We start from the raw sequence: 141,510 nt of genomic DNA, 5'->3' as shown, positions 1-141,510 counted from the left end.
CTTCTATGGGGGCAGCGTGTCCGAGGTGTACAAACTGACCCGAGCCTGCTCTGCAGGGCTGCTGCAGGACAGAGAAAATGGCATTGAGACCCCCTGGCACCACGAGAGCCACCTCAACAGGTACCTCCTGCAGCACAAGCCCACTCGCCTGCTGTCCCCAGAGTACTACTGGGACACAGAGCTGAGCCCCAGCAGCATCCAGGTGAAGAGGATGTGCCCTGTGCACCAGCACAGCCAGGGGCAAGCTCCTCAAACAAAGAATGTGAGGCCTTTCCTCTTCACAGCCCCACTAAACTGAGGCTCAGGGGCAAAGGAAGTTTCCCTCTGATGTAGGACTGCACACATTTTCTCACATAAAGTGGGTCTCCTTAGCTAAAGACCACTAAACCTGTTGCTGTTATATTTTTGGGAATTTTTTTTTTTGCTAGGATACTAAAGAAAAACTTGTGACTCTCTCCTCCAGAGTCTGACACAGCTTGGACCCCGATTGGCCAATAAGTAAAAAGAATTCACATGAAATAAGTGAAACAATCACGTACCACATTCCAAAGCAGCAAAATACAGGAGAAGCAAATCAGATAATTATTGTTTTCCTTTTTCTTTGAGGCTTCTCAGCTTCCCAGGAGAGAAATCCTGGGCACAGGATTTTTGCAGAAAATATGATGGTGGCAGGAGGACTGGCCGTGGGTGGGACAAGTGCCAAGCTGATAAGGTAGAGCAGGCCAGGAAGTCAGAGGTGAATCAGGATGGATCATTCTGGGATGACCTAACCTCTAGCATGGTCAATCACTGCCTCAGCATGGAAGTTATGGCCTCTAAATAGAGATTCATGCTGTGGGTCAGGTTTGACAGGACCAGGGCACAGCAAATCCAGGCTTCTAAAAAAATGGTTATGGACATGGCTGAATAATGAGTGGAAATGGATGTACCAGAATAGGGTAGCAGTCTTTAGATTGGGGTAGTGGGGAAAATATGAGGCCAGAGCAGGTTGCGATGCAGAAGTGAATATAACTAAGGAGACAGAGGTCAGCCTTACACACTATTCTCCACTGCCAGGGAATTTTGCAGCTGTACACAAAGCCATCTCCAGAAATGCCTCCAGCAGTGCTTGTGACACAGTTCTGCAGCTCTGCTGAGCCACCCCCACGCAGACTCCCCCAGCTCCTCCTTCACAGCAGCTGGCATTCCTGTCTCTCCAGGTGCTGCCTGCAGCACAAATCCAGCAAATCCGGTTTACTGTTGCTCCCATCTGCTGCCCGTGGTGTTCACTGCAATCCCCTCCCTGCCTGGGAGCCAGCAGCAACAGCAGCAGCTTGAAACGATCTTCAGGGGTGCTCTGCACTTAAACAGAAGTTACACTATGGATGTGATGCCTCAGGTTTTGGCTTTTGTATTTTTCAGGCTCTGAGCTGCTTTAGGGTGTGGGTCTGGGCTTCACATGAGGGGATGGTGAGCTCTCTGCACAGAGCAGAGAGACAAAACAATTCCTGCTCCAGCTGGGGACCAAGGACAAATGATCCAGATCTCAGGCCCAAGAGCACAAACAACGTGGGCTGAAGAGAGAAAAACAAGAAGGATGGGACTGCATGGGCTAAAGCTGTAATGGGACAATTAACTCCAATATGCAAATGGATCAGAACTTATAAAAGTGAGAGACCCTGTGACCAGTGGGGCATTTTGTGACCATTTTGGGTTGTGCAGCCCAAGGTGAATCTATTTGAGGCTTCCTAATAAATCCCTACTTTATTCTTTAGCTCTGTCTAGTCTCTGTTCTAGGTCAGCCTTCTCAAGGCATCAGATGTACCAGATCAAAGATGTTTCACTGCTGCCAGACATCAGGAAACTCTTGGTGACAGCATGTGACTGAATGAGCCTGAGGAGCAGGCTTGGCATGAAGCAATGTAGGAACACCTCCCTCGACCTGCTGGCTGTCAGATTAATCCCTTCTCTGACTCAGAGATGGGGTAATTGAGAGGTGTTTTAAAGACTTTTTATTGCATTTTCAGTCTCACATGAAGAGTGAGATAATACAGATGTTATAATTCACGCCATTACAATCAGAAGCCAATTATTTCTTAATTACAATACATTATAAGCCAAGTTTCTTGGCCTACCAGCTTTTGCCACACCATGCTGTAAATGCCTTAAAGCAAATCACATAAAATTACCCCTTGTGGGTCCTACTACAATGCATCTTTCACAGTTCTACTTCTCCAAAGTGTCTAGTGTTACTTGCAAGGCCACAGCTGGCCATGTTTTTATCCAGACCAGGATGAAACTGGCCTGATGGGCTGCAAGCATGCATTGCCAGGTCATGCTGAGCTTCCATCCCCTCCCCAAAGCCCCATGTCCTTCTCCTCAGGGTTAGTGTCAGTTCATTGTCACTCGGACTGTTCCTGAGCTGGGGATGTCCTGACCCACGTGTGGGACCTTGCACGTGGCCTTGCTGATCACGAGATGGCACGGGCACAGCTCTCGAGGCTTTCCAGGTTCCTCTGGTGCCTTGAGAAGGCTGACCCAGAACAGAGACTAGACAGAGCTGAAGAATACAGGTTTATTTATTAGGAGGCCCCAATGGATCCACCTTGGGCAGCACAAGAGCCCAGCCAGGGCTGCACCCCAGGTGAACCCAAAATGGTCACAAAATGTCCCACTGGTCACGGGGTCTCTCACTTTTATAAGTTCTGCTCCATTTGCATATTAGAGTTAATTGTCCAATTACAGCTCCAGCTCATGCAGTCCCATCCTTCTTTGTTTTTTTCTCTCTTCAGCCCATGTTGTTTGTGCTCTTGGGCCTGAGATTTAGATCATTTACATCAGACTTCTGCAAGCAAGAGATGTTTAAAATGTATAAGTTTGTTTATGTGATCTTTAACCCAATCACTGTAGTAAAACTTTACTAGCCTTTCTAAAATAGTATATAAGTGTTTGTATCCCACAATAAAATCAAATTCTTTGACCATGTCAAAATCTTCCCTGTCTGTCCTCATCCCTGACAGGTTTCTTTCCCCCTTCCTGGCCAGCAGGGCACTGTGAGGAGCAGGAAAGGCCTTGGCTCTGTGCAAGCACAGCTCAGCAATGAAAACCCCTAATGTTTACATGGGGATTCTGGGGGGAAAAAGGGAATCAGTACATTGACAGGAGAGGAAATATTTTCATCTACTTCTTTATGTGCTGGTGATGGTGAGAAAGAGGAGGTTTGGTCTGAGTGTTTCCAGGACACTCAGTGATGTTTTGCTATCACTGTGCTTGTCATCAAGGTGAGAAGATAAAGAGGCAATAAAACTACAAAGGCCAAAGGGTGCAAATGAGACATTCCAGAAAAACCCAGGAGTCTGAATTCATTCTATTTTACACTGTGAGACACAGGAGGACATCCTGCCCTGTTTGTTTTGTTACAGATATTTTTGTTTTCCACCAGAGCATGTGGTTTTGAACTTCTGAGCAGTAGCTTTGCTTAAAGGAACTTACACCAGCCAGGAGTGGTACCTATGATCTGTCTCTTGCTGGGAAGTGATTCTTGCTTCCCTTTGGTCCTTGCTCCTGGGATTTGTTCATCTCTGGGCAGAGGCAAACCAGGCCTCTTAGGAGGCAGGTGCCTCTTGGCCTCATGAGCACCAGGCAGTGTCCTGATAGCCCCTGGAGCTGTTCTGAAGTTTTTAAAAACTCCTAACTCTCTCCAGCTCTGATGTTACAAGAGTGTAGCACCAAAGCAGAGGAGTATTCCCAGTCTCATCTAGATTTGTGTTGACGTGATCCTGCCATTCCTTCAGAAAAGGAAACATTTGTGTTTGGTAAAAAGCTAAGAGCAATTAGCTGGAGCTAACAAGAACTTCTGCAATTAGACTGACTCCTGAGATTCAGAACTTTCCTAGCTGGTGATTTGCCCTCTCTCCAATTCTCTACAGCCCAGTATCTCCTCTGGGAGGTACCCAGCTAAACACAAAGGCCTAGTTAAAACTTGGTGAAACTCTAATGCCTTGGGACATCTGCACTCAGAGTCTTGGAAAGAAACTTCATGGAGAAGAGGGAATAGGCAGCCAGGGATGTGAGCAAGGGCACAGGGGAAGAGCTGGAGACACTGAAAGCCAGAGGGAAACTCAAGATACTTATAATATTAATGACTGCAGACATGCTGCAGTGAGTTCCTCATCTGTCCCAGTGTAAGGTCAAAATAATCTGCTCATTAACACAAGGGTAATAATTGCCTTGTTTCAGGGCAGGTTTGCTGTGAGAGCCGAGGCATCACAGCTGCTCTGTGCAGGGCTGACAACAGAGGTCAGCTCTGGGAGGACAGATGGGCTGTCAACAAGGCAGATCTGCAAGGACACAGAACCACAGAAGCTCAGAGCTGGACGGGACCTGCCAGGACCATCAGAGCTCCTGGGCCTGCACAGGACACCCCAAGAGTCACCACACCTGTGGGACAGCATTGTCCAGACACCCCAGGTGCTCAGAGGGACTTGGTGCTGAGCCCACTCCCCAGGAGAGGCTCTTCAGTGCCCAGCCACCCTCTGGGTGAAAAACATTTCCTTGATATCCAGCCTAAATCTCCCCTCAATCAGCTCCAGCCTTTTCCTCAAGTCCTGTCACTGTCATGAGGGTGAAGAGCTGGACACCTGCCCTCACTGCCCCTCAGGAGCATGGAGCAGAGCACCATGAGGCCTGGCCCCAGGGTCCTCTCCTCCAGGCCTACAGAGCTCTACAATTTCAAGAAACTTCTCCACACATGATCACAAACGATGTCGCTGTCGAGTGGAGGGCCTCAGAGATGAGAATCCCTCTTGTGAGGCCAAGAGCACCATGAGGCCTGGCCCCAGGGTCCTCTCCTCCAGGCCTACAGAGCTCTACAATTTCAAGAAACTTCTCCACACATGATCACAAACGATGTCGCTGTCGAGTGGAGGGCCTCAGAGAGGATGAGAATCCCTCTTGTGAGGCCCGGCTGAGGTAGCTGGGGCTGGTCAGCCTCCAGAAGACTGAGAGGGGACCCTGTCCCCATGTAAAAGTATCTGCAGGGAGGTTGTCAGTGATGAAGAGAGACAGGGAACATTGATTTGGTGATCAGAATCTGATTTTATTGTGGGATACAAACACTTCTATACTGTTTAGGGAGGCTAGTAAAGTTTTACTACAGTGATTGGGTTAATCATCACATAAACAAATATACATTTTAAATATCTCTTGCTTGCAGAAATCTGATGTCGTTTGCTTTTTCCTGTAAACCCATCTGATTTGATCTTCTTGCAATCTTGATTTAATCCTCAAAGTTCTGTTTGCTATTCCCATGTTATCCTATTACCAAATCTCTTGTGCTAAGCAGGCCCAAAGTTCATAATCTGTCTTGTGTCCCCCAACATCCCAACAGGAGGTTGTGTACAGGGCATTTCCCCCACAAGAGCTTATCTGTTTTTTGTCAGATAAATCAAACAAATTCTCCTGTAGAGAGATCCTTTGGGCCCTTGCTTATTGGTTATTTTGGGGTTAATACTGGTCAGGATCTCCCAGCTGCCCAAAACCACCTTGCTGTTGGAATTCATGTCCTTAACTTTCCAATGTAATTTCAGTTTTGAGTATTTAATATAAAGAATTTTATTAACAGTTGCAGAGCTTTACAGTGGTTAGGTTCTCCAAATGCCTAGACTTGGTCTAACATGTTTAAAACAATTTCTCTAAAATTCAAGAAATATCTTTGAGGAAATTGGGCAGGAATGCAATTTTGCACATCTTTTTTTTTTTTTTTTCTTTCCCAATAACAATCTCAGAATTATTAATCAGTACTCATTAATTCCCTGGGCTCCATATTATAGCTTGAATTATGTCCTCTCCCTTCCCCAAGCAAATTTACTAAACATTTTTGCGAAATAAATGCAAACAGATGAAAACTTATTCTTCTCATTTCTTTCAGCAAAACCAGGCTCCTGAATATTACTCTGCTTTTCCAAAAGTCAGAAGAATGTAAAACACAATTTTAAAGTTTCTGAAAAACAGCAAGGAAAGAAGAAAAAGAAAATGAAAAAGAAAAAGAAAAAGAAAAAGAAAAAGAAAAAGAAAAGAAAAAGAAAAAGAAAAAGAAAAAAGAAAAAGAAAAAGAAAAAAAGAAAAAAGAAAAAAGAAAAAAGAAAAGGTTTATTTAGTTAAGAATTTCTTAAGTATGTGGAAGAAGTTTCCTTCCAAAATGTTAACATAGCTTCTAACACTCCCTCTTACAGCTGAAAATCTCCACTCTTCTCCCTCTTTCCTCCCCAAAAGCTGAAGTGTATGTGGAAATTCATTTCACTGAACAAGAATTTAGAGTGAAAAATACCAGTACAAACACCTGAAACACCCCAAATCTTCCATTTCATTTCCACAGTAAATTAGTTTTTCTCCATTTTTTCTTCAGGGCTCCTTTCACCTCCTTATTCCTCAAGCTGTAAATGATGGGATTCAATAAAGGAGTCAGCACAGAATAAGAAAGTGAGAGGAATTTATCCACAGATGCACAGTAGGTGGATTTCGGCCTCAGATACACAGAGCCTGCAGTGCCATAAAACAGAGTCACAAGCAAGAGGTGTGAGGAGCAAGTGGAAAATGCTTTCTGCTGGCTCTCAGCTGATGCCATGTGAAGAATTGTGGAAATTATATGAATATAAGTATAAATTATCAGTAAGAAAGGGCTGAGAATAGCAAAGACAGCCACCACAATGACCTGGAGCTCTCTTGGGAAGGTGTTGCCACAGAGCAGGTCCAGCAGGGGCTGAATCTCACAGAAGAAGTGGTCGATGGCAGAGCCACACAAGGGTGAGCTGAAGGTTATGAGGGTGTGAATTAAGCCCACAGCAGCCCCACAAATGTAACTCCCAGCAACCAGGCTCCTGCAGACCCTGCTGCCCATGATAACTGTGTAATGCAAGGGGTGGCAAACTGCAAAATAACGGTCGAGGGACATGGCAGCCAAGAGAAAACATTCAGCAACCCCGAAGAAAAGGAAGGAAAACATTTGCATTGCACATCTTGTCCTGGAAATACTTACTGTTCCCACCATCAGGTTCTCCAGAATTGTTGGGATAATGACTGATAAATAGCAGATATCCAAACAGGACAGCTGAGTGAGGAAGAAATACATCGGGGTGTGAAGGGTGTTGTCAGTGTTTATTGTGAAAGCTATCACTGTGTTAGCCATCAAGGTGAGAATATAAAGAGACAATAAAACTACAAAGAGCAAAGGGTGCAAATGAGACATTCCAGAAAAACCCAGGAGTCTGAATTCAGTCAGTCCACTGAGGTTCCCAAGGATCATCCTTCTTTGGTGCCTTGTAGAACTCTGTTTTAGATGAAGCTGCAAACAGCCAGGCAAATCTGCAATCAAAAACAACTGCCTGCCTGAACAGACAAAAGGATGACTGGAATTTATGTGAAAAGATCTTCTGAACAGATTATAAAAATGTCTAAAGAAAATAAGGCAGCCTTATGCCTTTATTTTTGTCTCTATTTTTGACAGATTCTTCTTTCATGGCATTGCTTCAAAGCTTGCATATTCACTACTGTCTTCAAATGCTCAGCTAGCATTTTTACCCTGTAGAAAAAGAAAAAAAATTATGGCGGATATCTTTTTATGGACTAATCAGTTCAAGTGCCAAAATCATCAGTAGCAATATTTGAATAAAACAAAGGTAATTTCTCTTTTACCTGTTGTGCAGTGTGGTGGAAGACAAGGAAGGGAAAAAAACCCCTAAATTATGAGGTCTCCAGAAAAGCTTTAAACTCTGAGCACTCTGCAGTGAAGCAGAAGAGAGGCTTTTCCACAGCTCTTTATACTGTATTTATGTGTATTTATAAAGTCCACTGAGACTGGCTAGTGCTGATTGGAGCAATAAGGAATGGTTGTTAGAGGCTGGATAAACATGATGCATGTGTTTGAGTTGACTCACAGCCGCCTCTAGTTTTACATAGCTTGGAAAGCATTTCTATACACACCCAGATATCTACAGAAATATCAAGATCTGGTTTTACTTTGCAGTAATTACTATTACTTCATAATGCAGCCAAATTAATTACAGAGTTGCCACACAGGCTTATAATACTTCTGCTTTCTCAATAAAATTTGAAGGTGAAGCAAAGATGCAGTCCACATTCATCTGGGGATAAGGGACAAAATATTCACTCATTAAAAATCTTAATTTTTATTGTATTCTATTAAAATATCTTTTTTATTTAGCTGTTGTTTGGTTTATTGTGTGGCTTCTTATTCAGATCCATCAGCAACCCCACATTGTCTCTCTCACCACCATGCCCCTTTCAAGGCCAAACAGATTGATTAAAAGTTGAATTACTGGCTGATACTCACATTTCCAGTGTTGACATCTCATTCAGTCTGATCCTTTTTCCCCTGGCTGTAGGACTGTATTTGCCACTTTTATCCTTAGTAACTGACTCTGGAGTGGCCTCTGCATCACATCATATCCTGTGAACAGCAGAAAGTGATTTTATAGGGAAGAACCACCTAATGTGATGTGTCTTCTGTATGGTGACAGCTTGAAAGTGCAGTATCTTTGTTTAATTAAACAGAAATTATTATCCACAGAGGAAAATCTCTGAGAAATCTGAAGGACCTCTGTGATGGTATGATATGTTCTCCCATAGGAGGCCTTTCCTGCACCATTAATTAGGAAATAATAAAACGAGAGTTAGACATGAATTATGCACATGTTCTTTCTTCCTGCAAAACCTTTAAAGCCATTTTCCTGTTTCTCTTTGTAGATTGTCTCCACATCAAATTTTATCCCTTAATTCAGGCAAGATCAGACCCAAGACGATGAAAGGTCAAAACATAACAGATTAAAATAGATATGCAAGTGCTCTGTAGTTCTTTCTTACAGTTTGTTCTAACATGAGAACCAGAGAAAGAGTTGTGCTGTACCTAAACAATGAGAAGAAAATAACTGACTCCTCCAACTGCAGCAGCCAATACCCACCAGACTCTTTTCCTCTGGGAACACAGATAGAAATACTTCAGATTTGTGATGTGGCTTTTCCAAAAACATTAACCACAGATTTCTCCTACTGGCAGGTGAGCTACTTTATTTTATTTCATTCTTCTGTCTCTTTTTCCAGATGTTATTGTCCTCTGGCACTTACACAGGTAGGACTTTTCTTTCAGGGAGATTTACAGCCTAAAAAGTAAAGTAAAAATGAAAGTAAAAATGGATTATTGGAATAGAAGATCAATACCAAGATATTTTTGTATTCCTGAAAAAAAACTGCTACACCTGAAACATGCCTGGGACAAATGTTATTTTCTGGGGTGCAATCTACATTATTTAGTATTTTTTGCGTGGTACTGTGGAGAATATGTGGGATTATTTGTGTTCACTAGGTACTTCTTTCCTGGAATGGACCCCATCCAGAGAATGATTGTCTGAACTCAGATATTAAAGTGTGGTTTAGGGTTATTCACCAAATCTTTCTATTTCTATGTGTTGGGTGTGTAGACAACTTTGTCCCATGGGATTAAAGATGGCAAAGCAAATATATTTATATAATAAAATGAAGTATTTATTTAAATTTATTGCAATGATTAAGCAAAATAACTTGATCAGAATTATTTGCTACGTAGCATAGGTAGCATACTAGTAAAGTATACTGCACTATTTTTGAAGCAATAGAGAAGCAATTATATTAAATCTAGCAAAACAATTATTAAGTAGAGATTGATGTTACCCATGCAACAAGCATGAGCAAACCTATTTTGCTCAGCCATGAGAAGTGACCTCAAGGGGCTTCCCTGCTCAAGGGAGGGATCTTCACACACCTTAGGGAGGGATGCTAGAAGCTCTCACCATGCTAAAGTGGGACTACCCTTCTACAGCATGATTGCCTGCCACTCTGATACAATTCTAGATTTTGTGTTGCCAGGTTTATTCAGTAAAATATGCTTTGCTGCTGAAAAAGGTGTTGGAAGCTCTTTGGTTTCTTCCACGTGACACTTGTGACTCTCACTTCCATGTGAAGGCCTGGACATGCCTGCTGCTCCTGCCCTCAGATCAGGGAATGTCTGTTTGCATGGTATTAGAAATTATAGAACGTCACAAATATATTTTCTAATGAATAATTTTAATTAAATTTTCTAATTACTTGTTTTAATTAATCATAACCAGTGTAATTTTTCTCTCTGTCATATGCCACTGTAGCCAACATTCAGCAAGGTTTGTCATAAGCTGCTACAGTGGGAACACAGCTTGGCAAAATTCCTGAAGCTTTAAGTTTTGCTAAAACAACTGTAATCAACTTTGATATGCTTCAATGATCTCAGACCTGGAAGAGGGATCTATTGCTGAAGCTGGACACAAGGAATGCAGAATTTATGAGCCATTGTGCAGAACTCTGAGATAAAGAGGGAACTAACAAAGAAAATTCAGCAGTTGCACTGTAATCCCATTGTCCTGGTTTCAGCTAGGGTAGAGTTAATTTCTTCTTTAATTTCTTCTTTAGCTATGGTTTGGATTTGGAATGAGAATGGTGTTGATAATACACTGAAGTTTTAGGTTTTGCAAAGTCATATTTATCCTGAGTTGAGGACTTTTTGTTTCCCCATCTTCTGCTCTGCCAGTGAGGAGGTTCCCAAAAGAAACTGGGAGAGAACCCAGCTGGGACAGGTGACCTGCCCAAAGGGACACCCACACCCTCGAACATCATTCCTGGAATTTAAACTGGGAGGAGTTGCCCAGAAGGGCAGCTGATCTTGGTTTGGGAAGGGGGCTCTGGCATCAGGCAGCAGGTGGTGTGCAATTTCATTGTGCGTCACTTGTTTGGTCCCTTTTCATTATCATTATTAATTACTGCCATTGTTGTACTTGACTTTATTTTCAGATATTAAACTGTTCTTAATTTAACAGACAAGTTTTACTTCAAATCTCCTCCCCATTCCACCAGTGTGGGGAGGAAGAAGAGGTGGCTGAGCAAGCAGCTGCGTGGTGCTTAATTTCCATCTGGGTTTAAAACACGATACCTCTCTCTATCTAGGAAAAAGATAATAAAAAGACCGAAAATATTGACTAATTAGCATGACAAGCAAGAAGTCAATAACCAATAGAAGACAGAAAACTAATTAATGAAGAGCATTATGCAATTTATAGCCAATAAACATTAATTTCTTGATTTGCTAAAATGTATAAATAATGCAAAGTTTTGAAAGAGCATGTGCATGTTTAGAGGAACACTGTAATAATGTGTGCTTTCTGATACTAAAAGCAGCATTAGAAAGCTTAATTTACCCTGATGTTTTCTGTGACAGTGGTGGGTGTGACAGTTTGATCAAGCTGCTCTCAGCCTAAAAACAGGAGATGCTCCTTGCTGAATTCCTGGTAAGGTGTAAACAGCTGGAGCTGCTGTGTCCCTGCTCAGGCAGAGCGTCCTGCTCCAGCTGGCACTCCCTGACTGACAGCCCATCCCTCCAGACTGTAAAAACCCTGTCCCACTCTTTAGCAGGACACACTTTAACACACCCCTTCTCAGAGTGTGGAGATTCCTCCCTTGAGTGGGGACACCCAGCAGGGTTTCACTTTGAGACTGAGAAAAAGAGACTTGTTCAGGGCCATTGGCAAGGGTGAGTAATGTCAGTCTCTACTTAACATTTCTTTTTCTACCTTTAATATAATTGCTTCAATATTGCTTCCAAATACTGAGCTATATTAGTAGCAATAACTATTTACACTGTGGAATAAAGAATTCTAATTAAAACCTGTAAGTCTAGCCATTAGAATCATCATTATCCATTTAAGTAAATCGTTCCCTCATGTTTGAGAAGGCGTGTACAAAACAAGGACACCTTTGCTAAAAAACGCAGTGCTAATCTTCCATTCTGCTTCAGCCAGGGCCACAACCTGACTGCAGCACTCCCAGGGTGCTCCGAGTGCTTGTCTGACACGCATCTCTGGGGCGTGGAAACCCTCCTCTTCCTCGCTGAAGGCTGCTGGGCTGTGCACAGCACAAAGCGGCTGCGGAGATCGTAGCCCGGCTGTGGGAAGCTCCTCTGCTCTCTCAGCCTGGGAGCCCTGAGCACGTGAACCTGCTTCAAGCTGGTGTTGGAGGGTCCTGAGGCTGCATTATCCACTGGGGCTTTTTCACAGCGTGGAGGACTCGTTCTCCCCCTGTTCTTCTTGCCCAGAGAGGGGTGGAGGGTGCGCTGCACAGAGCGGCTGCGGCGGTCACAGCCCCACCGCGGGGATCTCCTCTGCTCCCTCCACCTTGCTGGGGCTTGCTCTTCATCAGCCTTGAGTATGGCAGCCTGCTTCAAGCTGGTTCTGGAGGGCTCTGGAGCTCCTCTGTGGACAGGGGTTTGGTCATGACATGGAGAATTTGTTGTCTGCCTCCTCCTCCTCGGTGAGGGCTTGTAGTCGGTGTGCTGCACAAAGCGGCTGCGGAGGTTGTAGCCGCCCCACATGGATCTGCTCATCTCTCTCTGCAGGGCTTGCTCCAGAGCAGCCCTGGGGGAACCAGCCTTCTGCAGGCTCCTCTTGGAAGGCCCTGAAGCTGCACCATCCCTGGGAGAATGGCCATAACTGGGAGGGCCTGTTCTCCTCCCTTTGGAGTGGTCACAGTCCGTGGTGTCCATGGTCAGCTGCGGCCATCCCGGCCCCACAGCGGGGATCTGCTCCAGGCCTGCTCCCTGCTCCCTGCCAGCATCTTCCACATCCACGTCCTGCAAAGAGAGATGTGGAGAGTTCCTGCCTTCCTCTCCTGAAAGGGCCAGAGTCAGTGGGGAACCCCCAGAATTTCTGGGAGGGGACATTTCAGAGCCTCCCAAAGGCTCTTCTGGAGGACTGCCAAGGCCAAAGGTGTACAAATGGGATGGATGCAGGTGGGATGTTTGAGAGGAAGAATGCTGCTGGGTGGGAGGGGAAAAAGAAGAAATGCTGAGATCTAGAGATAAATCCACTGCTCTTCTGGTGCCCTCACCCTCCTCTCCAGAGTTACCTTAATCCTGCCAGGCAAACCCTGAGGGCCAATAGAAGCCACCTTCTTGCTGCTGCCTGCCCACTGATTGAGGAAGGAAGGGACATATGGTGGTGTCAGTGAGGAAGAAGCCCTTTCTCCAATCTTCAGATCACAGCATCTGGAGTAAAAAAGAGTGATCTCGCTTTAGGGGTGTTGTTGCAGCTTCCTCTGGGGTTCAGTCATTTTCTTGGAGAGGTTTCTATGACAGAGAGAAGACTTAACCAAGGCCACTAATGGAAATTTCAGCTAGAATCTTCCCACCCAGTCTGCTCCTGTCCCAGCAAAACTTCATTTTTGTACCTTCTACGGCCTCCATTTAATAAATTCACAGACTTTTCTGGGTTGGAAAGGACCTTAAAGCTCATTTTGTTCCACACCCCTGTCATGGGCAGGAATACCTTACTATAGGCCAGGTTTATCCAAGCCCTGTCCAACCTGACCTTGAACACTTCCAGGGATGGGGCACCCACAGATACTTTGGGCAGCCTGTTCCATTGTCTCACCACCATTACACTGAAGCATTTCTTCCTAATATCTAATGTAAACCTGCCCTGGGTCAGCTGAAAACTGATAGCCTTCATCCTATCCAACCCTCCCTGATAAAAGAGTCCCTCCCCATCTTTCCTGGCAGGCCCCTTTAAGTTCTCTTGTTCTTCTTTACATAAGTCCAGCATCAGAGAACAAATAGCAGGTTACATCAGGGCAGCAGCCTGAAGGACAGACATGGGGTAGCACAGGTTTCACAGCACTGAATGATGCAGGTAGTAATTGCATTCAGTGAGAAAAAATATTCTGCAGTATGAGAAACAAAATAATAAACAGGGAAAATAAAACCTCTGCTGAACACATCTGAATCCTGGTTATTACCTGGCATAAAACAGCAAGTAGGCTTGCTGCCTGAGAGCTGTGTCAATGCAACGGAGCTCCACAGACTCATCATCCATCTGGTACCACAGCCCATTGCTGGCCTGTGAAAAAATGGAAAAAAAGGAAAGGACCTCTGCATGGTTTCTCTCCAAAAACACAGGCAGAAAACTACCAAACAAAGAGTATGCCAAAACAAATCCAGTCTGTGACATTCACATTTTATGGAAAAATTCCTTTGCCCAGGATTTTTCTCCTAGGAAGCTGAGAAGCCTCAGAGAAAAAGGAAAACAATAATGATCTGATTTGCTTCTCCTGCGTTTTGCTCCTGTGGAATATTTTAGGAGATTGTTTCATTGATTTCTGCTGTGAGTTGTTTTGACTCAATGGCTAATTGGGGCCAAGCTGTGTCAGGGCTCTGGAGAGAGTCACAAGTTTTCATTATTATCTTTTTAGCCTTCTGTAAGTATCCTTTCTGTATTCTTTAGTGTAGTATAGCATAGCATAGTATAGTATAGTACTTTTTAATATAATATCATATGATAAAATAATAAATTAGCCTTCTGAGAACATGGAGTCAGACTCATCATTCCTTCCTTCATCTGGGGGCAACGCAAATACAAATCCAGTCCAGTCCCTAAGGAGACCTTCTGCCCCAAAACCTTGGCTGTCAGTACCACTGATGGGAAAGTTTATCTCCCCCACTGGCAAGGAAGGAAGTTGCTGCTTACCTTTGTGTAGCAGAAATAGTGTCCTCCATGGCAGCTGACCCCACTGTGCACCAGGACAGCGTACAAGGAGTACTGGAGGGGTTCTCCATCTGCCTGGGACATGTACGGGCGAAGATCCAGGTACTCGGGGTACTCCACAACCTACAGAGACACCAGCAGGGCTCAGAAGTGACCCTGACCTGTGACACAGAATAGCCTGCCACATCCAGGGGCCAGAGGTGTGTAAATACATCTTTGGGGCTCATGAACAGCTGGTTTTCCATAAACAACGTGTAATGGTTTGGGTGGCAGGAAATTGCTCTTGGCCAAAGCAGCTCTTGGAGACGAGTACTTGTCTGTCTTCCCAAGGGAATTTTCCTCTCCTATGGAGGGGTTTGACAGCTGGCTTGCAAGCAAAGCTGAGTTAATTTAAAAAATAACAATTGATGATTTTTGAGTTTTAAAAAGTGTTTAAAAAAAGACTGGACATGGCACTTGGTGCTATAGTCTAGTTGAGGTGTTAGGGCATAGATTGGATCTTAGAGATCTCGTCTGACCTCATTATTCTGTGATTCTGTATTTATAGCAGGGAAGAAGACAAAGTTGTTAGCATGGAAACAGGTTAGAAAAGATATATGAAAATTTTTATAAGTTAGACTATGTGTATAAGTAGATGTGCATACGTGTTTTATTAAATTTCTGTAAATTTTTTGCCAATTATATTGATGCTAATTGCTTTGCACCAATGAATATAAGTTATTGTGATATAATTAATGACTTAAAATCACACTCTATTAAGAGTATATAAGCTGGAAAACACGCAAAATAAAAACTTTTTTCTTCTTAAACCCTGATCGTGCATGCGTATGTCACGTCCAACCTAACAGTAACACTCTCCCCAGAAGGGAACAGGAGTAACCCAACACGAGAGGCCTGTGCCAAGCTCTAGGAAATCTGCTCCAGGAAGAGGAAGCTGCACACCAGCTGTGTACACACCTTGCTGATCTTCCCACCGGTGAAACAGTCAAACCTTTTCAGGCACACCGTGAGAACCTTGGGTGCACGATGGACTGTGAACCTCTTGGAGGCAGCAACATTCTTCTTACACCTTGAAACCAAGCACAGAGGCCAGTGCTGAAATGCACCCAATCCTCCCCCGAGGTGGCCAGGCAACCTTCCTGTCTCACACAGCTTTTGCTATTCTAAGGCTATTCACTGCCATGTTTTAAAAAAGCTGCATCTCATTTGTGTGGAGTAAATCTCCACAAGATGACTTCTGCTCAGTGGCATGCAGCCTCCCCACACAGGATTTTGTGTTAATATAGTCTCAGTAATCATCTTACTTGTTACATTTAAAGCAGTTATCACCATCCAGGTTCTCAGGTGCCACAAAGTCCTCCAGAGCTGCAGTGAGGGATGAGGCTGCCTGGAGGAGTGAGAAATGAGCACTCTGAGCTGAGGAAATGCCCTCACCCCAAACATTTTCCAGGAGCTGACAAGCAAAACCCTGTAGCAGATGAGAAATGAGCATGCTGAGCTGCAGCAAAGGCCCTCACCCCAAACATTTCCCCTGTAGCTGATGCTGAAGAGACCTGGCATGATCCTGTGCAGAAGGAGGCACAAACAGGGTGTGATGCTGAACATTCCCTGTGTCCCAGCAGCTCCTGGAGCCATCAAGAGCTCCCTCCCTGTACCACTACTCACTCAAACTAATGTCACTGTGCAGGGGCACCAGTGGTGCAAACAATGCAACCCATCATCTTGGGAGTCAGACAGGTGTGGTGGGAGGGCAAAGGGAATGAGGATGAGGCTATATCAAGGGTGCAGAGAGGATAATGCTGCTTGTCCATTTTAAAAACAGCACCTACAGAGAGACCAGTGCCACGGCCTTTCCATTCCCCTTCCCACCCACCACCAAGATCTCCTGTGTACACAGTCTACATTTTTAAGACAAATGTGTTGACTCTGGAAAGCTGCAGGGGGCCTTGGGATGTGTTGAAGCACAGCTGCAAAGCCTCTTACTTTGATATCCAAAGGAACATCCAGGAAGGCCTCGTACGAGTCAGAAACGGCTTCACAGCTGAAGCAGGTGACTGGAAGGAGAAATCCAAATGTTGAGCAATGGGAAGCTGACTGACGCTGCCCATTTACACATTGCACCTGCCCCACCAGTCCCAGGACCAACTGTCAGGCACAGGCAGACAGAAGGGCACAGGCAATGCCAAAGAGAGTAAATGTCACTGTCATATTTTATGGGAAAATCCCTTTGCCCAGGATTCTTCTCCTGGGAAGCTGAGAAGCCTCAGAGAAAAGGAAAACAATTATCTGATTTACTTCTGCTGTGTTTTGCTCCTTTGGAATGTGTTTGGAGATTGTTTCATTGGTTTCAAGTGAATTGTTTTGACTTATTGGCTAATCAGGGTCAAGCTGTGTCGGACTGGAGAGAGTCATCAGTTTTCATTGTTATCTTTTTAACCTTTTGTAAGTATCCATTCTGTATTCTTTAGTATAGTATAGTTTAGTATTCTTTAATATAATATAGTATCATAAAATAATAAATTAGCCTTCTGAGAACATGGAGTCACATTCATCATTCCTTCCTTTGTCTGGAAACCCCGCAAATACAATAAGTAATAGTTGTGGAAACATACCTCTGGATCTCAGAAAGCCCCCAAATATTTGATAGACAATGGTAGTGGATTGAGAAGAGAGATCCAAGCTGGAAACAAGCGTTAAGACAGAGCATTATCTCCTCCATGAGTTTTGCTTGGCCTGAAAGCTCAGGGTTTAGGTTTTCCCTTGATGGGAGCACATCAAGCAGCCCAAAGGGCTCAGAATGCTGTGAGGGTAATTTGCTTGTGCTTACTCATTGCTTGCACTCAAACAAGCTCTCTGCATGGCATTGACAGTACAGCACAGAAAATCATGGGCATCTTCCTCCCTGCCAGGCTGAAAATGCTCTCCTATACCTAAGAAAGAAGAAGTTTGTAATTCTCTCATACAAGGAGGGAAGAAAACCTGTCAAAGCATCTGGCATGACTCACGTCTGAAAACCTTGAGGACAGGCAAAGGCAGGATGGCACTGACAGGGGAATGCAAAACCTTGTTCACGTGAGCTTCCATGATGCACATCATGCAGAAACCTTGCTGGTGACCTGAAGAAGGACACAGGGAAGGTCCTGAGGTTAGCACAATATCCACAGCAGTGGGGTACTCCCCCTCTTCCACTCCCACTCCAGTGCAATACTCCACCCTTCCCAATATCCCAGTGATCCTAGGGCATTTTAGAAAATGTTCTTAAGAGGAATGATAAACTGACAGTTTTCTGTGCAATAAGCCAAGAGGGTTTAACTTGCAGGAATAAAGACTTGGAGCTACAAAGAGGTATCTTCATGAAGGGTAAGAAAGCTGGGTAGGACAAGTGGCTTCTAGGCTTGAGTGCTCAAAGAACATAAACTCATGGGGCTGACAAAGGGCTGCTGTTCTCCCTACATTTAATTCCAGGTTCTGGGAATCTTTGGGATTGGATGAACAGATTTTTCAAGGAGATGTTGCTAAAAGCACTCACAGGCCTGGCTGTGCTCTCGGGACAGCAGGTAGTTGGCCAGCGGGGGGGTGTAGGTCAAGCACTGCAGCACAGAGTTGAGGAAGCACGTGTTGCCCACATTGAAGAGCCCAGCCCCAGCCCTCTGTCTCTGCTGCCAGACCATGCAGATCTTCTCCGGTGGAAAGAGGATCCTTTTTGGAGGAGCCATTCCCTCAGCAATGACTGCAGAGAAATTCCATTTGGAAAGAGATGAGTAAAAAACAAAAAAAACATATTTAAACTTTGAGTTCTCCACACAAGCGTCAGGACAACCAGCTCAAACCTTCAACTCCGTATCAGGGGAAGCCTAGCACTGCCTTTGAAATTTATTGGTTTGGAAAAATGCTCCCCTGCTTACTTTGCCAAGAGTCCAACAAACCCCAACTCTGATTTCTGGGCCCCAGGGTACCTTCCTTTCTCACCAGAGTTGTAAACTGCATTATCAGGTCAAGCTTTCCCTGATTGTAACGTATTGAAAACAAGCAAGTACTGAACACAAAAGGTAACTCAAGGATGTCAGCCCTCTCTATGAGCAATGATGTTCCAAAGTCTTGTACATAGTGACAAAGGAGAGACAAAAGGTACTCTCCTGAGACTAATCATAAACACCTGGTCAGTCTGGCTGCTCTCAGAAAACATCCCAGAGCTCACTCTGGGTTGTGAGCACACCATTCTGGGATCTGACCAGCAGTCATGTCAGTTGTCTGTGGGGATTCACAAAGTCCAAACCTGCCAGTGAAGCTGTTACTCACAGAAATCGTTCCCTGCTGTGGCCATTGCCTCTCTCAGGAACAGAGGGCAAAGCTCTGGATGACCAAGGACATCAGGACATGCTCCAGAAAGAGATCTGTGTCAATCCCATCACCTGATTATAAAGAAATTACTCTAGTTCACTAAATGTATAAAAACTCCAAATAAATACAACCAACAGAACAGCATTTGCCACCCAGAGTTTCAGTGGCGCTTGTGGTGCTTCAGAGCCAGCTGCTGAGCTGCAGGCTCACACCTTTGGGATCAGTGACAGAGCCCCCGCTCACAGGAGGTTCAGAGGTCCCTCTGAAGTGCTCCAGTGCATGTTCCCTGCTCTGAAGAGTCCCTGCTGCTGCTGCTGCCACAGCATCCACAGCAGAGCTCTCTGGCTTTGCCACCTCCTCTGCAGGAGTGGCCAGCTTTCAGCCACTAATTTAACTACTGCCTTTGCTGCTCTCCTTTTTCTGTCTCACTCCCTCCTGCAGCAGCCAAGGTGGGCTTTTTGCCACTCTGGGCTGAGCCCAGCGCCTCAGACTACAATCACCCCCTACTTACCTATCCCAGGCTATAGTAAAGAGAATCAGCAAATAAGAACTCTAGCCTGTATCTGGGCAGCCTAGAAGATATAAACCAGCCTAGACTTTTATCCCAGATCTTCTTCCTCTGTGATCTATCTCAAGAATCAAATCATAATCACCTTAGAGAGGATGACAGCTGAGGAGGACAGTAAACCATAAATTTGTTTAAAAGGCAGGCACATGAGTAGCAAAGAAAGAAGCTGAGTTATCCTGAAGCCCAGCACTTCCATTAGCCTGCCTTCAGGATACTCAGCACTGGGCAGGTGAGGTCACAATCACTGGAGAGGTGCCACATCTCTGCCCCTCTGTGACACAGGGCACACAGGGCCTGTCCCCTTGAGGCCACAGAGCCCCATGGCTCCTGGGCAGAGCAACCCACATGGCTGCTCTCACAGTGGAAATCACTGGGACCCCCCTGTGCTGCTGATGAAGAGGGGTCCACAGGCTGGCAGAGCTGCCACTCCTTCCCCAAACCACAGAGCTCAACGAGCACCGGCCTGCCCAGAGCTGGCAAAGCCTGGCCACAGCTCTGCCTGGCACACAGGCTGCTGTGGGACTCATGTGGCAAAGCACCCAAGACACCCACATGTCTTGAGACTCATGTGGCAAAGCACCCAAGCTCTCACGGGGTCATTTCCAGTGAATTTGGTCTGCCCTCAAGGCTGACCTGGGCCACCAAAGGGACCCTGCAGGGCCTGAGCTGAGTGAATTTGGCTGCTAGGCCCCCACCCAGCTGCTGCCTCTCCTGGGCAGCTTTTTAGCAGCCCCACATTGACCCCTTCCTCCAGGTTTGGTTAGGCTGGGTTTGATCAGGCACAGCTTTAGCCAGATTCCCACTCAGGACAGCTGGAGGTAGTTTTGTTCCTGCTGCACTTGATCCATGAGGCCTGGAGTTCTGAGCAGCAGGCAGCTGGTGTTCCTCGTGCTCCAAGGAGGCAGCTGGCTGCTATTCACCCCTGATGCCTTCAGATTTTAGCTTTTATATTTTTCATCTATTTGTAATCCTGCAGTTCTTTCCTGTATAACTCTAAATTGATAATAACTCTAAATGCTTTCCCATTCTGGGCAGACACAACAGCTCCTCTCCAGGCCTGGCAGTCAAGGACACCTCAGGCCCCAAGAGATGTAAACAAAAGTTTGAGTTGCAGGGAGCAAACTGGGGGTAAATTACTTCATTACCTGAAGGTGTAATTGGAAGATTAACCCCCAATATGCAAATGGACCAAACTTATAAAAATATAAAAATCCATGGGGTCTATTTTTGGGTGTAGCCCCTGGGGGAAATTCGTCTGTCCAAAATGTACCTGAAGGCCCTTCAATAAATAGAACCACTTTTTATTCCCTTAATTTTGTCTGGCCTCTGTGTTTAGGTAGTCCCAAAAGGCATCACCCCCACCTGAACTGGTTGCTTTGGTCCCTTCCCAGCCTGGGCCACCAAGTTTCACCAAGTTCTGTCACAAGGCCATGAAAGCAAGGATGGATTTTTGGAGATCAGGGCCCACCGAACACCCTCCTGCTGGAGAGAGTCTGAGGCACAGAACCACCCCAGCACTGCTGCAATTTACTCCCTTTACATTTGTGTTAATTTAGCAATTAGGTTTTCCTTCTCACTTCCACCTAGGCAATAATTGCCTTTTTTCCCTGCAAGCCTCACAGCAGCCTCAGATCAGGATCCAAGATCTGACCACAGGGAACAGTCTGAGATTTACACAACTCTGCTCAGGAGTGCTGTACAGCAGTCAGGGCTCTGTAAACAGAGAGGGGCACTGAGGAACTCCAATGGACACAATTGATGATGGCACTTCTGACCACTGCCTGTCCCCTGCTCATAGGGGGGCATGATAGCTTTTAATTTAAAAATTTAAAACTAATTTTAATTAATTTTAATTAACTTTTAAATAAATCTTTAATTAATATGAATTTTAAACAAATTCTTTTTAAATTATATAAATTTTAAAAATTAATATTATATTGTGATTAGTATGATTATATATTTGCTAATATATATATTAGTGAATATGATTAGTATATTAATCATAAACAGTGTGCTAGTTTTAAACCACTTTTAGCCAGCATTTAGCAAAGCTTGTCATAAGCTGCTATTTTGGGAATAAAATTTGGAAAAATTACTGGAAAAATTACTCCACTCTAAAGTTTTGCTGAACTAACCTTGACATGCCTCAATGAACAAAGTCTGGAGAGACAGAGATATATTGCTGAAATTGGACACAACGAATGCAGAATTTATAGGTCACAAGGACATTTTGCAGAAACCAGAAGATAAAGAAGAGACTAACAAAGACCATTCAGTACACAACAGAAAACTCTCTACTATGTTGTGATTGTTGTATCCAATGTTGTATTGGATTGTTGTATGGCCAGCCAAGGATGAGATTTTCCCCAGGCTGCAGAGGGTCCAGGTGATGGGGCACTGTAACAAAACTGCTCCCAGCAAATGTTTATTCTGGTCCCTCTGAGCTGGGGGGAAGCTGCAGCTTCAGGGGAGGGAGGTCTGCTTTCTGCACTTCATTTTGATGCCTCTGCATCAAAACCACTGCACATTTAGATAAAAATCAAAGGGTAAGTGCCCAGGAAGGTGTCCTGAGAACCTTAAACAAAACAGACTTTGGATCCTGATTGCTCCCTAAAGGAGGGAGAACCTGGGTGTCCCTCTGCTCCCTGGAGGAACCTGGGTGTCCTCTCTGCTCCCTTTGAGGAACCTGGGTGTCTCTCTGCTCCCTTTGGAGAACCTGGGTGTCCCTCTGCTCCATTGGGGGAGCCCAGGTGTCCCTCTGCTCCCTCAGGGCAGCCTGGGTGTCCCTCTGCTCCCTCAGGGGGTGCCTTTGGTCACTGACTTTCCCTTTGTGCCAGATTTGTCTGCCCATGGTGTCATTCTGCAGGCACGGGACCCCTTTTGCCTTGCATGACCTTCAAGGTCCCTTCCAGCCCAAACCATTCTGTGGTTCCCTGAGGCCATGGCCTTTCCCTGCCCTCTGAGGACACCATGCCCAGAACCTGGAACCACCCACTCTGTGACATCAGCCCCAGGGCTGCAGGTGCCATGGGCAATGCAGCTGCTGCAGGCACTTGGCTCAGAGGCTGCACTGCAAGAGACAAGCTTTTGTTTCCAGGCAGTGATGAACCTGCTGTACTTCCTCATCCTGCTGGCTGTGTACACACCTGCACATGGCACCTGGGACAACTGCAGGTATGGCCTCAGGCTCTGGGAGGGGGCTTGTCCCCCATTGTCACACCCCAAACCCCATGTGGGAGGGGGCAGAAGGAGCCAGCAGGAGCAGCAGCAGCTGCTGGGCAGGGCAGTAATCACAGAATTACAGAATCACCAGGTTGGAAGAGACCTTCAAGATCATCAAGTCCAGCCCGTTCCCTGACACCTCAACTAAACCCTGGCACCCAGTGCCACATCCAGGCTTGTTTTAAACACATCTGGGGATGGTGACTCCACCACCTCCCCGGGCAGCCATTCCAGAACTTTATCACTCTAATGACTTTGTGCTTCCAGAGGGACCTGTGGGCAGCGGCCCATGGCTTCTGACTACAACTCCATAGCTGCTGACTACAGAATCATGGCTGGTGCAGGTGCCCTGCCGGGAGCCTGGCCCTGGATTGTCAGCATCCAGGACCCCAGGAAAATAGGCACTGGCCATACGTGTGGAGGGTCCCTCATCAGCCCACAGTGGGTCCTCACAGCAGCCCACTGCTTCCACCAGGCCAGGTAAGGAGGAGCAAGGAATGAGGGTATCCTCACAGTTGCCCAGCCTGCAGCACCACATGCTGCTGCCCTCCTGGTTCCTTGCAGTGTGCCCAATGCCTTGGCACTGCAGAGCCCATCAGAAGGCTGGGCTCGTGCCACTGCTGCCCAGGAGCCTCCAGCATGCCAGGCTCGTGCCTTGCTGAAGCCTAAGGCATGCCAGGGCAGTCACACTCCTCATTGCTCTGCTTTCCTCTCTGCCTTGGGAAGCAGAAGGCAGGGAAGTGCTGAGCTGCCACAGTGATGCTTTTTGGGACTACCTAAAAACAGGCCAGACATACAACAGGCCAGATAAAAGTGGTTCTATTTATTGAAGGGCCTTCAGGTGCATTTTGGGCAGACAAAGCCCCCCCCCCTAGGTGCTACACCCAAAAATGGACCACAGGTCACAGGTTTTCACGCCTATAAGTTTGGTCACTTTGCATATTGGGGGTTAATCTTCCAACTACAGCTTCAGCTAATGAAGTAATTTACCCCCAGTTTGCTCCCCCCAACTCACTTTTGTCTCCATCTCTTGGGGCCTGAGGCAGTGAGGTGTCCTGGATTCCCAGGCCTGGAGAGGAACTGCTGATCAGAATGGGAAAACAGCTCACACTGTGTTGCCACATTTCTCTTCTCAGAGAAAAGCAAAACACAATTCTTTCCAAGAATATTTCTGAGTTTCACATTCTCTGAACCTCAGAGGAAGAAAAAACAATTCTTATCTCATTTACTGCTCCTGTGTTGTTCATAAGTGGAATGAATTGTGGAAGATTGTTTGCCTGAAGGGAACTGATAACTGGATTCTGGTGTTTTGATTCACTGACCATATGGATCCAGGTGTGTTTGTCTGTGTCAGGACTGTTGGCAGACAGTCATGAGATGCTGTGCCACTTGAGTGTTTGGCAGATTCATTTTAGATGTAATGTAATATAGATGTAATATAGTATAGAATAATGTAGTATGATAAAATAATTAATTAGCCTTCTGAAAAGATGCAGTTCTCCCGGACGTCAGGCAAAAATATCACCTATACCACTGTGTATGGAGTTTGAAATTATACATCAAAGAGCTGCAGGATTACAAAGAGATGAAAAATACAAATAAAGCATCAACAGCACACGGCTCTGCTCCCTCTCAGCCCTCTCTCTGCCTCGCAGGAACGTCACCATGTGGCGTGTGCTGATCGGGGCCACCCAGCTGACCCATCTGGGCCCCGAGGCCCAGGTGCGCCACGTCAAGCGGCTGCTGGCCCACCAGGAGTACACAGCTGACTCCCAGCAGAATGACATTGCCCTGCTGGAGCTGGACGAGCCCGTGGAGTGCAGTGACTACGTGCAGCTTGCCTGCGTGCCCAACGCCTCGCTCACGGTGTCAGAGCTGAAAACCTGCTACATTGCTGGCTGGGGTTCTGCCAGTGCAAAAGGTGAACTCCCAAAAATGGCCCTGAGGGTGAGCTGGGCACACTGGAGGAATGGGCTGAGCTTCCTGACAGCAGAGACCAAAGTCAGGATGTAGGATGTATGTGTCTGGAGAGATGAGCTTGCTCTGCTCTCCAAAGGCAGAAAGGACACAGCACTTCAACAGCTGCTCCAGAGGCTAAGCCAAGCCCTAGGGTGAAATATGGGTCTCCTCAAGTCAGGTGTCATAAGCTCTTGGAGATCTATTTCACACCTCATCTATAGCTCAGTACCTTAGAAGGCATAAAATCAGCAGGATGGCTTCTGTGGTAGTGTTAGAAGCAAAAAGGTTTTAATAAAAGGCAAAATAACAAAGTCTTTACAGAGAAAAACTGATCCAGGTTCAAGCGGCCCTCCTGCTCCTGGTAAAACACTTCACAAAAGTGATTAGTTTCTTTGTTCTCTTCTTTTTCTAGTAAATTGCTCAGGCTGGACTTTTTGGCTTCTGTCCAATTAGCTATCCTTAAGTTTGAGGTGAAGTCTCCCAGGTCCTATGAGATGCCTTTTTGCTTAACTGAGGAGAGAAACTTCTGGGCTTATTTCCATTTTAAGGGGACAAAGGATAGTTTTGTCACTCCATCAACAAGGGACACATTCCTCTACTAGGGAACAACTTCACCCCCAGACGGGGGAGTGGAAGTGGCAAGGAGCTGCTGGGTGCTCACTCCTTCCTGTGCTCCCAGCTCAGGGTCTGAGTGATGTCCTGCAGGAAGCCAAGGTCCGTCTCCTGGACATCCAGCTGGTGAACAACAGCCGCTGGTACGCTGGGGCCATCCACACCCACAACCTGTGTGCTGGCTACCCACGGGGTACCATGGACACCTGCCAGGTAGGAGTGCTGGGAGCCAGCCCCCAGCAGTAAAGGTGCCCTGTCACCATGGGCTTTGCCTGGCAAATCACTTTTCCTCCACTGCTGGAGTTCCCTTGCTAAGTGGCCATGTTCCCCAGGCCTGCCCCTCTGCCCAGAAAGCCCATCCAGTATTCCCAGCAGCCCAGAGGTCCAGATTCTGGATCATCCATGCTCTGCTCATCCAGGATCACTGTGCAGATACAAGAGGGGGCCTTCACAGACACCCACCCCAATCCCAGCTAAGGTTCTGGGGACCCCCAGAGCTCTGGAGACTCCCAGAGTTCTGGAGACTCCAGCACCTGAGCAGAGCCTTTTAGTGCCATGAACACAGCTGGGCAGGGGCTGCAAGAGAGAAGCAAGCCTCTAGTGCTGAGAGCAGCCACCCAACAGCACCCTAATCCTCCCTCCTCTGTTGCAGGGTGACAGTGGAGGGCCTCTGGTGTGCAAAGATAACCGTGCAGGCTACTTCTGGCTTGTTGGAGTGACCAGCTGGGGAAAAGGCTGTGCCAGAACAAAACGGCCAGGAGTCTACACCTCCACTCAGTACTTCTACAACTGGATCCTGATCCAGATGGGCATGTGCCCACAAGTAACAGACACTTCAGCACCAGAGTCAGCCTGCATCTCAACCCCTCTTGAGCTGCCAGAGCCAACACCAACAGAATCAGACTGCTCTACTCCCACTCCATATCCACAGCCAGTTGAAACAGAGACTCCAACACCAGAGCCAATCTTCAGCTCAATCCCCTTTGAGGAGCCGGAGCCGGAGCCAGAGCCAGAGCCAGAGCCAGAGCCAGAGCCAGAGCCAGAACCAGAGCCAGAGCCAACACCAACACCAACAGAGCCAAGCTGCTCTACACCCACTCCTCAATACCCAACTGCAGCAGCCACGCCACTGCCAGCCTGGACCTCAAACCCCTCTGAGGAGCCAATGCCAACACAACCTCTCTTTCCCACTCCACATCCGTACCAGATACTGGAGCAATTCTTAATTCAGGTGCACCAGATGCTGCAGAGCCTCATGGGAAAAAAGGCAGGAGGAGCAGGATGAACAGGATCCAGCGCAGGCTGCAGTGGACCATGACCACTTCGTACTGGGGCAGTGCCTGCTCATCCAAAGGCAGCCCCAGGGTCAAAGGTGTCCTCTGTCCTGCCCATCTTCCTCCTCTGCATGCGCACAAATGCTAAAATTGATTTAGTTGTGGAAATAAAGTTGCCTATTGCCACTGTTAGCACGTGTTTGCAGTCCAGGCCAGTCTCCTGTGCAAAGCAAGGAGTCCCAAGCCAGGCACCAGCAAAAGCAAGCTGTGATGGGAGAAGGGAACACAGGTCACAGGGAGCTACAGCTCTTGAGGACAGCAGTTGGGAATACTGGTTTCTGCTGCCCATCAAGGGGATCCCTGGGTGTGGGACTTGAAACTGGGCTCTCTCATGTCTCAGGAGATGTGGCATTCACATTCTCTGAAAAAATCCCTTCACCCAGGATTTTTCTCCTGTGAAGCTGAGAAGCCTCAGAGAAAAAGAAAAAAATTCTTACCTCATTTGCTTCTCTTATATTTTGCTCCTTTGGAATGTGTTTGGAGATTGTTTACCTACGGGTGGTTGTTTCATTGGATCCTGGTGTGAGTTGTTTTGACTCATTGGCCAATTGGGGCCAAGCTGTGTCAGGACTGGAGAGAGTCACAAGTTTTCATTATTATCTTTTTAGCATTCTGTAGGTATCCTTTCTGTATTCTTTACTATAGTATTCTTTAATATATGGTAGTATAATAAAGTAATAAATTAGCCTTCTGAGAACATGGAGTCAGATTCATCATTCCTGCCTTCATGAGGATATTCCCAGCAAATACAATAAGGAGACGCTGTTCTAGAAAGACTCAAGGCTGAAGATTGGCCAGACACAGGCTGAGGACGAGTTCCACAGCCAGGAGTGAGGATTTCTGAGCAGGGGCAGACACAAGAGCATTGTGCCACCCTCCATTGTGATACATGAACTGTGCACAGCTCCCCTGCAGACCATGCTGCACTCAGCCTGACTCCCCATCTGTCAAACACACAAGGAATATTCTGGCAAGGTCCTCATGTTCCCCTACACTGAGCATCTTTACCACTCTTTCTCTAACCTAACCCTAATCCTTTTATTTCTTAGTGCTGCTTTTTATCATCAGGTGTCAGCAGTGGCTGTGTAGTGTCAGTGTGCCCGTGTGGTTTTCTGTTTGGTTTGGGGTTTTGTGGGGGATTTTTATTGCTTTGGGGTTTTTTGTTGCAGTACTGCTTTTTGTCATTCAGTGGTAGTAGGGAGAGGGTTGTAATTAGCATTACACTGTAAAGAGCACCTGCCTAGAATGTGTTAATTCAACATTTTAGGTTATGTTTATTTATTCTGTATACATCTATACTCACCCATTCTCCTTTTGTGAAGCGTTCTGGGGTCAAATTTATTTTTTCTTTAAGTTAATATTATTTGTCAGTGTGTATAGAAATGAGGAGGTTTAATTTTTTAAGTGGCAGTGTAAAAAAAACCTGGCCTCTAAGTTGGATAACTCATTGATAATTTGCATTGTTGCTCATTAACAATTTAATACTATTACTCTGCCCCACAGCAGAGGGGGAGTGTGCCCAAGGATGGGGCCTCATCTCCTGGAGCTGCTCTGCTGCCAACACACACATGCACATTCAAGTAAAGAACACTTGAGACCTGAGGTGGATGTAATTTTATTTTACACTAATTTTGGCAGTTCTGGAGAGTACAGAGAGTCATCATCATTTAAGACTTCATGCTGTCATCTAAGTACTCCATACAAATACAGCTGATAAATGAAAATACAGATTTTAACACATATATATTGTTGAAATTCATGTTGAGACAAGCAGCACATCTTATCCCTGCATAAAATAGCATTTTCCTCTTTCCCACTGATCAAAAGCAAGAAATAGTGAGTTCTGCAAGCCAAGCTATTCCTAGCTTGCATACATCATTTTACCATCAAGGAACGCTTTGCCAAACAATATGGCCACTACCACCCCTTTCAAATTTGACTGAATTTTGTTCATGTAATAAGAGCAGAATTTGATCCTTCTACTGGAGAGTGCTCTGTACATACACCCTGTATGCTGAGCTACTGAACACTGTTCACAAAACAGCAGGGTGTGTTTATAATTATTACCAACCAGGAAAGAAAGATCCCCTCTCACAGACAGAGGTGGATTGAGCTGAATAGCAATAAATATCAAATCTACAAAATTACTGAGAATCATATACAAATGGAGAAGGCAAATGTAACAAAACGAAAATTAGCAACACCAAAGACTACCATTCATTAGTAAAATTCTGAGATGTGTAATGACAGAGCATTATTTAGCACTTAGCTTTTATTTACTTGTCACCAAACTGAAATGTTATTTAGTTGCAGTATAAAACATGCCAAGAAGCTGAGCTACTGATCTCAAGTTTGCTTCACAGTGAGTGGTGATATGGCCGTTAAAATTCAGCATGTGATCCACCAAATCAAATGCTGAGGTCTAATTTTGGACAGGATAAAGATCCTCATGTTTAGGAGAGCTCATGTGGGCCAAATGGCCCAAATGTTATTGCACACTGCTTCCTCTACCTGACTGACCATGGATGAGACACTGGGAGCACAGAGGGAGCGTGCCACAGTCACTGGGAGAGAAGGATGGACCAGGAAAGCCTCTTTCCAAAGAGACAACTGGACTAGGACTGACCAGTGTCATATATTCCTCTGGTGTTCTGCTGTTCTGCCCATCAGGAGCAGTCCAGGACCTGAATTGCACAAAACCAGGTTCCAGCTGCTGTTTCACCCTTCTTGCTTCCATCTCTGTGACTAAGGATGTGATCCTTGCTTTGTGAAAAAGCATCTGCATACAGAGAAGACTGGGTAGGTTTGCAATGAGCATGCTGATAAGCATCATCAGGGCAGGAATCTCTTTGGCATGACAGGGTAACCATACTGCCCCTCAAAGTCCTGTTATGGTACCTAGATTGGATCTGTACAGAACAATTATGCCAAAAGGATCATTTTTCCTGAAAGCAGCAAAGCCAAGTTGTGACTTTACTGTGAAACAACTCCTCCAGGGCAGCAGTCTCAAATGCAGTTTATCAGCAACAACTTCTGTTTCTCCAGCTCTTTGAAGAAGCGATCAGAGTTCGTTTTTTAAAGTTTGGCAGGAAAATTGTCTTCCAATTTCACCTCCAGAGCACCCACACCTGGAAAATCCTTCTGTAACTCGAGCTCACTGGTAGACTGAGTCAGAGCCTTGGCATTTATTTTTAAGGCTTTCAGCTGCATCCTGTTATCACTGTCTTCACCATCAGAGATGGGACTTATTTCTTGAATTTTCAAGAGATCTCCAGTACTGAAAGTCTTCTCTGTGTTACTGGAACTCATTCTCAGGGCTCTTGGAGGAAGGCCTTCCTTCCTCGAGCTGATCTTCTGAAGTTTAGCAGGGAGCTTGTTCTTCTCTCCTGGAACATCAGCACAGTCAAGAGGACAAACCTGTTCTCTTCTGCTTTTCTTATCCAAAGGACTGTTCAAGAGAGATGACTGGGACAGGTTTTCTTCTTGCTCTTTAACACTGTAAGGAGGAGTGGGGACTTCAAAGGTGGCGTGGAACTGAGAATAATCGACACGGAAAAAGCCATCTTCCAGAGACATGACTGGGAGGAACCTGTGACCCCACAGGACTTCATCTTCTGTGTATGAGGTCCTGGCTTGGCACGTCATTCCTGTGCAAAAGGACAAGAGCATTCCAATGTCAGCAAGCAGACTGGCACATGGAACCAGAAATACATGAGGCTGACAGAGAAAAATGAATTTCAGCCAGCAAACCAATGATTTCAGAGGTTATAAAATGGGGCAATTGTTCCTAGATAATCTTCTGATTGTCCAGTCAATGGAGTGCCTCTAATTAACTGACTAAATTTTCATGCAGATTTGCAACCAAGCATGGTAAAATGTAAAATTAAAACAGTATTAGCTTATGTGCTGGTTTCAGCTGGGACAGAATTCATTTTCTTCACCGTGTCTAGTATTAGAAGCAATTAGGTAATCCCAAAGTTTCCCTTTTCCAGGCTGAACAATCCCTATTCAGACTTGAGAGAATAAGTAACACCCTTTCTTGGAAGAAGGAACTATTGCTTGCCAGAGGCTTACAGTGTGGGAAATGAATTTATAGAAAATTCTCAAAACAAGTTTCAAAAAGTGGCCTTACAGAAAAGACTAGATACTTTACAGAAATAGAGCTATGAAAGATGCATTGTAGTAAGACCCACAAGGGGCAATTTTAGAAGATTGGGTTTAAGGCATTTACAGCGTGGTGTAGCTAAAGCTGATAGGCCAAGAAATGCTTATAATGTAATTAGGAAATAGTTGGCTCCTGATTGTGATGGTGTGAATTGTAACATCTGTATTGTCTCACCCTTCACGTGAGACTGAAAATATAATAAAAGTTGTTACAACACCTCTCAGTTGCCCATCTCTGAGTCAGAAAAGAGTATGATCCAAGAGAATAATAATCCATACATTAATAATGTATGGATTATTATTATTATAATAATCCAATATTATATAAGAGTATAATCCAACAGAATCCTTTGGCAAGGATCAGGTGTTGGAGGACACAATGCCAAATAAAAAACAATCTTGCTGTAGGCTGTGTTACTTTTTCTCCCAACAGTATGTCAAGACAAAAGCTGTGCAGAGACACTGAAGCTCTTCCATGTTCAGACACAGGTGCCATTGTAAACTCAGTGAAGATTTTATTCCACTTAGTGCAGAATACATCATTGGTAGTATTTGTGTGTGTGAACTCACAATTAAAATGTATTCTAATCAAGCTGGCAAATCTGTTACCATGGCACCACAACAGCACTCACAATAATTTATGCAAATATCCCAGGTGAGCAGAACTTCCCGTCATGGCAGTCTCCAGAGGCAGAATTAGCAGTCAGTGAGCCCAGACTCTGATTTGCTCCCTGTTACTGCCACATGGATTCTCAAGTGTCAAATGTCTCCCTTTAAATATCCAGACAGGTAATTGCATTAAGGGAGGTTTTGAATGCATGCTTATTTAAAATAAATGATTCAGTTGCAGGGTACGAGGCCTCTGCAGGGATCCAAAGATGCCACAGTCAATGTGAAAGAGCATTCTGCCCCAGAGGATTGTGTATTTGTGTGGAGAGCAATCAGACAGAGATGACTGCACACGGCTGCACCAAAGGGACACCCCTTTTCCAAGCAGGAATGAGGCAGCTGCTAATCTTGTGGAAAGGATGAGAAAGTTCTCTGATTAATCAAAGTTTAACCAATCTAAGAAGAAGGAAGAAGATCAGAATGCTGCTGACCATACTGAATGATTTGGACTTTACAGTACTCAGGGATTGTTGATGAAGAGCTCCTCATATAACTGGAACCCATTCTCATGGGATTCAGGAAAGAATTGAGTCCTCAAAACAAAAGGCCACAAAATCAGCTGTCATATGGACAACACCATACCCAAATTTAAAAAAGAAGCAAAACTCTTCTCATATTTGTCAATAAATACATATGCCTACAATCTCTGGGACTACGAGGTCTCTATTTGTGGATTTCTTAATCTGAATTCAATTCAGTGCAAGCTAGGCTGAAAAGAATTTTCCAGCACTGCAACTTTTAAAGTTCAGCTTTCGTTCAGAGTGGTGATCCTTAAAACAGAAGCCTCGTAAGAGCACTGAGCTGTTCCACAAAGAGTGGCAGGCTGTGTCCCTTGCTGGCCATGCTGGGAATTGGCAATGCAGAGGGGAAGGGGAAGGGAGGTCTCTATTGCCTGGTGAGAGCCTCTGAAGCTCTGCAGCATATGGCAGGATATGCTGGAGCATCCAGCACTAACAGCTGCCTTGCTAAAAATATCAGCACTGAAAACGAAGACTAAAAATCAGAGTGTGCAGATTATTCAAAGTCTTACCAGTGGTCTCAACAATTCCCTCGAGGATGACGACGATTTCAAATTGCTCACTCCTCAGTGATCTTTGTGAGAGGCAGAAAAAGGGGCTCTCTGAGTTAATTTCATGGCAGATGGTTAGAGGGGAAACCAAAAACAGCTGGTCAGCTCCAGTTCCAAATCCAACATCCAGTTCACACTGGTCCAGTGGCAGAAATTCTCCCTCTGGTGTCTGTCTGGACTAAAGAGAAAAGATGATTTAGTAATCACTGTGGGAGGCAAAGCATAAAATCAATGCAATAAAGTTTAAACCTGCCTCTTGCAAGACATCAGCTGCATGTGGTAGGTCTGGGGGCTTCAAAATAGAGATGTGAGTAATGCTAAATACTGTGAGGCTGCTTTGCAAGACCAGGTTTGACTTTTCTTATTATGCCAGTAGATCTCGTCACCATCTACAAACTTCACTGTGACATATATATAGGTGTGTATATATATTTTTTTATGTGCTAAAATGGTATTAATATTAAGAGCATTATAATTATAATATATAATTAATAATCTATAAAATATATTTTATATTATATATTTTATATGTATTAATTTTATGTATTTATTTTTACAGAAATTTAATGTACCACACACTATATGCCTTGTCGTGGGTGTTCAACATGAATATCCTGTGGCAAAAATTCCCATTAATGAGACCAAAATCTGCAAGCTGGGCACATTTTATTCTGTTATTTGAATTCACCTTCTATTATTTTTGTATGTTGCTAACATTTGTTTGGCACTGTGATGTACTAACTCAAAGGTAAACACCACAGTAATTGTACAGTGCATCTGGTAGTGGCATTTTCACAAAACCACCTGAATTCATACTGATGATGCTCTCATCCCTTGCATGTACAACCTACTGCACACTGACCTTAACAAATTGACCTTAATTATTAAACAAGTGCCTCATTCTTCTTCCCATCATTTCATGGGTCCAATAAAAATACTGATATTGCAGTTTCTCTCTACTCCATAGGGTTCCCTCCAAATTTTCCTGGTAATCAGTCTATCTAAAAATTGCATCACTTGGCCAGGCAGCTCCTCATGTGATTGCTTTGAAGGTCTCTGGTGGAAATTGCCCACCAAAATTAGAAGTTTTGCACAGCTGATAAATAAATCCTATTCAAAATCTTTTCTGCTTATTGTTTGATTAAAAAGCACTTAACTCTTCAAGAAGATGACTGCTGATTATAAATAAATAAATATTATTACAAGTTGTGCTATCATAAATGAATAAATAGATAGCATGAATTGTGTTGCATTTTGGAAACATTGTTCACTGAGAGCAAGCCAAAGGCAGCAGTGTTCCATCAACTCAGATCTGACTAGTGCTCTTTTAAGAAAGTTTCTGTCTTTAAAGAAAATCCCCAAGCAAATAGTCTGTCTTTATACTGTCTCCCCTCTTCACAAGGACCTTAAAAATGCTGATTTTATAACTGCCTGGTATTTACTGGAGTTTACACAAGCAGCTAGGCAGCAGCTGGAGCTCAGCTCCTTATTAAATACAATCCATGATTTCATCTACGTGCTACCTGCTTGTTTTGCTGCTGAGGAAGAAATATTCTTCCTGTCTAAGTAACCAAGTTCTCCCCTGCACAGGAGGACAAGATTCAATTTCTCCTTTGCTGATGAAGACAGAGAAAATATCAGCTGATTGTGTGTGAGAGCATTTTCACAAATTATTTATGATCTGAAAGGCAAAAGTGCTGTGAGATAAAAGCAATCAGCACTTACACAGCAGTCATGACAGTCTGTTATATGCAAAGGTGGAATCAGCCTACTGCAAAAACATCTTTTCACTTTTCCTGCAGAGCTAAGCTGCAGACCAACACTGCTTTTGCTGCCTGGCTGCTGTTCTTGCAATGGTTCACAAACTGATTGCCCAGGCATGATCTTTGCTTCAGGGTAACAAACCTGTGTGATCCAACATCTAAACCTGAAATTGTCCCAAAGCTTCATCAAATGCATCTACCTAGACAGAAATATGCAATTTTGCACAAGCTGTTGCCTGACTCAAGAACTGTTTGATCTACACACATTTCTCTCTGTGGAAGAGTCTTCAATCAAATCCATTCAATAGTAAACAAATGCAGGCAGGATGATTAGAGGTAACAGATCTGGGAGAAAGCAGAAGGTTTTGTTTGAGGTATTCAGGATCTTACATGCAGGATTGATTTATGCAGGGCATGAAGGATTTTTAAACTTGTTTGTTGAATAAAAATAGGTTAACCTGAATGAAGAGAGCTTAATAGCCCCAACAGGTTCAGCCTCCTAGCCAGTGACCTTTGTTTTACATCTACAGCTTTACACAAAGGATCACAAAACAAGAAGACAGAGGGCTATAAAATGTCAGGAATAAGTCTGGAAGGAACACTTGTGACTCTTTATTTTGACCATCCACATAACACAAAGACAAGTAAATTCTGCAGATTAATACATGTTGAACAAGGGAACAATTAATTAGAAATGCCCTAGCTTGCAATTTAAATGTAGTCAGAGATGGATAATCTAAAGATCTCAAAAAATTCCTCTAAAAGTTAATTTCTTTACAGCTAAGTTAAAAAAAATTTACAAAAGTAAATAAGACTCCTGGGTCTAAATTTCTGCCACTGGATCTTTGTTTCAGTTTTTATTACAAGGCAGACTTCCACTGCATCACCACTTAGTCTGTTTTAGTGTCTGATCAAATACATCATGCTCTTCAAATCTTCACTCCTACCCTTTATTCATTCTCTTTGCTTTTCTAAACCCTGTTTATGCATAAACATGCATAGCTCCCTTTAACTGGACACGCTGCAGTTTTATTATTAACCCTCTGTCAGTTCACTCATTAGAGAACACGCATAATTATGTTTTGATATCCAGGTGGACTAATTGAGTACTGGGGCAGAAAAAGTGGGGCTCAAAAGATGCAGCACATTGTAGAAAAACATATAAACCTAGAAAATGCTGAACCGGTAGATGCTCATTGCTCCACCCCCACACTCCGACTACCAACTTGCAAAAAGTGTTATTACATTTTATATTTCTGGAATAATATGATCTTGTTGCTGTGATACCATTGTTGAACATTTGTGTGGAGTTTTTCAGTTGTGACACTACACCTACAGCTCCACTGGAGATAATTCCCAGGATCACTGCTACTTTTTATTTCAGTCTAGTTGTAAATATGACCTGTGTGAGCTGGGCTTGTTCAGACCAGAGAAGAGAAGGCATGGAGGGGGATCTAACAAACATTCCAAAACCTGAGAGGAACGTGACCAAGAAAACAGAGCCAGGCTTTTCACAGAGGTGCCTGGCAGGAACGAGAGACAACAGGTATAAGCTGAAACAAGGGAAGTTTGGATTGGATTGGATTGGAGAAAAACATTTTCATTGTGAGGACAGTTAAGCTGTGGAAAAGCTTGCCCAGCAAGACTGTGCAGGTTTTTTTATCTTAGAGGCTTCCAAAACTATATTGGAAAAAGCCCAGAGTAACTTGGTCTGATCTCCCAGCTCACCATACTTTCAGCAGAAGGTTTGACCACAAACTTCCTGAAGTTCCTTCCAATCTGAATAATGCTGTAACATTAAAAAACTTATTTTTTTCACTTTCTGCCCTACTTATCAGCTTATTGAAATCACAATATAATGGGTTTTCTTACTTATTTCCAATGCCTGTCACCTGCCACCTGCAAACTTTCTGATACAATTTTGTTTGCTTTCAGCTTATTCAAAGCTGTTAGTAAGTACAGCCTAAAGAGCAGGTGCCTGCTGGTTCTAACCCAAAGCTCACTGCCCTATCATCCTTCACAACTGTCTTTTTAAAACTATTGTTAGCACATGCTGCAAATAGGCTACGATGGTTTTACATTCCTCAACTTTCTGAATCAAATGGTCCTACACTAGCTGAAACACTGCATAGACATCTTGACACACCAACACCAGCATGTTTATCAATGACATATGTAGTCAGATCAAGAGATGGTACAAATATGTACTGTGATTAAGTTTTATAAAATCAATACTCATTGCCATGCTGGTGGCTGCTGCCTTAGGCACACTGGAAAGGTCCAAGGCAGAAAGCAGAAAAATACAGTTCATTGTGACGTTAAAAAGTCCAGGACCACAAACTGCACATTTTCAGCAGCTAGTTCCAAATAGCATTTTTTTTTCTGTTTTTTGCCCCAGGATTTTGCTTTTCCCAGCTTCTGTAGCACTCAATGTAAACTAGAAAGACATGGATTTCTGGAAAAGTTTTTGCTGAAACACACACAATTAGTCTTGCAACTGTTTTCCAAGCTCTCCACAACTCAGTTTAAATAGAGCCTCAGACTTCTGCATGGTATCACTTTGCCATGCAGAGCCCCTGGACCCAAAGAAAAGCCAGCCCAGTGTGGCAGCACCATTGTGATCTGCTAAATGGATCAGTGCATGCATCACACTGTCAGGAAATGCTGCTCAAACTTAGGTCAGTGTACAAGGTAAATCAGGTAAATCCTCAGAGCCCCACTGATCTCAGCAAAACACCACATTCACTGCTGAATATATCTCCTAGCTCAAGTACAAAAATGTGATGTGGTTCTTCACATTCCTTCAGTGTGACACCAGTACAAAAGAAAATTCTGGCTACCTGATCAGGTGCAGAAGTGTAGCAAGATCAGCTGTTGGCAGCACTGCAGGGAAGTAGAGAGGGCAGAGCTCAAACCACAAAAAGGATTTACTGAAGAGAGCAAGAAAATTCTGGCACATTCACCCTAATTTACAGGACACACAAAGCTCCCTGAAAGCAGCTGATGAAATTCAAGGGTGATCTGAACAGCCACCAGTGGCTCCCAGAATGTGTGTCCAGTTCAGTGGCAGGGATTTACGAAAGACAAGGGAATTAATGCCACTCCTTGCAATGAGGACTGAGGGGGCAGCTACTGCACATTCCATTTTAAATCATCTTCTGTTCATACCTGGTGTTTGTCAAAGGTCACAAAGCAGCTTGAAGACAACATGATGACCATGCAAAAAAAAAAAATCAAGAATATGCTCACTGATTCATTGTCTGGCCTACAAAACAGCTATCCTAAGACACCATGGTCATGCAAGTCCATCAAATGTCCTTCAGTTTTCTGGCCCAGTCACCTGCATACCAGCATTGTGTTACAATGGAATTGTCAGCAGAAAGGATATCTGGCTGTATATTTGGTGTCCTATTTCAAAAGAAAATGAGCTGCCCTCTCTGTAAAAACACAATGTGACCCCACTTTTATTCCACTTGACTTGCATTCCATTTTGAATGATAGAATTAAATACTTTAGAGGAGATTTCTGGAGGATAAAGCAACAAAAAACATGGTTCAGCTGGCTTTCCAATTCCTACAAAAATTGCTCCAGTGTAACTCCTCACAGCTTGTTCCCATATATCTATATATATACACAGAATTTCTTTTTAAGTCTTAGCAGATCCTCCATTTTAAGTGGTATTATGTAGCAAGAAAAATTAACAGCTCAGTCTAGCATTCAGCACAGAACAGAAGGGAAACAGCCTTTCATATTTACCACTGCCCCAACACCTACTGCTTCATGCTTATCCATGCAGATTATTAGAAAGGTCAGAGAGAATTACCAGACAGAGTACAGAACATTTATAACACTCAAATATGATATCCTGAAATTAATCTCATCACTGGGATCCAGCTTCTGACAGCTTAGGAGCTTCAGACAGAGCTCCTCACCAAGCATGCTCCCCTGACAAGTCATAGCTGCTGTGAGATGCTACATTGCTCAGAATTTCAGTGTTTTTCTTCCATTCTACTCCAGCCCAATTTATCTTCTGGACCTTTGTGACCGCCAAACTCTTCTGGATTTGTTGTTTTTTGGGGGTTTTTTTGTGGGTTTTTTTTGTTTGTTTGTTTGTTTTGGGGTGGGGTTTTCGGGGTTTGGTTTTTTTGTTGGGTTTTTGGGGTTTGGTTTTGGTTTTGTTTTTTTTTTTTTTTTTTGGTTTGTTTTTTTTTTTTGTGTGTGTGTGTGGTTTGGTTTTGGTTTGTTTTTTGTGTTATGAACACCTTTGAATTCCAGTTTTCTTGCATTCTGAATTCTACTGGCCATTGTCAGTGATCAGTAAACGGATACTGGTGACAATCAAAGGAGCTTTCCATACAATCCCTCTGAAATGCTGTGAGGTCACTAGCTGGAACATAGCTGGGATAAGGGACTGCAAGTTAAAGCTCACCAAGTTTCCAAAAGAGGAAGAGGAGGTCAAGGCTGATCTTTATCTTAGTTTAATACCACCACAAATCAATTCCTTATTCTCAGCCATCATCTGCTAAGCAGCATTCCTTAGTACCCCTCCTTGGAGCTGTCCTGCATCCTGACACATCCATCCACCTATCCTGCCCAGCCTGGGATTCTGCCAGCCTCACAACCCACTGAAGTGCCCTGGGAGCTCTCTGATGAGACAGTTTTCCCCTACACCTGCATGGCTGCTGCTACGAAAGCTACACCAAAATCTTCCAGAGTCCTTCCCACCGCCCCAGCCACATCCTCCCCCCAAGGGGCAGCACGGGGCAGGGCAGAGCTGCCAGCAGGCACCAGCAGCAGCGGCTACACAGCAGAAGCCCCGCGCTCCTGCCCTCTGTGCCCAGCCCCGCAGCTGGCCCGCACGCTGCCCGTGTCACCCAGGTGCCCTGTGCCACGCAGTGCCGCAGGACCCACCTTGATCAGCTTGCAGCGGATCTGGGCAGACACCATGTGGCTGTTGCGGAGGTTGCCCACACGAAACATGAGGCAGAGCTTGGCATCGCGCTGCGAGATGACGGCGGCACGGCTGAACATGAGCGTCTCAGCTCGCTTCTTGGGCTGCGACATCTTGATGAACATGCAGCCGATGAGGAACGCATCCACGACGGAGCCCAGCAGCGACTGGAAGAGGAACAGCACGATGCCCTCGGGGCAGCGCTCCGTGATGTAGCGGTGCCCGTAGCCGATGGTGGCCTCGGTCTCCACGAAGAAGAGGAAGGCGGAGGGGAAGTTGTACACGTTGGCCACACACGGGCTGTACGTGTCACCGTGCGCCTGCTGCAGGTCCCCGCGCAGGTAGGCGATGCCCCACCACAACGAAGCCATCACCAGCCAGGCCACCGTGTAGGTCAGCAGGAAGATGAGCAGGTTCCAGCGCCACTTGAGGTCCACCAGCGTGGTGAAGAAGTCGGAGAGGTAGCGGCTGCTCTCGCCGCCCAGGTTGCCGTGCTGCACGTTGCAGCGCCCGTTCTTGTCCACGAAGCGCTGCCGCTCCCTGCGAGCGCTGCAGCGAGCGAGGCCCACGGCCTGGTACTCGTCCCCAAACTTCCTGCGCACGGCTGCCATGCCGCCGGCTGCCCAGGGGCTCCGCGGGCACGCCGGGGATGAGGCGGAGCGGGAGGCTGAGCGCACCGCGCTGCCTGCGCGCAGCAGCCGCCAGCCCCCGGGGCTCGGGGAGCTCCGGGATGGCCGCGGAGCCGGAGAGGAAGGGGCGCTGCCAGCGCTGCCCGATCGCCAGCGGAGCAGGGGAAGGGCCGGAGCAGCCGCGGCCAGAGAGAGCAGACGGCGACAGGACCGCGCAGCCGACGGGGAGAGCCGAGCCGGGTTGGGCTAGGCTGGGGCGGGGAGAGCCGGGCTGGGCTGGGGAGGGGAGAGCCAGGATGGGGAGGAGTGAACCGAGCCGGGGCGGGGTGAACCGTGCTGGGCTGGGGCTGGGAGAGCCGGGGCTCGGGCGAGTGCCGCGCAAGGGGTGTCTGGCCGAGCCCACGTACCCAAGGCAAAAAGACTCAAGTGATGCACAATACAATCACACCGCCTGTCAACTGATAGCAGACTGTCCCTGAACTCCTGTCAGTGCCCCTTTCAATAACTCCCGCAATTTATATATGGAGTGTGATGTTCTGTGGCGTGGAACATACTTTGGCCAGTCCATAGCCCGTTCTGGCTGTTCTCCCACTCAGCTTTTGTGTGCACCTCCTCACTGGCAGAGAATGAGACACAAAAAGTCTTTGACTTAGGATAAGCACTGCTAAGCAACAACCAAAACCATCAGTTTTCAACATTGCTCTCATATTGGTTTCAAAACACAGCCCTGTGCCAGCTACTAAATTAACTACTGATGCCTTCACAAATAATTTAATGGATGAAGGTATGGGTGTTAACATCTTTGAAATGGGTCTTAATGTCTCTACTGACTTTGGGCAGCAGGTTTGTTAGTGGGCCCAGACAGCTTGGCTCCTGAGATAGGCAAGGGTCTGCACAAGACTGAACTTTGGGGTAAAATGCCAGGTTCAAGGGGGGATATATGGGGTAGGTAGCTCGGGAAGGCTGCACCCTCCTGGTACCTCAGCGATGGGGAAAGGAACTGATAAAAGGGAGGCTGAGTCCTTTGAAACCCCGAGAGAGAAAACCCCGCGGGTGTGTGCCCCAGTAAACTCTCTCCCTTTATTGGAATAAAGCTAAAGTTCTCCTTTTTGGACATAAATTTCTGGTGTTTTGGACTTTCCGGACAGTCCTCAAGGGTGACTTCAACAAGGGAATTCTGCAGGCCGGGACGAGGTCCGCCCAGCGCCCGGAGCTCCCCCGGGTCAGCCGCGTCCGGAGCCGCCAGCTCTGGGGCGAACCCCCGGAGCGGAGCCGGCAGCCGCTCACCCCGATCGGGGTGCTGAGACCCCGATTTCGCTACGAGCCGCCTCTCCGGGGCGATCCAGCCGCCCCTCACGCCACGGCAGCTTGGGGGAGGGAGGCAGGGGAGGAGGGAGGCGTGCGTAGAACGGCTCTGAGGGCGCATGAGCGAGGTGCGCAGCAGGCTGCGGGCAGCTCCGCGGCCGGCCGGGGCAGCCTCCAGCGCCGCAGGAGCCCAGCCCGGGCCGCTCCCGCAGGTAACGGCGGCCCGGGGCAGCGCCGAGCCCGGGGCGCAGCGCGGGGGCCGCTGAGGCGGCGGGGGCGGCGCCATTTTGCGGCGCTTCGGGCCGGGCTCCGGTGCTGCCTTCGAGGCGCGGCCCGGCGTGAGGGAGCCCGCGGGTGTGCTGGGTGTGCCTGAGGGCTCGGTCCGGGTTAGGGCTCCCTGGTGGATGTGGGCCGGGAGCGTGCTCGCCTCGCGGCTCGGGAAGCAGCTCAGGCAGGGCCGGTGTGGTCCGTCTTGCTCCGGTCTGGAGCGCAGCCTCGCTCCGTACGCGGTGGAGCCGTGAGGAGGTCTGGGCCCGCAGGTATCACCTCCGGCTCGGTGGAGCTCACATAAAGCTCTCCGGGGCGGGACAGCCCTTGCCCGGGGCTGCCGGTGGGGTGTCACCGGAGCCCTACACCTCTCGAGGGGTTGTCCGGCTGAGCCCGGAGCGCCCAGCGCGGCTGTGCCGGGCCCGGGCGCTGGGCCGGGGCTGCACCTGACCGGGGGGCTCGGGGTAAGAGTCCCGGCCCCGTAGTGCCCAGCAGGGTTGTGCGGTTTTGTTTGTGCTTCGGCCAGCACTATAGTGTCTTTTTCTGTCTAGAGTAGGTACTCGTGAAGCAGCTTCACTCAGGTTTGACAGGAGGAGAAATCCTGTGTGGCCGTCAGCTATCACCTATGGCCCGCTTAGTGATGTATCTTCTGACCTAATCGCTAGGGCCATGTAAAATGTTAAACTCCAGATGCTTTCTGAAAGCTTTGGATGATACAATCTGGATTACAGAAGCTTTATGTTGTGTTAGGCTGTGAACCACTATAGGTTTATTGTGTAAATTAATGGGGATATGCCAGGTCATATTATGTCTCCTGCTTTGACCCCATGGCAAGCATCAGTTGAGTTTATTTAGCCCTTTCCAAATATTAACAACCCTTTTTCTAGGTAAGAAAGGTGCTTCAGGCATTCAGTCTTGGGAGCAGCTGGGCAAGGATATGTGTGAAAAATGAATTAACTTTCAGGTAGATATTTTTAAAGAGTATTTGAGCCTATTGATGCTACAATGATGAGAGGACAGATTCATGGTTTTGAGACCCATCTTGCAAAATATCACGTGCTGGGGCTGATTTTAATACCTCTGAGAGCCAGCCCTGGGTATGGAATGCTTTTCATTCTTTGGAGTGTTCATTCCAGGCAGTTCTGTGTAACAGGATTTTTACAGAGCGTGGAAGATGCCTCTAGGGGAAGCCTCCATTTTGATTGCTGTGCCTAACTCGACTAATTCTGTTGCTCCTGAGTTTGCTCTCAGGTTTTTAAGATGCTGAAATGTGTTTTCCAGGTTCCTGTGTGGGCTTTTTTTATCTAAGAATCTAGAAAATAACTTGGCTTTTCATGGGGTTGGTGCTAAGTAGATTTCACTGTAGGAAGCACACATTGTTGCAAAGATGAAGCATGCAATTGAAGTTCTTTCTTAATAATTTGAGAAGATTTAAATATGTGTCAAATGAAATTCTGTAGTCAAGGAACCAAAGTGGTTGAATGAGTTGCCCATAAATTTCTTTGGCATGAAGTGAAATGTTTATTTCTTCTAAGCAATAGGTAGTAAGAGTGCTTAAATAAAGGTATAGTATATATAATGCACTGGAGCACAATCCATGGAATAGAGTGAAATTTCAACACTCAGTTAATTTATTTAGAGAACTCCAGCTATGTTTTGATGCCATGTTTTGATGTTTTGGGCATCAAAACATAGCTGGAGTTCTCTAAATAAATATTTCTCTAAATAATTAATTGTAGTGGTAGAAAACACAGGGTGTAAAACACAGGTGACTGTTGAGCTTAGTATTTCACTATGTTGTAGAGAAACTCTGGAATTATAAAATTCTAAATAAGGAAATGCTAATTTGCCATGCAGAACTGTGGTATTTTCAGGCAGCTAGTCAAGGAAATTTGAATTGGAAGACCATCAAACTTGTTTTATGCAACCAAAATATCAGAGACTTATCTACAAGTAGAAACACAAGGAGAATCCTTTTTTTGTATTCAGCAAAGAGTTGGAGTATGTGTGCTGTTATGGAAGTTTATTTTTATGCAAGTACTACTACAATGAATTTTATAGGCATAAACAAGATTGTGTTTCAGGGCACTTACAATGTTTCATCTTGGACTGGCAATTATATGCATAGATTCCGTTTAGGTTTTGGGTTTTTTAATTAAAAAATTAATTAAATTTGAAATTTTTTGCATTTCTTTGAGATGAGCTTTTAGGAAGCCCCAGAACATCTTGTGATGTGGCATCTTCCTGCACATGATATTTCCAGAGCCTTTAAACTTCTCTTCTGTTTTTTCAGACAGTTTTCTAGACCTGTTAAAATTACCTGTCTTGAGAGATACTCTCCTCAGCCTCAGCTTTATCCAGAATACAATATGGTTATTATATAACCTGGCATTTTTCATTTTACTTACATTTCATTACATAACCTAGTATTTTACATTGTTACTTGCATAGCAGAATAACTGCAGTACTCTGCTTGATCCAGGTTAAACTGAAAACTAGAAAAATTGCTATTTTTACATGCCTGACATTTTTCTTGCATGTTTGAGCTTAGCTATTATGTTTGCTCATTTCAGGACTGCCTGTGAACTACAGTCCAGAAAGAAGAAACAATCCTCTTGGTTGCAGTTGAACATTTTTCTGTAGGAATAAGAACAAAACCATGCCAGTGCTTTCAGAAGACTCAGGTAACTCAACTGCATGCTTTCAACAGAACACTGGCTGAAATCTCATCATAGGTGTGTCACACATAAAATTAATTCAAATTGGAGTAAAATGTAACATAATTAAGATAATTCAACTGGAGTTTTTTAGCAATTACCTACAAGAAGGAAAGTGGAATGTAAAAAGTGAAAATTAATAAAGTTTGTCTGGAAACAGTTCCCTAAGAACTCTAGAGCATCTGAGTATATTCTGATAGACCTGAATATATTCTGATAGACTTTAATCTGTTCTGACAGGCTCCTGTAGGCAAAGCTGGACCTCTCAGTGTAACAGTGCCTTCCACACCTGCTTATTAAAGATCAGCCCACATATATCTGCTGCTTGCTGGGTCATTTCTTAATATTTTCTGAACAGGGGTTGGTAAACTTTGTTAATATTCTTCCTTTTAAGTTAAAATAAGTGACTTTGTTCAAGGGTGCCTTACTACCTTCTCCAGTATGCTGCCCAGGGGGGAGTCACAGATATTAAATGATGCTTAGGGTTAAAGCAGGAGTGAGTTTGAGTCTCCTGGATCTCCACTCTAAGGTTCATGGAGAACAGCCACAGGAATAGATTTGAACCCCCTCCACCTTTTTTTATTTCCTGTTTTGTTTTGGTCTTGTGTTCCCAGACATGGTTCACCAGGAAAAATCTGGCATTTGTCTGGCCGTGTGTGCTGCAAAATTGGGATATTGGTGATTTAAATACCTTCTAGAAAACTAGCCAGAAGCTTTGATTCCACCACAATGGAAATCTACACCTGTCCTTTCTCCCTCTGGTCAAGCCTGCCTTTTTATAGGTGCCTCAGAGGTAGAAGGGGCAGGATAACACTTGTAAGCAAAGCTGCTGGGGAAGTAGAGCTGCTAAAGGAGGTCATTCAGTCATTTTGAGAGTCTGCTGTGGTACTAAAAATTCAAAATTTGTAAGAGAGAAACAAAGGGTTCTGGAAACAAAGCATAATAAACTGGAAGTGGGAAATGTGAAAGATGTTTTTTAATTGTTTTGTTATGCTTTTGCCTTAATAAGATGCTGTGTTTGCCACTTATGAAGGGAGTGTTGCAAAATGAGTGGTGGCTAAACACAAGGTAAACATGAGTCTCTCTGCAAATTTGATGATCATCAATGTGGTACCCAAACACATGCAGTGACTGTTAAGTCTGCAGTAGAAGGTCCTGTGAGAAATGCTGTGTACAATGTTTTTGTTCTGTCCTGAATCTAAATTTAGGGTTGCATGAAACTTTGGCCCTTTTGACATCCCAGCTAAGACCTGATTCAAATCATAAAGAGGAAATGGGATTCCTTAGGGATGTCTTCAGTGAAAGGAGTCTCAGCTACCTGATGAAGGTAAAAGTTTATATTTATTTATGTACATTCTCCTTACAGTTTACTTTTTCTCTGTTCCCTTGATTTATCAACCATTTACTTTGCCAGACTTTTTTTTTAATGAATTCTGTACCAACCAAAGCATATGTGTGTTTAAGCACAAACATTAATAATGTTTGACAATTAGCATATTTTGTTCAGAAATAAATTTTTCTTCTCTTCTTGCTGAAATGAAGATACAGTACCCCATAGCTAAAAGGTAATGTGAAATGGCTTCATTTTTTCCCTTATGCTCCTAAAGTCTTTACAGATTTTCTGTCTGAAACTACCATGAGCAAAAAGAAAACTAAGAGTCCTAAACAAAACAAAAATAACCCTAAGAGAGATTATTTTTCTGACACATCTCAGATAAATTATGTTCCTTAAATAGAAAAATATTCCAGTGTAGGTATATTTACAAAGTTTTGTATCTCTCTGTGGAAGTATCCCTGAATAATCTTTTTTCAGATTCATGAAAAGCTCCGTCATTATGAAAGACAGAGTCCAACTCCTGTTTTACACAGTGCAGCAGGATTAGTTGAAGATGTGAGTAAAAATTCTTGTCTCCTAATTTTCCTATTATTTATTCCTGCTTTTTTAACAAATCAAAGCTTTGCAATTGTGCTATTTGTGAACATATTTCTCATCTTCCCCAACTGTCTTTGTAATCTGTTGGCCATGATTATTCAAGGAAATGAGAGCTCAAAAACACCAAGTCATTAAATGCCTACTGAAGATGGACACATTCATGTAGAAGGAAAGGATAATATGAATGGCCTTCCTAAGGGAGAGGCTGAAAAAAGCATTCAGCATTCAATAGACTATCCCAGCTGAGCATTCAGTCTTACATTCAGCCTTAAAACCATTACAGCCCAGGCAGCACTGCTGTTGGTTTGAGTTGGAGGGACCCTGAAAGCTGATCTCATCTAAGCACCACAGGCAGGCTCACCTTTTCCTAGGTCAGATTGCTCACAGTCCTGTTTATCCTGATTTTGAACATTTCCAGTGCTGGGGCATCCCTGACTTCTCTTGGCAGCCTTGTTTCCAGCATCTCACCATGCAGATGTTCTAGCATCTCACCACCTTCATCATAAAAAAATTCTTCCTTATATCCAGTCAAAATGTGGGTAATCTAATTCTTCCTTATATCCCATCTGCTCTCTTTCAGTTTAAAACAGCTGCCCATGTCCTGTCAGTACAGGCCTTGGTGAAGAGATTTTCTCTCTTGTAAGCCTCCTTTATGTGCTGAATTGTCATAGTTGAGACAGAGACAACACAAAGCAACACACTCCATTTTCAGAAGGCTGCAAACTGTTTTTATTATGGCCTGCATGCTTTTTATACATTCTTACAAAGCTCATAAGTTTACACTTTACTCATTGGTCAGGAGAGACAAACAAAGTGCTGATTGGAATAGGCAGTTGCAGGTTTCTCTTATTTCTCCTTCCTTGTTTCATGGTTCCTATGTCAAGCACCTTGGTAGAAAATTCTTTCAGGGGTAAACATGGATCCTCTTCTCAAACTTCCTCTGGCTCAGAGAAGTTGCTGAATGACAGCAGTAAAGTCTCCCCCAAGCAGTAAAGTCTCCCCCAGGCAGTAAAGTCTCCCCCAAGCCCTCTCTTCTCCAAGCTGAACAATCCCAGCTGTCTCATCCTTTGCTCATAGGAGAGGTGTTCCAGCCCTGTGAGCGTTTTGGTGATCCTCCTGTGGATGCAGTAGAACAGGTCTGTGCACTGGGACTGGAGCTGAGCACTGTTTCAGGGGTGGGGCTCTCGTGAGAGCAGGAGGAGGGACAGGAGGAGGGACAGGATCACCTCCCCACACGGAGGAGGGAGGGGCTCTCGTGAGAGCAGGAGGAGGGACAGGAGGAGGGACAGGATCACCTCCCCTGACCTGCTGGCCCTGCTTTTCTCCCTGCAGGCTGGGATACAGTTCTCTTTCTGGACTGCCAGCACACCTTGCCATCATGTATCTGATGTTTCATCTGCCAGGATCCTCAGGTCACTCTCCTGAGGGCTGCTCTCAATCAGTTCACGCCCCAGTCTGTTCACAGAGCAGAGTTGTGTCTTAGATTTGTGTGTGACACAATGCCCTGTGCCTGTGAAGTCAAATTTATTCTGCATTTGCTGGCTCTTTGCATGGACCTGTTTTCTACCATAGCATAGGAAGGAGCAGTGGAAGGTTTGGGAGCTGGAATATTTCCCTTTTCAAAGTCAGGAGACCCCAGTGCCCCCCTTAACATGCAGCACACCCCCTCTCCCTGTTCCCACACACAGTGTACCACCTCCACAAAAGTTTCAGCCTTGCTACCTGTCAAGTCATACAAAATTTCCATCTTCAGAACAGCAGAGAATTTTTTTTATAGAACTATATGACTTCCCTGCTTAGAACCCTTAACAGGGCAAGGAAATCTCTTTTGCCTCAACCCATTTTCCCTTCCTCCTCCCTCCCCTGCTTTCTCTCTCCCACCCACTCAGCCCAGTGCAGAAGTGCCTCCATTGTTTCTCTCATCTTTCATTTAAAGTGCCTGAGAGTCCAGGGCATATTTTGGTGTCCAGATTTTGCAGGGGAACAAGGGCAGTTATGTTGCATGTTCCACACAGGTAATACTAGATGACTGCAGAAAAGTTATAAGTCTTTCATCAAATAATACAAAAGTGTTGTTTCAGGTGTCATTTATGTATTCCATACAGAATTTAAAATTTCAGAACTCGCTCCTGAAATTCTATTGATGGAATAACTCTTAAAATGTATGTTTAGGGATTATTATTCTGATTCCTGATGCTGTCTTCTGAACTGTCTAATAAAGACAGCTAAAGAAACTTTGATTTCTTTCAGGTTTCATGCACTGTGGACTGGGGTCAGTTTTGATCTATGTACACTACTTTGATGGATGATAGGTGTTAGCAAACACTCAGCAGAAATCTAAATACATGACCTTGTTTGGTGGACTCCTTTGAAGTTGTAAATTTTTATTTTAAAGGTAATAGAAGAGTTGCAGACAGCACCAGTGAATAATGAAGAAAAAGAGCTGCTTCAGCTGTTGTCAACACCACATCTCAGGGTAAAAACCACATTGGGGACCTTAAAGAAATGCCTTTGCAGAATTGTGATAGAACATTTTGTAACAGAAAAGTTATATAGAAGCCTCCTCCATACTTCTGTTCCACTGGGATTTCCTGCACAGACTTTAGGATGTGGAGGAAATTGAAAAGAGACAGTTTTCCAGCTTAATGCACCATGCTGTCTTCCATTCCTCCCTTCCTTACTGTTTTCTGAGGGACCAGGGAAGAAAAGGAGAAGAAGAGGATACCTTCTTGCTTTTCATTGTCCACTTTGTTTTTTGTTGTTGCCTGGATTTATTGTAAATATTGACATTTACCAGTATATAGTTTACATTATGAATAAAGTAATTGCTAAATCTTTTTTGGAGGATTTTTGGTGAGGCTAGAAAGGGGGAAGTTTAATTCTGCTGTAATACTGGAAACATGAGAATGGGAATTGTAATATTACTCCATTACATTACTGTTTTTTATGTCCTTTATGCAGGCAATGCTTGTAGTGCATGACACTGTAGCACAGAAGAACTTTGACCCAGCTCTTCCACCTCTACCTGACAATTTTGATGATGATTTTGATGAGGAATCAGTGAAAATTGTTCGGCTAGTGAAAAATAAAGAGCCCTTGGTACATATTAGATCACCCATCTCTAGTCATAAAACTTTATGGTGCAAGAGTGTTATTGTGAGTATGGAGGAGGTACTTGAAGATGCCATCAAATATCCTTCAGAAACTTGGAGTGTTCTGAAGCTTAGAAAGTAACATAAAAAATAATTTGGTAAATGGTAAATGCACCTCTACAATTTTGCATTTAGCTGCTTTATGGGCATAGTTTATAATGCCAGGAAGCACAGTGAAGAAACTGTATATGTTGAAGCAATTATGCTGATTATATCTATTAATTATTTGATACTAACATCCAATGACTTAATGTATTCACTTGCATGAAAGTCAGTGAGAGTATGTTTAATACCTGTGTATAAGCATTTTATTGTCAAGGTCCTAATTTTATACAAATGGAAATGGAAGAATTGATTCCCTAAGGAAAAACAGTTGTATTGGGAAAGAAATCTGCTTTGTGTGTATCACAGTAGTAGAAGGGAGCAGTGACTGAATTCCTGATTAAAGCTTTGTATTGCCAGCAGAGGTAGGAGGAGGAAAAAAAAAATCCAATTACTTGGCTTTTGTTGTTTTTACCTGTAAAAGTGCTGACTATATTGTGTGAAGATTCAGAAGGAGGAGAAACAATTTCTTACAATAAGCTGTTTTGCACACTTGAGTGACTTTGATGACCACAGTAATGCAGCAAGTGTAAGCACTTATCAAAGTCAGCAGAAAGGAAGGTGGGTGCACCTTCCCATAATCACTGGGCATGGGCAAAACTTGAGTAATGGTGGAAATGATCAAGGAGAAAGAGGAAATCCATTGAATAAATTAATTCCAGTTTAAAAGACATAAGAGCATACACGTTATTTCTCTGGTTGCTGAATTCAGGGCAAACTTCTTACATTTTTTTGGGTGGGGGGTATGTTTTATTTCAGGGAGCTACCATCAGAAGAGATGAGCACACAGGAGCTGTGATTGTAGCAAGGATCATGAGAGGTGGTGCAGCTGATCGCAGTGGTATGATTGCAGTAGAACATTTCTGACTTGCACTTGGAAACCTCTGAAGTTTCCTGAGCATGCTCTTAGCATTCCTGTGATTCATCAGTAATCTGTTAATCTAATTGCATATGCTTTTTATTAAAATGGCCATTAGGAAAAAATGAAAACATAGATGGAAGAAGTATGTTTGAGTTTTAGGAAAATGCAAAGAATGTTTTTAACTTTTAATCTAGTAGCTTGGTTTATTCAGTGTATCATGTGTTGTTTTCTGTTTGCTTCACTGAGAAATTCTTTAATGTCAGCTAAAAGTAGCTATATATATGACAAGCACAACATTTCTTATTGAACTGCATAAACAAATCTAAATCTTGTAGAGCCTCTTCACGGCTTGTTAAAAAAATTTACTCTAGCATTTTTCTGTGAGTGTGAAGTATTGATCTGTCAGGTGACAGACATGTCATTCTTGCCTTTATATTCCTGTGTGTCTCCTGACTTCATAAGATTTGGGCACACTCGTGAAACTAGTTTTGTATACTTAACACTGATCCAAATAGTGATTTTCCAGAGTACCTTGCACATGTTGCCTGTCTGCATGCTGCTCTCCTGAGAGCTGTGCTGCATGGAAAAAAAAAAAAAAGTGCCATTGGGAATAAAGGCAGGAGACTCTGAGGCACATTTCCAACAAAGGCACTTGGCTTTGGTATTAAATCCATCAGTCTGGATGAGGGAGGAGAGGAAGGACATGCTAATGACTTAGGCTGGACATCAGAGGAGTAGTGCTTTCCAGTCTCTAGACCTATTTTAATTTACTTACCATCTTTTCAGGTCTTGTCCATGTTGGAGATGAACTAAGAGAAGTCAATGGTATTACTGTGCTTCACAAACGACCAGAAGAAATAAGTCAGATTTTGGTCTGCACTGATTTTCATTTCAAGATCTTTTCTGTTTGGTGATCTAGTAATTACAGTAGATGGTGAAATTTAACCATGAGTTTAAAATATAGAGCTAAAAGATGCAATCCCTGCTTGTCTTTGCATTAAGAGTTTTTCTTCTCCCAGTGGATTAGTCTTCTCCTTTTGACTTCAGAAACTTCTGCGAACTGGATTGGTACCAAGTAAGATACAAATACAAAGCTAACATGTTGCTCTGTCAAGAACTTCCCTTTAATGCTTTGTTTATGGCAAGCAAACTGCAAATTATAAATACACTCCTAGAAGATGATCCATAATGTGGTGTGTTAGGAAGCTGAAGAGAGTCTGTCTGTGTGCTCAGTAGATCTGTCAGTCTGTTCTTTACCAGCAGATTCCTGGTGACATGAGCAATTTCTTGCTTCAAGCTTCTCTAACATGAATACCCACAAATCTTGGTAGAAAGTGTTGTAGCTCTTATGCTTCTTTATCTCTGATTTCCCTCTTGTGGTGTGGTTTCCCCTTGTCTTGGTGTGGAGTGGAGTTAGGGACACAGTAAGGTGTCACTTCCATCACCTAATTTCAATTTAGATCAAACAATCCCAAATAATGCCAATGACTGCTTTTAACTTGGGGGGCAGAGGGTGTCAAAACCACTTTGAAATAGTGTGTAAAGTTTAATTTATGGGGATCTTGGGATGTTATTTATCTGTCCTGTTTCTAATTACATATGTCCCATGTAAGTTAATGCCTGAAGTGTAACACTTTCTTTTTCATGGTTTATTTTTTGAAGAAAAGCTACAGATTTTTGCATTTGCTTTTTAATCTGTGCAGAATTGCAAGCTTCCCTACAACACAGTTCATCTCACGCAAAATAAGGCATCTAAAACAGATGAGATAAACCCATTCTAGATTTCTGAAGGACCTAGAAGTGCTTTTTAGTTTACTATAACTAATAATTTTAATTTCCTAGCAAAGATTTATGGAGTGAAAGTAGGTGTTTATTTTGTAGATGCTTATATTTTATCCTAACAAGTTAGCTACTATATGGAGAAAACACAGCAATATTTTTCAAAGCAGCACTTCAAAATTATTAATCTGCAAAAATGTAAGTCAGTGTTGTACTAAAAGCCACAGAAGTATGTAATGTACTCTGAACTGTAGCCCAGAAATTAATGCAATTGCTAAAAGCAAACAAAGGAATTTTAATGCAGGTCTTAATAAGTTTTAGCCAAGTAGTTACTGTGGATGTCTCCATGGGCAAGACACTGTTGTGGAGTCATGGAACATCCTGATATTCTCTGTAATGCAGTTAAATAGTGGGTTAGCTTGGCCTGTTAGAGTTCTGAGGAGACAGCTGCTAGCTCCTTAGCTGGAGCTTGAATAGTCTGCATTGTATCCTTGTCCTGCTTTCAAAGTAAAAAAACATTTCTGTTTTTCTCAGGCTCAGTCTCAAGGGTCAATAACACTGAAGATAATTCCAGCCATCAAAGAAGAAGATCGTCTAAAAGACAGCAAGGTATGCAGCTGAAACGCTGAGGCACATCTTCACAGCTCTTAAATGCAGCATTCCTGCTCCAGTGGGAAGTGCCACAGACTCCTAATTGAGCTACAAAGATTGCAGAGTGCTTTCTTGTGCAGTACCCTTCTATTCATGACTCTTCTCCATCTTGGCACATGTTCTTTTATAGCATTTCTGAAATCCTGCCTCTTCTTTTTGGTACGTGTAATTAAATTTAGTGTTCTGCTGTCTCCTCTCACCATGGCAGCTGAAATCTGTGCATTATCTCTGGGCATTTTGCCACTCACTTGAGTGAAAATGGACCTCTCCACAAGCAGAGCTGCATTCACTGTGTGACCCCATCAGCCCATTTCATCTGCCCTCCCTGATCAGCAATAAGTGATTGCTCAGCTGGTCCCTCACAATTCCTCTGTCAGTCTCTGCCTCCCTTCTCTTGGTTGCTGATCCTTGAAACCCACAAATCACTTTCAGAAGTGGTTCTGCTGTTGTGTTAAATTGTGTTAAGATACAAATCCAAACTTGAATAGTAGATTTTGATACATGAAAGGAACATTTTAAGGGCAACTTAATCAGAAATCCATTTTTGTTTTCTCTCTCCCCTTGTTTTTTTTCAACCATTCCTGTATTGCATTTTGTACTTAATGTAAATTGTGATCTGTGTTTCTTGGAGCTTTGGTCTTTTGAGTCTCATGTTCCACAATTCTGAAATATAACTACTGGGTAGATGCTGGAAAGTTAATTTATTTTGCTGCATAAGCTGCTAGGTGTCTGTATTTTTGAGTGCTTGCAGGAGGTACAGCTAGCAGTGTTAGCATTGGGGAAAGCCTTTTAAAGGCAGCTATTTGAAATTCCAGACAGGACAAGAAGAAATGACGTGTTACCTTTCTTTTGAAGGTGTTCATGAGGGCACTTTTCTGCTATAACCCCAAAGAAGACAAAGCCATTCCTTGCCAGGAAGCCGGGCTGCCGTTTAAGCGACGCCACGTGCTGGAAGTTGTGAGCCAGGATGATCCCACGTGGTGGCAAGCCAAACGTGTTGGGGATACCAACCTCAGAGCAGGCTTGATCCCCTCAAAACAGTTCCAAGAAAGGTTTGTCAGCAAAGATTACAGGTTTTATTTTTCTTTCACATGTATATATATTGATATATTGATTTTATGCTGGGATTTTTTCACAGAAAATGAAAGGCACTGTCATGCCAGGGTAAATACAGCTAAGAGGAAAGTGCTAAAAAGCTCCATCTTCTCCAATTATATCATAAACTTCCTAGCTTGATTTGAGTATTTTGCCATTGTCTTAATGCTTTGTAACATGAGGACAGAAGCACTTGCTAAACAAACATTATGAAATGAAATGTGAAATATCAGTATCTTAACCATCTTGGCTTATGGTTATGTAACTGTATTTCACAACCTTGTACTTCCACAGATTTATTGTCATTATTTTGAATTTATGCACAGATATTATGAGCTGATCTTTCTTCTGGCTCCTAAGAGGGTATTTAGCTTCTAGAGCTTGAAGTTTCTCTGTTTTCACAGCAAGATACATGTACCTTCTAAAGCAAAATATCCCTCAGTTCTTGTCATTACAGTACAGAAATGCTATTTTGAGAAGGAATCTGTTTTAATCCACTGGTCTCACTTGCTGCAAATCACTATAAATGTCTTTTTTGGTTTGTAGGTGTTACAGGGGGAGTATCTAATAATTGAACAGGTCTGATGCTGTTGCTGGCCTGCATGATTTCCATAAGGTTGAAAATCTAATTGAGGTCTTGGCTCCACTGCATGAAAGCTCCTTTGAAACATGAGGCAAATTTTGCCTCTACAGCTGTTTCCTTCTTCCTGGGCATGCAGATATATCAAAAAATGCTGCTACACTGCTGCACTGCGGTCTTTTAAATTTTTTCAACGTTGTAAACAAGTAAAAATATGTACAAATAAAAGGAATATAGAAATTGCTTCAGTGTCTGTTTCCCCTGAGTGACTGTAGAAATGCCTGAGCAGCATCTCTTGTCTGTTATAAATATTGTAAAAAACACTTGGGAGGAAATTGTGGTTTCAGTTGCCAGCAGAGAGGGGTTTCTTGAGGGTTGGATTTTTGTGCTGGGCTGTTGGGGTGCTTTTGGTGTAGGGTTTTTGGTGGGAGGTGTTGAACAAATAGGAATTTTGATCTGGTTTGTGATTTTAACACTGAAGGAAAATTTTACTTGATGGTCTGTTCTTACATTTTCACACAAGCTGGGTAACTTGGTTTGTTTACTAGTAAATAACAGAAAACTTCAAACTGATCTGGAAAAAGGTGGATAATTTCTACTTATGCACAGCTCTTACTGCTTTGGACAAAGGTTATCTACTTTTCTTAATGTTGCAAAAAAAGATCACATGGGCAAAAGGGAAATAGAAAGAAAACCAGACTGATAAACTCTTGATTTCTGTGTTCTACTATATGAAAGCATAAAATGTTTTAGAATTTTCTTTTCATTCCCTTACCAGTGGAGGGAACGAAAAGAAAACAATCTGAGTAATCTGGGTAACAATCTGAGGCTGTCATAGTTTTAAATAAAGCCTTTTAAATAGTTGAATCAGAGACATTTTAATTTTTTTTAGAAAAAGCACTATGTCATTCTTTATTTTCCATGCTATAAGTTCTCTGTAATTCTGAGTTTACATTTCTAAAATAGAATTATTTTCTATTCAGACGACTGACTTACAGGAGAACAACAGGCACTCTGCAGAATACCAGAACTCTGAAGAAACCATTATGTAAGTCTGTTCTGTTCTCTCAGTGATGTTTTAATTGATACTATTTTCTCAGTTTTTTCTGTTATTTCAATAATGATGTGTTTGAGTATATTTCACCACTGATTGACATTTTAATTACCATCTGCCATTGGCTGATATGCATGGACACAAGGGAGGAGGAGGAGGATTTGAGCTTTATCCAGTGTTGTAAGTGCTTATTGTTTTCAAAAATCATAGCTGTCCCTCTCTCCCTGCTCTCAAGAACATGAAGCCTTACATACTTAGAGGCCTTAAAAATTTGCTCACACTTTTTTCTGTGATTTGAAACTAGAAAGCTGAAATATAACCTAATGTATACTTCTCAAAATTATTACATGAGTGCATGAAACTACTCTAAACTCATATGAAAATAAAGTGTAGCTTTAAGGAGGGTAAAAATCACTGGAGCTGGAAATACAATCTGTATTTCAGGCTTAATGTTACAGAGTTGGTGTCAAGCAGACTTCAGAGTGATTGTTGTTCACAGCTCTGCAGTCTCTGTCACTGAATTATTCACAAAACTCCTTGTGAGGAAATTGCTAGGAAGTACTGGAAAGCAGAAGGAGTTACAATTATCCCAAGCTGTGTTTCTATTGCTCTTGGGTACTTTTGCTCTGTTGGTGTGGGGGGAAGGCTGTGACTGTGTGCAGCCAGGACTGTGCTAGGACTGCCACCCTTGTGTAGACAAGGATTTTGGAAATCCTTTGGAGTGACAGAAGTGAATTTGTGCCTTTGGTGCATGATGAGCTGCAGGTGTTCTCGTGCTACAAACAAGCAGATGCTCAGTCAAGTTATGAAATAGCATTATTGATTTAAATGAAGCTTTTCCAAATTAGTTTCCATTACACTCAAATGAGGAGGCATGTAAGGAGGAGTGCTGCTTAAGCTTTATCTCAGATGTTTTCAAGACAATTAAGGTGATAACTGGTTATAATAATACATTTCAGCCCCAAATTCTTTAATCAGTTGATAAGGGTATTGTCTTAAGTCCTGTTAAGCAAATTAAACCAGAACCTTCCTTTCCATTTTCTCTAATTTTGCTCAATTATTTGTCCATCTTTTAATATCATCCAACTCTGCCTTTCATGCTAACTTATAGATGATCAGTCTTCTGACAAAGGTAGGTGCTCTCCTAACTCACTTTCTGTCTGAATATAAACAACCAAAGTATTTTCTAAAATAAAAATAATAAAATTTTCTAAAATCCCAAAGGGAACAGTAGATATATTGGACATTTTCTTTGTGAATTATTATTTAAACTAATGTAATTCAGGTTGATGATTTAAGTAGTGGTAACTTCCAAGTTTGCTTGTGATTCAAGAGAAAAGATTTGTCTTATGAGATGTATTTACATGTTCTGTAGGTTTCTGAGTGAGGTTCAAAGACTTGCAAGTTAAATGCAGTCTTTGTATGTTTAAAAATAAATAAATAATTGGGGTTTAACATTTTAGGGCACCCATGTCAATCCTAAGTGATTTGTCTTCATTTTTTCTGTGTTATTTTCATTATGAGCAACTCTGTTGGGCTTATGCAGTTTATGTGTCATGCACCAGCTGCCTTTCCAAATGTCAGGTATTTCCTGTTGAATTCCATATGCTGTGGTGTTTTTTCCACATTACAGTTACTTGTTGATCTTCACATTCCAAGTATGAAGTATTCCATCAGCTTTGATGAAAGTACAGATCACATTCTGTGATTAGAGTGTAGCAGGCATGGCCAGCTGTCAAAGCACAGTCTGAAAGAGCCTGCCTTGAACAGCAGAAAGTAAACAAACAAAACAGCTCTGACCTTAGCTATGGATTGATCTTATTGCTATTTGTATTTTTTCTATATTTGTATTTTTTTCTCAATGTTCTCTTCATTTCTTAAACTCCAATGTTTTGGGAGTACACACTGGCATTGTTTGGTTACAACTATTCATTAAAAACCAAAGTCCTCTCTTGTCTGGCACCTTTGCTTAAAGGTTTAAATGCTATATATTTTTGCTTATGCTTGGGTTTATCCCATACACCACCACCTCAAAATGAGTAGAGTTCTGTAAATATTACAAGGTGTCTAAATTAACTAGGCATCCCTCTTTCAGGAAGTTTGAGAACTCAGTATTCCTCTTAGGATTGCAGAGTATTTTTTTGCAGCTAAGTATCATGGTTTTATTATGCACACTTGGGGGTGGTTGTGATTTGAGGAGGTTGGGGGTTTTTAACATGGTATTTTACATATGTGCATATGACCAAAGCATCAAATCTTTATTTTTTTTAATAAAGATAATTATTGCTAGTTAAAGTTAATTATAACTTGGTCAAAATGAAGGGCGTTAGAGTTCATCTTTGTCATTTCTGATGCCCTTTTTTCAAGCCCAAATGATAATGAAATATCAGAACAGGCAATTTTCTCACATAATCACACTAATTTATAAAGTTATTAATTTAAAAAAGAGCTCTGTGTTTGTGGAGTCTTCTTTTTTACTTAAGCCTGAGTCTCATACTTTCACCAGCAGCACTAATCAAATGTCATGAATGCTGCAAAGCATAAACTCTGGGAACTGTAAATACCAAGATTTAAAATTCTCTAGTTCAATGTCAAAGTCAAGAATTTTTTCAAATATAAACCACTAGTTAAGGCAGATATTTTTTTAGTATTAGCAATATTATTTTTAAAAAGTATGTGCAAACAATGCAGGATTTAAAATTTCTTTCCTTGCCAATGAGCCAGACTTGTATTACACACATTGTCTGAGATATTTCCTTCCTCCCTCTCACTCTCCTTTTCCCTGTGCCCTACCCCCACTTCCTTGCTTTTAATTTACAGAAGACTGTGACTGTGAAGGATATTTCAATGGACACTACATAGGTGAGTAACCAAAACCCTTTACCTCTTCCCTAGCACACCCACTCCAAAAAAACCCAGAACCAAAATGAAAACAAAACACCCCCACCCAATAAACCCCCCCAAAAACCCGACCTCCACATTAAAAAATTAAAACTGGACTATTAAATTAATTTCCCATACCTTCATAAAGTAAATTATCTCTGTGAAGAGGTATAATCTGACTTTGGCATAACCAATACTTGACAGCTAAAGTTAGATGAGGGGGATTTTGTTATAGGTTGGGTGTTAGGTTTTCTATCCTATAGGCAATGGGATGTGAGGTTTCTATCCCATATGTGAGGTTTTCTATCCCATATGCAATGGGATGTTAGGTTTTCTGTCCCATATGTGAGGTTTTCTACCCCAATATTCAATGAGAAGTGAGGTTTTCTATCCCATATGTCAGGTTTTCTATCCCATACTCAATGGGATGTTAGGTTTTCTATCCCATCTATTAAGGTTTCTATCCCATATGCAATGGGATGTTAGGTTTTCTATCCCATGTATGAGGTTTTCTACCCCAATATTCAATGAGATGTGAGGTTTTCTATCCCATATGCAATGGGATGTTAGGTTTTCTATCCCATATGTGAGGTTTTCTATCCCATATCCATATTTTCCCCCTTCCCTGGAGCCCTTTGCATTTTTTGGAGCAGCTGCCAGCAGCATTCTGCTCCTTGATCTCAGGTTTAATATCTTCAACACCTTTCCTAATGGTAGCAGCTTTTGTTACAGATTTCTCCTATTATTGAGCATATCTGCAGTGATTTGATTAGAAACAAAATTTGTGGGAATAACTCACATTTGAAGGCAATAACTTGAGGCTGAACAAGTTTGAAAATCTGGTTAAGTGGCAACATGTATTTTCTGTTTTGTGCCCAGCTGGTTTACGCAGGAGCTTTAGGTTAAGTCGAAAAGAGAAGGAAAACAGTGGCAGTGAAGGCAAGCAGGCAGAGCAGGCAGATGGAGCAGAGTTCCTCACATATGAAGAAGTCACAAAATATCAGCAACAGCCTGGTGAACAGCAGAGGCTGGTGGTTTTGATTGGTAAGGTACCCAATGTGTTCAAAGTTTTTCACATTTTTCCTCTTTCCTTATCCTGCACTTCCAGAGGTTTTCTTTAGATGTTTGGATTGGGGGTTTTTGTGGTTCTGGTGGGGTTTTTTAAATATTTTTCTGGTTTTTGTCAGAACTTGCTCTTTTATTTTAAATTACATTAAAAAACAAAAAGGGAAAAAAACTAAGCAAGGAATCAAACTCACCAGATCCTTCTAAAAATAATGATGCAGGACTATTTCTCATTTTTCTGACTCACTTTCCCTTGCTTTTTACTCCAGTGTTTAGGCTGTCAGAACTATTGATGAAGAGGCAGAAGTTAGAATTATCTAACAAGACTTTGCATGTAATTTCAATTCAACTTAGCAGCCTTGTGCTAAGCCAGTGTCTCAGGATGCCCTAAAATTCAGGGGTATCTCATAGAACTGACTGCTAAGATCAGATTTCCTGATTCAGTGTCTGCCAGGGGATTGTCCAGCAGTTGTTCAAAGAATTAAATTTGTTCCTGCTGATCTTCAAAGCAGAATATGCCATGAGTTCTCTCATGAAGAAGTTTCTTCAAGCACTTTGTTTTGTTCTTCAAGCACAAAGTTTCACTTTGTGTGAAACTGATATATTTATTTTCGTTTCACACAGAAACCTATCAGACAGTTTTATTTTATTTAGGTTGTCTGGGGGCCAAGTTAAGTGAGCTCAAGCAAAAAGTTGTGTCAGAGAACCCCCAGGAGTATGGTGTTGCAGTTCCACGTGAGTAAAATTTACTGAATTGTGTTTGTTTCATCTGTATTCCATAAATGCTGTCTAATTAAAGTCCTGCCATCTGCACTAATGATCATTTCTCTTCTGACTATTGATTATATGAATATTTCATGAAGTACTTCATTTTTTTTTCTCATTGTAATATGCTGTTTGCCCTTAATAGGTGAATAAATCATTGTAACTTGGCACATCTGCACTTTGGAAATCTCTCAGCTCAGTGAGGTTTTTTTAATTGTGTTTTCCTGAGTGGGCAGATTGCATTTTCTCAATGTCTGTTAAAAGAAAAACTGAATACTGGAGGAAAAATGGAATGTGACTAGAGAGCTGGTGTGATAGAGTATCTTAAAAGTCAGCCAAAACACTGTGTTTTAAAAGAAGGTGATTTTTCTTGAGAACAGGATTACAGCTGCAGTTAAAAAAAAAAAGCAGACAGCAATAAATCAAATCAAAATTTGGGCAATATTTTAAGTTGTAATTCGTATATCTAGGCTGTTCAAACAAGCAAGTCAGAGTAATAGAGAAATTAGTGATTCTTGCATGGCTTTGTGGCTAGAGTTACACTGAATTTCTCTAACTGGATTATTTTCTAAAAAAAAAAGCAATTATCAGACACACAGAGAAAAAATCAATTCTTATTTTAATTCCCTAACAAGCTACTTCTTGAATCCAAAAAGTTAGCATTGAGGACACTGTTTATATGTCATTTAAGACCTGTAAAAATAAAGTTTTTCAGGCAGACTTCAGTAAGTTAGCAAAAGAGCTCAAGTGAATCATTTCTACTTGAATTTAAACATACACCAAAAAAATAGCAGACATTACTTTTATGGTCTGGCACAGATTTGTAGAGTGATCATCAAAGCTTCTCCTACAGTAATAACAACTACAAAAAGAAATTACACCAAAAGTAAGGAACTCACATAATTATGCACAAAATACCTTGGGAAACAGCCATCAATATTCTTACTGTAAATTCAATATAACTTTATATATTTCCTGGTTTTATTTTTGAGCTTTCCAAGAAAAGCCAAATTCTGGGAGTCCAGAATTCCAAACAATTAAGTTACACTGTTTTCTGTAGGATATACTCTGCTAAATCTGCTAGGAGTAAGAAGGATGCTTCCTAATTTTTTTTTTTTTTGTTAGTTACAGCACTCCTGGGAGCAAAACAACTTCATTTTTGGTCATACAACATTTGAGATTGGGTTTAAAACAAAATTCTATGGTCTGATTTATATTTTGTTCGTTTGAATTTGCCACTGTGCAATTTTCTTGTTTAAAGTTGTGAAAATGTGACTGGAACTAAGTAGAGAAAACATTTGCAAAGGCTGATGTGTCTCCCATGTCTTGCTTCCCTTCTCTTCTAGATACAACAAGGTCAAGGAAAAGCCATGAGAGAGAGGGAGTAGAATACAATTTTGTTTCTAAGCAATCATTTGAGACAGATGTGCAGCAAAACAAGTGAGTTAATTTTAAAATACTGCTATAACTGGCTATTTAAAAATATTGCTTGTTCAGTTTTACATCACATGAATACTAAAACCAGGTGACAGGTTGGACAAGCTGTATTAGAAGGATTCAGCTTTTAAGTAAAAAAGCTCTTTACTGAGTCTGGAGTGCTAGAGCAAACTCAAACATTTAGCTGGAAGCAATTTAGGAAAAACATCAGTAGGAGGAGCCTGAGTTAGAATTTAAACCTGCATAATGATTGGTCAGAATTTAATCTAGTGAAAGTAACAGATACTTAGTTGGGCTGCTTACTGTCTGTTTAATATGATGAGTAAGAAGTTTTATTCACAAAAGTTTTATTTATTTTAACCTGTGTTACACCTGACATTATGAGCCTGGACATGTTTTCTCAAAGTTCAGATCTTTACAGGTCTCCCAAAAGATGGGAGAATTGCAGTCCATTGCCTTGCCAGCTTTGTTCTGTTTTCTGTGAAAAATATCCATTCTTCTTCCCCTTTTTGTCAGTAGTGCTGATTAAGTGTTACTGATTTATGAAGAATTACCACTAAACAAGGAAGAAAAAAAAAACAAAGTAAAAAAATCCTTCCCCACCCACCCCCAGTTTTCTGCTCTCTCCTCCCTCTTTGACTGCTGTGACTTCAGGAAATGTTCTAAGATCAAATGTTCTAAGTTAAATATTCTCAATATTTTTTGTAGATGGTATTTAAAAGTGTATTGACTTTTTAGATTTGTGGAACACGGAGAGTACAAAGAAAATTTGTATGGCACAAGTCTGGAGGCAATCCGGTCTGTGATGGCCAAGAAGAAGGTTTGCTTGGTGGATGTGGTACCTGAAGTAAGTTCTGCAGCTTCTTTTAAAAAATGCAAATATGATTGATTTCCTGCTGCCTGAGCAGAATGGGACTCTTGGGAATGCAGTGCAGTGGTTGCAGTTCCTACATGTCCAGCTGGGACATGCCTTGCAAATAACAATAGATAATTTAGAGAAATAGAACTATGAAAAATGCATTGTAGTAGGGGTACTGCTAATTACCACAAGGGGTAATTTCAGATGATTGGCTTTAAGGCATTTACAGCATGGCCTGGCTAAAGCTGATAGGCCAAAAAACACTTACAGTGTATTGTAATTAGGAAATAATTGGCTTCTGAGCGTGATGGTGTGAATTATAACATCTGTATTGTCTCACCCTTCACATGAGACTGAAAATGGAATAAAGTTTTTAAAACACCTCTCAGTTGCCCCATCTCTGGGTCAGAAAAGGGCTTTATCCAGCACAGCCTGGCTGTCTCTTTAGTAGTCCTCACTGTGGGACTTTGCCCTTGCTGTAGGACCAGTGTGCATCCCTGTCCCAGCCTGCTCAGGTCCTAGAGAGAATCCTTAGAGCAAAGCTGTTGTTTCCATTCTAGTCCTGATTTTAAAAACACTGGCCCATAGCACACCCACATACCCCCCCCAAGGCTCTCATTTGTAGGATCTCAAAGATGCAGTACCCATTTTTGGGTGCAGATACAGAATACAGTAACACCCCAGGACAGGAGCAGTGTAAGCAGTGCCAGCAGACCTGCTCTTAATACCCCATGCTGTGAGTTAATACTTGAAATTTTGATCCAGATTTTGTAACTGGGCTAGGAGAAGGCTTGTGGTACTACCTCAAATGAATTCCAAGTTTAAAATTTGCACTGTTTGGCTGCTTAGGCAAAGCAAACCATAACTTGCCCATGAAGTCAGGGTTTTTTATACTTTGCTCAGTATTTTTTGCCATGTCCTTGCCCCTTGGAATCACAGTGCTCTTCAGGCCATGCTCCATGCACCCTTGTGTGCTAGCCAGGACACTGTCATGAGCCTGTGTTTGAAGAGCAAGATTGCTGTGTAGGAAACAGGACTCCACAGTACCAGTGACATCAGCTTGAGTCTCATGGACATGTGCTAAAAAGAAGTCTGATAACCAAAAATCATCTATTCACAGGCAGTAAAGCACTTGAGGACTCCTGAGTTTAAGCCTTATGTTATCTTTGTGAAGCCTCTCATTTCAGAAAAGAAAAAACATGTCTTAAAATCTCACATGTCAGAAGAAATCTCATCCCCCCTTGTAAGTATTCCAACTTCTAATCTCTCCTTTTTAGACATGAAAGAAGTCTTGGGGCTAGCACTTCTGTTACATGAAAGAGCTCCTCTTCCATAACAAGAGTTAAAGTGGGGCACTAAGTAGGTCCTGTAGCCTTTCAGATGGAACTTCAGAATGGAATTTTTGATTCCTTTGAAGAAGTTTTAAAGTAACATGAAGCCAAGTGACAGTATTCCATATGGATCTGGGTGCACCATCAAGGCTGCAGCAGGGGAAGTTGCTGCTGAACTCAGATAAACCAGCAATCATTTTACATTTCTGATGAGCAGCCCATCAAAAGGTAATTTTGTTACACCCCCAAGTGACACCCACACCAGTGTCAGCCAGTGTTTAATGGTGTACTCACAAAACACAGTGTGTGGATGTCTTGAGGACCAAACCTAGATCAGCTGCAGCTTGGTGATGTGTAAACCTGAACAGAGTGCATAATGTCATTACTTTGGGTAACCTGAACTCAAATTTATGTTACAGAACTTAGTTCCCTTGGTTTTTTGTAGGAGTGTGCCCCTTGTTGACAGAGTGACAAAACTATCCTTTGTCTCCCTAAAAAGGAAAGAAGCCCAGAAGTTTCTTTCATCAATTGGGTGAAAAGCCACCTCATAGGACCTTGGTAACTTCACCTCCAGCTTAAGGGTAGCTAATTGGATAGAAGCCAAAATGTCTTGCCTGAACAATTGGGTAGAAAAAGAAGAGAACAAAGGAGTAATGGCTTTTGTGAGGTGGTTTACCAGGAGCAAGATCTCTTGCACTTTTTTCTGTTTGTTATTTTGCCTTTTATTAAACCTTTTTGTTTCCAACACTGAAGCAGAAGCCATCCTGCTTATTTCTATGCCTCCAAAGGTAGCTGAGCCATCTTGGGTATCTTATATTCCTCTGAGAGCTTATTAGACCTGGCTCGAGGAGGAAAATACAATAGTTTTTGTGTAAGCCCTCAAAAATACTGAACTTGGACAATGTATGCAGCATTTCTTTTCAGTTTTTGAGGAGCATGGTTCCCATATCTTGGGTTAGGCAGCAACTCTAACTACATAAAATGAATTATTACCATTTTATGTCCCTCCTGTAACATATTTTCCCCCTTCCCTGAGGCCCCTTGCATTTTTTGGAACAGCTGCCTGTAGCATACTGCTCCTTGATCTCAGTTTTAGTATCTTCAATTCCTTTTCCTAATGGTAGCAGCTTTTGTGACATGTTCTCAGAGTACTGACTCATTGTGCTAATATACTTTAAAATGCTAGTAACCAGAAGGACATGCTGTAAATTTCATACCAACATCTTGTGTTGATCAGCAGGATGAAGAACAGCAGGAAATTATAAATTCAGCAGCATTCATTGAAGAGCAGTATGGCCATTTAATTGACACTGTACTGGTGAAAGAAGATCTCCAGAGTGCATGTAATGAGCTGAAAACTGTGTTAGATAAACTAAACAAGGATTCATTTTGGGTGCCAGTCAGCTGGGTTAGGTCATAGCTTGTTACCATGTTTAAGGGAAAGACTGTATAAAAATGTTCTGTAAATACATAAATTAGAAAAGGGAAGTCACTGAATTTGCTTCAAAACTGCTGGTCTTACCTAGAAGGCAATAATTAAAGACTGTATGAGGAAAGACTAAACAATGTCACAAGCTGACTGCCTTTCTGAGTCAAAATTTTGAATAGCAGCTGTCATTTAGAAGTTGATACCCAGACCAAATAAGCCAGTCCAGTCTTTTACTGATCTTCAGACTGGAAATAGTGCAGAGGTTCCCACACTTGCAAAGCATTTTGTGCTGAGACACTGACAAGATGGAAGGTTTGTCCTTTGGCCACAGATTTTGTGGCTAGATTTAAAACCTCAGAATAAAGTCCCCCTTGGGAACAAGCTCCTTCAGCTGGGTGGGAAGTGTTCTTTGGAGAGAGGTTTCACCATGCCAGTTAGTCACAAGTTCAACTGGCCAGCAAAACGTGCTTCCCTTCACACAGAAGCATTAATTGCAAATCCTTTAGTTAGGCACTAAAAACCAGCTATAGAAAGGGTTTTTTATACCCATCACATTTCCCAGTACTCCAGATTGTCTTGCACAGCTCACAGGTATTGTCTGCTCATGCACAGCTTATGCCAACTTTCCCAGTCACACATGCTGAACAAGCTCTGAGTGTACCTGTATGACTGGCCAGCTCCTAAAACCTAGATTTGTACAGTGTACATGAAAACAACTGCATATGGTTCTAAAACAGGACAGTTAAGAAGCTTTGTTTCTGCAAAACACCTTTGCCTGTGCTACCTGGTGGGACACAGCCTTGACACCAATGGAACAGCTCCAAAAAGGGCACTAAAAGGAGGAGCTACAGGTCAGAATCATCATCCTTCCAGCATTTATTCACTAGAAGGAGGAGCTACAGGTCAAAATCATGATCTTCCAGCATTTATGACTACTTCTGTTCCAAATCTGGTAAAGGTTTCCAGAGCATCTAATTGGCCTGAAGAAGAAAACTGTTAGAGGACCTTGTATATATTTGGGGAGACTTGAATATACAGTATTTTTGAGTGGGTCTTAGGAAGATGCAGAGATGATTCTGCAAGTGGCTGTGCTTTATCCTTGGGGGATTTAAGGGGAGAGCATTGTACAGGTGCATGTTGGCTGTAAGTAGTTCCTGTTTTCACTTGCCTGCTGAGGTCTGATATTTCCTGTGTATTGTGCCCTTTAAACAAGACCTTTTGGTGTACCAATCTTGTTCCTTTTATCTTAACAGATAATGTTCTTCTTGTTCCATGACATTTAGCAGCACTAAAAGTTGCATATTAAAAGTACATTTCTTACATACCAGTGTCACTGAATCTACATTATGTCAAGCCCAAAAAGCTGTGTAGAGGAATCACCCTCATCCATCCTCTCCAAATGACAACTTTCATGTCTGGTCCTGCCCATGGGCATTGAGGTTCTGTTCCCACTGCTACAAAAACAAGAACTTTTCCCAGGCAGGTCCCTGCACTTGTCAGTGCTGCAGCCTGGTGACCTCAAAAAATGCTGAGGACTTGTCCACATGCACTGGGCTCTGCAGCCTTGTGCTAGCACAGCCACCAAAAAGGATTTGGCTTCTTGGAGAGGCAGTTCATCACAGATGTACCTTGATCCTATGAAAAACTGAAGGAAACATTTTTTAAATTACTTCAGTAACAGCATTTCAAACTAAGTCATTTCATAAAAATAATAAATGGCCAGACTGATCTCACCTTAGGTCTGTATTTCAGGTTACAAACAGATTTTTAGTGTGCAAGACATGAACATATTTAGAAGATTCATATTAAAATGCTAAGGGTCAGAATTGATTCAAAGCAAGGTTGCTATCATAACATCTTAAAATATTTTGCACGACTAGCAGTAAATAAAGCTGTATGTTTGCTTTATGATCTAACATAGTCTAAACAGTAGAAATATGCATGAACAGAAGCAAGGCACGAGTTACATCTGAAATTTTCAGTTATTTTAATGTAAGTTAGCAAAATACAATATTGCCATTAAAAGTGTAAATGACATAAAGGTAACTTCATAGTGGGACTGGTGACAGACTCACCCTAGTGCAAAGTCTCCCATAGGCAGCACATTTTCTGTCAAATTGAGTTTTATCAATTTCTGATACAGTTTTTTATCAATTCTGATAAAATTTTTTATCTGTGGTTGCTGGAAGAGGACAAGGGTTTGCAGACAACCTCAGTGACTGCAAAACCACAGCCTTGGTGTGACAGCCCAAAATGATGAGTGCAACTCATCCCTCAGTGCAAAGAGAACAGCACAGGGTCACCTTCAGTGTCCTGCACTTTTCCTGACAAGTGTTAAAATACACATCCTCTTCATCACAGCCCTAAAATTAACCATAACTCAGCTTACTGTCTGGGGACATGTAGCAATTTTGACTTTAAAATCATCCAAAATCAGGAAATTCTGTCCACTGATCAAACTCCTGCTCAGTAACTACATGAAGGTCACTTGGGTGCCTCAAAGCCTCCCATGCCATCCAAGGGAAGAGAAGCTTCTCAATAATATTCCAGAATTGAATACCACCTAATTTATGCTGAGGCAGGAATTGCAGCAAAAGTCCATGTTGAATGTCATACAGCAAAGCACAATTCTCTGCAAAGCAGCACTATGATTTAATAGTGAAAAATCTGAGAGCTACCAAAAAAAATACCTGCAGACAGCAGTTGTGCAAAAGGGAAGGAGAAACTGTATTTTGTTAATGAATAAAAATGTATTTTGCTAATGAGTTTGTGTTTTGGATCTGCACAACTGATAGCACATCAAACATGGCACAGATTGGTGCTTGGAATCTCATCCCCACCTCTTTTTTTTTTCCTCCTGTCAGGCAGAACAGCCAGCTGTACATTTAAATAAGTGCACAGTAGGCACCACAAAACCCTTTATTCTGCTGTGCTGGTGATTCCATGAGCTGGACTCCCTTTTTCCCTGTGCCTTTATCCCAAAGATCTGGAGTCTGCAGGATCTTTATGACCAGCTCCTCAAAGGCATGCTGCACTCCATCCTGTGTTTTGGCACTGGTCTCTGGAGGAGGAGGGGAAAAAAAATTATTTTATCTTACTTGCAGGGAGTGTATTCCACTTAGGAAAAAAGTATTTTGGGACCAGACAGAAGCTGGGAGTTTTTTAATGAGTGAACCTCCTCTCCTTTCTCTCTTAAAGGTGCACTTAAGTTGAATAGGATAAACAGAAATACATCCCAGTCTGAAGTACCACATTTTTCCACCAAAAAGAAATCCACAGTTGCCCATTTTCTCCATAATGGAGAAAAAGAAATTGTTCTCAGGTTGTGACAGTAAATCTAGAAGATAATAATTGTATAATACAACAAAGCTGAGAAACAAAGAATACAGAGGGAATTGCGCGTTGTCCCCTATGTGTTTCAATTTCTCCTAGAAATCTTTTCAAGAAGCTTTCTCATTAGAAACTCAGTTTCTTCCCCACCTTCCTATATTTACATTGTACATTTTATTGTTGCTCTAAGAATATTGTCTTTTATGCAGCTGCAACAGAAACTTGGAAATGAAAGATCAGCCAAGGTCCTTGCAGACACCAGTAAGGAGGAAAAAATCCGTTTTCTGGGCTCTGAATTAAAAAATCCTGCTAGTTTCAAGAGAATATCAAATTCATGCCTGTACAGTATATGAAGTAAATCTGTTTCAGAGAAAAGTGCTTCTGGTTGCAGTCAATGCAGAAGCTGAAACCTACATCCCACTGCACATAAATTACAGCAGAAGGAACCCGTATTTGTTAGGTATTGTTAAAAAGATAGCAGCCCATCAACCTGAAATAAAATTGTACATTCATGCTTGGTAATACCAAAATAAACATCTGAATGTGGAAGTTTTTGTCCCAGAGGTGCATACCTATAAAAAGCAGTGAGTGTTTCCTGGCAAGCTGGAGCCCTTCTTTTCTCTCCACTTCACGGTCAGGCTGCAGAGACAGATGAAGAACATGACTGAAATGAGCTACACTTGCCTCTTTTAAAAAGTACCCAGAAAAACAGCACTGAAATGAGAACAAAGCCTCAAAAATGAGGTTTTATTGAAAGGAAAAAATGCCTGTGATATGTATTAATCAACTGGATTTTGCCACTCTGTAGCTCACTGCCAGCCTGGCTGTTAGGGGGTCAAACTGAACAGCAGCCACGTCAAACCACAGAATCACAAAATCACCAGGATCATCCAAGTCCAGCACAGCCCCAGAACCACCCCATGTGCCAAATCAGCAGGAATTGAATGTGTTGCTGTGTTTTGAATCAAGCAGAAGAAGAAAGGCCAGCAGTCAGTCGCAGGTTCTGAAACTGGGCACACTGGGAGGGGCAGAGGAGAACCCAGCTCAGCAGAGCCACACTCAAAGCCTTGCCTTGCAAAGCAAAAGCAGAACACCTCACTATGCAACAGGCATCTAAATGTGTCAGAAGAGCCCAGAAACAAGCAGCAAGGAGTGCTCCTCACAGCCACACTCCCCAGCCAGCCAAAGAGCTGAGCTCCCCTTCCCCACCCCCTGGCCCTCACCAACAGGCTGCTCAGGAAGCAGCAGCTGTGCTGCAGGTGAGGTCAGGGCTGGACCGCAGGTTTTGGGCAGAGCCTTGGGCCATCTTAATGGAATTATCATCAATTGCATCTCTCCAGGAAAGCTCCCATTAAAATCTTCAGCAATATTTGCTTCTAAAATGATAGCAGTGAAGCCTTCCCAACTGAGTTGCAGAGTAAATCACCTCCTGACACAACAGCTGTGTTACAGCACTTACCTCACATTTACACACTGTGATGAATAAATAATCCAGGAAGAATGGAAAAGGATGCATTCCCAAACTGACCTTATCAGTTTTATTGCCAACCAACATCTTCACAGTGCTGCTGGAGGTGGTGTACATTTCCACCTCACTCAGCCATCTTCCTAGTCCTGTGAAAGTGGCTTTTCTTGTAACATCATACACTGAGAACAGAGGAAAAGGAGCTTAACAGCTGTAGTCTTCACTGTGACAGAACCTCATCCATCCACACTTCCTAACTACTGCCTGGAAAAAACAAAAGGTACCAGGGAACTACAGAAAGAGGCATCAACCACACGCTCCTCCCTGAGCTGGAACACACTGGGCTGTGCTCGCCCAAAGTCAGCTCAGGATTACAGAACACAAGCACCTCAGCAAGGGAAAATCAGATTTACCAACAGAAACATTCTACCTGTTGCTAGTGCTGATTGGGCCACACAGAATATTTTAAAGTAGGTATTCTGTCACCTAATTTTATGTGTAAGTACATGCACACGCTGCTGCTAAAACATGGACTGAGTTCAAAGCTACTTTTGGGCACTGGTAACAATAACTGCATTTCCATAAATCATAAAAAATCATAGAAAGAGTATTTTGAACACCAGAGTTAAGGTTAGCCTTCACAAGTCCTGAAAGGAAGAACCCCTTTGTTTTCTAATTGCTGTTGTTACTGAGAAAGGGCTTTGTCTGTGTACAAACCTCAAGTCTTACCACAATCACAATAATCACATCAATATTTTCTGGGGAAAAAAAGAAGTGAAAACATCATGGGAAAAGAACACAACACAACCCTGCTTAGCCTTATTACCAGAAAACCACCCATGTAATAGCTACAAAGCTAAAAATTCATCCACTCAACAGCCTGCAGCATGACATCTCTGTCTTTTTAATTTAAAATACTTTGAAGCAGCAGTATTTCCTGCCTGTGGTTTTGCACATTCAGTGTTTGAGCTAATGAGGAGTAATGTTGTAAAAGCCACAATTATTCCTCTGACTATCTTGGATAACCTCCTTTTGCAAGGACATGCACATTTAGGAGAAATAAAGACCACAATTTCTATAATCATGCTTTTTTTTCCATTTATTTCATACCTAAAACAACCCCTTGAGCTCCTCTGTAGTAACTGGGAGTCACTGTTCTGAAACGCTCCTGTCCTGCTGTATCCTACAGAGGGAGGGGGAAAACCCCAAACAAACATCAAATACATTTAGAACAACAACAAAAAATGGTACTTTAAACAAAACAAGATGAGCAAATTTAAAATGTAACATTTTTAATCCTGAGCAGTAAGGACACATGAAATATTAAGATGTGAGAATGAGGAAAGCAGGCAGGAAACAGCAGCAGAAAATGGCTGAGGAGTGGGAGAAAAGCATGGAGAGGACTTGACTGGAAGTAAAAAGGACAAACAGACACCTGGAACGGGAGTGAGACAACAGGAAAGGAAAAGGGACTCCAGAGAAATACATAAAAGGCAAGCAGCCACACAGGTGGGTTTAAAACCAGCTGAACTGAGATGAGGAATAACTGATTTTCCAGTGAGACTCTGCAGGAAAGGAAACTGAGAGGTTCCAAACATCTCCCTCTGCTCCTTTACCACAAGACAAATCCAGTTAGAAAGAACTACTTCAATGCTGCTGCAAACCTAAGTAGGCAAGAAACTTAAAATCAGTAGTTTCATTCAATAACTGCAATATGTCTGACTTAAACTCATGAATAAGTAAGCAACTAAGTATAATATGAAATTCAAAACAAACAATAAGGAGGCAACAAATCACTCAAATATTATTTTTTGAAAAAAATTTATTTCCTTTTATGTACAGCTTACAGTTGACAGACTAACAGCTATATTGTAATTTATTTATTCTTTCTTTAAAAAAATACACTAAAACTGGGACTACTTACCTAATTCAACCCATTGTTACTAGGGAGATTGTATTTTAGTCCCAATTACCTAATTAGTAATGGCATTTTCTCAACTACCTATGACCATACACACAAAATCTCTCCTTCCTAAGGTTCTTTCACTCCACTTAGAAGAATTTAATGTTTGTTTTATATTACAAATTATCCTGATCACACAGCTGCAATCTCATTTCAGCCTGCAGATGCTGACAATACAGCACCAGGAAGTTCAGAACAAATGCTCGAGGTTTCCCAGTTAATCTGAATCAACCTTTAAATAATTCAAGAAAAAGTTTGTGGGGTTTTTTTGGCATGATTTTAACAAAAATAAAGCAGAGTTGCTACACAGCCCCTACAGACAATCCCCCAGCTCCTTACCCAGAGCATCACCTTGCTCTGCTTCACTCCATTTCTGCTCCTGGCTCATGCAGGCACCTCTCTCCCACGGATGGGTTTGTCTTTGCCTGAGGTGGGATTAATCCAAACAGTCCTAAAATACCTTTCATGTGTACCACGGGGACTTGATGTAAAAACATAATGGGGAAAAGAACACAATACAACCCCTGATTAGCCTTATTACCAGAAAAAAAAACCATGTTGATAGCTACAAAGCTAATAATTCATCCACTCAACAGCTTGCAGCATGACGTCTGTCTTTTTAATTTAAAATACTTTGAAGCAGCAGTATTTCCTGCCTGTGGCTTTGCACACTCAGTGTTTGAGGCAATCCCCCAGCTCCTTACCCAGAGCATCACCTTGCTCTGCTTCACTCCATTTCTGCTCCTGGCTCGTGCAGGCACCTCTCTCCCATGGATGGGTTTGTCTTGGCATGAAGCAGGATTAACCCAAACAGTCCTAACACACCTTTCATGTGTACCACGGGGACTTTATCTCCGGATTAATCCAAACAGTCCTAAAACACCTTTCATGTGTACCACGGGGACTTTATCTCCAGATGTGTGCAAGGGTTCAGACTGGGCAGCACCAGCCCACTGACGCACCCTCGGCTGGGAGAGGTGGATGCCTCTCTCTCACGCTGACATCTTTACTCAGAGCCTTGGAGAAACTGCAGCAAAGAGCACTCAAAGCCTCCACTGGAACGGAAGGAAGTGCCAAGCCTTGACTAAGGAAGCCTTTACAAGTGTTTTTGTTTGTCTGCGACACTCATTCTACAGAAAATCTCAACACGCAGAAGACTTTAGCAAAGAGAGAGGAGGAGCAGGAAGGAAGCGAGGAAACCACAAAAAGGAGCTCTTGAAGATTGTACGCCTCTCAAAACCCAACACACCCCATCTGCCTGGAACAAAACCTACCCATATGGCCAGCTGTACTGCACGGCCCTCCACCACCATTTTCTTCATTTTAAAATCAATACCTACGAGTTAGAAGGGGAGGCTCGTCAGAAGGAACTGCCGAATGCCCGCCCTGGCAGACCCCGCATGTGCACGATCTAGGCTCCGGGCCCCAAAAAGAAGCAGCCCAGCAAGAAGGAGCCCAGCCCCCGGGCTCACCGACGGTGGGAGTCAGGCGCGGCTCGAAGGCGCCGTCCGTGAACCTCCGCAGGAGGCTGTGGGGAGAGAATCACGGCCTGAGCCCGGGGCCGCGCTCGGGGTCCCCGCGCGGGCCGCGCCAGCACCTGGACTTGCCCACGCCGCTGTCCCCGACCAGCAGCAGCTTCAGGGTGAGGCCTGCGGGCTGCATCCCGCACCGCTCCGGGCCGGCCGCCCGCTGCTCCCGGCGCTGCGGCCCCGGTAGCTGCCGCGGCCCCGCCTCTGAGGCGGCGGCCGGGGCCGGGCGGGGCGGGAGCGGGCCGGGCTGGAGCCGCAGCGCCAAGGGCTCCTGGCGGGCGGAGGCTCGGCCATGGGCGATTTCCAGATCTCGGTGGAGGAGCTGAACGAGCTCCTGTCTAACGGGAGCGGCTGCTACAGCCTGCCCAGCGCGCACAGCAACGAGGTGGTGCCGCGCATCCACGTGGGGAACGCGTGAGTGCGCCGGAGCGGGGCCGGGCGGGGGCGCGGAGCAGGCCCGGGGGGGCGGGTGCGGTGCCCGGCGGGCGGAGGGGCCCGGGTGCGGTGTGCGGAGGGGCCGGGCCGGGCCGGGTGCGGTTCCCGGCGGGCGGAGGGGCCGGGCCGGGCCGGGCCGGGCCGTGAGGCGCAGGGCGGTCACCGAGCAGCTCCCGGTGCTTCGAGCCGGGGACAGTCAGGCCGCAGGACGGGATCTTCTGAATATCAGGATTTATTTTTTACACCACATCGTGATTTCAGTTATCCTGTCCTATCCTGCTGATTCTCCTTCCCCTTGTTGGTCCAACTCTGTGCACTTCTTCCCTGTGATTTTTAGGTTTTTTTGGTTTGTTTTTTTTTTTTAATACATTTGGTATACTGGATCCCTGCTCTTATTTTAGGTTTGTACCTCCTAAAGAACTACAAGTCAAGATCATAGATTGTCACTTACTTTTAAGCCAAACCAAATTAAATTTGTCACTGCCAGGACATGCACATCTAGAGATGAGTCTGAAATCATTCAGAGTCTGACAGCCACCATCTCCTTCATACTTGTAGTAGTTACAAAATAGTAGTAGTAGTTTTTCCTGGAAAAAAAGGAAGTCATAGCTTGCAAGCTGATTTGTGCATTAAATATTTTTTTAAATAACTTTGAAGGTAGCGGCGGCTACTACAGAGCCATTGTCATTTTCAGTAATTTATTTTAATTACAGAGCAGAGACTTTAATATGTTCACCTGCAGGGGTGTCCAGGAACAGGTGATACATGTATAAGTTGCACAGTGAAAAATCTCTGTCTAGTGGAAATCTTGACTGTTGAGAAGGACTTTTTATGTTTTTGGGGTTTTTTTCAGAAATATCTGAAGCACCAGTGCAGTTTGTAGCACAGGAACAGTTCAGCTGCTAGTTGGATAAACAGAAAACATGCAGTTGTATTGTCAGTGTTTTTAACAGAATGCTGAAAAAATGTGGAGGGCAGCTAAAAGTAAGAAATAACTTTGTGGCTGAAAAAACTATTTCACAGTTGGAACAGATAATCTACTGAATTTGTCAAGACTTAAGAGGCAATAATATCTTTGAAGCATCCACAGAGAGTTAAGGTAATGCTGAGGACTAGTTGAATAGATGGATTTCCATTAAAATTTGGTGACTGCATGGTGAAGTTGATATTCTCTAACTGGAAAATTTTTAAGAGGATTTTTTGTATCAAGTGGAGCTGTGGTATATTCTGCACTGTAAGCAGCATTTGCTGTATTAGTCATTCTGAAAGAATATGAATCTCCAACATCATTTTGAGCTTCATGTCCAGCTTTTTTCCTCTTGCTGTATGCAATATAGGGTCATGTTTTAGATAACAAACAACAGCGATTTTATAACAATAAAAATTCACAGAGCAGCCAGAGTAGCACATGTTATAAAAGCAATGGAATTTGAGCAGGAACTCACAGGAAAAAATTCAAATCTCTGAGTGAGATTCAGAAACTTCTGTTGGTTACCTTTGGGAATATTTTGCACAGCAGTGCTGCTGTCTCTCCTTAGGAGTAACTCATCTTTAGATAAAAAATGACAGCAAAGAGACATTGAGGCTGATGAGGTTAAATTGGGTCATAGTGTAAAATAACAGTTTATCTGTCAAGTGACTTCAAGTTGCAGGCAGAGCCAAAGTAATGGTTCTCCCAGGCAATACATGAAAGTCAAAATGAATGAAAATGATAAAATAGTTTTAAGTTATGGGTTTCCATATTACCATAGGCAATTCTGACCTCTCAAGAAGATTAGGCAAAACAAGAATTGTATAGGTGATAGACTAGCACAATGATACCTTTTTCAAACAGTAACAGAGTAACAATTGGGGTTGCACTGCAAGTGCCTATAATTTTGTGTTTCTGTGCAAGTGGAGATGTGTTTCAGTGTAACATCTTAATCTGACCAGAAGGGTTGGACAGAATTCATTTGTATCAGGATTGCATAAAAATGGGGACAAGAGGGAGCAGTCAGCACCCTGCAGGGTGGGAGGCTTTTTATCCAGAGCAGCCATTCTTGTGAAAAGCAATGTTTTACCTGGAAATGAGCAGGTTAGATTTCTGAACTCTGACTAAAGGAATTTGTTTATGGGGTTTTTCCCAGATGCTTGGAAACCTGTAATGCTTCTGGCCATGTCTCCAGAACTGTACTTGGTAAAAATGTCCTGGGTTTGAATGCCCCATCTTACTTTTTCTGTCTGCCTTAATGTATGTGAGTAACCCAGGAAGCAATTCTTTGTTTTTAATGTGCTAGAAGTGCAGGTGTGTTGTAAGGAGTATGGAGGGCATTCTCCCAAAATTAATATTAAATTCAGTGACTCTAAGGGGAGTGTTGGTAAGGAAACAATTTTGCATGGACAGGACAGTGCAAATTAAAATGTGTTAATAGGCTGGCATTTTTTGCCACTAAAAATTTGGTTTATTTGCTTTTAATTCCATATGCCAATACTTCACAGCCTCGTGTATCCTAAATTGCTGATGAATGGTTCTCCAAAACCTGTTTTGTGGCCGGTAAAATAATTAATCTCTGTTCAAAAGAAACACTTCTTACTGGTGTTTCTCACAGCATGAGGAACTCTGAATCTTCCATATTGAGGATGGACAAGGTTCTGTGGTTTTTTTTCAGGAACCAGATGAAGCTGATGCTAGCATCTCTCTGCTATTTGAAGGAGCTAGCATTTCACCATCCAACATGATGCAGCTGGAATGAAATGTTGAGGATGAGAGAGATCCAAGGACTGTTTGCAAAGGGAGAAACAAATGGCATACAAATTCTCTCTTTTTCACCTCTAGCTGTGTAAGAAAATCACTTGTAAAATCTGCAAAAAGTCATTCACTGGGAATGAGTTTGCCTCCAGGGAATCCAGTCTGTTGCCACATTCAACCATGATTTCAGGATGGGAGTTCCTGTTGATGCTGAACAGTCACATACTTATAATCCATATAATATTATATAATCTATATAATGTTAATTAAACCATATTCTCACCCTACTAAGCATAGGAACTCGCCACTGAATTAACACTTTCTGGTTTGGCCTTGCTCTGTAGGATTTTTGTGTTGAAAGCAGAATTCTCCAGACACTGAAACTTCTCCCCTGGCACAGATGATGTCCTGCCAGATGGAAAATCTGTCAGCATTTGTTTGGGTAATGAAGTCTTACAAATATTTGGTTCATTGCCATAGTTGCTTGGCACAGACAGCAGAAAATGTAGAAGCTTCAGTCATGCATAAATCTTCATCTGCTTTCACTAGAATTTAAGGGGTGTGCAGTCATCAGGAAGAAAGGACTTCTCAAGATGTTCATGGCCTTGAATTACATCAAAATTGTGAGTGAATGGACTCAGAGATTCATACAGATGTAAACTGACTAATTTGGGTGTTTATTTTAAGTTTCTAGATTACCTAAGTGTCCAGCCAAAAGCCCTGGATGTATTGCCATCTCACAGAAACTTGTCCAAAATGATACTGCACAAATGCTTATCTGGAGCTCAGCTTAATATTAAGACTCCTTGTATTTGCAATTTATGAGTTGTGCTGTGGGGAGCTTTTAAAAAATATTTCTGTTTCCATATCCAGTTAAACACGTACTGAAAGCTGCTTTTAAAACCAATCTGTCTAGGCTACATCTTTTCACAGAGGTGCAGGAACTGAGTTATCCTTCAGCTCCAGCTTTCTGTCACATTCTGCTGATGTTGAGCAGTGGGGCTTGGATTTTACTAGGAGGCCACATAGAGTGATAAAACATGTGGGGTTTTTTTAATTCCCAGGAAAGTGAGGCAAATATTGCAATAAGACTCAGAATGAAAAGTAGTGGGATTATGGCAAAAAGGAGTCAATTTCTCCTGATATTACTTTATTGTAAGCTCCTCTTACTGTGGATTGCATTCCAGGGCACAAGCAGAGGTTGGTGCATGGTCAGTTGTGTTACTGAGCAGGGTTGTTTGCCATTTTACATCCTGGAGCTTTTATTAAAGCTTATGGCATTATTACTGGATCTAATTAATTGTCATAATCAAGCCTGAAAGACATGATTATTATCATCCAGCTCAATTGTTCACTAATAGGGTAGGTCACTTTTAGCCACCTGAAGCTCATGGTTTTGCTGCAATTATTGGGAAAACTGAGGAGTTGGAAAGGACTTAGCTTCCACTGAAAATGCATTCACTACATACTAATTGTAGTTTATGCCATCGTACTCATGTCTAAGTTGTGTTTAGCAGCAGGGTTACTGAGCAAACCTCATGTGTTCCATTTCCCTGTGGGCACTTATAAGCATTCCTTCCAAAAATGAGAAGAGGCTGAGCCCCATTTTGTGCAGTCTAGGAGCTTCTGTGCTCTAGAAAGTATTAGCACTTCCAACAGGATATTTCTGTAAAACAATAACTAAGAAAGAGAATATCCATTGGTACCTAAAAGTACTGAATGCTTTCTTAAGCACTTCAGCATCTTAAACATCACTCATCTGGATTCTCTCAAATCCAGATACTGATTTCAGCTAAGGCACTGAGTTTTAACACTTGTGATCAAAAGGCTGAATGGTGTCTCTGTGTTGGTGGCCTCTGCATAGCCTTGACAGATCTTTCCATGACTTCAGAGGTGTTGAATAGCACACGGCATAGGACTACACCTCTTAGTAGCCCTCAGATGAATTTTTTGAATATTTAACTAACATTTACTCAGTTACTTTCTTCCTGTGGCCTGATAAGAAGCCACTGCTGTTTCACAGTGCTTAAAATTGCCCCCTAAAATGTCAGTTTGTCTGGGCTGCCTGCTAAAGCAGCAAGTACTGCTTAGCAAGCTCTGCAACACTGGTACCTGACAGTAGAGGCTTTTTATAACTGGTTTTTAAATTATTTTATGTGATAACTGTTAACCTTAGAAGTAAATGTGTTATCATTTCCAGTATTTTCCTACTTTAGTCAGAATTTTATGTTCAGAAAGTTAGAATTTTATGTCATAGCAGAATCTAACAGAGGCAGATTCACTTTCATGTGTGCATTCCTCAGTGTCAGCCAAGAAAGCAGCATTCTCTTCATGCACAGGTAGGGACCATGGCTCTGAATATTTTTTGTGAATTTATAACCTGTAGCTAATTCACTTTTGGGCACAGTATATTTGGCATCTATTAACAGAAAAATCCACGGGTTTGGTTATCAATACCTAAACACTGAGGTGATTGACCAAATTCTAATCATTTTCTTGACACTTTTTGTCATGCAGGTTCATAGCCAAGAACATAATGAGGCTGCAGCGTCTGGGGATAACCCATGTTCTGAATGCAGCAGAGGGGAAATCATTCATGCATGTGAACACTAATGCAGAGTTCTATGAAGGCTCAGGCATCAGATACCATGGCATTAAAGCTAATGATACACAGGAATTTAACCTCAGTCGCTACTTTGAGGAAGCAGCTGATTTTATTGACAAAGCCCTTTCCCAGAAGGATGGTAAGGCAAACTGAAATACCTTTCTACCATGTTTTCTGTGCACTGCATATGTTTCTTAGTCATTTGCTGTTTAAAATGCTTCTTTGCTCTTATTATCTACAGAACAACTAAATGAAAAATTCTAATAAAGGCCCTGAATCAGGCACAAGAAGGCACAGCTTAGTCTTGTGTTTATACATGCAGATCTCCAGTACATGGCAGGGGGAAGTCTGTAGGGGTGACTTTGAGATGGGGAACAGCTGCTGCATCTTATTATAGTTTCTTTCTGGGAAGAGATGTTTTTACTTTTCCTTAGATGTTTTTACTTTTTTTCTCTGCTACTAAAATATTCTTACAAAAATAAGTTAAGTATCTAGAAGTTGTTTAAGGACATCAGAAATTACAATTTAAAGGCAGAAGTGATATAAGTAATACAAGTACTGAAGAGCAGTCACATAACCTGTTACATGGGGTTTTTTTCCAAATGCACAGTAAGAATACAGACTGTCACCTTAAATTTTATTACATTAAGTCATTACATTATTTTATGTGTTGATTGCCTCTATTTCCCAGGATTGCAGGAAAGTTGAAGGTTATATTTGCAATGTTGTTTATTGCCACATTTCTCTGTAGTGTGTTTCCTCAGAGCAGAAATCCTAGGACACAGTGCAGTGGGACAGATGGTGTTTGTGTTGTCTAGCTATTTCAACATTCCAGTTATTACTGCACATGCTTAATTTCCTTCTTGCTTCGTGACTGAGCATTGAATAGGAGGAATGAGAACTCCCACAATTCTAGAAGTTCTTTCTCTGAAATGGGCAAAGGTGTTCTGGAGCTGTGATGTGGGTTTTGACAGATGGAAATAAATTCTACATCCAGTGTGGTGGAGTATGAAAAATTCTGAAAATTAAATGCAACTCTTGCAGTTAGCACTGTGACTCACTGGAACAGAGAGGAGAGAAGGGTTTGCTGTGCCATGACTGTACCTGCTCAGTTTAATAGTCTCAGGGTCAGTAAATTCAGTCAGTCTGGATTTGCAGCAGTTCATTTGCTGATTCTTTCAGTCTTAGCAGTTGTTTACCACACCCACCACTGTTTTTTTAACGTGGTAAACAAAGGGGAACCTTGGAGCTGGGTGATGTTGGAGTCAGTTTTAAGATTAACTGGCTACTGCAAATTGCTAGTTTTGTTTGACATTGAAGTGTAGAGTGAGGATAGTGAAGAGAAGAGGAATATAATAGTGTTCTCCTTCAATTTCATTCCAGTGTGCAGTGCCTGAAGTTCTGGAAGGCAGGTCTGGTGTCCTGCAGGTCTGGAAGGCAGCTCTTCAGCCACTGCCTTCCACAGAAAAAGGCTAGAAACTTTTGCTGCTGACCACTTGCTGAAAAATCAATTATCTTCCATGTCTATAATCAAGAATGTCTAAATTTTGCTAATTTATGACTACAGGCTCTCAAGAAACGTTGAGAATTAATTGTTTTAATTAATCATTACCATGATTTGCCTTGAGCTAAGAGGCTTTTGCTGTTTAAGGCAAGTGTGGTAACAGGATTTCTGTTGGTGTGGTTCAAAGCAAGTTGTGGTTATGATAGGAGTGTGTGTGTATGGTTCAGCTGTTTTCTTGTCTCAGAAAACAATTTACTCTGGACAGTAGACTGGGGCCACATATCCTACTGCATTTGGGAAGGAGAAAATTTCTGTGTCTGGAAAAGCAGGTCAAAGAGGAAGAAGCTGAGAAACAATAAAATCAGGTTAGATCTCTCAAAGGGAGCAGTGGCCTGCTCTTTTATTTTAGGATACCTCACTGTAGGATTTGCCCACGTGGTGGGTTAACCTTGGCTGGACACCAGGTGCCCACCAAACCATGCCAGCACATCCCTGCCTCAGCTGGACAGGGGAGAAACATAAAAGTCTCATGGGTCAAGGTAAGGGCAGGGAGGTCACCCAGCAATTACCATCACAGGCAAAAGAGACTCAACTTGAAGTTAATTTCACTTAATGCCAATCAAATCAGAGTAGGGGAATGAGTAACAAAACCAAACCTTAAAAGACCTTTCCTCTACCCTCCTTTCATTCCACATTCAGCTTCATTCCCTGTTTTCTCTGCCTCCCCATGCCAAGCAGCACAAGGGGGACAGGGAGTGGTAACTGCAGTCAGTTCATCACGCTTTTTTGATGAACACACACCTTCCTCTTCATTCTCTTCCCCTGCTCCAGTCTCACCCACAGGAGACATCCAAGAACTTCTCCCATGTGAGGCCTCCCCAGAGGCTGCAGCTTTGCATTACCTGCTCCAGGCTGGATCCCTCCTTCCATGGGGCACAGTCCTCCAGGAGCAATGTGCTTTAGTGCAGGACTTCCACAGGTTCACAAATGCTGCCTGAAATCCTGTTCCAGCATGTGCTTCTCCATCCATGGAGCCACATGTCCTGCTCCAGTGCAGCCTTCCCATGGGGTCAAGGCTATTTCCCCTGGCTCTGGCACTGGCAGGGGTCCCCCACAGGCTGCAGGGGGGTGTGTGCTCTGCTCTGGACCTGCATGGATTGCAGGGGGACAGCATGGTCACCGTGGTCCTCCCCACAGGCTGCAGGGGATCTTCTCTCCAGTGCCTGGAATTCCTTCTCCTCTTCTGTTGTCACTCACCTGGGTGTCTGCAGAGTTTTTTTTTTCATGTGTTCTCACTCCTCTCATTCACCTGCTGTTGTGCAGCACGGGTTTTTTTTCCCCCCTTCTTAAATATATTACCCCAGAGATGCTACCACTATCACTGGATCCAGCTGGCTCTGGACATGGGGGGAAGCCTCTGGCATCCTCTCACAGAAGCCACCCCTGTGCTCCCCCCACCACCAAAATGTTGCCATGCAAACTGAATTGAACCCACCTAAGATGTAGAGTTCCCTAATCAATCAGCTGGAAGCATTTCGTTGGTGCTGACAAACAGCATGGTTAGATATTTCTGCCTCTTGTCTCTGCAGAGCAGGCAGCTTCATCTACTTGAGTGTTGATGTGGCTCCATAAACAGCCAAAGTGGCCAGGTGTGCTGCAGCATGCAGTTAGTGTAGCAATGCACAGAAAGGCTGGGTATCTTTGAAGAGATGCAGTACATGCCAAACAGCATATTTGTTTTCAGTGTATTTTAAACTTCATTTATTTGTGCTCTTTGGTACTGGTCATCTTTAGGGGCAAAGCTTGTCAAACCCAACCAAGACTGGAGAAGTGCAGTGAATAGACATAGTTTGGTTATTGTGGTATAGTAGCAAATCTGTTTCAGTGAGATTGTTTGACATGCAGCCTATTTATTTTTCCTTTTGCATTACCCTTGTTCACACACTGTGTAGCTAACTACCAGTGTGAACACCTTTCTCCCAACTCCAGCATGTCTCCTGTTGCATTTCAGTTCTCAAGCTGTGAAAGGACTCTTATCAATACACTTATCAATACACAATATCCTAGCTGTTTCCTGTAACAGCATGGGGTTTAGGTGTGGTTACTGCTACCTCTATCTTATTTCCCAACAAGCATCTCCTGTGGAAAAGCCACTTGGGTGAGCATCCAGGCAAAGCAGTCCAGTCCACACCACACTCCCCACGGCTAGCTCAGCCAGGAGAGGCAGAAGGGCCTTTTGTATGATAAATGCCAGTGAGGTTTATTTCAGCAGGCTGAAGGGGAACCAGAGACAAAAGACCTTGTGCTCTGCACAAGGTTGAGTAGGGGAGGGCTCTGAGGTGGCACAAAGGGTGTTGGCTTTCAGGGAGAATGGGGCTGGCCACCAGGGCCACCACAAGCAATGAGGGAACAGGGAATGGAGGAACTGGGAGAATGGGACTTATGGGGAAAGGAACTGGGATGGATCAGTGTTAAGGAAGACTCCATTGGGAAGTTTTTTTGTCCGTCCAGGTGGGGAGAAACTCCATGGTCAAAAAGTCTCTAAGGCAATGCTCTGGGGATTTCCCTGAGGGGGAAGGATTCTGAGGATTCCACAACTCCCCTGTTTTTTCTTACTATGAAGACTTCCCCAATGGACTTCTGCAGACATTTAACTAAACATGGGAACATGAGTAAAATGATAAAAAAAAAGATTACAATCAAAAAAAATTCCTTGAACAAAAGATGAAACCCATGTTTCCCTAATTGTTTGTGGCATTCACAATCTCTGAAAAAATCCCTTTGCCCAGGATTTTTCTCCTGTGTTGTGCTCCTTTGGAATGTGTTTGGAGACTGTTTACCCCCAGGTGGTTGTTTCATTGGATTCTGCTGTGAGTTGTTTTGGCTCCTTGGCCAGTCAGGGTCAAGCTGTGTCGAGACTCTGGAAAGATCACGAGTTTTCATTATTATCTTTTTAGCATTCAGTAAGTATCCTTTCTGTATTCTTTAGTATAGTATAGTATTTTTTAATATAATATGGTATCATAAAATAATAAAATAGCCTGCTGAGAACATGGAGTCAGATTCATCATTCCTGCCTTCGTTGGGGCATTCCCTGCAAATACAGTAATTGTTTATGTTAATTAGCCTGTCAGGTCCAAGCTGTGTCCTGACTGTTGGGAGTCAGTCACGAGTTTTCTTTAGTATTCTTTGTAGTATAGATGTAGTGTATATAATGTAATATAGTTTTAATAAAGCAAGCATTCAGCATTCCAAAGCCTTGGAATCAGATGCCAGTCATTCCCAGAGCTGGGGTGGCCTGATTTACAATAAAAACCCAACCATCTAATACGCATTTTTCACACGAGCGCGAAGAACACTTGAAGCAGCACACCCCTTCAAAATCCCGCCAGCCGCATCCACGGTGCAAGCAGCAATAAAACCCTATTATTTGCTGTTGCTTTGCAGCCCCCCATTGCAGCATGACCCTGAGCTGTGACTGTCTCCCTGCAGGCCAGGTGCTGGTGCACTGCCGGGAGGGCTACAGCCGCTCGCCCACGCTGGTCATCGCCTACCTGATGCTGCGGCGCGGCATGGACGTGCGCGGCGCGCTCTGCGCCGTGCGCCAGCAGCGCGAGATCGGCCCCAACGACGGCTTCCTCCGGCAGCTGTGCCAGCTCAACGAGCGCCTGCTGAAGGAGGGCAAGGTCAAAGCCTAGAGCGCGGCGCCGCCGTGGGTTTGTTTGCACTGGGGCAGAGCTTTAGAGGATGGGTTAGGCGCTTTAGAGACGCAGATTGCAAGCACCGGGCTGGAATTCCTGCTTGTCTAGTGGAAGCGTCCGTCTGGAACTCTGCGATGCTTCGAGATGGGACAGAACTGTGTCGCTGTTTGGAGCTGTTGCCATGAAGGGATGTTTTAGAAGGATGACTCCAGCTGTCTCCACACGCATTTCAGAGCCCCTGCAGACTCCATAGCATACGTGGTTTGCGTTGACATTGAATGTGATTTGTTTAAGCTTTGTCTTTAGTCTCACCACGTTAGCAGTGTGCAGGAACACATAATCACAGAATGATTGTATGTAGGTGCTTTCATTGAAGAGCTTTGGGTGTCAGGGGTCCAGACCCAAATCTGACTCCGGCATGGGTTCAGGATGAACACGTTTTTCTACCCTTATTGTTATATAACTGCCTATTCATTATTAAACTTATATTGTTCTATTGCATACATTGATTTCATCCGAGCATGGATTTTTGTAGTTTGACGAGCCCTTGGGGACACTGCACTGGGACTGTCCCAGTGCCACTTCCAGTGTCCCCAGTGCCACTCCCAATGTCCCCAGTGTCCCCAGTTCCCTGTTCCCAGTGCAAACTGGAGCTGGTGGAGGGGGACACTGGACTGGGACTGTCCCAATGTCCCCAGTGCCACTGCCAGTGTCCCCACTGTCCCCAGTGCCACTCCCAATCCAGAAATCCAATACATTGATTTCATCCAAGCATGGATTTTTGTAATTTCCATCAAACCCCCCCAAACATAATTTCTTATGATTCTTGTTACGATTAAACAATAATTATATCCAATTACCAAACAATCATCACATTTAACAATCATATCATTTATCATATAACAATCATATAATTTACCAAAGTCATTTAATGATTATACAGGTGCAGTTTTGCATGATCCAATAAAGCCTAACACTTTCCCAGGGCCTTCCAGGCCCAACCTTTCTTTCCAACTCCCCTGAATATCCCCTGATTTTAGAAACATTTTATCCCTATACTATACCAGAGCACCAGCTCCCAAAAGCCCAAACACATCCCTTCACTCACTCTTAATAGGAGCACTGTAATTTCTAAAGCTTCTTTTTCATGCACACAGGTGCCTAAAGTTTGAATGTAGGAGCTTCAAGGAATGGGAAGCATATGTACAAATGCACAGATGCATTCACTTGGAAAATAAAGTGCATGCAGTGTTTTGTGTGGATTTATGCAATACACAGTGTGAGAGTAAAGCCATGTTGAGCCCATGCTTGATGCACACTGTGTTTCCAAGAATAGTTTTTTATCTCTTCTGTTACAGTGGACATTAAATAGTCTGTTATTAAATGCTCTTTTATTTTTATTTTGAAATAATACCGGGAAAAAATGTCAAGAGCAAATGCTGAGGGAAGAGCTCGAACAAGGAAGAAATAATATTAGTATTTAGAAGTGCTTGTGGTGGATGTATAATTTAAGTATCCTAATATAATGCCTTTCAAAGCTTGTATGGAATTACAGTGTCTTTATCTCTTCTTTACTGTCACTGTTCAGTAACAGAATGGAATGACCACACATGCAGATTCCTTCCAGCTTACAAAGCAGTTTGCAGAAGAACACTCTTGGCTTCTTGGATTACTTGCATGGTATCATGAAATAAAAATGAGCATTGTAATGTAACACACTGTATAGGAAATATTTACATTCTATTCAAATAAATGATGACTTGTTTCTGTTTACTACAGATGAGATGAGCGTTGGGAGAGGGAGCTTTGTTTGCACTGTGCCTGACTTAGTGTGTAAATGTGTACCTGTGGTTTTCAGCACTGTATTCATGCAAATGATCTCCCACTGCAAACTGGAATTGTTGGTTAAACCATCAGAAACCAGGGTGACTGTTCCATTCTCACCTGTGCTTTAATGTAGTTCTAGAATGAAAAATCTTGGCAGTGCTTCAAACAGCAACACTTCATTAGTAGCACATGTGATCCCAGGTGTAGTTTTGTCTCCTCAGTTCAGCAGTCAGGAATCACCAAGGCCATGCATGCATTGTTCACTGCTGGTTTTGGGCTTGTGTGGTTTGAGGTGTGGGAGTGGCAGTGGAGCCTCTGTGCAGAAAGATAAAGTTCTTGAAGTTAAATTCCAGAGAAGATTATTCTGCTGGAGCTCCAGTCTTCCTGGTTTTCCTTCCACAGGATGGAGCTGCCACATCAAGGAGCCTTTTCTGTTGCGTCCTTCAAGTGACAGTGCAGGAGCACTCTGCACGGTGTTCCCTGTCACATCTCCAGCCAGTGCTTGCTTTGAACCAGGGTGGTTCAGTAATAATGAGCAGCTGTTTGTTTTCTCCCATTGATCCATTTAATCAGGATTTGATTCTTCAAAACTCCACTGTTGCGTCCTTCAAGTGACAGTGCAGGAGCACTCTGCACGGTGTTCCCTGTCACATCTCCAGCCAGTGCTTGCTTTGAACCAGGGTGGTTCAGTAATAATGAGCAGCAGTCAATTCCACTAGTTAATTACACACCTATTTGTTTTCTGCCATTGATCCATTTAATCAGGAGTAGATTAATTGATTCTTCAAAATTCCTAGTTACTAATTCCATGTTGTGTGAAATAGGAGTAGTGACTTTAGAAATAGGAATACTGGCCTTTTCTACAGTGCTGAGTTTTCATACTGCAGTCTAATTTATAAATTACCCTTTAAAAATTATTACTATAAACATAGATTTTTTTTTTTGTTGTCTCACATTATGTGTTCTTAACACGTATTTGCACTAAAAGGAAGAAAAAGGGAAATTCACATTGGATGCACTTTATCTTTCACCTGTTACTTGGAAGTCAAAATTCCAGTCCATTAAAGAGCTGAGAAAACATTAGGCATTACACCTTGGTTGATCTTTAATAAACCAGAATGGTTCATTAAAATTGAGCCTGTTTACCTTATGGTGATGTTTCTGTAGTTGTCAGTATCAAGAAATACTGAAAATCAAAACAGGGGAATGTGTTCTTATATTCAAAATAATCTTTTACTTCATTTACTTTTTTACTTTACTTTTAAGATAACTCTGACCCATTTGTCTCAGTACAACAAAACTGATTTAGCAAATGCTTTGTCATATGAGGATAGAGAGGCATAAGTAAGACAATGTTATAAATTGGTTTTAAAAGGGAGACAGTGTATCAAATTTAAAATTATGGATAGGCAGCTCAGCAATGAAACCATTTCTGCTTTTAGAGCAGGCTAAAAATAGTTAAAATGTCAGACCACTGCTCCATTAATGGATCATTCCCTTCCTCTCAGCCTTGCTCTCCAAGTACAGTCGTGTTGCAAATTCCTCTGCCCATTTTAGCTGGCCAGGAAGGTCTTGTATGTCTGTAACCCACAGTGATCTGCTGCATACTTCTAAATTTCTCTTCCTGATTGTAGAAGGAAAGATTACCTAAAACATGGGAATGAGAGCTTCCTTTCCTTGTAATATGAAATTGAAAATGTATTGGAAAAAATAAGAGCTTTTTATTCCTCTGAAATTGCTGAGCTCCTGCCATTTGCTGCGAGATCTTCCTTACAAGAATGATAATTTGGAAGGTACATTTGAAAAGAGCTGTTGATTGCAAACAGCAACACTCTGCTTTTGGAGTTTATACTTGCTGGCCATGGCTAAAACAGTGTAATCAGGATTGGCATTAATGTGTTTATCCTGAATAGCAGTGTGGTGATTTTTGTGTGCAGTGCTGTGGAGAAGGGATGGGGTCTCTATAAAATATGTATTTCTCATGGAACAAAGATCTCTGCCATGCCAAGTCTAGCCCAAAGAAGGAAAATGCAACAGCTTAGGGTGTTTTGTACTTAAGAGTTAGTGAAGTTAGAGAGAGAGCAAAGAGAGAAGGTGAGAAGCTACATTTTACAGCAAGGAACAAAGATGAAAGTCCAGATGGACAAAATTATGATCAATATAAAACTAAATTCACCTTGAATCTTTCTTAGCTGATGAATAAGTACAGGAAAGAAGTCTGTAACTGAAAATTGAGATTGAAAGCAAAAATAACATTTTTGTAGCTCCTCCTTCGTGCTTTGGCCCTGCAGTGAGGCTGCAGTGTGGATTGGTGTTGTGCCTGGCATGCAGCTCTGCACCTCAGGTACTGCCAGGAGCACTCCAAAGGGAATGGTGCCCTGCTGCAAAGGGAACATTCCCTGAAGTTATTTCAGAATTGATGGCATCTCAATGCAGAACTAGCAGCCACAAAAGATTGTGTTGTAATTCCATTTTTGGGTGCCAAGGCTGTATTAAAATTGAACACCCTTTTCTTCTACAGTAATTTTGGTTGGTGATGTGAGAACTCATCTTCATAAAAGGCCTTGGAGATGAAAGGCACTGTGTATAATAACAGTGCATGGTTCTGAGCTGAAAAACAAATTTGTGTCAAGTACATCTTCCTCCTCCTCGGCAAAGAACGGCAGAAAGAATATTAGCAATGTTTATTTTCATAATTTAGAGACTTTCCTTGAGCTGCCTTCTGTTGTCCAGAACTAATGAAATCTGATGCCAGAAGCAGGAGCAGAACTTTTTATCTCATTTTATTTTTATATTAGTTCTGCTAGTTTACTATGATGTTTTTAGCACAGAGAGACTATCTAGTGAAATCTGTCTTAGTTTAGCACAGAAGTTTCTCCTAAAATTACTTTCTGGGCTTCACCAAAGAGTAAAACTAGAAATAGAACAAGCCTGAGAGGTGTCTTTTAAGGATTTGCTGGTGAGAATTAGTGTCCTGTTAATTTCTTCTGCAAATAAATCCTGGAAATAACGAAGTGTTGGTTGTGTGTTTTAATTGTAGCTCCTGTGTGCTGATGTTGCTGGCTGGCTGACTCACCAGATGGAGCTGTAGGCTTGTTCTTCTTCCCGGGAGAGCCATCCCTGAATCCCTGAATTCTGCTGCCGTGTGAATCCTGTGAATTCTGAAAAAGGCCACCAGAATGACTTGGCAGTCTCTGGTGGAGAATAAGAATCCATTTATTTTGGCTTCTTGCAGGAGATGACACCACAACATTCAGACTGTTGTGTTCACTCTGTGACATTGCAGAATTCTGAGGCAGCTGAAAGTTGATTGGGAAAAACAGAAAACCAAACAACTGTTTGAGAAGCAAAGTTCATGTCAAAACAGAATTCTGATCATGTCAAAACTCAGAATTTTGATCATGTCAAAACCAGAGTTCTTGGGCAGTGTGTGAGGTTTGAGCCGTTGTCCAGAGAAGCTGGAGCTGCACCTGTACAGCTTTGGGCTGGGATGCTGAGCAGAACCCCCTGGCCCAGGTGAGCACCTGAAGCTGGGAGTGACTGAAGCAATTTCAGGAGCTGCTTTAGCTGTGCCTGCCTGCACTGCAGTGTTGGATGCCAGTGTTTCAGGAAAGGTGCTGGAGTTCAGAAAGCAGCAGCAGTGCATTCAGGCTGAGTAGGAGATAACAGTGAACTCCTGATGGCTCTGATTCCTCCCCTGAACACAGCACTGCTTTGGGCTCAGTGGGGTTCACTTTATCCCAGTGTCTGCCTGGGGCTGTGTTTTGGGTTTGTGCTGAGCACAGTCAGGACCTTACAGAGATGATTTTGTTACTGCTGAGCAGGGCAGACACAGAGCTGAGGCCTTTTCTGCTGGGGGTTATTGGTTTCTCTGGGTCTGCTTTGAAGGCACTTGAGATGGCAGTTCATGCTGGGACTCAGGTGTTTATTGTTTCTTATCAATGAAACAGCCTCACAGCCTTGAGCTCTGCAGCCCTTCATTAGCAAGGCACAAAATGGCCAACTGTCTCTTGTTACAAGGTCTTTTGAGACTAAACTGTCCAATTAAGAAATTACACCTGGATTATTTTCCCTTTTAAGCCAGTAACTGATCCCTCAAAGCCTGCAATGTGGACTTTTCTGTCCAATTACAAAATACCACCCAGACCCATTAATAAGAAGGTAAAGAAGAACAACCTGCCTCCACCCTAAAACCTCCATCTTTCTTCATATTTATTTCTATATTCTAAAACCCCAAACTCTAAGTTTTCCACCCTGTGATATTACACACTTCTAACCAGCTACACACCCATAATCCCAATGCTCTGTTCTGCTTTTCTGCTCTACTCCCTGCTGCCACCAGCTCTGATGTCACTTTGGACAAGGCTCTCTTGCAGAGTACCTACACATGGAGCTATTCCTGTCTGACAAAAATAATACCAAAATCCTTGTTTAGTTCCTGCTCCTTCAGGACTTCGAGTCCTTCACAATTTGTTCAGTTTAGCTCTAAGACAAAAATAGATTTACTACATGTAAGTAAGCAAAATTATGCTTAGAAGAACATTTGCAGTAGTTGGGAGTTTGGTTTCCTGTAGTGAGACCATCATTAACTGCTTTGACAAAAGGAAGAAGTTAATTAAAGATAATAATTGCCAATGACAATGATGATAATGATGATAGAGAAAAAAATAATCAGCATATTGGGGGCAAATTATTTGACAACAGTCTGTATTAAAGAATGTGTTAAGAATATTTCCTGACTGGCTGAGGAGAAAAAAATCTTGTGGAAATAAAATAGTGTTTTGTTTTCCTCCATAAAAACAGAGTAATTTCTGAGATGGTGTTCTGGTTTTGTTTTGGGTGGTTGGATGCCTAAGGTGAGGGCTGGAGGAAAGGAGGAAGGGGAACTGACACTGCAGTGTGAAACTAATGCATGATTTCTTTTAGACATTCCTTGGAGTGTTTGGAAAGGAGAGCACTTCTGAAAATGCTGATTTCTCATTTTTGGCTGAGCAAAAATCTAGGAAGGAAAGCACCTTCCAATATATTTCAGATGCCAGTGATTCAGGACAGGAGCATGGCAGGAGTGCTGAAGCTCAGCCTCAGCGCCCTGCTGCAGCTGCTGGGGGTTTGTGTGGGGATGAAGGGCTGAAATGTGCCCTTGTCCCTGCTGCTGCTCATCACCCAGGACACACCAAGGGACAGCACGCCTGCACTTTGCTTTTGTGACACCTCTCTGCTGTACCCCACCAGGGGAATTGGCAGAAAATGGAGTGCAAACCATTCTGAGTCTTGCAGTCACAGGGGAAAGTCAGACTGAGTCAGTTTGGAATCTCTTCTGCAGGAAATATTTTCATGAGGAAGTCTCAGGCAAATAAATGCACATAGGACATAAATGCAGCCAGATAATGTCACCTACAGAGCTGAGGCAAGTGCCTGGGTATTTACCTGCCTGTGCATTGTGGAAGTACAATACACCTTATTCAACATATTTTTTTTTATTTACAGACATAATTTCCTTTCCTGCTTCCTGACAAGCATGGCAGGAGCACACACGTGTCCCTGTACTGCTTCAAGCAAACATTTTGTTTTCAGGAGCTGTGACAAGCTCAGTGTGGTATCTTACCCTTCCTGAAGGCTTTCTGATTAATGTATTTAGCAAATCATTTGAAAGTATATGTGGCCTTGAGACACTGAAATTATCATATTTTCATCACTATCATCTTGTTTTTGCAAGGAAGAATACCTCATTTTAGATTTTGAAACATGATACATGAATGCATCTTAGGCATAAATGCCCTAGACCTAAAGTCATGGTTTTTCTCTTTTTGTTGGTTATATCCTGGCTGGAAATCAGTCTGGCCAAGTTCTTGTGTTTAAAACAAGCAAATGTCCTGTATTCAACATTTCACACAAGTGGTAGTGTGCAATGAATATAAAGCAAATGCCAACATGTGTTAGGTGGTTTTTTCCCAAGAGTTAAAAATGTGAGAAAGAGCACATCAAAAATTATGATGTACAACATTCTGGCTGTTTAAGCTAAAAAAAAATTCCAAGCAAACTATTTTTAAGGAAAAGTAAACATCACAACTTCTCATATTGAAATGAAGCTCTTCCCTTTTCTTCCAGTGTATCTGTGAAACAGAATGTAGAGCTCCTTGTTTTGGAAAGGGGAAAAAAAAAAAATCTACCCTACCCCTAATAATTTCCACCACAGACTGAAATCAGAATTACTGAGCTACAGTTTCTAGATTTCCTCACTTTATACAGCGAGCAATGGGCAGAGGAATAACAACAGCAAAATGTAAAATTCAGAAAAACCTTTGGAAAAGACAATAGCCAAAATTTCAAATATGGATGGAGGCAGAAGCAGGTTTTAATTGCATCATTGTTAGAGAAAAAGTGCAGAAAATCTTGTCAGGTTGCAATTCATTGTAGTCTTGTCTGTCACCTTTTGTTGCCAGGCTCAGAAATGAGGTAGATAAGAGAAGTTTTTGCATAACAGTTGTAAAATATTGTCACTAACCCACCCCCACACACCCATTTTATTTCACACTGACAAAAGCTGAGATGAATGAGTTGTCTGGCCCTTCCCACTTTGTATAGTCATTGGCTGGCTTGGTTCTAAAAGGGATTTTAAAAAGGGGAATTATGTGCCTTTGCCTAGGATCTGAGGCTGTCAGGGTGCTGAAAAGCTGATCTGTGACCATGCAGATCCCTTGGGCTGTGTGTGCTGTCTGTGTCCTGACACAAATCACACTTCACTCTGTGCAAGGCTGGCAGATGTTTAAAAATGATGCTACAGAAATCATTCCTGAGATCACTGAAAATCCAGAAACACCAATGGAGCCGACTTTCAGCAACAACAACACCATGAATCAGGCAAAACACGGAGGAAGACACATACAGCAAACTCCAGACCTCAGCGGTAAGAAAAATATCATTGCTGTTTGGTTCTTAGCAGACAATTTGCAAAAGAATATTGGCATCATCTATGTTTGTTTATTAACAATTTAGGTGTGGCCCAGCTGCTTTGAGTGATAGGGATTTACATCTACTGTTGAAGAAATATGGATATAAACATTAGAAAGAATTTATTGGAGTTTACTGATGCAAATATGAGCTCTCTGTTGAATATTTCTATTCTGCAGACAACTCCAATACATAAAACCTGTAGCAGATTTTGCTTAACACATCTCTGTGTTTTGTGAGGAAATATCACAAGTTCTCTTTCCCTCTTTAATATTAGGATGGGGGAATGGGTTGACAGTGGAGACAATAATATAAATTTGTAATATTTGGGAACATCCACCAGCTGTGACTAAGATCACCCACCAAAAGTGGCACATTGAGGTTGTGTTCAGCTAAATGAGAGGGGTGTGCTGCTCACTGACAGATCTTCAGCCAGGTTCCAGCAGCTTCAAGATCCTCAAGATCGATTGTCACTTGACCAAGTCTCTAACTTTAGCAGTGATGCAAGACACCAGCCTTTTGAGGAGAGACAGAAGATGGCGAGCTAGCCCCAAACAGAGAAAAGTAGCTTTAAAACGTTTTCCACTGGAAAATAGGGCAAGCTTGGTCCTCCAGACACACAGAACAAAGCACAGATCAAACTTAGAATTTCCACTTTGTGCACTGCAGATCTTGGCCAGCCTCCTTTTTCTGGGGACAGCTGGAAGGCAATTGTGAATTTCTGCTGCAGCTGTCTTTAAGGCATTTAAAACCAAAGGGTTAACAATATTTTAAAAGAAATTTTTAAAAAGTAATGCTTTTGAGAGCGTGACCTTAAAAGTTTCTCATATTCCTAAGAGGGGGAGCACTCAGTTCCTCCCAGGCAGCCCCACCAACCTCCAGGTCAGAGCAGGTTGGATTTTTTTCTCAATACTTTCATTTTTTAGCCTCTTATTACTCTGCCATCAGCTGGGAACTGCCCCACTGATTTGTGCATATTTTTCAAAGTGGAAAGCACAGGAAGTTAAGAAATCAAAGACTGAAGGAGAGTGGGCAGTTGTTTAAGAAACACAATGGTCTTGTACACTTATTTTGGCATTTTTAACATAAAGAATCAAAATTATGATACAAAGTGGTCAGACCTTTCTGGAACACTTGTACCAGACCATGAGAGATTTTGCACCTGCACACTCACAGGACAGGACAAAAATGCAGATAATATCACAGAGCTGAGGCAAGGGCCTGGATGTTTAACTGCCTGTGCATACAATGCACCTTAATCAACACATTTTTTAATTTACAGACAGAATTTTCTTAGCTGCTTGGGAAACTTGGGAGTGTTAGACTGAAGTGCATGTGGAGTTCAGTTGCCAGTATTTTTGTCACAGCTGGCAAGGATTGCTTAATTCCAGTAATGCAGTCCATCAAAATTTTAAAAAATGAAATCTTGCTAGCTTGTACTTTGACAAATATAAATCTGAGCACTGAAAATCCTGTTTCTGTACTTCACAGGAAAACCAAAAATTAAAATGTCTGTACAGATACTGTTGTGTCACTAATGATTCAGGGTCAGAATTCCTTTTTGCTGAACTAAACCTTGCACACAGTGAGGAGAATGGACCTCAGCCTTCTCTGAGCTGACCTTTGAAGGTTCCACCACAAACTTCCTGAGTTCAATCTGTCCTTTTGACTAAGAGAACATTAATGTAGATGAATAACTAATGTAAATTAATAACTTCTGATGAAGTTATTTGATAAACACTTAAAAATCAAATTTTGTGTCTTCCCAACAAGTCAATTAATCAAGGGAAAAGAGCCACTTTTGGGAAAGTTATGTTCCTACGACTGGAAAGATTCTAAATACTTAATGCTAAGAAATCTTGTATTTTCTAATGCTTCATTTGCCTGTAGTTATCCATTGAGAAAAAGGAGAGGAAAACATCTGTAAGGTTCCTAATAGCCAGAAGATGCCTCTAGCTCTCTCAGGGGAGCTTTGTGGGGCATGTGGAATTCCCACAGAGTAGGAAATTTGGAAAAGCTGCTGCCTGAAAAGTGGGAATCCCTTAGTGCTGCTGTTACCTGTGATTTCTCTAACCTGGAACACATAATGCAAGCTAAAAATCACCTAAGGAACACTTTTTTTTTTTTTCCACAAAAGAATTTAAATCTGGAGTCAACATCTAAAGTCAATAGAGTTAAACTAGAGCAGTGGAGGTAAATGGAGCCAGGAGAATATTGCCAAAAATTCCCAGCTGCTCCATTTCCCCCTGCACAGCACTGACATGAAATGTACCAGGTGGATTTTATTCACCAATTTTTATATTGTTATTCAAGGGTTTTACAGCTGGAGTAGCTGAATAGTCAGGAGCTGCATGAGTGAGCCTTTTGAGGTATTTCTCCTGCAAAATCTGCTGTTCAAGACATTCAGCTTGTCTAGCTCAGAGAGATCTGCTGCAGGAGCTGTTGTGGTTTGACACTGGCCCAACACCAGGCACCCACAAAAGCCACTCACCCACCCTCCCCTGCCACAGCTGGGCAGAGGAGAGAAAAATGAACAAAAAAATCTGTCAGATTATAGCACTTGATAGGAGAGTGAGAGAAACTGGAGGTTTGGAGGTTTGAGATAAGGACCAGGAGAAAAACACTCCAACGGCAAAACAGGCTTGGCTTAGAGGCACAAAGTGACTTTATTAACAGAAACAGAGGAGGATAATGAGAAGTAAAATAAACCCTTAAAAAGACCTTTATTCCCCAAAATTGTTGCTCCTTCCCACTGGCAGCTCAGGCAGACAGGGTATGGGGGGTTAGGGTAAGGGTTAGGGTTTGGCTGCTTCCTCAAAGCTGGCAGGGAAAGAGCAGGATTGAAGGGAAGAGCAGGATTGAAGGGAAGAGTAGGAATGAAGGGAAGAGCAGGAATGAAGGAAAGAACAGGATTTAAGGGAAGAGTAGGACTGAAGGGAAGAGCAGAAATGAAGGATTACGAGAATGAAAGATTAGGATTGAAGGGAAGAGCACGACTGAAGGGAAGAACAGGATTTAAGGGAAGAGCAAGATTTAAGGGAAGAGTAGGACTGAAAGGAAGAGCAGAAATGAAGGATTACAGGAATGAAGAGCAGCACTGAAGGGAAGAGCAGGAATCAAAGTGCAGGATTGAAGGGAAGAGCAAAAAATGAAGGATTACAGGAATGAAGGATTACAGGAAGGGAAGAGCAGCACTAAGGGAAGAGCAGGAATGAAGGATTGCAGGAAGGGACGAGCAGCACTGAGGGAAGGGCAGGAATGAAGGATTGCAGAAGGGACGAGCAGCACTAACGCGCTCCCTGTTCGCAGATGCCGCCTTCAGCTGCCGGGAGGTTCGCACCACGCGGTTCCTGACGGACGGGCCGTGCCGCAGCCTGAAGCCGGTGAAGGAGCTGCTGTGCTCGGGCCAGTGCGAGCCCTCGCACCTCCTGCCCAACTCCATCGGCCGCGGCAAGTGGTGGCGGCAGAACGCGCTGGATTTCCGCTGCATCCCCGCGCACAGCCGCACCCAGCGCGTCCTCATGGCCTGTCCCCAGCAGGAAACGCGGACTTACAAATTCCGAGCGGCCACGTCCTGCAAGTGCAAGCGCTACACTCGCTACCACAACCAGTCCGAGCTCAAGGACTTCGGCAAGGACAGCGCCCGGCCCCAGAAGAACAAGAAGCCGCATCTGGCCAGAGCCAGGAGCGGGAAATCCAACCAGCACGAGCTGGAAAACGCTTATTAGGAAGGAGGTGGCTCTGGGTGGGACGAACTGGCGCTCCGGATGTTTGTTAAACCATCAAAAGGCACTCAGAGGTCACAGCGTGATGTTCTGACTGCAGTAGGTTCCAATTCCTTCTGCTAAGCTGGGTCAAAGGCTCACATAGGCAAAAAATCGGTCAGATTTAGCACTTGTGGTGTGGTAAGAGAATGAGGTAAAGGCAGCTGGAGGCACCTGTCACTACAGGACACGGAATGACACGACAGGGACACGCGGCTCTCTCAAGGCAAAAAGAGAATTTTTAATTTCTGATTCCAGCATTTATAGATTTCCAAAAGTGACAGTGGATTGGAGGGTGACAGTGCCACCTCTCCAATGACACTGGACAAACCAACAGTCCATCAAATTTCTCCTCCTCCATAAAAGAATGCAAAGCAATGAGTTATTTACAGAAAGTGTGTGAGAAAGTTCATTACAAGAATGTAAACATCAGAAGGCTTAGAAAATGTTAAAAAATCGGGGTGACAGGCACCCCTTGGAGGTCCGTGACAGTTTGTGTGTCCTGGGCGAGCAGGGAGGCAAAGTGAAGCTGTTGTGGGGACAATCACACTTTGCTTTATTCCACTCATTTATGGGAAAAGAATCCTGAGATCCCTTCCCCAGACAAGGATGCAGGACAAGGCTGCATTCAGGGAAGCACCAGGAGAGTCTCTGAGGGAGCCCTAGAAAGTTTGGGGCAGCAGGGATTTCAGGTTCTGGTGGATGAAGTCAAATTGTTGGGAAATGAACACGTTATCAGATGTCCTCATGCACCAGTGGTTCCTCTCAAATCAAAATGTGACACTAGTGTTCTCAAAGTAAAAGTGCGACAAATCCATTTAAAAGATTATGGGGTCGACAAATTCAAAACTGAGATTTGGCAACTAAAATCATATTGATTTTGGAACAATGATTTGTTTTAGGGACAATTCAACAAATTCTCCTAAGTGGAGCAGATTTATGAAGAAGATGCTCCTCTCAAACCAGATAACCTCACTGATGTTTGCCCTGTAAACAGCTAGCATTATTTAACACAGAATACTAGAATATACTGATTATTCCTTATTTGTAGAACATGTTTGACTTTAATATCAGCTTAGATACATCCATTTACATTTTCTGTTCTGTAGAGTTTGGAGTATCTGGCCACACACTCTGTAGCACTAAAACTGTGCAAACCAAGCTCTGGGAGTAAGGTGGTGGTTCTGCATTTAAAGTGAGCCTCTGCTAAGTCATGGATTCCTCTAGAAAAGTCTTTAGGACGTGCAGCTTTGATAAGTCTTTAGTTTGGCAGCAACTTTCCTTTACTTAGCTTCTCAACACTCAGACTAATGGTTGTGTTTTTACATTAAAGGATATTGTTAGAAAGTGAATTGTCACATACTGTATACATCCTGTAGAATTGATGCTGGAATAATATAAACTGTGGAAATTTGAAATGTTGATAGATTTTTCAGTAATTTTATGTGGGACCAGAACCTAGAGAGAAAAGGTATCATTTCAGAGAGTGAATTACGTATTTATTTTTTTCCAGAAAATTATTTATGCAATGTTTTAACTTGTAGAGAATGAGAAGTAATACTGCTTTAAAAATATTAGTCTGTTATTTTTAATTTTAAATACATTGTTAATAAAGTAGAAACAATGATTAATTCTAGAAAGACTCATTGATTTTCAGCTACAGTATAAAGCTGATTTCCTGCAAAGCCAGGGATTTACAGAACAGTCAGGGTGTCAAGTCCAGTTTCTGTGATTAAAATTGAGCTCCTTAATTCTACCAACCTACACATCCCTCAAGAAACTCCATCCTGGAGCTCCTTGCTCTGGCACAGGATGTTTCTCATGGAAAAGTTCTTCCTGGGCAGAATTATTTCTGTATTCTCATTTCTGCTTCCCTCAGACATTCCCTGATTTGTGTGTTTACAACTGGATAAAGCCACCAAAGAAAACAATAAATCTGTGAACTGTCAGTCAAGAGATCTTGGTTGAAATCTGATTGCTTCAGATTTCTTTCACTGAAAAAAAGAAGAAAAACAGTGTGGAATCCCCTTGCAAATGATGCCAAGAAACAGTTAAAATGTTTTACACTTTGGTGTTGTAGAGCTATGCTCATTCTCATTTAGTCTTTAAGAAACGTTTTCCAATAAAGTCAGAGGAAACTGAGCTTGGGCTGCACATAGCAGGCAGCTCTTTCAATGCAGATGTAAAGATGAGCAGCTTTTTCAAGACAAACCAGTATATATAAGTTGTCCTTTCCTTACTATGACTTGATACATAAAGAGCAATTTTAGGAGAAAACTATCACTTTTTAAACTAACTTCTCCTGCTAATTTGACTAGGGGAAAAAAATCAGGCCCTGCATAAAAACCCAAAGTAAACCATAAAAAAAAAAATAACATAAAAACCCAAAGTAAACCATTGTCACAACTGCAACAACATTTTCCAAACTTATCTTTGCCTTCATGAATTTGACACTTGAGACTTAATTTTCAGAATTCTTTATGAGCACTGCAAGCAGTGCTGAAGTGAGAAAAACAATTCATTTCTCTGGAAAGCTGTTCCACAGTCTCTCATCTAAAACCAATGAAATATTGGTTTTAAAATATTGATTGTGATTAGCCAGTGAGAGAGACTTGCTTCTCTTCATCTCAGACTCCATCCTGGGCTTCAGGCAATCCAGCATCAGGCCTGCTTCAGGGGAATCAGGAATGTCTTTGTCCCAAATATTTCACCTAGAAAAGATCCTCCTACCCCCAAAAATATATTGTCCCATACAGTTCCTGTCTACCAAAAGTGTCAGTGCTTCCTGCTGTCAAACTGCCACTCAGAATCTTGCATTTTTCTGGCTCACAGTGTAAGGATTCATTCTTTGCAAGGCATAAAAGCTTTCACAAGGATCCCAGTGGGTGAAGAGTCCTTTTAGGCTGTGTTTCCTCCCAACAGCCATCCTGTTTGCAGTGACTTCTCCCTGCTTTTAGCACAGGGTAAAGGTGGATGAGAGGAGCAGCCTGCAGACATGACTGATCTTCTGTAATCTTTCTCCTGAAACATCTCCTCCACCCAGCACTTCTGCAATTTTTGTTATCAGGAGAGGAATAGGAAAGGTGGTTTGCTAGCAGCTGCAAAAATCAAAATATAGGATGTTTCAGAGGTGGACTGCCACATTTTCCTCCACCACCACATCCATGTGGGTTCTTTTCAGACAGAGAATTTGGGATTGTTTATTCATCAATTTTTTTATTTTTGCAATCACCCTCTATTTTTTAACCTCCAATATTGGTGTGCATAATCTCAGAGGAGACAGCATCCTTAACTGTGGGTTTGAGAAAGAGTCTGCAGGAAATTTGAGTTTCTTTTTACACAAAACTATAAATTTCAGCTCCTTCCAAAGAATGGACACTGACCTACTCTGTGCTCCTTCTACAAAAGCAGATCAGATTAGATTATTAAATTAGATAGTTTTTCTTTGGAATTGTAAATTCTTCACATGAGAATGAATGCCTTCATTGTCATTTTTGCAATAAAACAGCACAGATGTGCATTGTTTAGGTGCTGCTGAGGAATCAGCAGTAACAGGTCACTGCTTTTACCCAGCTGCCTGCCAGAACTGAGCAATGCCATAATGGGCAGTCCTCAGAGGAGAAATCAAGGCACTTTTTTCAGACAGAATCCATGATTCCTCCAAATCTCCTTTTCCACCCCACTTTTATTTCCAACAATTTGTGTAGACTGTGGCACATTCTCTACAACACACTCACTGGCTTAAAATAGTCACTGTGCTCACTTCATTTCTTTTTCTGGCAAAAGTAGAATTTTACTGTAAAAAAAAAGAAAAGAAAAGTAAAAAATTAAAAATAAACATACCAGCAGAAGAAAGATCCTACTGGTATCCAAGGATACCAAAGATTTGGCACAAGGTTCATCTTTTTAATTAGAAATTGAAAAATAAAGAGCATAACTTTACCCAGTGAGCTCCTAGGCCCAGAAAACACATCCCATGTGTGTTCTGCAAGTGTGGTTGAGAAAGTCAGCACTGTGAAATACACAAGGCATAAACATGTATTTTTTTAGCCATATGACATCAACTTATAATTAGCTTGTTTCACTCAAATTAGTGCAGCATATGGGCACACAGAACAACTTTTCTATAATAAACAGCCTCAAAAGGCTTCACCTATCATAAAACATATTTATATGGAGCTGGAGTTTGGATTGAACATGCTGTGAACCTGAAATTTGATAAACTGGAACTCCCCCTGACAGGCCAGTCATGGAATCCACTTCTAAAATAACAGCATTTAAAATCAAGGCAGCACAAACTGCAGAACTTGCAGCACAGGCAGCCAATGTCATTTAGTGGCACAAAATATTGCAGCTGCTCCCTGCACTCCTGGAGCCACCAAAGGAAAATTCAACTCCAAGTTTTTTCAGGGGATTGACATTTCTCTTCCCAGAGCTGTGCAAACAGTTTTTATCACTGATTGTTGGAGAGTCAAGCAGCAGAGTTCCATGGACAAGGCTCACGATGCCTTGTTGCCATTCATTGCATTGGGAATATGGGGCTTTGCTGGTTTTTTATATTATTTACCAAAATGAATTTTAACCTGGGTAGAGCAGAACAAACACAGTGTGTCTCAAGACCAAAGGGAGGAAGTATTGCTAATTTTTCTGTCTCTGTTAAGCATTTCTGATGCTGCTGAACTGGTTATTTCTTTAAATCCTAAAAGCTTTCACTCTTCTTCTATAAGAGCAAGTTCTTACTGTAAAAAGAGGGTAATAAAACTAATCAGTAAAACCTGAATAGAGGTAAAACTCATCAGCACAGGCCCTGTTAATTATGAAGTAAAGGTATAAAACAAAGAGAACCTTTAAAACACCTCATCTTTACCACATTACAGTGTGCAGATAAACTGGACACTTCAGGGATGGGGCAGCCACAGCTCCTCTGGGCACCCTGTCCCAGTGCCTCTCCACCCTCACAGTAAAGAATTTCTTCCTAAAATCTGACCCTCTTCCAGTTTAAAACCATTGCCCCTGGCTGCCTGATGCAGAGCCCTGTCCATGTTTCCTCTGGACCCCATTTAGGTGCTGGAAGTCTGCTCTAGGTTCTCCTGGAGCCATAAACATCCATTTTAGCCTCCCCAGGTGAGTGTGTGATGTGAATAATTTTTTTTTTTTGCCCCATATTGACCTCTTGGATTACAGCTGATTCAGTGGGCCTGTCATGCCACTTGGGAACTCAGCTTCAGATGGAAATTGTGAATTTTCTGATGAAGAAAGAACACTTTGCTCTGTTCTTGGTGTCCAGAAGGGTAATATAATAATTTTAATCTCAAAGGGTAATACCATAATTTTCATCCCAAAGTAGCCCCAAATCCTTGACTGAGTCCTGAGTCCCAAATCCTTGAGTGAGCTAAAAATCCAAAGCCACTGAGGTGTCCTACTCCAGGCTGTTTGGAGCATTAACCCTGAGGCTCAAGCTTTCTAGTTCATGGCTTTCCAGGTAAATTAAATATACTCTCAAACCAAGCAATAACAGGGTATTTATTTCATGGTTATCAAGTCCCTAAATTAAACAGAATCATTATCACTCCCCCAACAATTTAATGCTTGCAGCATGAGGTTATTTCAATTAAGAAAATAGCTCAGCTCTGGCTAAATAAATAAGTGATGTCATTCTTCATTCAAGCCTCCAGATTCTTTGGTGTAAAAACTTCCCTTAGGATAGGTTTTGGGACATGGTGGCTCCTCTGAGACTATTTCCATCTCTCAATTTCTCTAATCTCTTCTTCCTTCCTTCCTCCTGTCTGTTTCCTTCCCTTCCACTATAAACTGGCCAGTATTTAACTCTAATGCTTCCAGTCTGCCCAACATGCTTTTAGAATTGGGTGGTTGTTGGTTTGTTGTTTTGTTGGGGTTTTTTTATAACCAGAAATAAGGTTTAATTTAAGGTAATTACTTCCCCATTTGGAGAGCTTTGCTATTTGCAGGGCCTTATTTTTTTCCCCATGTTAAATTAGCAGGAGAAGTTAGTTTTAAAAGTGATAGTTTTCTTCTAAAATTGTTCTTCAGATTAAGGGTAGCGCTCAAAACCAGAAACTTCTCACTCATGTTGAATTTCTGCATGTCTAGAAACAAAAGTGGTGCTATGAGGAAATTATTGAGGGGAGGAAGAGGACAAACAATGACATAGACTTCCAGTGAAAATATGTATTTAAGCCTGATCACCAATTAGTATGGGCTTCCAAATAAATTAATCTTTAAATCAGAGGTGTCCAGAGTCCTCTCAGGAATTCAAAAATGGGCCCACTGGAAAAGATACTTTTCTCTAGAACTGTTTTGGTTTTTTTAGTAACATCTCTAATATGACATTGAGGACTCACAATCAGTCATAAGGATTGAACCTGCACTTGCAGTGGAACAACAGCACTTTGTGGAAATAAAAGTATTAATAAATGCAAATATTCAGTGGAGCATTGTCCACTGATAGGAGTCAGTGAATAGGACATCCTGAGTGGGAAAATGGCATCAAATTTCAGAATCCAAACATCACTTTGTGGAATGAAAAGTGTTAATAAATGCAAATATTCAGTGGAACATTGTCCACTGTGGTATTTTCTGAGACCCCCATCAAAGGGAGGAAATGATGAATCTGACTCCATGTTCTTAGAAGGCTAATTTATTATTTTATGATCTATATAATATTAAAGAATGCTATACTAAAACTGTACTAAAGAATAGAGAAAGGATACAGACAGAAAGCTAAAGATACTACTCAAAAACTCCTGGCTCTCTCTTCTAGAGTCTCACACAGCTTGGCCATCACTGGCTAACAAGTCAAAACAATTCACATGTTGGATAAACAATCTTCAAACTACATTTCAAAGCAGCAAAACACAGGAGAAGCAAATGAGATAATATTGTCATCTTTTTTTTTTCTCTGAAGCTTCTCAGCTTCCCAGGAGAGAAATGCTGGGCAAGGGGGATTTTCCCAGAAAATATGACTGTGACAGTCCACTGATAGGAGTCAGTGAACAGGACATCCTCAGTGGGAAAAGTGGCATAATTTCAGAATGCAAACATCACTTTGTGGAAATAAAATTGTCAATAAATGTAAATATTCAATGGAGCATTGTGCACTGATAGGAGTCAGTGAATAGGACATCTTTAGTGGGAAAACTAATTTCAGAATCCAAACATCACACCCTCAGACAGATCCCTTTCTTCTGTTTGGAGTGCTGTCTGTCTAAGCTGTAAGGATTCTTTATTATTTTGGGGTTTGGGACCCCAAAGGGGCCACTGGATGGGTGCAACTGGTTTGGAGCACAGGCTGAGCTGGCAGCTTGCATGTGAGCAACAAACCCAGCCCACATCCAATTTACTTTTGAGCTACACAGCCCTCAAATCTGGAATTCTGCTTTGGTCAGCAGTGCCATCAGCCTGTATTTACTGAAAAACACCACCATTAGTTTGAAATATGTGTTATGCCTATATATGTAATATATAGACATGCCAAAGGATCTTGAATTTATTTGTGTTTCTCTGCTAACAGTGGAAATATAAATTCTAATGTATGTGTAGAGAATGACACAGGCCAAGGGGTATTCATTCCAATGTTTTTATGGGGAAATGACAGTTATGGTAAAACTTCTTTAGACCTGGCTCTTCAGAGAGACCTCACACACAAGTCTGGTGAAAGGCTGGTCCAGAAAGCTTTAAAAAACAAAACAAAACAAAACCAACCAACCAAACAAAAACAAAAAGAAAAACAAAAACAAAAACCCAAAACAAACCAAAAAAACCCAAACAAACCCCCCAAAAAAAGCCCCCAAAAGTAAGAAGAAAGTCATGCCCAAGAGATAACTGCAACTGATATGGGTTTCTGTGGAGATGTACTCATTTTTGATATCTAGCTCCTAAGACAGTATTTAAAGGACAACCACCATTTATGCAGTTAAAAAAAAAATCTTCTCTGTCTGAAAGGCCAAAAAAGCCAAACTAATCAGCCAGAATAAACATATTTAGCAGTAATAACAGAAGAATTCTTCACATCTGCAGCTGATGGCAATTTAAAATTAGTTAATTTTCAAAAATTTCACTCTGAGTTACTGGGCAGTATACAGACATCCTTAGCTCCAAGAAGCACATACATAAAGGATAAAGATGAGAAAGAAATAAATGGAAGTGGAACAGGATAAATATAGTGGAATTGTGTGGCAATGGATTTGTTAAGGAAGAAAAGCAGTTGGATATTGGTAAGGCAAATCAGAAAAGTTTAAAAGGATCTGAGTTACTGAGTCCATTTTGTTGGCCTGACCAAAGCTTGGTGTTTTGTGTCCTAAATTACAATATCTGGCAAAAAAAAAATAAAATTGGGGTTTGTCTTTGATCCTCAGTTAAAGCAGACTGAGAAAATCCCTTCATAATTGGTTAATAGTTCATGGGGCTAAAATTGTTCTTGTAGCACAATCTGTGGGAACAACACAGGAGAAACATTTCCTGCAGAAAGAATGCTGAAGTTTAATTACTGCACATCACACGAGGGAGAATTTCAATTTTTAGGGCCCAGGGTTCAGGCAGTTACTAGGTAGCCAGCTTGTAGTGGAATATTGATTCTTTATTCTAATCTCTGCTGTGCCAGAGAACAGTGGAGGGGCCTCATTCTCATGATGGGGTAGGAGGAATGCTGCACATTTCTTAGCTCTTATCATCATGTACATTGCTGTGGCAGGCAGTTTAATTAATAACTGTCACATCTTGTCATTTATCATTACCCAAACAGGAGGGAAGGACCCTTCCATGTGCATGCTGTACAAAGAAATTAAAGTTTTCTGCCCCAGTCTCATGGGTTTGCTGCTGTCACTCACTTGTGTTGTCCTTTCTGCAGCTCAAAGAATTGCATCTTATCTTGCTCCCAGGACTGGGCATTTATTTATGTCCTGTAAAACAAAAATACATGCAAGCCTTGTGGATAATCAACCAGTATTGCTGGGGAGAATTAAATTATTGAGTTCACCAGAAAACATTTAGCACTAGATTTTAAATGTAAAACCATTAGATTCTTGAGTTCACCAGAAAACATTTAGCACTAGGTTTTAAATGCACCACAAGGAAGACTCTTCCATAAGCAAAGAAATGCAGAAACACCAGAGTCAGATAATGGTGTCAAAATAAGCTTTTTCACTGACTTTAAATGTCATCAGAGCAATATCTTATTTTCATATCACAAAGCTAAATACTAACTAGTTCATGCAATTAAATTGCTCATCTTTCTTTGGAATCACATGCAGCACATAGGAACACTGGGTACTGTAGGAGATTTTGTTCCCAACAGTCAGGCCTAAACAACTTTCTCTCTGTGAATGCTTTGATTTTTAATAGCAATTTGCAGGAAAAACCAATTCCAGCTGAAATGAGAGAGGCAGAGTGATAGACACACCCCCAAACACAATGCATTTTTGTAAATAAAAATAAAAAATGTATTAGATGTACTCTATCATCAGGGACAGCACACAGGGAAGCAGGACCCCACAGATAATTGTTAAGTTGAAAAAAATACCCCAAACTGAACTCCTTTTACTCTGTGCAACACACTGAATTGTGATAAATTTTCATGTTAATGTGTGGCTGCAGACAGAGCTCCCTGTGTCTGTCCAGGACAAATGATGGAGCACCTGTGATGGAGCTGAAGGGCAGCAGGAGTGATGGACTCCTGCAGGGAATGCCAGAACCTCCCAGGCAGAAGAAGGGTGCTGGCTGCTTTTAAAGACTCATTTTAAAGGAATTTGTTAAAGCCACCAGGATGATTCAGGCCATGTTTTCATCAGGAAAACAGCTGAGAAAATTGTAACATATGGCTGAGAATTACTGAGAATCTTGGACTGTCTGTGTTGACAGGCACTGACCCCCAAGAGAACACTGCATGTGACCTGAGGCTGTGGAGGAGCTTCCAAAATTAAATAATAGAACTGGGATTGTGGGTGTGGAGTTTAAATAGAAGTGTGTAACATCACAGGGTGGAAAACTGAGAGTTGAAGGGTTTAGAATATAGTAATATATATAGAGCAAGATGGAGGTTTTAGGGCAGATGCTGGTCCTTCTTCCCTTCTTCTTCTTCATCTTGTTCTTGTTCTTCTTCTTCATCTTCTTCTTCTTCTCCTTCTTCTCCATGGGTTTGAGTGGTTTTGTTTAATTAGATATAAAAATCCACATTGCGGGGCAGAGGTGGTGGGTTATTGGGTTAAAAGTAAAAATAATTTAAGTGTAATTTCTTAATTGGACAGTTTATCCTTAAAAGGACTTGCAGAGAGAGAGATAGGGCTCCATTTTTACCTTGTTGGACTGAAGTGCTGTAGAACTCAGGGCTTGTCAGACTGTAACATGGATAAAAACTAATAAACATCTGAGTCCCAACAAGAAATGCCTTCTCATGATTTAATCCTGACCTTGGCAGAGAAAAGAAGCAAAAGAAAAGAAGCAAAAGAATCCATCCAGAATGCAGTGTGACCTTCTCAGCTCTGTCCCTTAGGCTGACCCCTCGTTCAGGACAGCTCCTGCAGCACTGGGGAATATGTTTCTTTCAAATTCTACACCAAAATTTCCTGAAGAGAAGACATGCTCAAACACCAGCACACAGATAAGTGCAAACAAGAAAATCCTGCACCAGAGCTTGTGAGATCCTCTGCTCTAAAATGTCACAGGGACAAAAAGCAAGAGGCATGAGATGGAGCAAAGGACAGAGACCTTTCCATGGCAGCACCAAGGCTCAGGTGTCAAAGAGCTGAACTGTGAGTGCATTTTAATCAGGAGATGTGGTAATTCTGGCCCCTTCTGGCTGCAGTAAATTGCCCTGTTTGGCTGGAGCCAAGCTGAAATAGCACCTTGGGCATGCATCAGGAAATGACCTCAGAATATAGGAAGCCTCAGCCTCTAGGTGATAAGTAAGGGCCCAACAAATTAATCTCATCATCTGCATTCATCTTTGGATGCTGCTCTGTGCCAGGCCACAGTGTGTGGGCTGCAGCCTATTTTTTTTCATTTGTCTAAGTTAAATTGGTAGTTTGAGTTACTATGATACAAATGTTCTATTCTGTGCTGTCTGCATGGCAGATTGTTCCTACTGAAATAGGAAGAATGATCATGTCATATTTTACAGACCTGTGGACAAATGATTATCAGCCTTCTTTTGGCAATATATCTTAAATTATACATTATATAAGTCTGGTGAAGGGAATTCATGGACATCCTCTGTCTATTTTCCTTCAATGTTCCTTTATATTATTAATTGTTACTTAATTATTTATTATGCCATTCAAAATCTACTTATTTCTACAGTCTAGCTCTGAATTGCATTCCTCACTGTATTATTAAGGCCTTTCAAGATCAAAAATCACATCTAAGTGAAATGGAAAAAAAATATTGCCTTAGACTCATGATTGGAACTTAGGTATGCTATTAAAAAAAACTAAAAAGAAAAAAAATAACCCATTACTTCCCATTGCTTTATAGAGAACAACCTACCCTCCATTTCAAAGAAATACATTTATTTTCCCAAAATATTTCAGTAAATTTTCCTGTCCTCAGAATGTTTCAGCAGCAGAAAGAACAGAATCATTACCTTTTTTTTTCCCCTTTTTTCCCTGTCACACACAGTGACTCTACTGCAGACATAAGGAGGACAGACGAACCTTTCTTTTGCCTGTTTTCCATTTTTCTTCTGTTCATTTTAGAGATAGCAAATGGAGGATTTGGGTGTTTTCTCCAAACCTGTTATTTATTCTGAAAACTAAATGCTTTAAGGCACAGGAAGACCAATTTGTGTGCAGAGCACATATTTATGAATATGTGCTCAAGACACAAAGGTCCCACAGATTACTGTGAGAAATAATCCTGTTTCTGCAATATCAGTCCTTAATGATTAATTTCTAATCCTTGGCAAATGATAAAAAAAGAGGAGAATATATGTAATATAATTCATTTTCCAGCTCCTTTTCTTCATTCTGCAAACTGTAGCTAACAATATATTTAATAACTCATCCCTGAATGGTGGTTACACATGACAGATGCACCAAAAGTTAATTTTCTGTTTGTCTCTACTTTCTAGAAAAGGGGAAATTATTCCTCTTGGATGAAATCTAAGGCACACACAGATGGGAGTACAAGTGGTTTTTACAGGTACAAACACAGGAATATTTCTATTGTAAGACTCTATTAGTTTTGTTTCTTCTACCCTTTCTATTTGGTAATAGATTTTTTACTCCACAAACCAGTGAACCAAATGCCTTTCAAATAGGAACACCCTGCTGGTCTAACCCATGGAAGGAGGCTTCCAGGCAGAACTCTTTGGCAGATGACACAGAAAGGAAAAAAGGGGATTTTTTGTGCCAGTGGGTATTGCAGGAGAGGCAGTTTGTGGGAGGATTCTTTCTGGAATATTCCTCAATCTCTTACTCCAGCAGTGAAAGCTACAGTGTCTGTATAGCTCTGCTTTGGACAAACACAGAATTATCTGCCTCCCAAACTGAGCTGGAGTCCTTAGTGTGCCAACTGCCTAAAAACAAACAGTAGCAGACAGCAAAATCCATAGGAGAAAGACCCTGTGAAGAATTAACTCTGTTGGAAACCTAGGAAATTGGAAAATATACATTCACCTATCAAAATTCATGCAAAATCAGACAGCAAAATCCATAGGAGAAAGACCCTGTGAAGAATTAACTCTGTTGGAGATTGGAAAATATACATTTACCTATCAAAATTCATGCAAAACCCCAAGCTCCCAGTTAGCTGAAGGCCTAGGACTGACTCCTGTGGGGAAGGTAATTCTTGCTCCTGCAAACACAGACCTAAAGCTGGTCAAGGTATGAGAACTTACAAATTTATTACTTTTTCTTTTGGTTCTATGGTTAAAAGAAGCTTAACACTTTAAACTAGGAAAATTCTTCATGTTCTAAAGAAAATTCAATTTGTTCATGCATAATTGGATGGCTAAACAAATTGAAGTATAAAATGTTCACTGTTTCTGCACAGTGGGTGAGGCAAAGATACTAACTTAAAAGTTAAACAATTAAAGTGGCCCTTAAAATCTGTACACAGTAGGATTTAATCCCCTGCTGATGATACATAAACCCAACTGATTTAGAGATGGCCTTCCAATATTAATGTGATAATGAAGGGGGATGAATATTCCCTCTATGAAAGTCCAAAGCTCTGTGGCTCAGAATTCTCCACTTTGGCTACGAGGCCAGAGACAAATGCATTTTTTCAAGGAAAGGGAGAGAAAAGGACTCAGAAGCAGATTTATTCATTAGCCTGACAAAAGCATAACACTTTGAAATTGTCACTGCAATAACAACTGCAGCTACAGGGACTAGAATTGAATTAGAAAAAGAAATTTGCTTTCTAATTCTCTGGGTAAGGGAAGAATTCAGGTTTAGCTTGTGCTTGCTATCCTTTTGTTGACACTTTTTGCTGAAATCCCCTGCACCAGCCTTGGATTGGTCTGGCTTGGTCACTTCCAGTTACCCACTGGGGTCACTGTGACACCTCAGAGAACACCAGGCTGGTGAATTCCCAAAGCTGGCTCCTTGCTCCAGGACCCTGCTGGTAGAACATTCCATTCTCTGTGCTGTTCCTCCTGCTGGCTTTCTCCTGGGAGGAGACCAGGACAGCCAGAAGCTGGGGACACACCCTCAGGGCTGTTCTCTTGAGTGACAACCCAGCCAGTTTGGCTTCAGCAAAAATTCCTCTCTTCAAACCCTAATTACTGTGCTGGCACAGCACTCTGAGTGGTTTTTCTAATTGTTTGTATTTATTTGCAAAGTCTCTACTGCACAGGGTCCTGTGATAAATATAATTCCACTCATGGCTAATTCGATGCTTTTTTGGGGGTAGAAGGGAGAGTAATTTCATGGTAAACCATAATTACTAACACAAGAAGTACCTTAATTGCCAATCCAATCTGAGGGAGTAGCTGAGGCTCCAATCAGCCTAATTAGAATTCTACTTGTTCATAATAAATAAGTGGTAATTCCTAATTGGACCTTGCCTACAGTATTCTAAAAGTGTGGATCTAATGTCAGTTTGTGTTTAATTTTGGCCATTTCCTTCTTGCAGTGGACTGACAGTCCTGCACAGAACTGAGCAGAGCATCTGAGGCCTTGAAGTCTTCTCCTGCTGTTGGCTTCTAGTGGCAGAACAGACAATTTAATAATGCAATTTATCACTGTTGAGTGCTGAACTCCTGAATATCTCATTCCAGCTGTAGGTGTAACATATAGACACCTAAATGGTGGAAAGAGTGAAAAATCCTTTTAGCTTTCCCTGTTACTCACCTTTTCTGATGAAACCACACTCATTCAGAGGTTAAAACCATCTTATGTTGTTATTTGGGTCATTCATGGCTAGAAAGCAGGGTTTCTGATTGCTGCCAAATAAAAATAAATATTTTTACAATATACTGATAGCTTGGCTGTTGGATTAAGCCCTTTTCTGGCTCAGAGATGGGGTGATTGAGAGGTGCTTTAAAAACTTTTATCCCATTTTCAGTCTCATGTGAAGGGTGAGACAACACATATGTTATAATTCACATCATCACAATCAGGAGGTAATTATTTCCTAATTACAATACACTATAAGTGTTTCTTGGCCTATCAGCTTTTGCCACACCATGCTGTAAATGCCTTAAAGCCAATCATCTAAAATCACCCCTCGTGGGTCCCACTACAATGCATCTTTCATAGTTCTGTTTCTCCTTCTACCAAACTTGAAAAATCCTCTACAAATTCATTTCTCACACTTGGCTCCAGCTGTTTATCAAATATGTATTTAATCCCAAGCAAATATGTATTAAATCCCATTGTGCCTGAAAGGAGAGAGCCAAGTAGGTGTTTATTATTTCTTATTGGTGAAACAGTTTTATAACTATGAGTTTTGTAGCTTTTTATTATTAAGGCACAAAATGGTTAACCATCTTTTGTTACAAGGTCTTTTAAGAATAAACTATCTAATTAAGAAAGGACTTTTAGATTATTTTCCTTTTTAACCCAATAACTGATGTCTTGAAGCTCATAATGTGGGGTTCTTGTCTAATTACAAAACATTATTTAAACTTATGAAGAAGTAAGAAGAAAGTAAAGAACAACAACTTGTCTCTACCTTAAAACTTCTATCTTGCTTTTTATATATTTATATATTTTAGAACCCCAAACTTTAAGTTTTCAGCTCTGTGGTATTACACACTTCTAACTAACTACACACTCGTAATCTCAGTACTCTTAATTAATTTTGGAAGCTTGTTCTACAGCTTTAGGTTAAATGCAGATTTCTCTTGTGGGTCTGTGCCTTTGAGCACAGAAAGTTTAAAATTCTCAGCACCCAGGGTTCCAACAGGATATTTCCCACTCTTTTTCCCACATTTTACTGACCTCCACAACTGAGATACTCTTACAACACTAGCAGAACAAAGCATCATAAAAGTATTTCTTCCATGGTTTCCCTTATTTCTTTTTCTAAGAACTCACTGGTTGGTAATGGGAATATCATGTTAGACCTACAAACACATTCTGACTTGTGGTTGATACATGTGTGCAGCAGATTTCACAATTAGAACATTACAGTAATAAAAATTCCAATTTTTTTCATTTCCAGTGAACCTTACCAGTCTCCTGATCTTTACCACTAATGGGGAGCTGAAGATTTATTAATTACAGCAGATTTGTATCTTAGAGATTCCCTAAAACCATGGCTAAGCAGCAGCTGTGGGAATCAGAAGAGAAATTTTGTGGCATCAACCTGGTCTTGCAGGGCTCTGTCTAAGGAGTCAGAGTCATGTTAACCAGTTGGCCTGGCTGGCCAGGAGACAAATACCTGAATATCCAAATCCCCAAATCCCCAAATATCCTACCCAAACCCCAAATGGCAGGGTGTTTCCATCTGTCAGTGGCCCCACATCCTCCTACCTACAGCTGGGCACGTGTAACACAGACTTTGGAACCAGCAGCTCCTCTTTACCCCTTTTATTTGCCTTTTTATTTTTAGGATTTTCCCCTTTTTTTCCCCCTTTTTCTTATTTTCTTTTTTTTTTTCCCAATTTTGAGTCTTTCAGAAATAAACAGAATTCCTTGGGGTTTTTTTTAGATCAGCTTCTGTTCTCACAGCTTCTGGGCAAATACTTCCTTACTTGCTAGAGGGCTTAAGGCCCTGGGAACCCAGCAAGGGGCGAGTGGAGGAGCTGCTCACACTCTTTCTTACCAAGCTAAAAATCACTTTTTCTATCAATCAAGCCCTACATGAGGCCTCCTTCAACTTACAGGCTCCTCACCTTTGTGTTAGGATCCTGCCAGTCACTGTCATGGCAACCACAGAGACCATTCCAGCTGAGGAAACTGCTGCTTTTTGGGGAAACCAGTTGCTTGGCACTTGAAAAAATAAAATATCCAATAGAAAAAAAAAAAATTATTTACCTTTTTTTTTTTTTTTTATCATGCATGGAACTAAGAAGAATAAGACATGAAGATGTGAAAATAATTTTTTTTCTCCATAACTGTTGCATCCTGAGTCAAGTTTGCCTCACTGTCTTTGAGCAACAAAGAACAGGAATGAGTAATATACATATAGAGGATTAATAATATATACAGGAGTAATATATATATATATATATATATGGGAGTATTTTATATATATATATAAACAGGAGTAATAATTTTCTATATTAACAGGAGTAATAATATACACATTAGCAGGAGTATAAAATATATGTATTAACAGGAGTAATAATATGTATATTAACAGGATTATAATATATATGTTAGCAGGAGTAAAAAATTATATATAAAAATAGGAGTAATAATATATTTCTTAACAGGAGTATTATATCTATTAACAGGAGTATTAAAAATATATATTAACAGGAGTATAATATATATATAAACAGGAGTAATAATAATATATATATTAACAGGAGTATTATATATATATATATAGGTATGTATGTATATATATGTATGTGTATACATATATATATATATATATATATATATAAAATAAGTTATAAGCATAAAATAAAACCAAATAAGGAAAGAGCCGCAAGGCAAGGACTTCAGCCAAGGAGAGAGGAACATGAATTCAGCAAATCTGGGGACAGCCTTGTCCCTGCTCACAAAGGCCCCACAAGGCTCAGGGATCCTGAATGTGCTCCTCCTCCTGAGCTTGCCCTTGTTTCACTGCAAAAAAAGGTCTCCAAAATTCTCTCTTTAAAAATGCTGAGTTTGAATAAAACCCAGGATTTATAAAAATCCTATTTAATAAATTTATAAATATATATCTTTTAAATTTATATTTTTTATAAATATATATTTTTAAAATTTATAAATTCATAAAATTTAAATTTTATAAATCCTTTGCATTTAAAAATCATTTTTGTAACTCCTGTCTGAGTCACAGACAGAATTTCCCTCCTCCTTTGCCATTAGCTGCAGGGTGGGTGTCTGACCTGGTGTGCTTTTGTTGGCTCTGCACTTCAGCACTGGCACTTCCTACAAGAATTGCTGCAGCTGGGAATTTTTAAATTAATATATTTATTATTTATTGATTTATTTATTTATCCCTGTGCCCAGATGTGGGCTTCTCTCACACCAAGGGGTTCCTGGCTGGTTTTTCTTGCTGGAAGCATCCTCGAGGTCTCAGCTGCATCCTGAGGGTTGGGAAGCAAATCCTGTGGAACAGACGATGGAAAATCCATGGAAATTCACACAAGCAGTGGACAGGTGCTGCAATTCCATTATTTTTTAGAATTTTCTTATGAAAACCAAAAGAATAATGGAGGTGCTTGATAAAGCATCTTCATACTTTTAGCCTGTTCTTATCTATTGATTTATTTTATTTATTTTTAAGTGGAAGGAGGGGAGGGGAAGGCAGCATTTTATTTAAACCTCAGCCACAACGTAGAGGTTTTTTCTTCACCCGGAATTGCAGGTAGATGTCTCCACCTCGTGGCTTGAAAAGAAAGCATCCTTCGAAAAATCCTGAATTGCTATTTCATGCAAAGGCAGCAGGCTAAAAGGACTTCTGCAAATTATTTTCCAAAGCAAACTGCGCTGGTGACCAGCACACTTACACAAAAATTCAGGGAGGAAAAATGTTTTATTGGCTTTATGTAAACCAAGGAGTTTATATATGAATATTATATCTATATATATGTATGTATGTATGTATATGTATCTATATAAAAATTTTTATATTAAATATATTTTTATATATAATCTATATTATATATTATAATTAGAAATATATGTCGTTATTTATATATTATATAAATATAATATTATATATTATATAATTATATAAATATTATTTATTATATATAATGTATAATTACATTATATAACTATAATTATACTATAGGTAATAATATATCCTATATTATATATTCTATAATGTATATTCTATATATTTATTATATTATGTTACATTTATTCTATTTCTTATATATTCTATTGTTTATATAATATATATTCTATTTATATATTATATATATATAATGAATACTTATCATATATAAACTGACATGATGATGACCCGTGTAACATGAGGATGCTGCATTCAGCTGCCCTTTCTGTATTCCAAGATCCACATCCTGCATGGCAAAATCAATTTTCTGTATCCTTGGAGGACAGATCATCAGGCAATGGAGCAAGGAAAATTTGCTCTAAGGCTTTGGCTCCAGAGGGAGGTGCTGGGGGCCACAGGACAGATGATGGACTTTGCACCTGCTTAGCACAAGAGATTTGATAACAGGATGCCTTGGCAAGAGCAAACTGAATTATGAGAAATAAATCAAGATTGCAAGAAGATCAAATCAAACGAATTTACCAGAAAAAGCAAATGACATCAGACTTCTGCAAGCAAAATGTGTGAGTTTGTTGATGTGATCTTTAACCCAATAATTGTAGTAGAACATTGCTAGTCTCCTTAAAATAGTAAATAAGAATTGTACTCTGCAATAAATTTTGATTAATTTATCCAAATTAATCCAAATTTAATTGTAGTCCACAATATATTTGGACTAATTTATCCAAGTTAATCCAACCACATCGAGTCCCTGTGTTTCTCTCTCCACTGCTGACAGGAGGCCAGCACAGAACCCCAGCTCTCACCAGCAGACTCAACCTGCATCCCTCAGGTCTTTATTTCAGGACAAGATGCTCAGTATAAATTCACTTTTCACGGTGTAAATTCACTTTTCACAGAGCAAATTCACTGCTCAGTGTAAATTCACTGCTCAGTGTAAATTCACTTTTTTTCATGGAAAAAGATGTTCCAAACCCAGTGGAATTGGTGCAATGAAATGGGAGCCACGGTTACATTGCATTTTAAAATGTACCAATAGAGGGAGATGCTCCCCCACACCAATTCATTCCTTCACAATTCCTGCTCTTTTGCTGCCAGGAAAACAGAACTGAAACTGAACAGAAACCAGTCAGTGTTGTTCTAGTTCTAAGGTGTAATACAACACAATTTGTTCTGTGGTTTCAGCAGAATTCCCCAAAAAAAAGGCAACTGACTGAACTTTAATTACTAGACAGGATCACATAGGATACCTTGAATATTGGAATTTACTCAGATCTGTTCAAAACATTCTGTGACTACATTCCACATAGTAATAACTTAATGAATGCTTTTATAATTTAGGAAACAAAAATAATTTTCTATTACAGTCATTCAACAGAGGAATAAATTCTGGCTCCTCTAAAAATCCTTTACAAAATTTTCATTTAATTTAACCTTTAATTTCAATTTAATTTAATTTAATTTTGCCTTTAATTTAACTAGCTCTACTGAAGCATTACAGGCAAAGGGTGGTCTCAAGAGAAGTAGTGCAGATCTCTTGGCACTGAAGAAATTTAGAGGTTTATCACTTGTCAGATAATCCTACAAATGTATTTATTAGGATCTCCAGAAACAGATGGGATTCTTAATACAACAAAAACTCAAAATAAAAATGTTGCACTCTGCTTTGCCTCAAAATATAGATTTGTTAATCCATAGCCACAAAAAATGGTTTTAAAAGGCTGAGTGTTCTGCTCCTCTCTGTTCCTTGCCATGATCATGATTCCTGTTTCTTTCATGTTATCTGATGAAAAGAACAGAAGAGTTTTGCAATCTGCCAAAAGCTGAGCTAATTTTGTATTTTTCAAATTATCTGCCAGTCAAACTCTTTAACTGTTCCTTTGCTGATCTTACAAAATATTCTTGATTTCATAGAAAGTTTCACTGCCTTGGACCTTGCTCAGGACATTCAGCTCTCCATGAAACAGCTACAATAGCAAGCACAACGTAAAGACAGGAGTCATTAAAAAAAGATGATTTATCAAAGTTTTGGCAAATGGTCTTTCCTGTCTTAAGGATAAATGTTGTAGCTGAGACACTATTTGCTTTTATGGCCTTTTAAGGGAGGGATATCCCTCATTTTTACATGATGCTGGGCCTAAAATCCACAAAAAGAACTTCAAGAGGTGAGACAATCAAGGGATACAGAAGATGTGTCCAGACTTGCAAGCCAAGATCTTTGCTCCCTTAGCAGCACATGCTGCTGAAACAGGAGCATGCTTTGCTTCCTGTAATTGCTAAATTTCAATCAATATTATAAATATTTACCTATTTGCATTCATACTCACTTTTCATAGAAGAGAGGAACCAAAAGAGAATGTTTTAAATAAATTATGTAAAATAATCCCAATTAAGTGGGAACAGATCTAAGGTACAAGAAAAACATGTATGCATCTACTCATCCTAGAATTTATTGTGTCTAATTTCCCAATTTCCATGACAGTACCCTTTTTTTTTTTCTTTTAAATGATTTCATGTCAATTTTTTAGGAACAAAACATTGTGCAACATTACAGCAGCTTCTAGCTAGTGATTTTTTTTTCCTTTTAGTATTTCTGCAAACTTAAAGTTGGATCCCTCTTTCTTCTGCTTTTTGCTTCTACTGCTCTCTGTCCTAAGATAAATTATCAAGTAAACTGTCTCTTACACTTCTTGATGTTTCCTCTACCTGAAGCAGGATTTCTTTTCTTTTTTTTTTTTTTTTTCCTTCACTACTGTGAAGCCATCAAATTTAATTAATCCCGGAAATATTGACTTAGTGCTAAGGGAAACATTATCATTAAATTAGAAATGCTTGTGGTGGTGATGCCAGCTGCAGAGCAAGGCAGGCACTCCTCTCAGTAAGTGGAACACGTTTCAGGTAAAATCTTTGCAGCCAAAAGCTTTATTTACTCATTTCACTTCAGATTTTCATTTCACTGCTGCAGATCCAGGAGCTGGTTGTTTGGCACCTTCTCTTCAACACTATTTCTCTGACATTACATATTATTTGTGCTTCAAAATTCCCTACAAATTGACTGAAAACTTGTTCTTAGAAGTTTAGGGAGAAGAGAGATAAAGATATCATGCAACTGTGATGTCACTGTTATAAAATAGCTGCTTTTAAATTTATTTTTTAAAGAAGGAATGCAGACTTCCTCTCTAAATCTCCTCCTTCAAATTATCAAAAATCTAATACTGATTTTCTGCAAATACAGGCCTTTCAAACTCGAGTCATATGTCACATGGCATTGCATCAAAATTCATGTTAATATTTCATGACGTTTTGTCCAATATCTGATGTTTTTTAACAGCATTCTTTAATCGCATGGCTCTCTAACTTTTGTTGGTAGGAGATAATTTTTCCTTTCTTGGTTCTCTGCCTCTGTTAGTCTAAACTTTACACTGTTGAGTTTTAACTTCTTTTTGCCAGGGTTGTGATTAAATGTGTGAGGTGGTATTTCTTGTTGGCATTCAGATGTTTATTAGTTCTTATTCATGTTACACCCTCACAAACCCTGAGTTCTGCAGCAGTGCACTCCAACAAACTAAAATGGAGCCCCATCTCTCTCTACAAGGTCTTTTAAGGATAAACTGTCCAATTAAGAAATGGCACCTAAATTATTTTTGCTTTTAACCCAAAACCAACCACCCATGGCCTGCAATGCATACTTTTTTTATCCATTTATACAAAACCAGCCAAACCCATGGAGAAGGAGAAGAAGAAGGTGAAGAAGAAGGACCAACCTCCACCCCAAAACCTCCTCTATATATATTCCTATATTCTAAACCCTTCAACTCTAAGTTTCCCACCCTGTGATATCACACACCTCTATACAAACTCCACACCCACAATCCCAGTTCTGTCATTCCATTTTGGAAGCCTTCTCCCTGGCCTCAGGACAATGCAGTGTTCTCCTGGGGGTCAGTGCCTGGCAGCACAGAAAGTCTCCAATTCTCAGTGACCAGGGTTCCAACATTACACTTCTTCTGTTCTCTTATTCCCCCAGAAAGGCTGAGAAAACTATTAAAATTACTACTAAAATCTTAGATACACAGAGCCTATCTCTGGGCTTGGCATTTCCTCCCCAGCTCTCACAGCTGCTGCACCCCCATTCTCCTCTCTCTTATAGATACACATTATAATATTGGCTTTTGGCAAACATAGAAATAGGGCTCTCACAGCTGCTGCACCCCCATTCTCCTCTCTCTTATAGATACACATTATAATATTGGCTTTTGGCAAACATAAAAATAGGGTTTATATGTGTAGTGTTAAAATAACTTTTTAATAAAAATACAGCTTTTTATTGCTGTTGTTAATTAAGCTTAGTGAAATAGCTGATATTAAGTCTGCTTGTGTTAAAATGCCTGCTTGGATGGGATAACATCAAAAAAACATATGAAAAAGACACCTACTACAGCCATACCGGCACTCACCCTCTGAAGACAGTGTAGACCAAAACCCAAAAATAAAAATAAACTAAATATATTAAAAATAAATAAATAAATAAATAAAAATAAACTAAAACCACAACCAAAAAAAAGGCAAATCCAAAGAACCATGCTAAACAGTTCTTAGAATATAGAAACTAGTTGAAAGAAAAAGTTTGCTATACATAATTGTGTATGAATATGCAACAAGCTGGTGTAATAGAAAAGGTATTTAAGGGGTATCCCCAAAAATCAGTGTGCTCTTGGCTGAGTGCAGAGATGCACCCTGACATAACAACCTTTACTCCATAATCTTTATCTCCTACTGTTCTTTATTGAACTTTTTAAATTTTCACAGGAAAGTGAACGTGTTTTTCGTGTTTTTCACCTGCTGGGTCTGCAGAGGGCAGAAGAAGGGTCTGCTCCTGGCTCTGCTCCTTACCTGGGGAAATCCCACAATGGACAGAGACAAAAATTGAGAGGAATAGCAGATTTGTCTTTACAAACAAGCTGTGGGTCTGCTGGTAGATAAAACTAGCACTGGGAGATAAAAGAAACAATGGGAAGGATTCCACTGATTGATGGATGGAAAAAGATATCTGCTTTTATAAATAAATTTTAGGTTTGCTGATGAATGAAATTAAACATTGAAAGATGACAGAAACAATGGGGAAGAAAAACACCGAAATTCTGTAAGAATTAAAAAATTAAAAGGGAAGGTTATACATTAGAGGGAAAATTTTGGTATCAGGCGTATCGGGAATTTTTTACCTTTCAAGTACCTCAGCCAATGGGGAAAGAGAGAGGGAAATGTGGGAAATTAGGATTAAAAGGGAGGCTGCATCCTCCAAAAATTTGAGAGACCCCAGGGGAATGCCCCATGGCCTCTCCCTTTATTGGAATAAAGCCAAAGGAGTCCTCTGTCTGCTTTCTGGACATAAACTTCTGATGTTGGTGGATTAATTTTCCTACCAAAATCAAGGCTAAATCTCTGCCTCCTTACGGGAGCGCTCCTCACAAGAACCCACCTCCGTCATGCCGTTTTCCCCATCCATTTCTCAGTGCTTGACCGCAGAAATGTTGACTTTCTGAAGGTTAAAGGTGGCAGCCTCAGGCACCAAACGGGGCCGGGCAGGAGGAGCTGGTTGTTGTTGTTTCAGGAGAAAAGTGTCAGGAAGATGCAGCGGCCCCGGCCCCCGCTGAGGCGCCGAGTGACAGCGGCAGCTGCCGGCGTGAGGGAGCCCCGCGGCGCCCGGGCGTTCCCAGGCCGGGAAAGGCCACGACATCTCCTGTTCCCACATCTGGGGCTCAGGAATAACAGCGACATCTCCTGTTCCCACATCTGGTGTTAAAAAAAAGGGAGCAGACTCCCGGTACTGAAGAGATTTCAGCATTTCAGGGAACAGCTTCTCCTCCCAGGCACCAGGGACACAGCCACTGGTGTTAAAAATGGGACCAGACTCCTGGTACTGAAGAGATTTCAGCATTTCAGGGAACAGCCTCTCCTCTCAGGCACCAGGGACAGGAGAACAGGACACAGACACTGGTGTTAAAAATGGAACCAGACTCCAGTACTAAAGTGATTTCAGCATTTCAGGGAACAGCTTCTCCTCTCAGGCACCAGGGACAGCAGAACAGGACGCAGCCTTAAGCTGCACCCAGGGAGGTCTAGGCTGGGCAGGAGGGAGAAATTCCTCCCAGAAAGAAGATATCTCCTGTTCCCACATCTGGTGTTAAAAACGGGACCAGACTCCTGGTACTAAAGTGATTTCAGCATTTATTGTAATAAAAAGAAAGGCCTAAAGCAAGGGGGCCCGCAGGCCAAGCAGGAGCAATCCTGTTGAGGATGCTGCAGCGCCAGCTCTGGGTCAGCTTCAGCAGCGATGTCCCCGATGTTCCAGGTGGAGCAGCACAGCTTCCCTGGGCCAGAAGCCCCTTTTTATACTGTTTTTTGTCCCTTTGGATTGGTTTCTTTTTGGATCCTTCATGCAAATCCAGTTTTAGGTGCTTGATTGGCCCATTACAATTCTGTCCAGGCTGGCGCATTTTGCTCGGGGAGTGGTGCACTTTACTTAGGTGTAATTTCTTATAACTACCCTTTTAACCCCTTTTACAATATCACAACCAAACTAACAGTACATGCTTAACAATTATCAACTATTTTACAACAGTTTCTAAGCTATTTTTAACATCTGGGGCTGCAGGAATAACAGCAAGAGAGCTCCATGAGGAGATCAGGGCCTGAACAGTTTAATGGGACAGGAGATGATGTGGGGATCCAGTCAGGCCTGCTCAGAGGCCTAAAGCTGATCCTGACCCAAGTGGGGTTGGGACTAAGGGACAATTCTCCTTTCTTCTATCCCTGCAAGGATGAATGTTTGCTAATTACAGAGATCTTTTTGTAGATTGAAGGCAGAACTGAAAAGACAGTCTGAATTCATGCAAACCACGAGTAACCCATGGAAGTGAAGTGTAAGAAACCCAAGGAAGTGAAGTGTAAGAAACCCATGGAAGTGAAGTGTAAGTAACCCACGGAAGTGCTAATTACAGAGATCTTTTTGTAGACTGAAGGCAGGACTGAAAAGAGACTTAGTATGAATTCATGCAAACCACAAGTAACCCATGTAAGTTAAATGTAAGCAACCCATGTAAGTAAAGTGCAAGTAACCCATCTAAGTGCTAATTAGAGAGATCTTTTTGTAGACTAAAGACAGGACTGAAAAACAGATTTAGTCTGAATTCATGCAAACCACGAGTAACCCATGTAGTGAACACGTACACACACACACACACAGAATATAAATTAAATATTCCACACTGGCAAAACGTCCTGGAGTCTGACTTAGATCCTGTCAGTGCCTGAAACACTTGCACCATTCACAAATTCATCATAACCTGACTTTTCAAAAAAAAAGAGCAGTCCAGGGGTCTTCCTCCTGCCTGAGAGTATGAAATGATTTTAAATGGTCACTATTTAATGCAACAGATTTAAGTATTTAGGTGAGTTCTTCCTAGAGAATGAATTGGCTATCAGATATTGAGTATTTTGCATGAAAATTTAGATTCCTGTGATAGAAAGGGATTTGATGTTCTTGTTTAGAAGGATTTAATCTAAAACAATTTGATTTCCTGGAAAAGGCCAAATTCTAAAAACCAACAGACACAACAGGATAAACACATTCCCCACCTCATCCAGATTCCATGAAATTTCACATTTCTGAACTTTACAAAAACCAAAATAACTTCAGTATCACTTCAGCTCTTGTGGAAAATGAAGACCTCATGTCTGTTAAATCTCTGTGCTCCTGAGACAACACAAAACCCAGCAGCAGTGGTGGGAGAAGGGAAAGAGACACCCACAACGTGGAGCAAGGCCTGGGGGAGTATTTGAAATGGTTGCAAGCAGATTCTGGAAACATGGGACACATGCATGCCTAAATTGTCATTAAAAATATGGAGAACAACCTGGGGAGGAGTTGCAGTAACCCTGGCATAGCAGGGTTTGGGGCATTCTCAGCTGCCACATTTCTGGGAAAAAGGGATTGAGAACAGATTCCCTGTTCATGTCATTTCAGCTGGGATGGCTCTAGACTCTAAAAAAAAATCTGCTTTCTGTTAGGAAAAACTATAAAATGTTCAGCAAAAGATGAAAAACACGTCTTTCATTGGCATAAAATCAGGAGATTTCCTCGCAGGAGGGTGTATTGAAAATTCCCTAGAAAGTAGAATACAGAAAGAATAACTGGCACTGGCAGCAAACTCCAACCCTCAGCAAATACATGTGTTACAAATCTAACAAAACAAACAAACATCACCCAAAGCCTTGCATGTGTGTACAAGCCAGGTTTAATAAATTTTTTAACCTCAGGATTTGGCCTTAAATTATGTATAATTAGTGAAGTCTTTTCTTACTTCTATTTCCCACTTTAGTTCTTGAAATTTGGTGTCTATTGCATCCTGTTTTAGGGCTTTTTCTAAACCCAAGAAGGAGAATTTTGTTAACAGTGCAATAAAAATAACTTCATAGTGTTACAAGGAAACATTAAGACTTTTTTTTTTTTTTTTTTTTTTTTTTTTTTTTTGGTGTGCTGCTCTTTCCCTTAAAAAAAAAAAATACAGACATTGTTTCTTTAAAAGGCTCCATCTGCAAATCCCATTAGATGTGCATATAAGGTTTCAGATGATTAATAGCTGCCTGCTTTGCTTTGGTTGGAGGGGCTGAGGGTATGTGTGTTAACCCCTCCCTCCCCTCGCTCACATTTCACTTCACAAACTTGTCACTGTCTCCCCAGCACAGTATTTAAAAAGTGTTTCACTCATGCCCAGCCCTTCTCAAGGAAGCAGCTCATGGCAATCCCTGCCTAAATCTGCTTGGCAATGACGACCTTTAGAACCAGAGTTCCTAAAGCAGCAAACCTGCAGCAGCATCAAACCCGCGAGCAAACTGTTGTTTAGGGAGGAGACCTACTCTGTCAAATTTGGAAGAGTTTCCCTCTGCTTCTCTTCTCCTTTGGAGGCTGAGCTGTCAGCAGGCAGGAGCCCTGAGGCGTGGGCAGGACTGGAAGCAGATGGATCCCAGCAGCAGCAGCTGCATGCGCAGCCCACAGCCTCCCTCCCTGCTCTGGGGCTGTGTGAGGAGCTCCCACAGCGACCTGAGCGCAGCTCCGGGGCTCAGCCACTATCCAGCAGCACCATTCTCCTTCCAGCAAAAAGCAGATTTTGCCGCTTACTCTGATTTCTCAGCCTCCTGCCTGGTGCCAGCTCCTCACAGCTTCCCGCAGGAGCAGCACCCCTCATTCCAGCACCCTGAGTGGCACCTGGCAGCGCCTGAGGCCACAAGAGGAGCAAACCCAGGGCTGGCCTTGGCTTCTGGAGAGTCAGAGGGCAGCAGCACCAGCCTAGTGAGTGTGGCCGTGGATGAAGATGATGAGGCACCAGCAAATCCTACAAATGACTCTGAGAAAAAGCCATCCAGAAGGAAAAAGGAAAGCTCAGGTAGGTGATGTGAAATCAGGGTTGTGGGAGAGTGCAGGAGATGGAATGAGAACACCTGGTGGGACTGGGACTTAAGGAAAGAAAGCTGCTGAGCAAGACATTTCATAATATTTCCTGGGGAAACTTTAGACAGTGACAACACTGTAACTGTCTGATTCTTGTTCTGGTCTTTGTATTTCACTCCTGCAGATCTTGGGTACTGAGCTAGGCATTTTACTCACCGCACAATGCACATTTGCTGTGACTGAGCAGGAATCACATGGCATGTACACACAGGACTGAAAGTCCTAGGATGTGGAGTTACACCTTCACACCTGCCATTGGTCTGAGCAAAAGAGAATGGCAGAGAGCAAAGATCCCTCACCTTGAGCTGCCTGTGGTAGCAGGGACTGTCATACTGGGGATTTGACATCTCAGTTTATGGTAAGAAGTACAAGAGGCAAAGTCTTCCTTTAAACATAAATTCTATTTGGTCTCACTAAATGTTAAATATTTTAACCTCAGAACAGGGGGTTCTAAAAGTTTGCCCATGAGTACAATGTCCAAAAGTGCAGAAAATGTTCACAGTTTTCATGGTGTCATCCTAGCTAGCAAAACACATTCTTTGTAGTGTAAAAATCAATAATTTCATAGTTATACAAACTCTAAGTTACTGATATCTCAGATCCAAATCAGTGAAATATGCATAAAATTGTTTTTTCTTAGGAAGTTGTTAAAATTTAAGGTGCTTCTATGCATTCAAATGCCATAGTTATTCACTTACAAGCTACACTGTGCTTTTTCCCACAGCCCTGCTACCACGTGGAGAATATTTTCCAGTAGCTTCATTTCACAGGCAGAGAATGCAGAGATAAAAATATTAATGGCTTGATATCTAGGTTTTGCAGACACCCATAGATTTTAAGTTCACTTATACTGAAAAAGCATGTTTAGGCAAAATTTTCCCAAATACAAAGAAGTTTAAAAAAATAATTTAAAAGGTAAACAACACTTTCATTAAAACATCAGCTAGTCATAGGTAAACAACAGATTTCACATTAGAGATGTCTCATATTAGAGAGATATCTTTATCCTTAAAGAGACTGATTCCAAAGCACATCTCCCTGTTTTAAACAGAAGAAGAAAGTTCCTTTATTCTCTCTTACTAGCACTCTTCACACTTTATTTTCATCCTTGCTGCTGTCCCCTACTCTCTTCCTTTCAGGGAGCTGTAAGCAATGACATCCCTGAGAGGTCTGGGCTTCCCCCTTCTGGTGACCACTGCATCCCTGGGGAGAGGAGCTGCTAAATTCAACCCAGCACTGGAGCTGCTTGGGATCCTGGAAGGAGACACACTCCTTGGGAGAGACACATATTTTCCTTTTCCTTTCCTGACTTTCCTTTCCTGAATTTCTTCTCCTTTCCTCTTTTTCAGCTGGCTGTACAGTAGAAAAAACCTACCCAAGATGATTTGTCCTTTCACACATTTATCACATTCTGTTGTCAAAACTGAAGCAGCTGGGCTGCATTTCCACCTCTGGAATCTCACAGAACCTCAAGCCATGGATAAGGATTTTCTCTTGACAATACCCTGTGGCACGCAGTGGGGATGAGAGATTCCAAGCTACACCACCCTGCTCTGCTCCCAGAAATATCCAAATGTCCATTTTAAATTATTCCCACTGTGAAAACTGCCCCTTGGAAAGGGAGTCCTTCCCACAGGGCTGTGATGAGCTCCCAGGTACTTTGCATTTGCTACTTGTTTATAATTTCTGCCATGTGCTGAAGGCTTTGGAGAGTTGCTGTACCCTCCACGTGTCTCACACACCCCAGGGGAAGCCCTCGAGTCCAAGGCTCCCAGGAGCTGGTGGCAAAATTCCCAGCAAGAAATCCACACTTCAACTTTGTAATATACAGGGAGTCCCCAACACAGGAAATTATTGATATTTTATTTTATTGATTCAGAAGGTTGAATAATTGCTTTATTAAAATGATATTATATTACATTGATAGTGTATTATAACTATACTAAAGAGATACTATACTATATTATATAAAACATACATACTAAATATAAATATAAAAGATACATACTAATTATACTATAATATAAAAAGATACATACTAAAGAATAACCTGTGTCTGTCTCTGGACAGCTAGGACACAGCTTTGACCCAACAGGCCAATTAATATAAACTATTATTACTAGAATTTAATTAAGAACTCCCTTCAGGTAAACAATCTTCTTAATACATTCTACATGTGCAAAACAACAGAAGCACAGAAAAGAGATAAGAATTGTTTTCTCTTCTTCTCTCTGTGTTTCTCCAGGAAAAACCTGTGAGAGAGAATTATGTCTCTCTCTGTTCAGAGAATGTGAATTCCCTGCTTCCCCACTGCTCCCTCAAAGTCACACTTTGAAATGTGATAGTGTGTCTGTGCAGTAACAAAGGGGATTGTTAAACTGTGGGCAAAAACATGGGCAGAAAGTTGTGGAGTTTTGTTCCTGCACATTTTCATTGCAGATTTTCTATCAATAGCTGAAACTATTTTAATAGTATTAATCTCACTACTTTACAGTAGTAAATGAATATAGTAATAGTAAGTTTACATCTGTAGAAAGCTTTGGCTTTGTTTCACCTTGGAAAGGTTGAGAAAGCACAAGTTTTTCTGCTAAATTAAAATGGCTTATCTTGGCAGACATAAATCCTAGATCCTGACAGGAAAAAGAAAGTGGGACAGGTTGATGGCCAGGCACTTTTTACAGAGCCCATGTGAGAGGACAGGATTTTGTTTAATCAGAGCCCATCCCATTACTAACCTTGGGTTAGTGAGACTAATTATGGATTTCTGAAGTAGCAAAAGCAGCATGGAACAAACCAGCCAAATTCCCTTGGAGTGGAAAGCAGTTCCAGCTGCAGCCTGTGACACAATGGTCCCTTGTGCATCACCAAACCTGTATTTGATTTCTCCATTTCTGATGGGCACAGATAATGTCAGATCAGTCACAAAGCCCACAGCCACACCTCACAGATTTCTCCATTTTTACTACTTTGGCCACGAAAAAGACACCTAGAAGATGAAGCTGCACATTGTGCTCATGTTGTTAGCATTTTGCTTAAAATTTCTGTGTAGAAATATTCTTCTAGGACACACAGAACTGCATTGTGTACTGGTTGCACACAAAAATTAAGTAACTAATTCTCAGCATAACAAAAATATTACTACCATGTTTAGTTAGGGAGTCTAGCAAGAGGGGAGAAAGAGTCAAGGAACTCACAAAACTGACTCCCTGAAACACTGGCAGTTTGGACTTTGCTCACTAAAAGAAATGCATTTTTCTTTGCATTGCTTGGAGATTCTTTGAGCTCCAATTTTAAAAACACAGGAGAAAAGAAAACAAAATAAAAAGAAGAAGAAGAAAAGTGAGAAAGTATTTAAAAAAAAGGAAAAAGGGTTGCCACAGTCTCAGGCAAAGTCAGTTTTTGTTTGCTTAATATCATAATTAGTACAGTATCACTTTGGCTATGGCTTGAAATTTGGCTTTGAAATACAACTCTTGACTACAGTGCAGAAATGTACAGGAATAACAAACAGGTATTTCAGGACAGCACAATGACAAGGATGATACTGAGGCCAGTCATATACACAGACACCAGCTCTGCTTGTAGTTTTCATTTAGCAAGGATTAGAAAAAGTTAAAAAGCAGAGTGTTCAAGGTGGGTCTGGGCAAAAAAAAAACCCTGTTTCTCTGCTTTTGCTTGTTTTATTGCATCCCCAGTACTTGCAGGCCATGCTCCACAGCTGAGGGTGCTCACTGAGTGATTTGTTCTCATGTCCTGCCCCAAAGCTGAGCACCCTACACTCCTCACATCCTGCATGCACTTGGCTGCCTGCTGCATGGTAGATCAGGGGAGGGTGAAAATATGTACGTAAGGAATAAAAGTAAAAATGTGGGGAAGGAAACTTTCAGTGGCAGCAAAGATTGAGAGCTTCTTTCCCACAGCTCCTGTGCAGACCCAGGCAATTCTGACACCACTGCTCATCCTGACTGAGCTGTTATCATAGCAGTGAGACCCTGAAAGGGGAATAATTAGTATTAATTCTATGATTGTAGAAGGCTAATTAATTGCTTTATTATACTATACTATTAAGTAAAACCCATCACCCTTACCAGACAGTCATGACACACATGTGGATCTAATTAGTTAGTGAATCTAAAACACTATCACTAGAGTCTAATTAAAAAATCATCCTTTGGTAAACAAATCTCCATAACACATTCCCCATGTGCACAACAACAGGTGCAGCAAGTGGAGATAAGAATTGTTTCTCATTCTTTTCTCTGAGCTTTCTCACAGCTTCTCAGGAAAATACTGGGAGAGAATTGTCTTTCTCTGTTCAGAGGAGATGTGATCACCACAAGCTGTCCCACCTCTGTCCTCTTAGAACCAAGGCTGGCAGCACCACTCAGTCATGCTGAGCTCAAGGGAGCATAAAGAAACATCTTAAAGCTTCCACTGAGACTTCAAGGAGTCATTTAGATCTCTGCAACTCACCCACATCAGCATAACCTCAAATCACATCAGTGTGTTTGCCTCTTAGAGAACTAGAACTCGAGCAATAAGGCAGAAATAGGGGTTTCTGAAGGGCAGAAACAGGTGGAGCAGCCTCACCTCGAGTTCTGGGGGCACTTCTGGGTACCACAATGGAAGAGAGATGTAAAGCTCTTAGAGAGCATCCAGAGGAGCACTGTGAGGATAGTGAAGGGTCTAGAGGGGAAGTCATATGAGGAATGGCTGAGATCAGCTGTCTTATTCAGTCTGGAGGAGACCTCATCACAGCCTAGCGTTTTCTCACAGGGGGAAGCAGATGGGCAGGCACTGATCTCTTCTCTGGTGACCAGTGACAGGACACAAAGAAATGGCCTCAATTTCTGTCAGGAGAGGTTTAGATTGGATATTATGAAAAGGTTCCCCAGGGAAGTAGTCATAGCACCAAGCCTGAGTTCAAGAAGCATCTGGACAATGCTTTCAAGGCCCATGGTGTGTGTCTGGGGTTGTCCTGCACAGGGCCAGGAATTGGGCTTGATGGTCCTGGTGGACCCCTTCCAGCTCAGGGTGTTCTACAATTGGGCTTGATGGTCCTGGTGGATCCCTTCCAGCTCAGGGTGTTCTATGAGTCTGTGATTCTAAAGATTCACCCACATCAGCATCACCTCAAATCACACCAGTGTGCTTGCCTCTTAGAGAACCAGAGCTCCAGCAATAAGGCAGAAAGCAGCAGCAAGTCACGGAAGGAAAGGACAGCTTTCACCAAGGAGCAGCTGAGGGAGCTGGAAGCTGAATTTGCCCACCACAACTACTTGACAAGGCTGAGGAGATACGAGATAGCAGTGAACCTGGATCTCACCGAAAGACAAGTACTTCCCAAACCCTCCCCAGCTCCTCCTTCCTCCCCCACACCTTCTCCCTAATGCTAAAAACCAGATTATGTTACTCAAGGGTCTGCTTTTGCAATGGCACAGAGGTATTTTAAAACAAAGCCTCCACATTCTTTCCAACACCTTCATTACATGTTTCTGTAAGTAGTTAATTATTTAATTATGTTTCTCTCAACTAATGATAGACCTGGTAATAACTGGTCTCTGCTGAGTTCTTGTTTACCACCATTCATTGGTGCATATTGATATATCAAGGTTTACGTATGGAATATGGATATTAGACTTTGACTAACAGGAAATTATTGGAATTAATATTTGATATGTGCATTCTTCCTGGGTCAGGTGGTATTTTGAGGTGATAAGGAAAGACAATTATACAGAGTTTTGTGGAGAGAGGTATTTCCATTCTCTCATTGTCATCTCGGTCCAGGTTTCCTTATCAAGGCTAAGTGGACAGCAGAAGAATTGTGTAATTATGTGAGGCAAATTAAAATTCCTGAAGCATTAGATTGGATGGCCTAGATGTTAAAAATACATGAGAGGCACTGTGCCTTATTTGACATGAAGAGAGATTCTAGGCAAAGCACTCGTACTGCCTTTGAGAGTTTCAGAGGAACATCTGTGTGGAGCATTTTAGAGAGAATTGTTCCAGTCTGTGTTAGAGAGAAGGATTAGTCAAACTCTGTTCATCTTTTCTTCTAGAATTCCACAAATTATCTGTCTACACACATATGCATAGCTCTGCTTATACAGCTCAGGTTGAGGCAACAAGTAATTATTTTCTCTCTATCACCCAGGTCAAAGTATGGTTTCAAAACAGAAGAATGAAGTGGAAACGTGTTAAAAGTGGGCAAGCAGTGCCCCCACACGAACATGACACAGAGGATGTGGACTCTGCTGCCTCCCCCAGCTCTGAGTAGTCCCTGCAGCAATGGGAGAGGAGTTTGGAGAAAGTCACTGATTGGAATGTGGGTGCAACTGCTTAGAATCAGCTCCACAATGAGACCGTAGTCTTTAAAAGGTGATGATGCTTGAGGTTACAGAGGCAATTAAAGAGCACAGGGGGGAAAAAGCCAAAGGACAGCATGGTTGTGATTTGTGTCTCTCAAACTGTCTTACTACCACAGATGTGTCTACAGAAAAAAAACAACAACAAACACCGAATATAAAACAGGGGTAATGTTGTGAGACTCTCAAATATCCAGAAAATCCAGTTTGTTAGTCAGCACACACAGCTCTGTTCTCATCCTGGCTTCCCCTGGTCACACCTAGTCAGCCTGCATTTGGAATTGACAATGCACATTTTCCTTGTGCCCTACTTGGAGAGAAATAAATACTTTGATAGTCACTGATTTTTCTTGCAAAATGAGTTGGACACCTGTATGAACAGACAATAAGATTACAAAATAAAATGTGAGACTAAAAATAGATATACACAGAAGTCTGCTCACCAGTTTTAGAAGAGGGGCTTTCCCACTGACAGTCCAAGAAGGTCAGTGCCTTGTTGAGGGCAGCAATTTGCAGAGGAAGATTTCTTCCAAGCTTACTGCAAATCCTGAAATTAAATTGCTAGATCTCAGTTTCAAATATTTTTTTAAAGCAGTCATTACCAAATGTCCCAGCAGGCACAGCAGAGACTGAACTCTCAACACAACAGCTAAAATATCCCTGTTTTGGTTTCAAGTTTTCCAATAAACTGCCACAGCACCACCAGAAGTCTTAAGAACACTTAAGAACATTCCCACTTTAAATTATCCCCGCTTTCAACCAAAATTTATAGTGTATCAAATGATGATGATTTAGAAAAGCATACCGCCTGCTCCCATTTATTTTATCTTTTCTTTCATCTACTAATACCATATTTTAAGCAGAATTTTACACTAGTGTACCACATTATGACCATTGAGAATACTGAAACTTTGGGTTAAATATTTCAAAGGTAACCATTATTTGCAGCTAAAGCCTTTCACCTTACTCTGATGTTGTGGTTGCATGTGAACTGTAGATATGCTGGGTAAAAATTTGTATATCTGGATTATATGTTTATAAAGCTGTTAGTACTAATTCCACTTTTAAAAGACCTCAAAATTTATAAATATCAATTTTCTTAAAAAACAAGGATGCTGTATTCTTTTCAAAGAGCTGCTTACTGTATCTACTAAGAAAAAACACACATTACATTCCTGCTCAACCTTTCCAAGCTCTGATTGATGGATGAAAAAGATCAACAGTTTAGAGTAAATATTTGTGCAAAACCAATTTAAAAGAATATTTTTTAAAACTAAATTATTTTAAACTAAAGAAACTTGAGCAGTTTAAGCAGCACTGAGAAAGTGAATTAGGTTGGTGTCTGGTTTCTCATACTGCACTACTTGCTCTTATCCACTTTATCCAAAAACAAGTTACATGAAACAAAATGCCAACTCTCCTGCCCCTGAAAAAAAAGAAAATAAGAAAACAGCATCAGGGCTGTCTCACATAGGGCCTCATGTAAATTCTGTGAATATAATACCTACCATATAATCAGTTACAACATTTAGGGGTATGCGTGTTCTCTCTCTGAGCTAGACCTACCCCTGTCTCTTCAGATCTTTATGATAAGGTAAAAATTCCCTCAAATATCTTCCTTGTGGTAGATATTTAAATGGAAGGTGGCACAGACAGGGAGTTATGGTCAAATCCCAGTTTTTTCAGCACTGAGAAGGGTGGACAATGGCAGAACACCATTATTTTGGTTAACAAACCCAATGTTAGAAACAGGTCAATAATCTCACCATTCAGCTGACATAAAACTAGTTGGCTAGAAAAATTGCCCATGCACAGATGAGAAGAAGTTTACTGTATCTTTAAGAACACAAAATGTTTTTGGCTTTCCTTCTTGAACCTTGCTGCTTCTGATTAGACTTCTGACTAAACTCTTGGCAAAGACTAAAGCAAGCTGTATTTTGTGAAGAGCTCTGGTGCTCAGATCTCCTACCCTCTTCTCCTGGGACACAAACCACCATGGAGCAGGAGTTCTTCTTTACTTCTATCCTTGTAACCTCTTCAACCATGTAACACTGTCTATCTGTGGTTAGAAAGTTTGCAGGAGCAGCTTCTTTTGAGATGAAAACTATCAGGCTCTTGGCTACTAACATAAACCAAAACCAGCTCCTCACCCAGAGGAGAGGCTAATATATCTTCCTTTTCAAGGAAGCTGTCAGTGGTAGCATAATGAATCCTAATTTACTTAGAAACCAATCATTGGGATCTCAGTCTGTACCCATAATTACAGCTCCTAAACAGCTCTTGCTCTGAATTTTGAGAAATAAGCTATGAGTCACCTGTGAGATCTTGTGCTTAGGCAGTTTATTTCACCATCAGCTCACTCTGAGATTTTAGTGTTTTGAGAAGAAACATTTCACTCCTGACATCAAAGCATTTGACCTCTGAACCTCTGGTGCCAAGAATCTCCCAGGGAAGTCCTGTAGTCTGGGAGCAAAGTCTTTGAGCTGCAATTCTTTTTCTCAGAAATACTCATCAGGCTGTATTCTCCTCACATAAGAGAGGGAAGCTACCTGGGGATGTTTGGCAATGTTTTCCATGCCTTATTCTCAATAAATAATCTGAGCACAGTCAGCCCATGGCATCAGAGGAGTCTGGCAGGAGTTGCCCAGGAAGCATAGTGAGACTTTGCCAGTGCAAAGAGCCCACAGGGAGCAGGGATATCTGTACAAACACAGAAATATGTGCTGGAGCCCTTTATATCTGTACTGCCTCTTCTAAATAGAGCAAGAGAAGTGCTTTCCTTAGAGTCAGAGGCTTTATGGACTCTTTATCTAGCCAGATGCCAGTGGAGCAGAGGCCCTGATTTGTTTTACAGGTTCTGTATCCCATGACTCCTCTGTTGTTAGTCCTCAGCTCCTCCAGGCTATTCCACAGCTTTAATCCAGGGATTTTTCCAGTCAGTGGAGCTACTTAAACTCCAAAGATAACCCAAGACCACTCCAGTGTTGCCTTGAATGTCTCCAGGGATGTGGCATCCACAACTTCTCTGTGCCAGGGCTCACCACACTCATAGTAAAAAATAAGGAGTGAAACCCTCCAGTTCACACTGTCTGGGTGTTTATTATATTATTTTATTATAAAATAAATATTTTATATAATATAAATCTTGGAAACAAGAGAGCTCTTTAGCAAACATTTCACAGCCAGAGATTGTGACTGGGACATAATCTACATGAGCAAAGCTTACAAATCCTGCTTCCTGTAGGATTTCCTAGACATGCAAACAAGCACACACAACAAATCAGGGCATTTTATAGAACACACCATTTTTCAATTACCCCATTTTCTTCCCCCACCTCTAGCAGTGCTCATATGAAGTTTCATCAGCCACTATCTCATATTTTGGATAATTCCCTTCCCTTGGGGAAAGTGCAGAGCTCCAAGAAGAATGTCTGCATTAGTTACTGGGCTCAGCCTACTGGACCCACACAGCTCCTCCAGGCAGATGGACAGGAAATCCACTTTCTTTCAGTGCTTACAGCAGAAGGGCTTTGTCTGCCTGGATGAAACAACCTCAGGCTCTTGCCTTTCAGGCTGTATTTGTGAGTTATGATGGGGCAGCTCCCTCAGCTCTGGCTCCAGGTGTTGGCTCCCCATCCCCACACACAACGGCACATTGTTCTAGTTCTGCGTGCAGGAAGGATTTCCATCCAGCACCAGACTCTCACACCGCTGTTCCCTCCCTCCCTCTACACCACCATTGTTATTTTTATTCTTTCCAATAACTCTTAGACAGGGATAAGCTCCCAGGCTTGGCTGGAAGCTCCTCTGGGAGCAGATTGCAGCAGAGATAATGGCAGTGAGTAACAGAGAGCGTGGTGACTTCATACCATGGAGCTTTCACTCGTGTTTCTCTTTCCTTATTAAAGAAAAAAATATTTTTTCAAGCCTCCCTCAGTCACACTTTGGAGCAGGAAACAGGCCCATGAATTGACATGCTTTCTTACAGCCTTACATTTTCAGTTCATTGAAAGTTTATGATAGCCCACACTCATCCCCAAGGTTAATTTGTCACCCAAATGCCACGTGTGAAGTATTCCCCACACCCAGGAATGGATCACCAGGTGAGTGTTAGCCCAGCAATGCCACAGTTAAGTTGATGATTGTAAAATCCAAGAAAAGGGATTGTTTCTTCCTTTCAATATTCACCACAAACATCTTAATAGTTTTATACTTCCATCTACTTTTATATTCTATATTTATATATTTTATATAAATATTTCTATATATTTATATATATTATGTATTTATATATTTTATCTGTTTTAATATAAAATATTTTCCATTTCATATATATTTCTATTTCTATAATTTGTATAGTCTAGATATTTTATACATTTTATATATATATTAATATTATATAGAATATTTTGTATAATATGTTATAATAGAAAATATTTTATATCATATAAATATAGTCTTTCTTATTTTCTCATCTATATTTTTGTCTTTCTATGCTTTTCTGTATATCTACATTCAACACTTTCCATTCTCTGTTTCTTTCATGAGAGATGACCCGAAAAAAAAAAAAAATCTATCAGATCTAATTTAATTGCTCTATGCACATTTCTTAGCTGAGGAGGACAGACCCCTGGTCCCAGTGTCAGGGAATCTTACAAATCTGGACTGGGAGTTCTTTTCCAGTGAATAGAAGTATAACTCTCCATAATAATTATCCACAATTTCTGCCTGAAGTTAATTGAAAAGGACATTCTAGGGAAAAGTGTAGCTCAAGAAGCCAATCTTCACTCAAGGATACAAAAATCCAATACTCTGTTTTCTGATTATACCTAAAAATGGCACAAAGTATAAAAGTCCTGGCAGCATGGACTTGTGTCAGGCTACTTGCTGTCTTCAAGTCGCCTGTATTTAGCTGGATTGAGTTATAAACTTCTTTAAAGCATCCCAATAAAAACCAAATCTATTAAAAAAAGGATAAAATAATGAGGTGAGAAGCTGTCTGTGTCAGGAAAACGTTCCAGGCACATCTCTCACTGGTTTATTTGCAGGAGAAAACACAGACACAACTAGAATCTGTTTCACATTATGAGATTTAAGGGTTCTTGTCTGCACTGAAGACTTGTTTACACTGCTGGGTTCCAGTGTCAATCTGGTTTCCATCCTCTGCATGCTCAGGCTCCTTCACACAGCCCAGCCAGGAAGTCTTCCATGTGCACACTGAGATATTTTCAACTATTGGAACATTAAATAAATAAGCATGGAAAAAAATTCAACTGCAATAATGAAATTCTTCCTTTGTCTTTATGAGATTTCTGAAAAAAAGCCAAGCTTCCCAATCCTGGCAGAGCTGTTTTAAAAATCCAAGAAAGCCATAAGGGAAACAAACTCAGTGGAAACTCATCCATTTACCCCTTGAATTCTGCAGCACCATGAGAAATTATTGAAGACCAGACCCTCACAGTGCTTGGCTCAGAGCAGGCCTTGTCTCAGAGACATTTTGTCATTTAAAATAACCAGGTACCAAGGAAAAAATCAAAATGGTCAATGTGCATTTACCCTCCTTGCCAAAGTGGGAAGTGGGGAGCTGGAAGAGCACTGGTGAGGGAACTGGGGCACCTGGAGTCCTTGTCTGCTCAGTATTGATCTTCTGCAAGAGATTAAACATGGCCCACATTATCTCACTAATTAACACATCACAGCTCCTTTTCTTTGTGCACTGTGAGAATTTCTCAGGCAGTACCAAGATGAGAGAATAGCTGGAGGGGAAGCTGTGCCTGAAACTTTCTAGAGCTTTCACTTGATAATATTCTCAGTAATATGCTCTAATTTTTATGATAATGCACTTGATAATATTCTCAGTAATGTGCTTGAATTTTTATGGTAATGCACTTGATAATATTCTCAGTAATATGCTCTAACTTTTGCCCAGCCCTGAAGTCAAGTGCTTGGACTCAGTGATTGTTCCAGGTGGCTTCCAAATGAAAAAAAAATCTCTTCCAGTTGCAGTTGCTTTGACATCTTTTACACACATGGATATGTAGGAAAAATATAACTCACCATATGGAAAACAATGCAAGGGTGACAATGTTGGATTAGTAATCTGTGTATAATTTCAAATATAAAACTGGGCTTGAATTTTCACTTTCCTTCACAGTTGCCAGGGCCAACTTGACTATTTTTAAGAGAAAAATGATCTCTCTTTCTTTTTACAGTCTTCTCTCTGCTGTAATTTCTTTGTGTCTCTGCCAGAATCAAGAGCAGGTGATGCCAAGAAAAAGGATGAGCTCATTGCATTTAATAGTATGAGGTTTCACAAATAAAAACTGCATTACTCAACGGAGAAGTAGTCAGTGGTATAAAGCAGGGTTAAAGGAAGGTAGTTTTAATTGGAAACAAAAAGAGTTCATTAATTTCTCATGCTGGTTGTCATTAGTGAACTGATCTGATTAGCCTTCCTTAGGGAAGGAAATTAAGATTATTCATCATTATTGTATTGTTACTGCCCTTTTATGATAACATTGAAGAACAAGATAAACATTATTGGTAAAACAACATAGTGAAAGAAGTGATTTATAGGAAAGAGTAATTTGGATTTTCCTGTTCAAATCCAAGGCATAAATCTCAGCTCAGGAACAACGGGTTCAGCACTCTTTCCACAACTTTTTGATTTCTAGCATCACACTGAGCTCAAAAAGATCTTCTTCCAAAGAACATTGGATCCTTCTTGGTGGTGCTGAACCAGTTCAGAAGAATCCTCAAACCTGAGGAATCTGTTGGCCATCAGCTCTGCAGGAGAGCATTTTCCAAAAGAAAACCAGAGGCACGGTCTCTTACAGGTGCCATGCAGTCTTTGCCACGTGTCACAGGGAAATGGAAGAGCCTGCAAGAGGGAAGGACACTTCAGGTGCCAGCAAGGCACATCTGAGCTCAAGATGTGCTTGATTTCAGATCAATCACCCCTCCAGTCTCAAGGGTGCTAGATTTTTGCACAAGGTACAACTGAATCATTTTGGTTTATGCAGGCAGCCACAGGTGTCAGAGATCACCTCTTATGGGAGCAAAATTTCAATAAAATTTCAATAAAACTCACAGATCTGTGGTTTTCCTGTATCCCCATGAAAATCCTTTACCTATGCTGCCAGGAATGCCATGACTGCTATCTGGAAAGGAACAGAAGATATGATCCTTTCTGTCTCCTGCAGCACAACTGGACAGAATCCCTGTGGTGTTCCCAGAGGTGTCTGCTCCAGTGTCTCACTGACACACAATGACCTCATTTGTTATGGCTGGTGAGAACTGAGAGGAATTAAATCCAGGGTCTGTAGTTAATTGGGGTCAGGTTGAGATGATTTATGACGTGAGGAATGTACTCACTCTTTACACTATCACACAAACAACAGTATCAATTGGACTTTTATCAATTGGACTTTTATCAATTGGACTCACCGAGCTTTGGAATCAAATTGGAATTGGGATTTTCCAGAAAATGAGCAGTAGCAGAGGCAGGACCCACAGGAGGAAGGAAGCTGCTGGGCAGATGAGGCTGCATCTGGACACAGCCAGGTCCTCTTCCCACACTCTTGATCAGTTACCCTCCAAGCTGTGATTTATTGTGATTCAGAGGAGAGATGGAATAGGTCTCTCTATGCCAAGGAAATTTCATCTGTCTGGAATTTGACAGGAAGAAAAAAAACCCTTTGAAACTTTCAGAGGAAGCTGGGATTTGTCCCAGTTACAGGGTCCCTGTGTTCACTCAGCCAGCTCATGTTAGCAAGTTAGGCTCACTGAAAAATAGTGACTTTTAGATGCTTTTCCATCAATCCAGAACCTCAGTTTGGTCCCCAGATGTGGCATTCACATTCTCTGAAAAAATCCCTTTGCCCAGGATTCTTCTCCTGAGAATCTGAGAAGCCTCAGAGAAAAATGAAAACAATAATTATCTGATTTGCTTCTCCTGTGTTTTGCTCCTTTGGAATGTGTTTGGACATTGTTCACCCACAGGTGATTGTTTCATTGGTTTCATGTGAATTGTTTTGGCTTATTGGCTAATCAGGGCCAAGCTGTGTCAGGGTTCTGGAGAGTCATGAGTTTTCATTATTATCTTTTTAGCCTTCTGTAAGTATCCTTTCTCTATTCTTTAGTATAGTATAGTATTCTTTAATATCATATAGTATAAAATAATAAATTAGCCTTCTGAGAACATGGAGGCAGATTCATCATTCCTTCCCTCATCTGGGGGGAACACAAATACCACACCCAGTCAGTGGCTGTCAGTGCAGCCCATGACCCCACACAGCAGGAGCCTTCAGCAGCTTCCCCACGCCTTTTGCAGGATATCTTAAACAAATATCTTTCTTTTCTTTGTGGATTTTAGCAAAGGATTACAGCAGAGTTACTCTGTTTTCAAGTTCAAAGCATTTCAGCACACTTCAGCAGTTAAAGATGAAAATAGAACTATTCAATACTGGTTTTCTTTGGAAAAAAATGAAACATGTCTATTTCAGCTTTTTTGTTTGTATATTTAGGTCTTTTTCATGTCGTGTTTTTCTGTTTGGTTGCTTTTTGCTGAGGGGATTGTTTTGTTGTTTTCCTTTTTTAAGTAGAAAAATCATCCCAATTCTGCTAATGTCTATCAAAATGGGCAGAGAAAGTGAAGGAGAGACAGAAAAATTGCTGCAATGCCAGGAGTGGATGTTGTAAAAACCCTTTCCATGGGTTTCTGTGCTTCTTATTGAACACAGTTTTGCTCACACACACCTTAACCTGCCAGCTCAGTGAGCATGCATCCACCCTTTACCCTCCAGTTCCCTGAGAGTCTCTTTGCATTCCACAGAGATATGAGCTCAAAACATGAGGAAATTTCCTTTTTCTTAGGAAAAAAGAGTGGCCATTACAGAAGTGTTATAGATATATATTATAATATTGGCTTTTCACGAATATTAAAATGAATATTATATGTATAATGCTAAAGTAACTTTGCTATAAAAATATAATTTTTTTTTGTTTTTAACTAAATTTAAACAGTAATAAAATAGCTAATATAAGTATGCTTGTGTTAAAATAATTAAGATAACATGCAATGGACACATGATGAAGCCTCTTCTACTGAAATGTCAGCTATCAACATTTACCATCAGTAAAAACTACAGACCAAAGCCCAAAACAAAAAGTGATTATAAGAATGGACTAAAACCACAGCCAAGAAATACACATGCTCTAAAAAAAGCAGACCCAAGGAAGAGATAATATTCCTAATTGTTTATGAATATGGCACAGGCTGATGCCATAGGAATGGGATGTAAAGGGTGTTTCCAAAATAACTAGTGAGCTCTTGGCTGAGTGCAAAGACACAGCCAGCCATAATCTTTGTTTTATTTCTGTCTCCTATTGTCCTTCATTAAACTTTTTACATTTGCACAGGAGAGTGAAGGTGTTTTTCACACAGGAATGTGCCTTTGCCCTTATCAATCTCTCTGAGGGCTTGGCAGTGGCTGCAGAGTGTGGCAATCTCTACATTTGGCAGAGATTTTGCTACCTGCAGTTCAACTCCCAGGCAAGCAGGCTGCAAAAACACAGAGTATTTATTCAGCTGTGCCTCTCTGGTGCATCCTGGGGAGAAAAGGTATGTTCTGCCTCTTTAATCACTTCATTCTTTGCTGGAGTAAACACGAGGAGCCACGGGGGGTTGTCTTTGCTTGTGAGATTCTGCTGTGCACTGCAAGAGACTCCTTCACTGCTAGAGCACAAAGTTCTCGCTCTGGAAGGAGGGAAAGATGAGCTGGGGTGACCACATTTGTTAGAGCAACGCCAAAAAGGACTGAAAAATGCTCCAAACAACTGCTTTTCATGCCTACCCACAGACCAAGAACCATCTGAGCACAGATCTTACAGGGAGTGAAAAAAGGACTGAAAAATGCTCCAAACAACTGCTTTCCATGCCTGCTCACAGACCAAGCACCATGTGAGCACAGATCTTATAAGGAATGCAAAAAAAGGACTGAAAAATGCTCCAAACAACTGCTTTTATGCCTACCCACAGGCCAAGAACCATCTGAGCACAGATCTTACAGGGAATTCAAAAAAGGACTCAATACAGGCCAAGAACCATCTGAGCACAGATCTTACAGGGAGTGAAAAAAGGACTCAATGATGGTTCAAACAACTGCTTTCCATCCCTACTCACAGGCCAAGCACCATCTGAGCACAGATTTTACAGGGAATTCAAAAAAGGGCTGAATAATGCTCCAAACAGCTGCTTTCCATCCCTACCCACAGCCCCAGCACCATCTGAGCTGGGGCAGCCTGTGCTGCATCCAGGCTGGGCAATTTGCTTACCACACAGACACTGAAAAGGGTGGAGTGAAGGGACC

General features: G+C 41.8%; 9 protein-coding genes and 1 long non-coding RNA gene across 12 annotated transcripts in view; 6 read left to right on the top strand and 4 right to left on the bottom strand.

Annotated features, from left to right (window-relative positions):
• LOC121347679 (histo-blood group ABO system transferase 2-like) overlaps positions 1-412 on the top strand; it is a 10,292-nt gene extending 9,880 nt beyond the window's left edge. Inside the window, exon 6 of the mRNA XM_041426505.1 lies at positions 1-412. This exon is cut by the window's left edge and continues 429 nt beyond it. Within this exon, the coding sequence (XP_041282439.1) occupies positions 1-298 (298 nt within the window). The 3' untranslated portion in view covers positions 299-412.
• A 5,931-nt stretch (positions 413-6,343) lies between these two features.
• Positions 6,344-7,549, bottom strand: LOC121347556 (olfactory receptor 10C1-like). The gene has a single exon (XM_041426270.1). The coding sequence runs from the start codon at positions 7,280-7,282 to the stop codon at positions 6,344-6,346; it is 939 nt and encodes a 312-aa protein (XP_041282204.1). The 5' UTR covers positions 7,283-7,549.
• A 14,372-nt stretch (positions 7,550-21,921) lies between these two features.
• Positions 21,922-26,578, top strand: LOC121347555 (acrosin-like). The gene is made up of 7 exons (XM_041426269.1): positions 21,922-21,976; positions 22,509-22,674; positions 22,990-23,202; positions 24,378-24,643; positions 25,361-25,506; positions 25,946-26,116; positions 26,525-26,578. Exons 1-7 carry the CDS (start codon positions 21,922-21,924, stop codon positions 26,576-26,578), a joined length of 1,071 nt encoding a protein of 356 aa, XP_041282203.1.
• Positions 26,579-29,702: 3,124 nt separating this feature from the next.
• Positions 29,703-39,854, bottom strand: LOC121347699 (G protein-activated inward rectifier potassium channel 1-like). The gene is made up of 3 exons (XM_041426546.1): positions 39,204-39,854; positions 32,491-32,707; positions 29,703-30,274 (listed from the first exon to the last, which is right to left on the bottom strand). The coding sequence occupies exons 1-3, from the start codon at positions 39,852-39,854 to the stop codon at positions 29,703-29,705; spliced, it is 1,440 nt and encodes a 479-aa protein (XP_041282480.1).
• Positions 39,855-44,012: 4,158 nt separating this feature from the next.
• MPP3 (membrane palmitoylated protein 3) lies at positions 44,013-65,288 on the top strand. Of its 2 annotated transcripts, none has more exons than XM_041426545.1 (18): positions 44,013-44,128; positions 45,370-45,488; positions 45,975-46,052; positions 48,490-48,570; positions 49,056-49,193; positions 50,108-50,189; positions 50,997-51,082; positions 52,524-52,598; positions 53,496-53,692; positions 55,299-55,363; positions 56,481-56,501; positions 58,190-58,231; positions 59,132-59,296; positions 59,972-60,052; positions 61,429-61,522; positions 62,258-62,366; positions 63,499-63,621; positions 64,950-65,288. In XM_041426545.1, exons 1-18 carry the CDS (start codon positions 44,104-44,106, stop codon positions 65,127-65,129), a joined length of 1,761 nt encoding a protein of 586 aa, XP_041282479.1. In that variant the 5' UTR covers positions 44,013-44,103; the 3' UTR covers positions 65,130-65,288. The 2 variants fall into 2 exon arrangements, with proteins under 2 accessions (XP_041282479.1, XP_041282478.1); XM_041426544.1 differs by having other exon boundaries at positions 64,947-65,288.
• A 1,820-nt stretch (positions 65,289-67,108) lies between these two features.
• On the bottom strand, positions 67,109-73,659 carry LOC121347731 (ras-related protein Rab-18-B-like). Of its 2 annotated transcripts, none has more exons than XM_041426598.1 (7): positions 73,494-73,659; positions 73,369-73,424; positions 73,171-73,232; positions 71,044-71,116; positions 69,997-70,115; positions 69,041-69,107; positions 67,109-68,199 (listed from the first exon to the last, which is right to left on the bottom strand). In XM_041426598.1, exons 1-7 carry the CDS (start codon positions 73,556-73,558, stop codon positions 68,024-68,026), a joined length of 618 nt encoding a protein of 205 aa, XP_041282532.1. In that variant the 5' UTR covers positions 73,559-73,659; the 3' UTR covers positions 67,109-68,023. The 2 variants fall into 2 exon arrangements, with proteins under 2 accessions (XP_041282532.1, XP_041282533.1); XM_041426599.1 differs by having other exon boundaries at positions 69,928-70,115; positions 73,494-73,624.
• On the top strand, positions 73,643-86,165 carry DUSP3 (dual specificity phosphatase 3). Its single transcript, XM_041426600.1, has 3 exons — positions 73,643-73,839; positions 79,106-79,332; positions 84,190-86,165. The coding sequence occupies exons 1-3, from the start codon at positions 73,718-73,720 to the stop codon at positions 84,393-84,395; spliced, it is 555 nt and encodes a 184-aa protein (XP_041282534.1). The 5' UTR covers positions 73,643-73,717; the 3' UTR covers positions 84,396-86,165.
• A 6,089-nt stretch (positions 86,166-92,254) lies between these two features.
• Positions 92,255-97,293, top strand: SOST (sclerostin). Its single transcript, XM_041426465.1, has 2 exons — positions 92,255-93,132; positions 96,486-97,293. Exons 1-2 carry the CDS (start codon positions 92,913-92,915, stop codon positions 96,902-96,904), a joined length of 639 nt encoding a protein of 212 aa, XP_041282399.1. The 5' UTR covers positions 92,255-92,912; the 3' UTR covers positions 96,905-97,293.
• Positions 97,294-105,617: 8,324 nt separating this feature from the next.
• On the bottom strand, positions 105,618-120,866 carry LOC121347729. The gene is made up of 3 exons (XR_005954269.1): positions 120,744-120,866; positions 113,238-113,334; positions 105,618-105,858 (listed from the first exon to the last, which is right to left on the bottom strand). It is a non-coding gene; the product is annotated as an uncharacterized LOC121347729 (long non-coding RNA).
• A 3,417-nt stretch (positions 120,867-124,283) lies between these two features.
• MEOX1 (mesenchyme homeobox 1) lies at positions 124,284-131,052 on the top strand. The gene is made up of 3 exons (XM_041426562.1): positions 124,284-124,710; positions 129,939-130,111; positions 130,930-131,052. Exons 1-3 carry the CDS (start codon positions 124,284-124,286, stop codon positions 131,050-131,052), a joined length of 723 nt encoding a protein of 240 aa, XP_041282496.1.
• Positions 131,053-141,510: the final 10,458 nt, after the last annotated feature.

This window comes from Onychostruthus taczanowskii, unplaced genomic scaffold, assembly GCF_017590055.1.
Source record: "Onychostruthus taczanowskii isolate IOZ18803 unplaced genomic scaffold, ASM1759005v1 scaffold91, whole genome shotgun sequence".
In the NCBI taxonomy this organism is placed as follows: domain Eukaryota; kingdom Metazoa; phylum Chordata; class Aves; order Passeriformes; family Passeridae; genus Onychostruthus; species Onychostruthus taczanowskii.
Note: the sequence above shows the minus strand (reverse complement) of the source record. Positions and strands in the feature narration are given on the sequence as shown.

Bases quoted from the DNA above. Each gene is read 5' to 3' on its own strand.
- LOC121347556 (XM_041426270.1), bottom strand. From the start codon at position 7,282: ATGATCCTTGGGAACCTCAGTGGACTGACTGAATTCAGACTCCTGGGT.
- LOC121347555 (XM_041426269.1), top strand. From the start codon at position 21,922: ATGTTTATTCTGGTCCCTCTGAGCTGGGGGGAAGCTGCAGCTTCAGGG. The intron at 22,675-22,989 runs GTATGGCCTCAG...TTGTGCTTCCAG, and splicing joins GGCACCTGGGACAACTGCAG to AGGGACCTGTGGGCAGCGGC. The intron at 25,507-25,945 runs GTAGGAGTGCTG...CCTCTGTTGCAG, and splicing joins GTACCATGGACACCTGCCAG to GGTGACAGTGGAGGGCCTCT.
- LOC121347699 (XM_041426546.1), bottom strand. From the start codon at position 39,854: ATGGCAGCCGTGCGCAGGAAGTTTGGGGACGAGTACCAGGCCGTGGGC. The intron at 32,708-39,203 runs GTGGGTCCTGCG...TTTTCTCTTTAG, and splicing joins TCCGCTGCAAGCTGATCAAG to TCCAGACAGACACCAGAGGG. The intron at 30,275-32,490 runs GTAAGACTTTGA...CCTTTTGCACAG, and splicing joins GGGAATTGTTGAGACCACTG to GAATGACGTGCCAAGCCAGG.
- MPP3 (XM_041426544.1), top strand. From the start codon at position 44,104: ATGCCAGTGCTTTCAGAAGACTCAG. The intron at 44,129-45,369 runs GTAACTCAACTG...ATCTAAATTTAG, and splicing joins AGTGCTTTCAGAAGACTCAG to GGTTGCATGAAACTTTGGCC. The intron at 51,083-52,523 runs GTCTGCACTGAT...TGTTTTTCTCAG, and splicing joins AAGAAATAAGTCAGATTTTG to GCTCAGTCTCAAGGGTCAAT.
- LOC121347731 (XM_041426599.1), bottom strand. From the start codon at position 73,558: ATGCAGCCCGCAGGCCTCACCCTGAAGCTGCTGCTGGTCGGGGACAGC. The intron at 73,233-73,368 runs GTGAGCCCGGGG...TCTAACTCGTAG, and splicing joins GCGCCTGACTCCCACCGTCG to GTATTGATTTTAAAATGAAG. The intron at 69,108-69,927 runs GTAAGTGCTGTA...CTGTCTCTGCAG, and splicing joins TCACAGTGTGTAAATGTGAG to CCTGACCGTGAAGTGGAGAG.
- DUSP3 (XM_041426600.1), top strand. From the start codon at position 73,718: ATGGGCGATTTCCAGATCTCGGTGGAGGAGCTGAACGAGCTCCTGTCT. The intron at 73,840-79,105 runs GTGAGTGCGCCG...TTTGTCATGCAG, and splicing joins CGCATCCACGTGGGGAACGC to GTTCATAGCCAAGAACATAA. The intron at 79,333-84,189 runs GTAAGGCAAACT...GTCTCCCTGCAG, and splicing joins AGCCCTTTCCCAGAAGGATG to GCCAGGTGCTGGTGCACTGC.
- SOST (XM_041426465.1), top strand. From the start codon at position 92,913: ATGCAGATCCCTTGGGCTGTGTGTGCTGTCTGTGTCCTGACACAAATC. The intron at 93,133-96,485 runs GTAAGAAAAATA...CCCTGTTCGCAG, and splicing joins GCAAACTCCAGACCTCAGCG to ATGCCGCCTTCAGCTGCCGG.
- MEOX1 (XM_041426562.1), top strand. From the start codon at position 124,284: ATGGATCCCAGCAGCAGCAGCTGCATGCGCAGCCCACAGCCTCCCTCC. The intron at 124,711-129,938 runs GTAGGTGATGTG...CTTGCCTCTTAG, and splicing joins AAGGAAAAAGGAAAGCTCAG to AGAACCAGAGCTCCAGCAAT. The intron at 130,112-130,929 runs GTACTTCCCAAA...TCTATCACCCAG, and splicing joins TGGATCTCACCGAAAGACAA to GTCAAAGTATGGTTTCAAAA.